Source organism: Xenopus laevis, chromosome 1L (genome assembly GCF_017654675.1).
Source record: "Xenopus laevis strain J_2021 chromosome 1L, Xenopus_laevis_v10.1, whole genome shotgun sequence".
Classification (NCBI taxonomy): Eukaryota; Metazoa; Chordata; class Amphibia; order Anura; family Pipidae; genus Xenopus; species Xenopus laevis.
In genome coordinates this window covers 154,399,528-154,542,286 of record NC_054371.1, presented here as the reverse complement: position 1 = coordinate 154,542,286, position 142,759 = coordinate 154,399,528, and the positions used below count along the sequence as shown (strand labels likewise).

Here is a 142,759-nt window from a genome sequence, read left to right as displayed (position 1 = left end):
AAAAACCACAAACAACAAAAAATTTAAATTGAAACCAATTACAAATTGTCTCAGAATATTACTCTCTACATCATACTAAAAGTCGAGTTGAAGGTAAACTACTCCTTTAAGAAGATTTTATGACAAAATCTTTGCTAATCTACAGTTGATTACCTGGCTATTCTGCAGAATAGGGATGTCCAACTGGCGGCCCCAACCCCCCCCCCCCTTGTGTGGCCCCCACATGCAAGTCTGCCTGCTGTGACGGTTTACCATGTGTAAATTTTGAAAGGTATCAGTACTGAGATTAACTGGCCCCTGCATTGTTTACACCTCAAATTCAGACTGTATTGTTCACTCCTTTAATCTCCTGCATTGTTCACATTTATCACCTCTATTGTTCACAACCCTTAAACCCTGTACTGTTCACACCTCAGACCAAAACTATACAGTAAGTGCCCACATTGATCATCTGCTAACACTTCAGACAAACCAGGGGCACTAGGTCCTGATAAGTTTTCCTGTTTCCTGCTGTATTCTGCCTGCCCTATGCTCCTTGTGTGTTCCATACTGTGCCTGACCTATGCTCCATGCAGGGGGAATCTACAGAGGAAGCAGACTTTGCGGCTGTAGGGGGGCCCATGAAGCCCTAATTAATGAGCCATTTTAATATGTATTTGTAAACAGGTCAACCTCTGCATATTTGGGGGGCCCTAAAATTAATTTGCTGTGGGGCCCAATAGCATCTGGCTCCTTGTGTGTCATACTCTGCCTGCTCTATGCTCCATGTATGAGCCACACTCTGCTGTGCTGTGCTATCCACAGGGGAGGATGAGGCATATGGATTTAAGGGTATGTCTTAATTGTTTAACATATGAGTGATATCCTTGCAGTGAGCACCAACCATTTGGTTTTATGGTGTGCTACCACCAATAATGTGGCTATAGTCTTAAACGTTCTGGTGGTAACGTGGGTGTGGATTAAAGTGGGTGTGGTTTAGAACAGGGAGTGGTCAACACTGGCTTTCATTATCGGCCCTCTACCAGGCACGCCAGAAAAAATCTGGCCCTCCATACCACAGAAGTTGGACAGCACTGCTTTAGAACATAGTAAATAGACAGGCTGATTGACTAACAAAGGTGCTGAACTGAACCAGTGCAGTAACCAATATGTATTCACTGTTATTTACTAATTTATAATAGACATATTAAAACCCATTACTGATTAATTGTGATTGGTGCAATTTAGAGTGTGTATTTATTTAGAAGTTCTTCCTGCATTTTGCGGCCCAAAGTGACAGACCTTATGGCACTGTCCCCTCCCTTACCCTGGGCTTATTTTTTTGTGTCCATGTAATGGAAAAGAGATGTCTAGGGAATAGAGCACCACTGTGCTCTTCTGCTCCAAAAGCAATGAACATACACACACACAGCACACACATACCACACAGACATTTTTGCAGTTGCATGCCTATTGGACTCATCTTAAAAGCAATAGCCTCACAGAATGTGCAATGCTTGACAGGGCTTTATACATTTTACAGTCTTTCTAATACACATCTTAGTGGCAGTAGAGTTTCAAAGTCCATCTGGGATGTAGTAATATAGCACAATGTAGTAATCATGGATCAGCATTACTGCAGGAATATATCAGTACTTAATGTGACTTCTAATCTGAGCATTCAGCAATAATTTCATTTGACCATGAATGAGCAGTGTTTGGCTCTTAAAGGTTGCAGGACACTACCATATCCCATTCAGTGACAATAAGTGGCATATCTCTGTGCCAGAAGTTCTCATTCACCAAGTGGGCACACAGTTGTGTCTTTAATGGTTTGCAGGTAAGATTATACCTGATAAAAGTTTCAAGTTCCATAGGAAAGTGGTGCTCTAAGATAATTAACTTTTTCTGATGACTGCTTTAAATTACTGCAGAGAATGCTGAATACTGTAAATATATACACACCCCACTGCCAAGCCAAACAACATGCAGAGGTGTACTTTATCCACAAACATCACTGTAAATGCATCCTTTAAACCCAAACTTCTAATACTGTCCTCTGGGCAAACAAAATACACTATAGGGTTCATCGGCGACCTGAAACACAGAGTGCAAAAAAAGGCCAACATTGGCCACTGTTTTTCATTTTGCACACTGCGCTTCACTAAGCACAAATAGCTGTAGGCCTTTGAACTCCATTTTCTGGGGGAAGCTCATGGGCATTCTCCCCACCTGCCCCCTAGCTGCCCCTACCTTGTGCGTCATTCTGAGATACTAGTTAAGAGCAGGACTAACAGCCTGCATTGGGGCCCTGTCATTATCACCTGCACAAAGTTGTCTCTCTCTCCTAATGAAGGCAGCATTCCATTCTAAGAGTAGTCTGCACTCCATTTCAGAGTGCATTGGGTTGCGGCTATTTGCACACACATCAAGATGCCTGATTGAGGCCTGATTTTTCCACTTTACATGCTGCGTTTCAGTTTCAAATGAGCCCTCCTGTGTGGATCAGTCATAGATTTATAAGTAATACTTCTAAGAAACTCCATGGATATCTGGTAACTACTACCCTCCCCCAAAACAGTGCTAAATATCTGTATGTGTCTGGAGCCTACATTCATTTCTGCATTATTGACTGCACTTTTTGATGTCTCTGTGGGGTATTTTCTATGGGATCATTCTGAATGCCATCTCTCTGAGTACATCTTTTGTCTCTGACTAATGCTGCTACCTCCTATTGTGTTTTCCATTTTCACTGACAGTCAGACCTCAGATGTAATGGTGGGGATGGTGTATATAGAAGCCTTTGAAGAAGAGATTCTTAAAACTATCCCATCAACAGTGTGTGCTGTATAAATATCCATACAGAGGGACTGGATGATCAAGTCATAAAAGGATGTGATTCTGTCGGTATGCAGCTGGGCACACATATACGTTTTACCAGCTACTGACTAAACATCTTATGCAAGGCAATTTTGATTGGACTGATAGCTGATGTTATTGCCTGAGAACGTCATGCACCAGAGCAGGATCTAACTTTTTTTAGTGTCCCACATTGTACAATGTACAATCGGTCCCAGCTGGTCTCATGGAAACTGATTTGCATGCAATTTTCATGCAGCCCTGTAGACATGATTGAAGATAAGGCTTCAGTGGTGGGATCAGATTAAACTTGTTCTGAATGGCAACTTAATTTGATACTCACAGTCGGGAACTGTAGCCCTTCATGAATTGCCTCAGAAATACAGTAGCATGCTATGCTCTTAATGGGCAGATCAAGTATTTAACTAATTAGTGAATTCTGAATGGTATTAAAACAATAATGTTCTACTTTGTAGACTTTTGACAATGCATCGCAGGCTGGCACTATAAATATTCCTAGTTGGGACACATCCAGCCCATGGGCTTCCAGTTGCACAGCACTTTAACGGAACAATATTCCTCATGGACATCAGAAAATGCAAAAAAATACATGTCCTTATAAGGGTGGTTCACCTTTTAAGGTTAAATTCTAGTATGGTATAGAATGGCCAATTCTAAGCAACTTTTTAATTGGTTTTATTTATTTTTTAAAGTTTTGAATTGTTTGCTGTTTTCTTCTGACTCTCTTCAGCTTTCAACTAACCCCATCTAAAAAAAACAAATGCTCTGTAAGGCAGCAAATAAAAAGTTATTGTTACTTTGTATCTCATCTTTCTATTCAGGCCCTCTCCTATTTATACTCCAGTCTCTTATTCAAATCAATGCATGGTTGCTAGCGTAAATTGAATGTAGCAACCAGAATGCTGAAATTACAAACAGGAATAAAAAAGCTAAGTAACTCAAAAAACCACAAATAATACAAAATGAATCCCAATTGCAAATTGTCTCAGAAAATCGCTACATCATACTAAAAGTTAACTTAAAGGAAAACTATACCCCCAAAATGAACACTTAAGCAACAGATAGTTTATATCATATTAAGTGACATATTAAAGAATCTTACCAAATTGGTCTATATATTTAAGTAAACTTTGCCCTTTTACATCTCTTGCCTTGAGCCACCATTTCATGATGGTCTCTGTGTGCTGTCTCAGAGATCAGCTGACGAGAAATACTACAACTTTAACTGTAACAGGAAGAAGTGTGGAAGCAAAAGACACAACTCTGTCTGTTAATTGGCTCATATGACCTAACAAGTATGGTTTGTTGGTATGTTTGTGTGCGCAGTGAATCTTACGATCCCAGGGGTGGCCCTTATTTTTTAAAATGGCAATTTTCTATTTATGATTACCCAATGGCACATACTACTAGAAAAGTATATTATTATGAAAATGGTTTATTTACATGAAGCAGGGCTTTACATATGAGCTGTTTTATGCAATATCTTTTTATAGAGACCTACATTGTTTGGGGGGTATAGTTTTCCTTTAACCCCTTTAAAAAATACAAGGGTCACTGGATTCTAAGTAAGATGGCAAATTGAAATAAATAAGGAGGGAAATTACTTATTATTATATTATATATTCATATTTTTCTGTGTTCAGAATCTGTCCAGTTCTTATTTCTACAGGTATGGAATACGGAAACCCATTATGCAAACAGCTCTGAATTACGGGAAGGCCATCTCGTATAGATTCCATTGTAATCTAAAAATTCTCTGTCATAATACAAAAATACCTTCTACTTGATCCCAACTAAGATATAATTAATCCACATTGGATACAGAGTAATCCTGTTGTGTTTAATTAATATTTAATTTATTTAGTAGATTTAATATATGGAGATCCAAATTATGGAACCCCTTACACCCAGACAGAGGGTAGCAGCAGATGGTAGAGCTGTGACAGCCTTATTTCCTATTTATTTCTTACAGCTGTGACAAAGCTGTGACACCCTTATTTCCTTATGAGAGCACTATAAGAATATGTTTGTTTGAGACAAAGGGTTTTCAAGAACATTTAGAGCAAGGAAGATAATGCAAGGAAAGTAATGCACCAGGTCACTTTGTTAGGTTATGCCAGTTATTACTTAATAGTAATTAGTGTACTGTTACCTTGTGTACAATAGTGTTTATTTTCCTATTGAGGCAGCAATTGAGATATATATATATATATATATATATATATATATATATATATATATATATATATATATATATATATATATATATATATAAAACTGGATCTCATTAGATCAGGGCTGGAACTAGAAGAGGCAGCTGACTAGGATAGGAGGGGGCGCTGGACAGCTACCACTAAAATTGTCTTCTGCCTTTGCACCCCTTACTTCCCTTTCTTCCCTCTGTCACTCACCCCTCCGTCGATCTCCCCTCCCTCCATCGCTCTGGAGGTGGAGATGGTATATAAGGTACCTAGTATACCAAACACAAAAACACTCATACTCTGTGCTAACAAAGATCTAACAGATCAAGGGCAAGTCCAAGGCATTTAATATAAACTCTTAGAATAAGTATTTAAAAAATAGCCCTCTTACAGTCCAGACCCTTTAACAGTAGCCTAAAAATAGTCAAATATAGCAGCATACTATCCAACAGGTATACAATTATTATATGTGAAATGTAAGCTTTACAGCAGGAAAATCACCAGGGCAAGAACAAATAAATGAATTGTCACATTTACAAGAAAATATAGATTTTTAAATAGTAGATCATCATTTTTGAAGAATGGGTTATTTAGAAACTAAAAGATCAATTTTTAGTGCTTTGAACAATTTCTGTTTAAAAAAAACTTAGCTGAATATCTGGTTCGCACACAATTTGATTAGGATGTTTCAGACTGTGGTGAAGACACATAATTACAGTAATTCAAACTGCGCTCCTAATCAACAGTGTGAATTGTTTTGGTCATTTACCAACTAATACAGTTACTGAATTCATTCTGTCCTCTTAGCATTATTTTTCTTCATTTAAAATATATAAATATATTTTCCAGCTGTTTGCCACAATTTTAAAGAAGATTAGTGAAGCAGTTTGATGCCAAATTGTTCTCCTGAGTGCAGAAAAGCTATCCCCTATCACACCCAGCCTAACTCAGAGTGCTCTTCTACTTTATAACCGACGCTAGACCCAAAACTCCTCAGGACTATTACATTACCAGGGGCCTTGCTTGTAGTTTGGCCCTCCATCCTCCCGTACCTGCCCGTGGGGGTCACATTCTTGGCATGAATTGACCCAACCCATAGGTAAACCCGAGTGTACCATGGCTATTGGGTCAACCACTCATCACTATTTCATTGGAAGTTACTTAGGCCAAAGAGCCTGACTCCTCCTGTTTCCCAACCCTCCTATATATGTTCCTGAACCTAGGACGTCTCCTATGCTTAAAACTTCCATGGTGATTGCCATATTTTACCAAGCTTAGGGATTGCTGCCATCTAATGCCTTTAACTGCAAGGTACACCCATAAGACACACCACCCACTTATGCATCTATGTATGAAAACAATGCCCCCAACAATAGTTCTTATGCTGACTTGTGCTTCCATTACTTTCTGAGATATTTTGGAACTCAACAGTTAGTGTGTCATGTGATTTTTGAAAGTGTGACTGGATACTTTTCACTGTATAGTGCATATTATATTGAGACACTTTCATTATTATTATAAATAAGTAAATTGCCAGTGGGAAAACATACACATCTCTTAATTTTCCAAAGTTCCTTCATGAAGCCCGGGGTTCATGTATTTCATCCTTACAAAATTCAAGGGTGTTATACGGTACCTTACACATATAGCACCAGTGAAGAAAAAAAAAAGTTCACAAATCAGCATTCCTGTGGATTACTGTAAAACAATTGATATGATAGGGCTGGGTTATCTTAAATCTTAAATTACACCATTGTAGTTAACCCTAAAACCAATTAGCAAATAGTCTACTACTGTTACAAAATGAAAGCAAAGATCTAATTGGTTGCTAGGAGTAGCTGCACTGATGCATCTGTCTCCTATCTTAGGAGCTTTTATAAATGATTATAATATTTCTTTAATACAGCCCTAACACTTTGTGGTCAGATGTAACAGCAAACAGTTGGGATAGAAATTCAAGTGAATGCTTTTAGAATGACTGCTGGGAGTGTATTTTCTATATTTGCCTCATTAGAAGTGTTGCATCAAATAGTATGCTATTTTTCAGATTAGGCTTTACATGCTTTAAAATACTGGGATATGCATAGTTTCCAGTTTTATTTATAGGCTGGTGATAAAATATGGCAAAAACACAAGCTTAACCCCCTCGCTGCACTGGCAAACATTTGCCAAAACAAGTGTTTCAGATATCTGACAATATGGCTTATTTATTCTCAGGGCAGGTTGCTGTCTGTCTATTGTCTGCAGGGGTTCCTGCTAGTATGGAATGACTAATGTATAAGTAAAGGGCATGCATGGAGTACCTGGATGTCAATGGGCCGACCATATCTACACACACACGACATTGAAATTTGCTGTCACGTGCGAAACATTGCACTTTGCTCCAATTTGTTTGCACCTTGTACATCATGAATGGACCCTCATGTATCTTTCCCAAGGCACCTTTCAAATCTGACAGCCTCACTTTTACTGTGTGTGTGAGAGTGGACTTTGTTCACTCACCCAGTCATATTTCTTCTCTCTATATTTTACCACACACAATCTTCTTGCAGTCTTGCAATTTCCCTGTACACTCTGACCTTTGTTTCAAATGTCTTTTTACTGAACATTCCCTATCTCACCTATTAATCAACCCCCTGCTGTGCCAAGGGGCAGACAAAGAGGGTCCTTGAGAAAGGGTTATAGTGTAAGGAGAACCCCTAATGTCCTTTTTACTATTAGTGTTACCTTCAACACACAGAGGAGAAATTGGAGGTATTGCAGAGAAAACCAGCGGGTTGGATCTTTGTAATGCCTGGGGCATTACTAATAACATATAACAGTGCAGAACTTTAGTTGTCTGTTAATAAATTTGCAAGTTGCCACATTAACAAACAGGGATAAAATAAAACAAAATCATGCATCATTTATCATAATTCAAAAGGTGAACCAAAATAAATTGGTTACAAAAAGAAATCCCCAACATGCTAAATTGAAAAATTTTAGATTTTGTGACACTCCACCCCCCCATGTGTATATACCGTATATACTCGCGTATAAGCCGCGTTTTTCAGCACCCAAAATGTGCTGAAAAAGTGTACCTCGGCTTATACGCGAGTCAGTCACCCAAACCGCGCTCATGCAATCTCCTCCTGTGCCCCGCACGGCAGCCATTTTCCCTGCATTACATTTCTCAAAATGGGCATGCGCCAATAGCCCCTCCTACTTCCCCCTTTACGCTTCTCCGTGTCTCTCTCTCCACAGGTATCCGCTCGGTCTCCCCTTCATGTGGAACGGTATCTCCTTTTCTTTTAGCACTGAGAGGTGGGGACTTGCGGCAGCCTCATCCCTATTCCCAGGCAGCTATTTCGCACCAATCGGAAGATTCACCATCTTGGTTAAGGGCATAATCCTTAGGGAGTTTGCACCGCCGCCATCTTAGTTATGGTTTTTTTCTCTATACAACTCCATCACCTAATTAGTGCGCATCATCAGACGGCCATCTTGTTTTGTCCGGAGGAGTTACAAGCAGCGCTCTTATATATATATATATAATACAAGCGGTTGCACGTGAGTGTTTATTAATTCAGTATGGGAAACTTTCATATCCTGTGCATTAATGGAAGTCTAGCAGGATTATGGGCATGCAACTCGCCTTCCTGTCCCCACAGATCGTTCTGCAGGGCGCAGCACAGGCAGTGAGGTTTACAATAGGACAGACTGATTCCCAACAGCTATCCCTTGCCTTTTTTCATTAGGTCTTCTCACAGCCTGATCACAAACCAACTGCAGGTAGCAGTATCAACATCAGGGGATGGCTGATCAATTACCAGATGGCAGCAGCCCCGACAGATGTCAAATAAAATATAAGGATATTAATAGATAAAACCTCTATTAAAACCTTCATTGCCATTGGCATAAACTAAAGTGGACAAACTACCTTTTACATTGTTGCCTTTTCATTACATACCTGCAGGTGCCAATTCAGCTGTCCTATACGAATAACACAATGTCCAAATCACAAAGGAGCATAATATGTGTTTTCTCTGCATAAAATCTCCCTACCATCCATCCACTGCTTTTATATCGTTTACATGACAGCTGCTGCCTCAATACCTACAGACATCACAACAAAGTGTGTACTGGAATGCACCCTAGGCTTATACACGAGTCAATAAGGTTTCCCAGTTTTTGGAGGTAAAATTAGGTACCTCGGCTTATACGCGGGTCGGCTTATACACGAGTATATACGGTAGTAATCCAATTGCAATAACCAACAAAAAGCTTAATACATTTCTTGTAAATCATTTATGCACACATTATGTGTGCATAAATGACTATTCTTCACTGTGCACTGTTTGAGCAGAGCTAGAAATTTTGTACCCAAAGTAGTTTACCTGGTTTATACGCGGAGGCCTATTTATCAAAGGTCAAGTTTTAGTAGTTTTAGAGGTTTTTGAAACCTAAAACTACAACTGACATAACATTTATTAAAAGATCCAAATAGAAAAAGGATGAAAGGAAAATTATGTTACAAAATAGGAATACCTTGTGCTAAAAAATAGGAATACCTTGAAAACCTCTAAAAACTGAATTTTTTGGACAATTAATAGTGAAAATAAAATCTAAAAACCTCTAAAAGTCCAAATTGATTTAAACCGGTCCAATAGGATCAGTGCAGCTCCCACTGACTTCTATAGGACCTCAACAACTTTTACCTGAAAAAGTTTTGTTATAGTGGTTTTCGTAGATTTTACACTTAATAAATCTCACATTTTTAGAGCTTTTTTTTAAAAAAAATAGGAAGACCACAAATGTTTTAGAGATTCTTGGAAAAAAAATCAGAGTTTGGGCCCCTTAGTGAAATAGCTTCACTTGTAAGGCTAGTGCACAATCAGTGCTGGATCCTACCTCTGGATAATGGACACTTTTCTATTATTTATAAAAAAGACAATATAAATTCTGACCTCTTTTTCAAAACATCTGTTCAGTACTATAGACCATCACATCAGCCACCTACTCCTGAACAAAACAAGGTTTAATAAACAAGGGAGAAAATGACTTACACAGCACCACAGGCACAGATCCATTAAGCTTAACCCATACACTGACCTCTAACAAAAACACAATAAAATTAAATCCAATCTGCTTCAAGACTGGAAGATATTTTTCCCATCTGCTCTTATTGGATTTAATAGACTCATCATTTTATATACCTCACTGATATACTTTTTTATTCATGTGCATTTCATTATGTCTTCTTGGCAGATCTACACCCAACTCAATGAGAACACAGACAGTGTATGCAAAAGCTAGAAAAACATGACCAGATAGCGGCAGTGAGGTTAGTGAGGTCTTTGAACCTGTATCACTATCACAAATAAATTCCCCTGAGCTTATGTATTTAGTTTAACCCATGCTGATCCTGGGGCTAGAAAGGAAAGGCTTGATGGAAAGTATAAACAGAACAGTGACAACACCAGACAAGGCTGCCATCAGAAATCGCAGGGCCTGATACAAAAAAAGTCCTGGGCCCCCTGGGCTGCGCCCACCACAAGCCCCACCTACAGGTCCGCTCTCCACACCCCACAGGTCCACCCCCCCACCACACACTACAAAAAAAAAAACATTGGTGGCTATGGTTCCCATTTGTTAATAAAAAAATATTGGTGGTCAGGGCCCCCATTGAAAAAAAACATTGGTGGCCAGGGCCCCCCTTAAACGTCCATGTAAAAAACTTGCATTTTCTTCCCTTATTGGTCACAGAATTTCAAGTCCTGATAAAGCTGCATGGTGATTGGATGAGCTGGAGGAGAAGTTCAAACCTCAGCTATCCAATCCCTTAGCAGCTCAGCCGGGACTTAAACTCTGTGACCAATAAGGGAAAGTAATGGACAGAAGATACCTCCCCTTGTGCTCCCGCCCTGCCTTCCCGAAGTCAGCAGCTCTCAGAAAGCAGGGGGGCCCGGCTAATCAAGAAAGTGCGGCGTGGCTAGGCCCCCCTTACCCTCGGGGCCCCTACAACTTCCCCCCTGTCCCCCCCTGATGGCTGCCCTGGTGCCAGATATTATAGCATCTGGTATTGTATGCAAAGCAATATACAGTATGTGATCTAGTGTTCAGTAGCAGTCCTGATTGTGACTGGAAGGCTGATTAGAGCTTGAAAAGGCAACTGTATAAAACAAAATAGGTAATTTACAACCATAAGCACAGTTCTGCTAGGCAACAGTTAACTGTGCAAAAAATCCCATTCATTAAAGATGCTTGTACTTCCAAATAGTTGCACTCTCTGTTCCACTGCCTTCCTCCTTCCTTCTGCTCCGAATATTACTTAGTTGTGCCTATTGACACAGGTGAACCCTAGAGCTACAGAGCTTCCTCCAAACTAAGTCAGGTCTGGAATTGTGGGCAGGCCACAAAGGCGCGGGCCTTCGGCAGTTCTGGGGGTGGCATGCTGTCCACTGGCCGCATATGCAGGGACAATAATTGAGGGAAGAGCACCAGAGGAGCAACAGAGTAGGTGAAGGAGAAGCAAGTGGGTGGGAGTGTGAGCGTGGGATGTTTGTGCAAGGGGTGTGGGGTTGTGAGTGGGCATGTGGAATAGGGTGTGCAAGTGGCCTAGGGGTGCATTGGCTTTAGATCCAGCACAGTGGTAGCTGTAGGGTTTTCTTAGTGAGTGCCTCAATCACATTGGCTGCAATTGCATCAGCCACAATCTCCCCTGGCGACTACAGTGATGATGCAATTAAGGAGATGTGGGTAAGATACATAGCAATGGTTTCTGAAAATCCATTTAGCCCACTGCACTTGTGGTTGATAATGTTTGGTTATTAGATACTCTACACACATTGCGTGTGTGGTGTGATATAAGTATATAAGTGATATGTGTCATGCTGTCTCCCTCTGCTGTTTTGTTTATTGCGCCAACTGCAACAACAATATCAGCTCTATTGTGAATATCTAAAACAGAATTCTAGGTGTATGAACAGTTTTCTGACTTTTTTCGAGCCCTTCTTGGAGGACCAACCGTTGTTCAGGGCCCTATTACCGCATAGCAAAGTTATCATTAATCATTATTTCCAAGACTATATACAATATATACTTAAACTCTAGATAACTGACCTAATAGTTAGCTTTCATGTGTGTGTGCCTAGAACAGGGATCCCCAACCTTTTGAGCCCGTGAGCAACATTCAGAAGAAAAAGGAGTTGGGGAGCAACACTTGCATGAAAAATGTTCTTGGGGTGCCAAATAAGTGCTGTGATTGGCCATTTGGTAGCCCCTTTGTGGATTGTCAAGCTACATTGAGGCTCTGTTTGGCAGTACATCTGGTTTTTAAACAACCAAAACTTGCCTCCAAGCCTGGAATCCTGCTTTGAGGCCACTGGGAGCAACATTCAAGGGGTTGGAGAGCAACATGTTGCTCACGAGCTACTGGTTGGGGACCACTGGCCTAGAATATAAATAGATGTAGGGACCCTGAGATTTGGGTAAAATTACTCAGGCAGTTCTACTTTAGTATTTGGACACCTAAGTGTCCTTTAGTTAACTCAGCTATGTCCCTTGCTGGGTCCACATTAGTTCACAGAGTTTGTCCACTAGGACTCTTGGACAAACTACTCTTGAGCTATGCTCCTATGTGATAATATAAAGGGGTGTAGCCCCTTGTGGTCTGGGTCTGTCCTGGGACTACAGGTCCAGGTCTGCCGGTGAAGTTAGTTAAGTGTGAGTTAGTGAATACAGTAATAGTCACTCTAGGAGTGAGAGTCAGCACAGGGTAGCTAGTGAGCAGATGTGGCTCCAATGTGGAGAAATAGTGGGATTAGGACCCCGTGGTATTTGAACCACTAGAGCAGAGACTACAGTGAGTGAGTTGAGGACCAGATAGGGTACCAAGACCCAAGACCCAAGGCTGAATACAGTGGGTGAGGTGAGGACCAAGTCCGGTGGCAAGATACAAGACCCCAGGCTGAGAAACCCATGCCTTAGTGCTTCACCAGAGGGATAGTGCCCAGTGAGAGTGGTAACTATTCCCCAAGTCTATTGTTGCTGTAACTTTGAGATATATTGAATATTAGCCCGTCTGCTGTACCTTGTACCCCCTGGAGGGAATATTGCTGTTTGAAGCTATTCTATGATTGCTGTGAACATCAAAGTGCTTGTGAACTACTACCTTGCCAATAACTTGTTTAATAAACAAGTTTATTTTACTGCAAAGAGACTGTCTGGCTTAATAACCTTCTGCATTTATCTACACCAGGCACCGGGAGTTGCAGGGAGTTGCACGGGTACACTGGGGGTCCGGGGCACACTACAACCAGTTTTAGCCTGGTCACACACAGCCTTAATACACAGCAAAAGTACACTCAAGGGTGTGCTACATAGATATTCCAAAATGCCACCTGAAACAACCTTTAGTATGCTATAGCTCAAGAGTAGTTTGTCCCAGAGTTTGAGGACCACTGCCGTAGAGATTATGGTAGCACCAAAAATATAGTTGAATAGTTAGGTAAATATACTAAGAAGATTATATGAGGAAACTCAGGCTTATTTTTCTGTACTTGTTTTTAAATCTATCAAAAGAAATATTAGCACGTATCTAATATACTTTATTTTTTTATCTGCAATTTATAGTTGTTACATTTTAATTTTTAAGAAAAATGAAGAATCCTTCCGGTATGCTGTGTTCTTGTAAATGCTGTGTGCCCAGGGGCTGCTTTTTTCTTCTTTTTCGCTTCTCTTACTTGGATTGAATGGCTCTTTGCAACACTTCAGAGAGATGAAAAGTCTTTCCTCGCCTTGTGTTTGATTGGTGAGGAAAAAAGTCGTGCAGAGCCCAATTAGATGCCTGGAACATTGTGTCTGAATATTATATCTCTATCCGCTGAAAAGCAACTTCAGATAACTAGAAGTAACTGAGCAAAAAATGTTGTTATGCCCATGTGAATCTTTATAGTTTATATTACATTTACAGATAATGTATGTCATCTTTGATATTCGATCTGTTGCAGAAGTACATCTTGCAGTATTTTCCTACCAGTGTTGCTGTATTCCCTACTGCTGCATGTAATAATTCAATTCATGCAATGAATGAGAATTATTTTGGCAAACTATGGATTCTCTCCTTTGATGGTCACTCATTAAATGTCCGATTTACAATGCTTGTGCTTCATAAAAAAATCGTTGGTACAGCGGCTTTTTAGGTGAGGACCAGACATGAGACAGTTTACTTACCCGAGAACCCGACTCTTGGAAACTGCAGACACAGTAAATCTTAGTTTACAATTTCCATTAAAAGCTATAGGATAAAACTAGAGTTGACCAGACTGAACAGTAGAAAATAACCCTTAGCTTGGGGTAATCTGTTGCACTGAAGCTTACTTTTGCTTGTGAACCTGAATATAGAGCCGGTACCTCACCAGAACCATGAAATAGGGCTAAGCTGGTCACATGTATAACCCAGTCTCAGTCAATAAGTCTCTGATAGCCTGTAATACCCACCTGGGACTTGTTCCCCCTACAGGACACAATCCTTTTTTGTATACATGATTGAGCTGTGTGTAGCTACATTGCTGGTAACCCAACAAGCACTCCCCCTAACCCACATAGTGGCACAGAGTAGTTCAGCATGGAGGTCAGCAATATTAAAAACACATTTTGATGCCAATACTGATTTTAACCATTTAAGTGTTGTGACATATAAGCCCTGTATCTGTATTGTATTTGGAAATAATTCTTTCCAACATCCATCCTAATATCATATGAATATAAGACTGTCTCTATAAAGGCGGCCATACATGGGCCTATAAAAGCTGCTGAAAGACCATGTTCGCAGCTTATTGGCCCGTGTATGCGCCCCCCCAACGGGCTTCCCGGTCGAGATCTGGCCGAAAGTCAGCCAGATCTCGATCGGATGGGACTAAAAATCCCGTCGGATCGCCGCCGCCGCATGTTGATGCGGTCCCGCGATCCGACCGTCCGTAAAGCCACCGTAGGATCTGATCGTTGGGCCCTAGGGCCCACGATCGGATCAGCCCGATATTTTCAATGAGGCAGCACTGTATTCATGGGGTACATGTCCCTCTTTGGGCCCTACCCAACTCCAAGCCTGAATATCATTCAGACACACAAGTAAGAGAGCTCTGGCAGAGGTGTAACAACAGCACACTGAAAGAATCTTCAGAGGGCCCCAGAGCTGCTCTGCCCCTCTTCACCACAGCCCCTCTTCACCAACACCGTATCATGCTTGCGCTGGTGATTGACCCACAATTTAAAGAAGAGCAGCAGAGAGGGAGGATTTTAATGCTATAGAGGAAGCAGATCCCACGATCTAGGCCCCCCCTGACAGCGTGGTCTGCTTCCTCTATAGTTACGCCACTGAGTGTGGCACACCCTTGCCTTCCTATGACAGGTTGCAAGTACAGGGCTTCCTTGAGCAGGGCAGTAATGTTGCAAAGTGCAAAGCCCCAGAAGCAAGTGCTGTGTAAAAGAGCAGTAAGGGGAGTAATTTTGCATCATATCATGCACTAGCTTAATGATCCCTACAGATATTAGGTGTGTACCTTACTTGTCTTTATAGTACACTAGTCCTGCCATACTGTATTTTCTGATGGGCAACTTTTTGTTTAAGAATAACTGCACATTGTATTTTGTCTTTCTGTAAAAACCCAAAGCAACCACAGCCCTGTAGCAGAGAAAATCCCCCAGTAGCTTCCCATCTTCTTTTCTGCTGATTCCCGGCAGATGGTATGTGCTGCAATCATTTACCTGAGATTAGGGACGCACTCATAGTATTCTGTATATATAGAATATAGAAGGATGATTAGTAATTCAGATTCATTCAGATTCTCATAACAGCTCTGAAACCAGCACAATTAGCATCCGAATTTTGCAATCAGCTCTGTGGCATCAGATTCTATAAAATGTAAACCTCAAGTTGTACTTCAAATGTAAACTCCTAAATTAGCAGCTGCTCTGACCACACTGAGCACGTGCATGTTACTGAAACTCCTAACAAAATACAAAATTGTGACCCTCTGTGTGTTGGAAAACAACAGACAGAGATTGTTCCAGTTACTTAATGCAGGGAGGGTCTATTGTTGCTTAGCAATGAGAAAACTGCATTTCACCTGTTTTTGTGAATCCAGAAACCATAGATGCAAACTTTAGAAGGGTCTATATGGACTTAAACAAGCTGCCAGAGCCTGGAATGAGAAAATAAATCAAGTTGTTTTACATGGAGGATTTTCCAGAAGCAAAGCAGACCCATGTCTTTACAGTAAGAAAGAAACCAACAGATGGATATATGTATTGATCTATGTGGATGATGTGCTAGTCTGTTATGAGCAAGAAGGGGACAGTGATGACATTGTTCCAAGACTAAAGGCAAACTTTGAAATGAAGGAGCATTTTGAGAAACTGATTGAAAGAATGTATTTTGTGGAATAATCTCCATACTATTGAGAAGGGGTGTTGGAAAACAATAGACAGAGATTGTTCCAGTTACTTAACCCTTTAAGTGCCAGCAGAATTTCACATTTTGGTTACGCGAAATGCCAGCCGTTTTTGAAACATTTTGTGCTCTCTCACTTTAGGGGCATTTTCTGAGGGGAAACCTATAGTTTACCTAGGAAAACTATACATTGTTTTTTTCGGTAGAAACTGAGCTTTCTAAATCTGCCTGAGTTTTCATGTATTTCCACCTGTGCAAAAAAATTTATAGTGCTAAATACCAAAAAAAAATGAAAAATTACCATTTTTCATCGTATATCAATTTATACCAGAAAAATATTTCATTTTAGGGATGAAAATCCAACTGATTTGGAAAGCCTTATGTCTCTCGAACGTGCCAATACCAGATATGTATAGTTTTAGGGAGATTTAGGATTTCTGTACAGCAAAAACTCCCGGCAGTATATTACCGAATTTTGAAAGCACTAAGGCAGAAAACGGCATGCTTTAGATTCCAAGGCAAAAAATCCTGAAACCGTAGGTTTACCCCAGAAAACCATACATTTTTGAAAAGTACACATTCTGCCGATTACAAAATGGGTAACTATGTCTCTCTACTCCCAACTACCAAACATAAAAGCTTGTCTGAAAATAGCGGTTTTTCAAAAAAAAATTCAAAATTCTGAAAAATCATTTCAAAGGTTTTATTTTGCTGCTCCGCATATCCCAAACTATATTAGGTACCAAGAAAAAGCACCTGAAATATGATTGCCAGGGGTCCACTGAACAGTTTGATACCCATTATGCATAGGTTTACCAAAGTATCTGGCATTTAGAGACACCAATATGAAGTTAGCACATCCAAATTGATCAGGACTTTACTTCAGCTACTGAGAAATCAACACATTGACTGCATTTTTTGTGGGGTAAAAACACAGAAATATATGTTTACCCCCCAAACCCATATATTTTTGGAAAGTACACATTCTACTGAATCTAAAATGGGTACCCATGCCTTTCTGCTCCAAACTACTGAGTCGCAAGGCTTTCCCAAAATTGTCGGTTTTGGTGAAATATCTGAAAATTGCCTCAAACCTTCAACTTCCCAGCACCATATCGCCCATGTATCATTACGTACTAAGAAAAAGCACCCTAAATATGATTGCCAGGGTTCCTCTGAACATTTTGGTGGTCATTGTTCATAAGTTTACCAAAGTATCTGGCATTTAGAGGCCCCAAAATGAAGTTAGCGCATACAAACAGTCCCGTGGGTAACTTCAGCTAATGAAAGATCAACACATTGACTGCATTTTTGTGGGGTAAAAACACAGAAATATATGTTTACCCCCCAAACCCATACATTTTTGGAAAGTACACATTCTACGGAATCTAAAATGGGTACCCATGCCTTTCTGCTCCAAACTACTGAGTCGCAAGGCTTTGCCAAATTTGGCGGTTTTGGTGAAATATCTGGAAATTGCCTCAAAGCTTCAACTTTCCAGCATCGTATTGTCCATGTATCATTACCAGCATAAAGCATCCTAAATATAAACATAGGGGTCTACTAAACAGTTTGATGCCCAATATGCATAGATATACCAAACTATGTGGCGCACAGAGACCCCCAAATGACAATATGTATAGACATTTTCACGGCTGACGCGCTGGCTGCTGCAATATAACCACTCGGTGTGTGTATTATGCGACATTAGACCACCTAACAGTACAGAGACCCCAGAAAACCATATATTTTCAGAAAGTACACATTCTGACGAATCCAATATGGGTAAATAAGTGTTTCTACTGCAAACTGCAACTGCAAATGCAATGCTTGAAACGTAACGTTTTTATCAAATTTCTGAAAATCGTCACAAGCTTGAATTTTACCCCATTATATGCCCCACATTTCGTACTTATCAGCATAAAACATCCTAAATATGAACGCCAGGGTCTACTGAACACTTTGATGCCCAATATGCATAGATATACCAAACTATGTGGCGCACAAGAGCCCCAAATGACAATAGTGGTATATACATTTTCACGGCTGACGCGCGGCTGCTGCAATATAACCACTGGTGTGTTGTATTATGCGACATTAGACCACCTATACAGTACAGAGACCCCAGAAAACCATATATTTTCAGAAAGTACACATTCTGACGAATCCAATATGGGTAATAAGTGTTTCTACTGCAAAACTGCCAAACTGCAAAGCATGCTGAACATAACGGTTTTTATCAAATTTCTGAAAATTGTCACAAAGCTTGAATTTTACCCATTATATGCCCACTTCGTACATTCAGCATAAAGCATCCTAAATATAACATAGGGGTCTACTAAACAGTTTGATGCCAATATGCATAGATATACAAACTATGTGGCGCACAGAGACCCCCAAATGACAATATGTATAGACATTTTCACGGCTGACGCGCTGGCTGCTGCAATATAACCACTCGGTGTGTGTATTATGCGACATTAGACCACCTAACAGTACAGAGACCCAGAAACCATATATTTTCAGAAAGTACACATCTGACGAATCCAATATGGGTAAATAAGTGTTTCTACTGCAAACTGCCAAACTGCAAAGCAATGCTGAACATAACGGTTTTTATCAAATTTCTGAAAATTGTCACAAAGCTTGAATTTTACCCATTATATGCCCACATTTCGTAACTTATCAGCATAAAACATCCTAAATATGAACGCCAGGGTCTACTAAACACTTTGATGCCCAATATGCATAGATATACAAACTATGTGGCGCACAGAGACCCCCAAATGACAATAGTGTATATACATTTTCACGGCTGACGCGCGCTGGCTGCTGCAATATGAGCACCTGGTGTGTGTAATATGCGACATTAGACCCCCTAACAGTACAGAGACCCAGAAAACCATATATTTCAGAAAGTACACATTCTGATGAATCCAATATGGGTAAATATGTGTTCTACTGCAAACTGCAACTGCAAAGCAATGCTGAACGTAACGGTTTTTATCAAATTTCTGAAATCGTCACAAAGCTTGAATTTTACCCCATTATATGCCCACATTTCGTAACTTATCAGCATAAAACATCCTAAATATGAACGCCAGGGTCTACTGAACACTTTGATGGCCAGTATGCATAGATATACCAAACTATGTGGCGCACAGAGACCCCCAAATGACAATAGTGTATATACATTTTCACGGCTGACGCACTGGCAGCTGCAATATAAGCACCTGGTGTGTGTATTATGCAACATTAGACCCCCTAACAGTACAGAGACCCCAGAAAACCATATATTTTCAGAAAGTACACATTCTGACGAATCCAATATGGGTAATAAGTGTTTCTACTGCAAACTGCCAAACTGCAAAGCATGCTGAACATAACGGTTTTTATCAAATTTCTGAAATTGTCAGAAAGCTTGAATTTTACCCCATTATATGCCACAATTTCGTAACGTATCAGCATAAACATCCTAAATATGAACGCCAGGGTCTACTGAACACTTTGATGCCATATGCATAGATATACTAAACTATGTGGCGCACAGAGACCCCCAAATGACAATAGTGTATATACATTTTCACGGCTGACGCGCTGGCTGCTGCAATATGACACCTGGTGTGTGTATTATGCGACATTAGACCCCCTAAAAGTACAGAGACCCCAGAAAACCATATATTTTCAGAAAGTACACATTCTGACGAATCCAATATGGGTAAATAAGTGTTTCTACTGCAACTGCCAGACTGCAAATCAATGCTGAACGTAACCGTTTTTATCAAATTTCTGAAAATCGTCACAAAGCTTGAATTTTACCCATTATATGCCCACATTTGTAACTTATCAGCATAAAACATCCTAATATGAACGCCAGGGTCTACTGAACACTTTGATGCCCAATATGCATAGATATACCAAACTATGTGGCGCACAGAGACCCCAAATGACAATAGTGTATATACATTTTCACGGCTGACGCGCTGGCTGCTGCAATATAACCACTCGGTGTGTGTATTATGCGACATTAGACCACCTAACAGTACAGAGACCCAGAAAACCATATATTTTCAGAAAGTACACATTCTGACGAATCCAATATGGGTAAATAAGTGTTTCTACTGCAAACTGCCAAACTGCAAAGCAATGCTGAACATAACGGTTTTTATCAAATTTCTGAAAATTGTCACAAAGCTTGAATTTTACCCCATTATATGCCCACATTTCGTAACTTATCAGCATAAAACATCCTAAATATGAACGCCAGGGGTCTACTAAACACTTTGATGCCCAATATGCATAGATAAACCAAACTATGTGGCGCACAGAGACCCCCAAATGACAATAGTGTATATACATTTTCACGGCTGACGCGCGCTGGCTGCTGCAATATGAGCACCTGGTGTGTGTAATATGCGACATTAGACCCCCTAACAGTACAGAGACCCCAGAAAACCATATATTTTCAGAAAGTACACATTCTGACGAATCCAATATGGGTAAATAAGTGTTTCTACTGCAAACTGCCAAACTGCAAAGCAATGCTGAACATAACGGTTTTATCAAATTTCTGAAAATTGTCAGAAAGCTTGAATTTTACCCCATTATATGCCACACATTTTGTAACGTATCAGCATAAAACATCCTAAATATGAACGCCAGGGTCTACTGAACACTTTGATGCCCAATATGCATAGATATACTAAACTATGTGGCGCACAGAGACCCCCAAATGACAATAGTGTATATACATTTTCACGGCTGACGCACTGGCAGCTGCAATATAAGCACCTGGTGTGTGTATTATGCAACATTAGACCCCCTAACAGTACAGAGACCCCAGAAAACCATATATTTTCAGAAAGTACACATTCTGACGAATCCAATATGGGTAAATAAGTGTTTCTACTGCAAACTGCCAAACTGCAAAGCAATGCTGAACATAACGGTTTTTATCAAATTTCTGAAATTGTCAGAAAGCTTGAATTTTACCCCATTATATGCCACACATTTCGTAACGTATCAGCATAAAACATCCTAAATATGAACGCCAGGGTCTACTGAACACTTTGATGCCCAATATGCATAGATATACTAAACTATGTGGCGCACAGAGACCCCCAAATGACAATAGTGTATATACATTTTCACGGCTGACGCGCTGGCTGCTGCAATATGAGCACCTGGTGTGTGTATTATGCGACATTAGACCCCCCTAAAAGTACAGAGACCCCAGAAAACCATATATTTTCAGAAAGTACACATTCTGACGAATCCAATATGGGTAAATAAGTGTTTCTACTGCAAACTGCCAGACTGCAAATCAATGCTGAACGTAACCGTTTTTATCAAATTTCTGAAAATCGTCACAAAGCTTGAATTTTACCCCATTATATGCCCCACATTTCGTACCTTATCAGCATAAAACATCCTAAATATGAACGCCAGGGGTCTACTGAACACTTTTGATGCCCAATATGCATAGATATACCAAACTATGTGGCGCACAGAGACCCCCAAATGACAATAGTGTATATACATTTTCACGGCTGACGCGCTGGCTGCTGCAATATAACCACTCGGTGTGTGTATTATGCAACATTAGACCCCCTAACAGTACAGAGACCCCAGAAAACCATATATTTTCAGAAAGTACACATTCTGACGAATCCAATATGGGTAAATAAGTGTTTCTACTGCAAACTGCCAAACTGCAAAGCAATGCTGAACATAACGGTTTTTATCAAATTTCTGAAAATTGTCAGAAAGCTTGAATTTTACCCCATTATATGCCACACATTTCGTAACGTATCAGCAAAAACATCCTAAATATGAACGCCAGGGTCTACTGAACACTTTGATGCCCAATATGCATAGATAACTAAACTATGTGGCGCACAGAGACCCCAAATGACAATAGTGTATATACATTTTCACGGCTGACGCGGCTGGCTGCAATATGAGCACCTGGTGTGTGTATATGCGACATTAGACCCCCTAACAGTACAGAGACCCCAGAAAACCATATATTTTCAGAAAGTACACATTCTGACGAATCCAATATGGGTAAATAAGTGTTTCTACTGCAAACTGCCAACTGCAAAGCAATGCTGAACGTAACCGTTTTTATCAAATTTCTGAAAATGTCACAAAGCTTGAATTTACCCCATTATATGCCCACATTTCGTAACTTATCAGCATAAAACATCCTAAATATGAACGCCAGGGTCTACTGAACACTTTGATGCCCAATATGCATAGATATACTAAACTATGTGGCGCACAGAGACCCCCAAATGACAATAGTGTATATACATTTTCACGGCTGACGACTGGCTGCTGCAATATAAGCACCTGGTGTGTGTATTATGCACATTAGACCCCCCTAACAGTACAGAGACCCCAGAAAACCATATATTTTCAGAAAGTACACATTCTGACGAATCCAATATGGGTAAATAAGGTGTTTCTACTGCAAACTGCCAACTGCAAATCAATGCTGAACGTAACGTTTTTATCAAATTTCTGAAAATCGTCAAAAGCTTGAATTTTACCCCATTATATGCCCCACATTTCGTAACGTTATCAGCATAAAACATCCTAAATATGAACGCCAGGGGTCTACTGAACACTTTGATGCCCAATATGCATAGATATATCAAACTATGTGGCGCACAGAGACCCCCAAATGACAATAGTGTATATACATTTTCACGGCTGACGCGCTGGCTGCTGCAATATAAGCACCTGGTGTGTGTATTATGCGACATTAGACCCCTAACAGTACAGAGACCCCAGAAAACCATATATTTTCAGAAAGTACACATTCTGACGAATCCAATATGGGTAAATAAGTGTTTCTACTGCAAACTGCCAAACTGCAAAGCAATGCTGAACATAACGGTTTTTATCAAATTTCTGAAAATTGTCAGAAAGCTTGAATTTTACCCCATTATATGCCCCACATTTCGTAACGTATCAGCATAAAACATCCTAAATATGAACGCCAGGGGTCTACTGAACACTTTGATGCCCAATATGCATAGATATACAAACTATGTGGCGCACAGAGACCCCCAAATGACAATAGTGTATATACATTTTCACGGCTGACGCGCTGGCTGCTGCAATATGAAGCACCTGGTGTGTGTAATATGCGACATTAGACCCCCTAACAGTACAGAGACCCAGAAAACCATATATTTTCAGAAAGTACACATTCTGACGAATCCAATATGGGTAAATAGTGTTTCTACTGCAAACTGCCAAACTGCAAAGCAATGCTGAACGTAACGGTTTTTATCAAATTTCTGAAAATCGTCAAAAGCTTGAATTTTACCCCATTATATGCCCCACATTTCGTAACTTATCAGCATAAAACATCCTAAATATGAACGCCAGGGTCTACTGAACACTTTGATGCCCAATATGCATAGATATATCCAAACTATGTGGCGCACAGAGACCCCCAAATGACAATAGTGTATATACATTTTCACGGCTGACGGCTGGCTGCTGCAATATAAGCACCTGGTGTGTGTATTATGCACATTAGACCACCTAACAGTACAGAGACCCCAGAAAACCATATATTTTCAGAAAGTACACATTCTGACGAATCCAATATGGGTAAATATGTGTTTCTACTGCAAACTGCCAAACTGCAAAGCAATGCTGAACATAACGTTTTTTATCAAATTTCTGAAAATTGTCAGAAAGATTGAATTTTACCCCATTATATGCCCCACATTTCGTAACGTATCAGCATAAAACATCCTAAATATGAACGCCAGAGGTCTACTGAACACTTTGATGCCCAATATGCATAGATATACCAAACTATGTGGCGCACAGAGACCCCCAAATGACAATAGTGTATATACATTTTCACGGCTGACGCGCTGGCTGCTGCAATATAAGCACCTGGTGTGTGTATTATGCGACATTAGACCGCCCTAACAGTACAGAGACCCCAGAAAACCAATATTTTCAGAAAGTACACATTCTGACGAATCCAATATGGGTAAATAAGTGTTTCTACTGCAAACTGCCAAACTGCAAAGCAATGCTGAACATAACGGTTTTTATCAAATTTCTGAAAATTGTCAGAAAGCTTGAATTTTACCCCATTATATGCCCCACATTTCGTAACGTATCAGCATAAAACATCCTAAATATGAACGCCAGAGGTCTACTGAACACTTTGATGCCCAATATGCATAGATATACCAAACTATGTGGCGCACAGAGACCCCCAAATGGATATATAGTAGATAAAATTTACAAGGCAAAACAAAATAAGGCAGTAAAGGGTGAAATGCAAAAAAATCCAATAAAACCACAAAAATCAATGTTTTTTTTCCAGACAAGTGTTATCGGCCGTCAGAATCACAGTTTGAATATTTTAGATGGGCCAAACAGGTTATACGGCTAGAAAAAAGTGAACACAATATATGCAGAGCTGAAAATGCAATAAAATGGCTAAAAATTCAATAAAATGGCTAAAAATGCACCAAAATACCCAAAATTGCAATATAATCACCGAAATAACATACAAAAGGTATTGCACAGTACGGTTAGCGAATACGCTATGCGTAATGGCAATAAAACATTTTTTTCAGCCAAAAAAAGAAACGATGCGATAAGAAAAAAAAGCCACAATGCCATGTATGTGCGTGTGTACAAATGGTAAATTACATGTTATGTGCACGTGTGTGCGTGTGCACATATGTGTAAGTGCAGTGAAGAGCCCCTGGAAGACATCTGCCTCGTGGTTCCTGTCTGTGTGCTGTGGGGGCGGAGATCGTCGAGCCGGTGTAGGCTGCAGCAGCAGGACACGTAAGTAACACGTGCCTGCTGCTGTTTTTGGGCCCCTGGGCGATCGCGCCCCAGGGGCCACTCGATCCCCTGCTCTGCTCGTTGCCTAGGGGCAGGGGATCGAGCAGGAACGGAACGAGCGGCTCTAACAGCCGCTCCTCCGCTCCTGAACCAGGAAATGCTGCAGAACGTAGAATCTACGTTCTGTGGCATTTCAAGTACCTTTGCCACAGAACGTAGATTCTACGATCTGTGGCATTTAAAAGGTTAATGCAGGGAGGGTCTATTGTTGCTTAGCAATGTGATGTCATGTTTGACCTGTAACCCTGTATCATTTTCTTCTTCCTCTTCCTGTGTATGCTCTCTATGAAAAGTTCCTGTTGCAGACATGTTATGCTGAGTTCTATTCAGCAACTAAGTTACTGTTCACACAGAAGTTGGTGTGTCTGTCCTCACTTACAGAGAAGCTGCACATACAGATCAGATCAGCTCTCTGCTAACATTGTGTACAGATTTGAATGCCTGAATTGTTGCTGTTATAGAGTTTTTCAAACTTTAGGCTCAAATTTGTTTTTAGGGTTTATTTCTCCTAGTTGCAACTAGGCACAGTGTGTAACATAGGCGGCAACTTGGGCATCATGTCTCCTTGTAAAGACAAGGCTAACTCTTGCTCTTGTGTCTTGGATGGATGGGTGGCTTCGTGGATGGAAATTAGTCATACATCGGCACATTTTTGTGGTGAGGTGGGTTACAGGAGATTTTGGCTACTGCCTTTTCCTCAACCAGCCATTAGGTATGGAGTTTATCATTTATCTTATAGTCTATAGTCTATACTTTATGGTGCTCCAGTTCTAAAATTAAAATATGAGGAATTATTTTTTTGTGTAATTGGGAGCAAGCTCCAGGCTATTTTACAATGAGAAGGACAGATGTGATTGCAATGAAAGGAACAACCCCTAAAAGTGAAACTAACACAGTTAGAAAAATGCTTGGCATTCGCTTGGTAAATGGCAGCAACCATAAACATGTTGTTACATGCTTCTCACTTGACTTTCCTCTCTTTGCCCAATTATTATCCAGCAATGTTATTTGTACAGTTTCGAGCAAACACAGATGCTTTAAAAACAAAACATCAAGCCCATGCATGAAAGAGATTCAATTTCAACTGCAGCAGTCTGTGCAGATTTAGTAAGTCACTAAATTCACAATACAAACTTTAAGAAAATGTAACTACTGGCCAGGAATAAACAGGTAGAATGGGTTAAATGTAATTAAAAATATGGTGTAGATGATCGTATTCTGATACAATCTGCAATTTTTAAAAAATATATTTATATGCACCAGTTTATAATTAAAGGAGCCCGTTGGTCAGTTAGGGACATAATGACCATTCTATACAAACTGCTCTGTCTGTCCCAAAATAGAGATAACGAAAGTGGGCCTCATTTACATTTAGCCAGCACAGCGCCACACAGAAAGTACTTGCACCTTTGTTTTGTGTTACCAATTGTCAATCCAACTGTTGCGTCTATTTGTGAGACTCAAGGTGTCCAATTGTTTGCACTATACTGGGAAACATGACATAACAATAAAATATGCAGAAAATTCATTCTCATTATTTACGTTTTATAATGAGGTACGGCCTATTCTATTGACCTTATGTACTGCACATTGCAGAACAAAACACAATACACAAAGAATGTCTTATAAACTTAGTATTTATTAAAAATAAAATGGACATACCTTTTTTATTTAAAAAGTAGTCCTACATTTAAAAATAAAAAGATTTTTACCAAAACACTAATATTCTTTTAGAAAGTGTCATGTTATGACACAGGTCATTTTGCCTATACATTCAGTTTACTCCTGGTGGGTTTCTATGTTTCTTCAGAATTCTAGTTGTGTGCTGGCTTCTTAATAATTCATAATAAGCATAGTAATATTTATGGGAAACTATTATAAGGCAAAAAGTAATGGCTATTGCAGGGGTCCCCAACCTTTTTTTTTTTTTTACTTATGAGCCAATGTGTAAACAGAGTTGGGTAGCAACACAAGCATGAAAGATATTCCTAGCTGGTGCCAAATAGGGGCTATAATTGACTATTTGGTAGCCCCTACAGGAGCCTCTCTTTGGCAGTACACCTGGTTTTTATGCACTAAAACTTGCCTCCAAACCAGGAATTCGAAAATAAGCTGCCACTGGGGAGCAACATCCAAGGGTTTAGTGAGCAACCCAGGCCACTGGTTGGGGATCACTGGGTTACTGAAAGAAAAATGTATCCCTGAAGTCAGAGCCCATTTTGAGCAACAAAGTGCTGCTTTATGAAAATACCACTGCTACCCATGGGAAGCAATACAAGGAGTCATCTACAGATTTGGTCTATGCTACTAGAATTAGTAATCAAAACATCATTTTTTCATAGTCTTAATTAAAAAATGTAATTAATAAGGATGAACTTAATCTAAGCATATTTTAAGCATAACTCGATCAAAGGGGGCCGCTCCAGTTTACACTCCCTTTTGCTGCTTCAGTCGGGTGCTCTGTCTGCAGCGTCCCCGCTGCTAAAATTCACATAGACCTCGAAAAGAAATAGACGGCACTCCGAATGCACTGGAATGTACTTTTATTCCAGTTTAAAACAACGGGCGTTGGATCCTTGTTTTAAACTGGAATAAAAGTACATTCCAGTGCATTCGGAGTGCCGTCTATTTCTTTTCGAGGTCTATGTGTATTTTAAGCATAACCCTTAAGGGGCCATTTACAATTCTCCCAGGCAGAAGTGCAAGAGCATATTCCTTAGTGCTCATGCACAGAGCACTTTTGCCCAGTGGAATGGCTGCAATGTGTACCTCCTGCCAGATAAAAAATCCAGCGTGAGGTGCACGGATTAGTGTCAGGTAACACTCTACTTCTGTCTAACTTGCATATGTGAAGTTAGAGGACAGGTAGAGGAGACACCTATGTAGCTCTGCCATTGACAAAAATAGTGCAGCTGTATTAATTTGGGCAGCTAAGGGCCTCTATGCTTTGCGCAGTGCCACATAGATTGTAATGTCATCTGACATTAAAGCACTGCATAAAAAAAGGCAACTAATTGGGGAAGTGTAGACGGGGCATACAATTGGAATGGGATCACAGGGGTGGAGTGAGGGGGACACATAGTATAGCTGCTAAGAAGATGCCACTGTTAGAAAGCATTCTGTCTAACTGTAAATCTAACTCTCCAATGAATACTGCAAATATCAGACTGTAAAAGCCTTTGCTGTATTCTTGCAACTTTTCTGGCAAACTGGAGTGCTAGAGGTATCTGTATGTATTTATGAAAATCCAGATTTAAAGCCATGTCCTACAGAAATGACTTGGGATAACACTGGGGGTGGTGTAGGCCCATGGGTAAAGTTCTTAGCTGGACTAAAGGTTACTAAGGAAATTATCATTAGTGTATGCTACAACCCTCCCCCCCCCCGTTATAAATGAGGAGAATGAAGCCCAGCTACTTCGCAATAAGGTTAAGCTCTCATTATGGGCGAATTCTATTACCCAGAAATTGACTGGAGAAATGGGTAGCCAAGTTAGAAAATGCGAATAGGTTTTTAAATATGCTAAATGACAGCTTTTTGGCTCAGGTAGTTCTAGAAGCTATTACAAAGGATGCTCTTTTGAATCTTGTAATAAATAATAATAATACCAAATTTATCTCCAATGTAGCAAAAAATGTAGCAAGAGGCAATCAGACACTTGGGGGTATATTTATCAAAGACTGAAGTTAGAGGTTGCCACAGTCCAGTGAAATTCCGCCACTCTCCATTAATTTCTGTGGGATTTTTAAAAGAGTATTTATCAATGGGTGAAAGTTCATCCTTTGATAAATACGCCTTTCAAAATCCCATAGAAATGAATGGAGAGTGGCGGAAATTCACTCTAGAGGACTGTAGTGATCTCTAACTTCACTCTTTGATAAATACACCCCATGGTATCAGAGGAAGGTAAATTGGTTGCTGAGAGCAGGGAAAAATCAGTGTATTTTTGAATTATTTCTATTATTCCATCTACAGCTGATAATAGGCCCAATTCTAATATTTAATGGCTGGTTGACTCAGGACTACAACATGTTAAAATAAAGGGTTATATGCTATTCATCCCAAGGTACTTAAAAAGATTAGCTCTGTGATCGCCAAAACATTTTTTTAACTTTCCAGAATTCTTTGATGTCTGGAATAGTATGAAGAAATAGGTGAATTGATAATGTGGTGCCATTAAAACATTTATTCTTCTTTTTGCATGAAAGCCATAGGACTGTTGGTTTCACATTGGTGGTCAGAAAGCCTTTTGAAGAGGTAATAAGGTAAATAATAATAATAAGACTTGAAAGGTGCACAGCAAATTGAATTGCCTTCTATATAGCAGTGAACAGAAACCCAGATCTACTTTTTTTGCTAAAGTTTTTGATATAGTACCGCACAGAAGGTTATTTAATTACTAAATGAAGGTGGCCTTGAACATAATATAGGTATTTTACTTGAATAGATAACTGACCGAAACGCCATTTATAAAAAGTGATTGTAAATTTCTAATTTCTAAGACAGTGTTGTTAGTAGAGTACTTCAGGGATTTGTTGTTAGTTCTTTGCTTTTTTATTTGCTCATAATTGAGGTAAACCTTGAGTTCTGCATTAAGTACTGTCTCTATTGTTGCTAATGATACAATATTATGCCAAACTATAAGTTCCATGCAGGATATTCCTAGTTTGCAGAGAGATTTGACTATATTGGAGAACTGAGCAGCAAATTTGCAGATTAGATTACTAAATGTGTTGATGAATGCAAGGTTATGCATGTTGGTAGACATAATAATAACTGCTTGTAATACATTAATTGTAATGTTTAGGGGACTCCATAATTGAGATGGATTTGGGATTTTTTTTTGTGTAAAACATACGCTAAGCAGTGTCAGTCAGCATTTACTAAGGTCAATTTAGTAGTCTTACAAAAAAAGGGCATTAACTCAAAATATAAAATAAATATAGATATATGGTACAGCAGTGTATGCAGTGCAGCTTTGGGTCCTAGTCCACAAGAAGGACATGAAGAAGCTGGAAAGAATGCAGTGACATTCAACTAAACTAGTAAAAAGAATTAAAGATTTATTATGAAAGATTGTCATGGCTGGGGTTGTTGTTTTTTTTTTTAAATGTGCTTCCAAAGGGACTTGATTACATATATATTAGAGCACATTATAACCTGATAGAAAATAACAAAAAACAAGAGGTCACTCATTCACGCTTTCATTTGAAGCAGCATAAATGGTTCTTCATGGTGGGGGCAGTGATGTTGTGGAATACTTTGCTGGGTGATGTTGGGATGGCAGATTCTATAAACACCTTTAAGCAGGGGCGATCCTGGCCCCTCCGCTGGCTGAGGCAGCAGCAGTTGCTGCTGCCCCCCCTCCCCCAGAAATTCGCTCTTAAAGTACCAGGAGTAGCATTTTTGCTGCCCCTGGTACCTAGTGGGGCGCTGCCGCCTGAGGCGACAACCTCAACTCGCCTCATTGGCGAAGCACCCCTGCCTTTAAGATAACCTTCTACAAGCATAATATCCAAGGCTACAGTAATCTCAAAATGTAAGTTAGTTTTATATATGTAGAAATATATACACTTATGGTGACCATAGATCTGCCATGTTTTGTGTTACCTTATTAACTGCACTGAAATAGGAGAAGTTCACATCTAGATTTTCCTTCATAAGGAGAGACGGTGCAACAGCAGGTCTGATTTTCTGTGTGAGCCCATAACTCAGAGATACTAGATACCGAACAGTTTTATAAACTAACAGTTTTAGTTTTATACATGAGCAGTGGCTTATAGTTTTATTAATGGTCGACCAGAAAGGCCATTATCAGAACAACCAACTGACTGGTATCTACAAATGTATTGGCAGGTTAGAAAACCTGATCAATTTATGCTTGTTCTCTGTGCACAGACAAATCAGAAATGAATCCTTGCATATGATTGCTAGCTTTTAGCGATGTCAAAAAACCTGGTGAAGCAAGAAAATACCCAATTTCTATCAAATGGAAGTGCATAGTTGTGGTTACAGGACAGGACAGCATAATTAGCAATATAAAGCTGAAACATTGATTTGTGAAATGAGACCATAGAAAGTGGTTAGTTTGAATACTACAGTCTAGGATCCAACATCATGACACTGTATGTATGTGCTACTATTGCAGAAAGTATTAACAAATGGAGTTCCTTTATTGGCAAAAAAATGTTTTTCTCATAAACTCCAAAACCTGAGCAAAATGCAGACTTCTCTGCAGGTCCAAGTGAACATTGTATTACATAGGATCAGGGCCATCTACAACCATTGCATACTGTACTGGCTTTAAATCTGATATAGGCTCTGATTTACTGTATATGATGTGTGTGCATTCAACATTTTTCAAATAACCCACATTTTGCCAACATTTATGTAAAAAAATGGTAAATGGCACATATGAAATAAAAGGGATCATGATTATAAAAGGAAAAAAATTGTTTTACTTTCTTGGTTTGAGAAAAATACAATTATTATTCAAAAGCCCCCATTTAAACCCAGTGGTGTATATGAGATCAGAGCAAACACCTTCAAATGGATGTATTACACAACATTATGGGGCAGATTTATTTTTTGCATTTGCTATCCTGAATTTTCTTTGACCTGAATTACAGCAAAATACAAACATTAAAGAAAAGCTTTATAGTCAAATAAAGTTATAAACTGCTATTGCCTTCAGCTCAAGCGTGGCTTTACACAGCACTGTCTGGCTAAGACGTTGCTTTGGCAAATACTTCATTAGTTTGTAGTGCTTGCTGGAAAAGGAACATGGTCAAAGCCATGTAGAATCTCTGTTTCAGTGACCTGATTCGGTGGGATTTGGCTTTTGAGAATCATTTGAGTTTTGCTGACTTTTTTTCTCATTTTCATAAGTGTCCTGAGGCTGTACAGCCCGTGTTATGGTAACCTGTTGGGTCTCGGATATTGGAAATGGCTTCCTTATGTTTGTCTGCTGGTAAGAAACATGGCCAGACCGTGCTTGCTGTGGGCTTGGATTAGTGCATGATGTGTATCTAAATGATTCTCCCCTGCTTGCACCATGGTTTGAAATCATAAAGTTGTTGTTTCCAATTTGCACTCCTGTGGCATTTTGAATAGTAATATTAGGGCCTGAAAAAGAAACAAGATATTTTTAAAGCACATACATTACTGTCAATGGCATGTGAATACATAATTGACTTAATGGATTTCCTTTTTCCACAAACAAAAAGCTGCTACTATGCCATCCCTTGAACGTTACTTGACTGTTCTATTTCTGTGGTTCATGTATATGATATCGTAGTGTATAACTATATGAGTATGTATGCGCATTTATGTATAAAGAGTATATGTTTGAGGGCAAGTTAAAGCCAATAAGAGATGGTTGGTTAATTTATTTTATGCCTTATCATTTGAAGGAACAAAAGTATATCTTATTTTATTTATGAATAAAAAAAGATGGGAAAGGAAATTTAAATGCCACAGTGGCACAATAGAAGAAAAAAACGATGAGGCTCTTGGCCTTGGAAGGAGTACAGAAGATTAAGATCCTGCTGTGGTGGATTACACAAAATGACACTGACATGTTTCTGCAGTGGAACATGAAGTATAAATAGCACTGGAGATGGTATTAGGTGGATTCGATTAAGGGAGATTGAAATGTCACCGGAGTGGAATCAATTCAGGGAAGAATGGATGTTATTATATTATTCAGATGGAAGATAGAATGTGTGGATTAGATGCTTAGATAGTACATGTATAGTTAGAGATAGAGAGAAAGTAAAGGTGGCCATAGACGCAAAGATCCGATCGTTTGGCGACATCGCCAAACGAGCCGATCTTTCCCGATATGCCACTAACGGGCATGGCTACTTGGGGGTAATCTGAACGTTCGGCCCTATGGCCGAACAATCGGATTACGATGAGAGCGCATTGGGCTCCGGTGGGACAGTCGGGACAAAATCAAACTGGTCCGATCGACCAAACGACTGATCTCCGCCGGACGAAAAATGTCATACTCTACACACGGTCCAAAAAGGATCTTTGCGTCTATGGCCACCTTAAGTATAGGTTTTCAGACTGCGGGACTGTCCCTGGTGGTTGTGCTTTTGGTGATGTTGTTATAAATTGCTATGTCCAATGGAGGGCTGTGCAAATTGGAAGCTTAAACTGTCTGAAAACTTTTGGAATTGTATAATTTGTTGGATAGTTGACTAAAAGGAAGGATACTGCTGTCAGTACTGATACTGTGAGTTAGAGGAAAAATGATATGGAAAATGCTGTCCGGGTTTAAAATGAAAGTAGGAAAGTAGGCTGTAGTTTCAAGAATGTGTGAAATTAGAAAATGTGTTGAGTTACTGACATCTGGCATCTGGGGATCCACATGTCACAGGATACAAGTGGTCGGCTAACTGTAAGCAAACAGCCAGTGTATGAAAGTGGGAAAGCAGAAAGGGAACTGAGAGAACAGAGAGTTTAAAATCAATTGTGATGTGATAAAAATTTAAATTCACCTTATGTGTAGAATGGATTTATTGCAGACAGGTGTCAGAAAGAGCCTACATTACAATAAAGATCTTACATTACAATCCTACTTTACAATCCTACATTACAACTGAAATTCCTTAATCATCTGTGGGGAAAAAAACCCATCATAGCAAAATATCCAGTAAAGATAACTAATCAAATTGCAGGTTTTAGAGAAAACTAGTATGTTGATCTTTGACAAAACCATGAAACATTGCTCTGTGTTAACGGGATAGAAATATTCTAATACTTTTCCGTAGAAGTCTTTATTTTTTACACAGTTTGGACATTTAACTGATATCTGGTTGCTAAGGCTAAATTACCCTAGACCCCAGGAAGAAGTTAAGAAGTGAAAATTGAATATAAACAGAAGAGAATACGAAAGAAAGGCAATATAAAATATGAATAACTCTATATTTGAAGCCTCGCACTCAACGTGTTTTTTGGTTGCTGGGATCAGTGACCTACGAAATCAGGTAGCACCTTCAGTTGCTTGCTGGAAATAGGTAGAGCAGAAACAGTAGTACAGATATGGGACCTGTTATCTTGAATGCTCAGGACCTTTAACGGATCTTTACATAATTTGGATCTTCATACCTTAAATCTAGTAGAAAATCATTTAAACGTTAAATAAACCCAATAGGCTTATTTTCCAATAAGGATTAATTATATCTTAGTTTGGAGCAAGTACAAGGTACTGTTTTATTATTAAGGTGAGGAGGGAAATCAATTTTAAAAAGATTATTTGGATAAAATGGAGTCTATGGGAGACAGACATCCTTTAATTCTGAGCATTCTGGATAACAGTTTTCTGGATAAAGAATACCATACCTGTAGTTCAAACACTATACAAGATAAAAAGGAGGACCAATTAAAAAGTTCATGGAAAGGGTGCATCTATAACATAGTAAAATCTAGTTTTAATGTAAACTTCCCTTTAAACGTTTAGCTAGTGAATTAATTTCTGCTTACCAGGGTTATAGTATGGAGGGTTGAAATACTGAAAAAGAAAGAAAGAGCATAGTTAGAACTTTAATTTTCCATGCTTAGTTTGCTTTACACAGTTCCACATGCACTAAAATAATGCTCAGGATAAAATAAATATGCCACAGGGGGCATCTAATATTAATTGTTTACATGGCATTAAGGATAAAGTATTTTTTTTATAAAGCATTTCTTGTGTCTACAATCTTCCATTAATGTTTTAAGGGAATTTTTTTGCCCTTTGTTTGCACTTTGCACACTGCCTTTGAAGCATTGCTGAGATATGTAGCTGCTCTGAAGAATATAGCACTGGTGCTATATTCATGGATGGTGGGAGAGGTAAGACATGTAGGCTTCCCTCCTCCCTAACTCTGTGTCATTCAGATGTACAAGTTAGGGAGTGATGAAAGACGCATGCCGCAATGGGACTCTGACCATAGCATCTGTCCAATGCAAGCAGTAAGGACTAGGGATGCACTGAATCCAGGCCGAATAGCAAACCAAATCCTAATTTATAAATTAGGGGCAGGAAAGGAAAAACTGGAAAATATTTTTTCTTTGGTTTTTGGTGACAAAAAGGACACGTGATTTCCCTTCCCGCCCCTAATTTACAAATTTACATATGCAAATTAGGATTCAGATTAGGTTCAGCCAGGCCGAATCCTGCTGAAAAAGGACAAATCCTATCTGAATCCTGAACGGAATCCTGGATTCGGTGCATCCCTAGTAAGGACAGGGTCTGACCTGTACCTCCTGACACTGACCTCTGTTTCTTGTGCAAAATTGTCACGGTAAAAGGAGCAGAGTGCAGCATTAAAGGACAAGGAAAGGGTAGGAATGAGTCAATCTCTATTAAAATCCATGCCTACAGTGATGCCATCCGTTCTTTCCATTTCCCTCTTGATTACGTGCTTTGTCAGTGCAATTCCCATGCTATAGGCAAAACTGCTTACTTCTTTATGAAAACTTCTCATCATACATCACTCTTTCATGGACTAAGACTTTCTGGCATGCGCAGAATGCTCCAGGATGGGCAGCACATGTGCATAAACAATCTTTGTGAATGCGCCGTCTAGTTTATGAGAAGACATGCTGAACCTGGAAAGTCCTGCCTTCTACAAGTTTGCACAAATGGAAGCGGCCTACAAACGTTGCCATAGTGATGTACTACTCTACAGAAGGAATACACACCGATTGGCAAGTTCTTAGTACTGAATCCTCCTGTGAGCCAATCTGTATTTACTACTGTTCCGTCCTGTTTTGTCTTGCCAGCACTGCCTATTAGAATCTGCTGTCCTGCATTCCCCTATGCTTGGAGTATGCGCATTGAGTTCCGCAGCACCATGATGATGACGTGTTAATAATTAAAATAGCAGCCACAACAGAGGGGGGAATGGAGAGAACTTGGTGATCAGGTACAGGCAAAGGGGCTCAATAATATAGTGTGGAATGCAGTTAAAGCCTTTCCTTGTACTTTAAGGGGGGTGTATGGGTTTGTTATATGCTTTAGCACATAGATTCTACAATTTAATTTGTTCAAGTGGAGCAAAGGACTTACCGGTGTTACATAGTAGCCTCCTGGGTAGAATGGATATCGAGGGTGGTAGACTGAAAGAAACAGCAAAAAAAATCAGAACACCACAAATATGTCAGGATTAGCATCCCTTTCCCATGCTGGTAAGTTCGCATTTGCGAGTGGCAATCTTTAAAGGAGAAATCAACATGTGGGGGAAAAAACCCCTACTCCCCAGCCAGGTAGACCTCCCTCCCTCCTCCCCCCAGGCTAACTAACCCCCAGGGAAATGCCCCATACTCCATTCTTACCCCTCAGCGCAGATTCTTCCAGCGAAGTTCCATGCGTCCATCTTCTGCGTCCTCGGTAAGCTGACTGGGAGATCGAGAATTTCCGCGTAATTTCACGCATGCACAGTTGCGCAAACTGGCAAACTGCTCCAACTGTGCATGTGCAGAAATAACAATCTTGCAGTCAGCTTACAGAGGACGTGGAAGATGGATGCGTGGAACTTCGCTGGAAGAACCTGCACTTAGGGGTAAGTATGTAGTATGGGGCATTTCCCAGGGGGGGGGGTAGATAGCCTGGGGGAGGGAGGTCTACCTGGGGTGGGGGGTAGAGGTTTTTTATCCACAGGTTGATTTCTCCTTTAAGCACTTCTGGGTATTGATGGCCGAATCTGTCCTGTTTCACTTTGCCGGAAATTTTGCCAAACGGCAAAAAGTTTGTAAAACGCATTGAAGTCAGTGAGTGTCAAAATAATTTTGACGAGCGACAATTTTTACACGACTGCCAATTTTTACGTGCACAACTTTTTTGTCCACATGCATTAAAGTCAATGGGCGTCAAAATAATTTTGATGCGCAATAATTTTTATGTGCTTGACAACTTTTTTGTCCAAATGCATTAAAGTCAATGGGCATCAAAATAATTTATTACACAAGCGACTTTTTTTGGTCGCAGCAAACTTTTTCGCCATCAAATTTTTGCAGCAGTTTAGTGAAACTATTTGCAGGTGTGGAAATGCTGAATGCTGAACATACCTGGTCCGGGAAAAGAAGGATGACATTTTTGTTCTGTTGCCTAAGTGAATAATAGAGACAAACAGTAAAATACAGAGGGACAAAGTTATTAAAGGGATACTGTCATGGGAAAACATGTTTTTTTCAAAACGCATCAGTTAATAGTGCTTCTCCAGCAGAATTCTGTACTGAAATCCATTTCTCAAAAGAGCAGAGCAAACAGATTTTTTATATTTCATTTTGAAATCTGACATGGGGCTAGACATATTGTCAATCTCCCAGCTGCCTCCAGTCATGTGACTATACTGTATATATGCTAGCTATCAATAGAAAAAGCAAGATTGCAAAAAAACCTCATTCAAAGTTACATTGGCCCCTCAAGCTGCCATGTTGTGTATGATTTAGAAGTCAAATTGAGCTGTTGTATCTGAAAAGAGCTAATACAATTAACAAGGCTTACTGGGCACCTACCACATCAAAATTGTATCCCCTATCTGAGGTGCAGGTTAACAGACCAATATTGGGGAACATACATGTGTCTAATGATCATGTGTCTAGATCACTCATTAAGTGCATGTGTGTGATTTAGGATTGGCGGGGGTCACACACACATGCATATAACAAGCAAGCTGGATACTCATTATATGCTTGAATGTGTTGGCTGCCTGCACCGGAAGTTTGCTAACAAGACGGGTTTACTGTTATTTACCCCAACCAGATTGTGGGTTCTGTTAAGTCTACACCTCCAATGGGGAAAATAATTTAAATTGAATGAGTACATACTATAACTCTATAGGTTGTGTTTAGGCCCTGGTTAAGCTGGGCAGAAACATTAGGCAGCAAGGCAATCTAAGTAAGTAAAGTAAGTAAATACAATCACAATTCCTTGCGGTAAACTGCAATTTTTGTTTACTGTTCATGAGTATTTGATGCCTTGCTTAAAGAACAGCCCTTTCTATTTGATATGCAATGAAGTGTTCTTTGAATAAACAATTAAATAAATAAAGATGGTCAAAATCCTTGAGTGGAACTTTAGAAGAATATACAGAAAAAAAGACCAAAGCACTGTATTTCTCATTAGAGTCGGTGATGACTCGTCACTTTTCAGCTCTTACAAGAAGCTGTCAGTCATCATAAGATATTTAGAGCACGACTAGTTCAACAGGTTTAAAGATGTTTCTTTAGGTTGACAAGTGAGAAAAATGAAAAACAGATTACCGTTCCCCGTGTTGGAAATTTGGATGAGTGGGGGTGAGAATAATTCTGAAATTGGGTTTGATGTTGAGTTTGATGTTCTCTTGTCATCACTGGTCTGTTGTTTCTAGGCTGTGCCACTATGAGAGTAGAGTAGAAAGTTAAAATGTCTCATTTTATCTGTGAATAAATAAATGCTTCAGGAAGACATTTATTATACAGTACATGTGTGTGTATGAGTTACTGTATGTTTATATTTCATTAATGCAAAGTTAGAATGGCTTTGTTTACTTTGTGCAGGTGGCATCTCTTCTGTGAAGTGCATTGTCTTGAATTTTCTGATTGCTTCTGACATATCAGTGCTGGTGGTCAAAGTTGTGTTCTGAACGGATGGAGAATCTGTCGTGGATTTCATCTTAAAGATGAGAAAAACATTGAGTGAACAGGTGATGAGTTGATAGCCAAGCTTATGTGTGGCACGCAACAATTCACTGGCCTGGCCAAGTCAAATAACTTTGTTATATTTTCCCATAGTAATAATGAATTAGTCAAGGTGGTTATTTTCTTTCCAAAGGAATGCCAATTTAGAATGTACAGAATTGATTAAGTAAAAATAGATGCTGTAAGCCAAGAATGCCCAACCTCCAGCCCATCCGGTGTGAATTACAGTACAACGCTCAGCATCCTCAAAACAGTGAATGAGTAGTTGTGGTATTTTGAAAGCAGACAGAAGTTGTACATCTGTGTTCTAATTTTCCTCTAAAAACATTTATAGTAACACTTCTAAATTTATGGCATATTTGGATTCCTGACAATTTGTTAAGCATTTCATCTTTTTTGAAGAATATTCAAGATCCCTACAGACCTGAGTTTTGTGCGTACTCTCTGGTCTTTGCCACGTCAGGATAGGAGCTGCATGTGGCTGGTGGTTGGTTTCAGCTGGTGGCATGGCTTTATATAAATTAAGATTTCCCAGACACATATTAATTTTCTATAAGCTACTGAACACAATTTTATGTCAGAAATTGTAATGGGCGAATCTAATTTACCACGAAATTTACAAAACGGTGAAAATTTTTCGAAACACATTGAAGTCAATGGGCGTCAAAATAATTTTGACGTGAGCGACAATTTTTATACGTGCGACTATTTGGTCAAAATACATTGAAGTCAATGGCAGTCTGAATAATATGAATGCACAAAATGTTTATGTGCGTGGCAATTTTGACGTCGAATTAATTCACTTGCCGTGAAACACGGAAATTCGTGTCTGCCAAATTTATTCACCCATCACTAGTCAGAAACCATATCCTCCATTATATTAGAAGTTGAAAAACATGGAGGAAGCAGAGGAGCAGGACTATGCTGCACATTTCATTTATTTGTAATGCACCACACTACAGGGCATATTTATCAAGGGTCAAATTTCGAATTGAAAAAACGTTGAAATTCGAATTCTAAAAAACCAACCGAAATTAAGTAGAAGTTTTTTTTTTGGTCGAATAGGTCCATTTTCAAACGAATAGGTCCGTATTTGACCGATTTCGAATCGAAGGAATAACGCATTAGATCGAATTCGATTCAAACTTTTTCCCCAAAAAAACTGAGATTTTTCAAGGTCCACCAACTGACTCTAGGAGGTTCCCCATAGGCTAAAACAGCAATTCGAAAATTTAATTTTTTCAAATTCGAATAGAAGTACACATAAAATAGCTTGAAATTCGAATTTTTTTCATTCAAAAATTCAATTCGGCCTTTGATAAATCTGCCCCTACATGTTTCAGGCCAGCATGCGCTTTTTCAAGTGTACATCACCCCAGCCAACACAATATTTAAATCCACCACTTAATTAAACAAGCCACACCATGTACATGTTATATTAGAAGTGGTGTGATAACTTTAATTTTTTATTCAGTAGTATCACCAGTGCCACTATGTTAACCCAGCACTGCTTATACCTACCATGTTATCTTGTACTTGTCTTACTGAATCAATGATCTTGTTTTTGTGTGCTAAGTAAAATTTCTCCCAATTATTACAGCATTCTGAAAAAGATATAGAATGTATTTTTAGAACATGAGAGGTTCAGGGCTAGCCTTTAGGTTTAGCAGCTTGTATGGTCACACAAATGGATGGCTATATACCTTGCATTATTCTTCTATTTAAATGCTCATACCATGCAAATGGAATTAAATTGTATACTTTTTAGTTTACCAAACTCCTCTAGTTAGGCCCAGAGCACTAGAAGGAGGGGTTCATCCTAAAGGAAAAAAAGGGTAGTACATAAAGGTTAGTGCCTGGAGCTACAGGCATATCCAAGACAGTAATCATTAACAATTCCAAGAATTTGTTAATGATTTCTTCAGGGACTTGTTAGGCCAAAGTGTAGTCGTTTATTTGGACGATATTCTAATTTTCTCTAAAAATTTAGATGAACATCAGATCCAAGTTTGAGAGGTCCTCTCCCGGTTGAGGAGGAATAATCTAACTTGAAAAATGCTCTTTTGAAGTTTCTTCTATTCCCTTCCTAGGGTACATTATTTCCCAGCAAGGCTTCAAGATGGATCCAGCAAAAGTTTTGGTGATTCAAGACTGGCCTCTCCCTACCAGCACCAAAGCTATACAGAGGTTTATTGGCTTTGCCAATTATTACAGTCAGTTCATTAAAGGTTTCTCGTCTAAAATTTCTCCTATCCTGTACCTTATCTGAAAAGGGGGAAAACCTCAATGCTGGCCTCTACAAGCTTTGGAAGCTTTCAAGACACTCAAAGGATCCTTCTCGTCTGTTCCGATTCTCAGACACCCTGATTCTCTTCTGCCTTTCTTTATTGAAGTTGACGCTTCTGATGTTGGGGCTGGTGCTGTATTGTCTCAAAGATTACCATGTGATGGGAAATTGCATCCATGCACTTTCTTTTCTAAAAAAAATTCTCGTCTCCGGAGCAGAACTATGACGTGGGAAATCGTGAATTGTTAGCAGTCAAATTGGCTCTTGAAGAGTGGAGACATCTGTTGGAAGGGTCCTCTGTGCCAGTATCTATTTTCACCGACCACAAGAACCTTGACTTCATCCAAACACTCAAACATCTTAATCCCAGACAAGCTAGATGGGCACTCTTCTTCTCACGCTTCAACTTTGTCATCATATTCCGTCCTGGTTCCAGAAATAAGAAAGCGGATGCACGTTTCAGAAGCTTATTCCTGAAGACCCTTGTTCCGAGGATCCTGAACCCATTGTGCCTCCCGCTAGGATTGTAGCTGCTTTGTTTCCCTCCATGGCCTCTCAGTTGTTGACAGCACAATCTTCTGCTCCTTTTGGATACTCCCTTTGTTCCTCCTGAACTTCGTCACACTATGCTTTCTCAGTCCCATAATTCTAAGCAAGCTGGCCATCCTGGAATAAGAGAGACAACTGAACTCTTATCTCCCCTTGTTTGGTGGCCTTCTCTCCGTAAGGATGTTAAAGACTTTGTTTCTTCTTGTTCTACTTGTGCAACCTCCAAGTCTGGTCATTCCCCTCCCAAGGGGTTACTCTTACCGTTACCCATTCCCATGGACTCATTTGGTAATGGATTTCATTGTGGACTTACTTGTCTCCCTTTGGCACACTGCTATCTGGGTGGTGATCGACAGGTTCTGCAAAATGGCCCATTTCATTCCCCTTCGCAAGTTGCCTTCTGCCAAGGAATTTTCAAGACATCTTCCGCCTTCATGGATTTCTGGCTGAAATTGTATCTGACAGAGGTTCCCAGTTCGTTTCTACATTTTGGAGATCGTTTTGCAAAGCGCTTCACATCTCTCTTCAGTTTTCTTCCACCTACCATCCTCAGTCCAAAGGAGCTGCAGAGAGAGCTAATCAAGCATTAGAGCAATTTCTTCGTTGCCATGTGTCTTTGTGCCAGGATGATTGGGCTGACCTCCTCCTACGGGCTGAGTTTGCCCACAACAATGCACTGCACGCTTCCTTTGAGAAATCCCCCTTCTTTGGTGTCTAAGGTCTGAATCCTCTGGCGTTCCCTCAAGATCTCCTTCTCACGAATGTTCCAGCTGCCAATGACCAAGCCGCACAAATGTCTGCTATCTGGCAAGCCACAAGAGCCAACTTGGAAAAGAGTTCTCTTTCTCAAAAGAAATTTGCAGATAGGAGAAGAGTTTCTTCCCCTCAATATAATCTTGGCGATAAAGTCTGGTTATCTACCAGAAATATTAGTCTCAGAGTGCCTACTCCCAAACTTGGTCCCTTTTCCAATTATTGAAATCATAAATCCTGTGTTGGTTCGTCTGCAGCTTCCTCCGGAGATGTGGATTCCAAATGTATTCCATGTGTCCCTTCTCAAGCCGGCAACTTCTTCTTCGCCCACTCCCACTCCTGTTCTTGTTGATGGCCACCAGGAGTTTGAAGTTAAGAGAATTCTGGATTCCCGGGTCTCCAGAGGTGTCTTGCAGTACCTGGTCGAGTTGAATGGGTTTGGACCTGAGGAGTGCTCCTGGGTGAGAAGTTCTGACGTCCATGCTCCTCTTCTCATCCGAAAGTTTCATAAGCAGTTTCCATCCAACCCTAGTCATAGTGGTCCTGAGGCCCCCCATAAAGAAGGGGGTACTGTAAAGGAAACCGTTACTCACCGCCATGCTTTGGTCCAAGATGGCGTCCAAGATGGCGGCACCCTGTTCCGCCACGTGGATCCTGCGTCTTCTCGCCCGCCGATTGGTCGCCAGCGTCGGAATGGACGCCGGTGTCAGAACGGGCTCGGGCGTCGGAACACCAGCGTCAGATGCAAGCGTCAACGTCATGACGTCCAGCTTTTCATGCCAAAACAGGCCTATTTAAAGGAGCTTGAACACTGCAACAGTGCCCAAGTATAGGTTTCACTTTGTGCATTCCTGGGTGTGACTCTATTATTGTTATTGATTCCTGTGTAACGACCTTTGCCTGATTAACAGTTTTGACCCTATTCTGCCTGGATTGACCCCTTGCCTGAACTCTGACCATTCTATTGCCAAACCCTCTTGTACCTTGAACTTTGTTTGCTTGAACTGCCTCCTCCTTGGTCCGCACTCCAACTGTGCCTTCGGGCCCTTACAGTTGCTGAGTAACATGTTGTTCACACGGCACTGGTTGGTTGCCCATAACACTTGCCATAGAATGTCTGAATGCCCATCTACAGCTCTAGATCTTCCAACCCATTCACACTTTTTTATTATAAATTAAGCCAATGAAAGCAACAAGAGTGGTGCTCAAAAATAACCCTTGTCTAGTAAAAGAAAATGTAATTGTAAGCAACTTTGCAATATACTGCATTACCATTTCTAAGTGGTTTTAATAATTATATGTAATTGCAGTTGAAAGTAGTATTTTCTGTCCCTTTCTGGGCTGATGGTCCTGTCTCTTGAAACAATGTAGCAGTCAGTCAACCTTTCATGCTTCTTTATAGGTCTTTAATGAGCTGGCTTCTGCTACATTATTTCAAAAATTGGAACCACCAGGGCAAAGAATAGAAAGCGACAAATAACCGTTTTACAAACTCTAATTCGAATGTGTAAGTTTTAGTGCAAAAACTCAAAAAAGTCAAGTTCCAGGGTATGTACTTGGTATCACAGGTTGAAAGGTGTTAATATTGCATAAAGGGGCAGTTTCTTCAAGTAAAATAAAATTACTTTATCTCCAAGGCTTTTTCATTTAAATTGTCCTCTATGGACTCTCACAAGTGGTACTGAGAGGGGAACATAATTAGCTGTTGGGGCTTGGGTTAAATAGTAAACAGTGTGAAAGTAAAGGGTCCAATAGAAACCTGGTATACAATTTTATTAATTGATACTCCCAAATTAATTTATAATGGAGTCAAACAAAATACCACATGTACCCCAAAGGGTATGCAGTTGAGAGGTATTCAGGTATGTTGAATGGAGCCATGTATTGGAAACTTTAAGTTACAAAATACACACCAAATTATTCATTATCATTAATTGCATTTAAGTTTAGATGCAGTAGCTGCCTGGCTCAGTTTTTCACATTTCTTCTTTTGTGATAACCCTGTGCCCACCTGTAAAGGAAGGTCTCTTGGATGGGATGTGTTGCCAGCAGCATTTGGTAAACTCAATTGCCTCTGTAAGACATGGCACAGAATGCTCTTTCTCCAGCGATAAGAGACAGGGCCTGTCCCCTTGACAGACACGTTGTCGTATCAGTGTAGAATTTGAAACTGTTTAAGAGTAAATATCTGGTTAGCATTCAGCGTTATTCAGAGTTACTAGCATTAAAATGCAATTGTTCTGTATATACCTGTATAGTGTCATGTAGTCTGCAGTTTTTGAACACTGCATCTTTCATTAATTATTTTATTTATGAAAATGTAATATGTAATGCCTAATGAATTTACATATAGGGAGGAGTTTACAGCTGGCAAATAGAGTGGACTTGTCATGGCTGCCATGTTAGTATTAGGAGAGAAGCTCTGAAGAGACATTAAGAAAGTCAAATACAAAGAATCTTAAAGGGATACTGTCATGGGAAAAAAAAAAATATTTTCAAAATGAATCAGTTAATAGTGTTGCTCCAGCAGAATTCTGAACTGAAATCCATTTCTCAAAAGAGCAAACAGATTTTTTTATATTCAATTTTGAAATCTGACATGGGGCTAGACATATTGTCAATTTCCCAGCTGCCCCAAGTCATGTGACTTGTGCTCTGATAAACTTCAATCACTCTTTACTGCTGTACTGCAAGTTGGAGTGATATCACCCCCCTCCCTTTCCCCCCAGCAGCCAAACAAAAGAACAATGGGAAGGTAACCAGATAACAGCTGCCTAACACAAGATAACAGCTGCCTGGTAGATCTAAGAACAGCACTCAATAGTAAAAACCCATGTCCCACTGAGACACATTCAGTTATATTGAGAAGGAAAAACAGCAGCCTGCCAGAAAGCATTTCTCTCCTAAAGTGCAGGCACAAGTCACATGACCAGGGGCAGCTGGGAAATTGACAAAATGTCTAGCCCCATATCAGATTTCAAAATTGAATATAAAAAAAATCAGTTTGCTCTTTTGAGAAATGGATTTCAGTACAGAATTCTGCTGGAGCAGCACTATTAACTGATTCATTTCCCATGACAGTATCCCTTTAAATGTATATTCAATATACAGTATATTGTAAATGTGTTGTAAATGGGTTTTATGTTTTGTCCAGTTTACATATCCTTTAAAGCTATTACTGCTGCAAAAAGACTCTCTTTAGATATTATAATGCTATAATACATTATCAAATTGCATATTTTGGTGTTTTATATGTAATTTTTTTCTTACATTATATTCTATTAGAAAAAAACCCCAAAATCAACATGTCACTGCTTTGAAATAAAAATATCACAGAGAACACAATTTCAGTATAGGATTTCTTAATTATTAAATTCCATTGGATGATCTGGTTCCGTGGAATCTATGCAATGATGAGGCAGGCAGAGAATCATGTCTTGTGTTAATTGCATGTTTTATTAAAAGCGACCTACTTGGATATGGCTCCTCTTCTGTTAGTACCACGGTAGTTAAGATGGCAAAGCTAAAATTTGGAAAACATATGGAGATGAAAGCAGAGTAACAGAATCGAGAAACTGAAAAGGAACATGATGATATAAAACCAAGGAAGAACAATCAGTGTATAATTCAACTATTCAGAATGTAGATATAGTATTAAAGTGGTTTATTGCATAAACCTGTCATGTCTATAATGTATTGGTAAGCACATGGCATGGCTTATGACTGGGAACCACACAATAAAGTGTTGATATGGACAGAAGTGTTTTAGCCCCTGGCGAATCATGTTTAAATCTCAATATTTAAAATAGGCAGAAACTGTCTTTTTGGATATGTTGGAACAGCCAACTGGTGTAAGAGAGGATAAGCACCCTCATATGGAGTATATACGTGATGTGGAAAGAAATAAGATTGCAGTGGGATGTGTGTTTCTCTGAAAATCATATTGAATGCAAATGCATGTCTTGAAGGTGGCCATAGATGTAACAATTACGATCGGTCCTGCAACCAGACGTGTTAGAGCTGAATCGTAAGCTATACAGGTAGAAATAATAGAATTCTACCTGTATCTGATGATTCAGCACTAACAGTGGCTGATGTCCGGGTGCCATCAAAGGCGCCCAATAAAATTTTTCAACTTGTCTCCCACCATACACTTACCAATTATTGTTTCGAAAATGTATGTTTTATATGATATTATCGGTTTATGGTCACCTTAAGACTGCAGAAGTTTCCTGCTTTCCTTACCATATCTTCCTAAGGTTTCCGTACATGATATTCTGCCACATTGCTCCTTTAAATTAATGCAATCAATTACTGATCATAATAAAGAATAATATGAGCAATTTCAGTGCGGTATAGATATCTCAAGATTGTATTAAGACTATAGATGTACAGAATGGTGATGGCATTGGATTGATGGAAGGTATATAAAGCAATGTTAAACAGTATATGAGTTTGGGATGAAACGTTTGGGATGAAACAATGCAGAAGATGTATTAATAATTAATTGAAGCATGACTTAATATTATTAATGATGAAATTAATTATGGGACGCTGCCGTATAAATAACAGTTTCTGGACACTATGAACAGTAGCAAAAGTTGGTTTATGAATATAATAAATTTTCTTTGATTAATGTGTCTAGGTCATTTAGGAGTAATAAAAGCTGGAGAGACTTTTTAAAACAACAGCTCTGCTAATATATTTGGCAACTTGCAGTGTTGAATGGTAGTATGTTGGTAAGACACAGACCTGCTGGTATATGCTTTGAAGAGCATCTTTGCACCTTGGGTAAAAAAAATAAATGTTCATCTTTGGCGAAACATGTCCTTTAATTTCATAAATGGCAAATACATATGTTCCAGACGACAGAGAGGGTTTCTGTGATTATTAGGAAAGGGAATTTGGACAAGCAATTGAAAGTAAGAGACACCTAATGGACATATTAATTAAGAACTACAGATAGAAAACTATAAGTTTGTACTTTCCCATTGTATTTAATGAAAGTGATTTTAGTTCACGCATTTATTCATATATTATATTTGTTCTAAAATAAGGTTAGGATTGCTCTCATGTTCTTTCACACCTGCATGATATTGACACAATGAATGTTTTAAATTTCATTCCTCACTACTCACTGCATATATTTGTAATATTATTTGAGATATATATATATATATATATATATATATATATATATATATATATATAAATATGCATGAATATATATATATATACAGTATATATATAGATATCTCTTTAAAACATACTGTATGCCTTTTAGACATATGCCTTTAACACATACCATTTAACATATACATTAAATATATATACTGTACAGTAAATGGAGGTGAAAATAACATGAACTGCTTTTGTGATGTGATCCTACATTTTATCCTGAATAAAGTGAATTTTTAAAGATAGCCAGTGTGGTGAATGAGCACTGTCCATCTCTACTTTTGATGTATTTACATGCATGTGAACAGGGTTTTCATTATTATACAGTATAGCTGCTGTCCACATTAGTTTATGTGCCGAAGGAATGGCGCTGTCAGGTTTAACTCTGCAGAACATTGCCTTGGCATGTGTTGATTTTTGTTTCAGCAGTTGGAATATTGTTGAAATGCAATAGGTACACCCACAACAGATATATTATTAAGGGTTTTCAACAAGACCCAGATTGGTGATGACAGTTAGGATGAGAATCATTGTGCCCAAGCAGAGAACAAAGCACCTCTGTGTATTGTTTAACCTTTGCTTGGAGAATGGTAACTAAGATATCGTCTGCTGCACCCCAAACACAACAGGTTAGTGCCAAGTCCACATAAACTTCCCCATGCAAAGAATATACAAATTATTGTTCGGTTCAAGGTGTTATTGTGTTGTGCAGAAAAAAATAGCTACTTTACCTATAGATATCGGTTGATGTGCTTGGTTTGTAATTTGCCTGAAACGCCTCAGGTGGCATATACTCTGCGGTTCCTCCATCATATTCTAATTCTGACCCACAAGTAGAGGTGCCTCGAATAAACTTGGATAGTCCAAAGTCTGTAATCTGTACATAAAGCAATATGTTTGCTATACAACAGCAGCCTTTTGGTCTGTTCAGTTAAAATACAAAAATGCAAAAACATTTTATTGGTCTGTGCAACCCAAGGATATTTTACGCCAGGAATCAAGATTTGTTCATGATTTTAGAAGTGTCGCTATGATGTTTAATGCAAAAAGGTTTAATTTTTTTCCTTTTCGTTTGCTAAATAAACATATGCACAGACATGGCCATATAGCAATGCCTAAATAGCATGATCATTTTAAAAAACTTTGACATATTTTAAAGGAGAAATGATTATGGTTAAAAGTACCATATTTTACATACTGAACCAGCCTAAAGTTTCAACTTTTCAATAGCAGCAATGATCCAGGACTTCAAACTTTGTGCAGGTGGTCACCATTTTGATAATATTTTTGATTTTGATAATTGGCTGCAACACTCACATGCTCAGTGGGCTCTGAGCAGCTGTTGAGAAGCTAAGCTTAGGGGTTGTTGAAAATTTACAAGCAGAAAATAAGGTTTGTTTGTAATATAAGCTGATGCTACAGGGCTGATTATTAAATTCTGTTGCACTGGTTTCTGAGCTGACATGTACCAATAATTAGTATTAAATACTAATCAACCTTATATTGTGACATTTCTATTCTGTATTTACAGTATATTTTGAGTTGGTCCCTAAGCTCAGTAAGTGACAGCAGCACAGAACATCAGCAGAAAAGAAGCTACTGGGGCATCTTTGGAGACACATCTTCCCTGCTAAAGGGCTGTGGTTGCCTTGGGCAGGTACAGAAGCCCAAATCATAATGTACAACATTTCTAGTCTACTTCTTTAGTTCGCCTTTAAGGGAGGTATTTATAATACTGAGTTATAAAGTGTCACAAATTACATATGCATTGTCATTGTCATTGTATTGCATGACATTGCAAAGAGCATTGTACATCCTGTGATTTAAGGCTAAAAAATAATATGCATGTAGTTATGATGTAGTTATTGACAGATGGCACTCACCTTCACATGCATCTCTGTAGTTAGAAGGACATTCTTTGCTTTGAGGTCCAGGTGTAAAAGTGGCGGATGGAGGGAGTGCAGCCAATTCATACCCAGTGCCACCTGATGAATGATACGGAATTTCAGAGCCCATGGAATGGGTCTGTAACAGGAAATGAGTGTATCTAGACATCCATTCTCCATGTACTCCATCACAATACCTCGACACATATTCCCTTTGTCTATTTCTTTGACAATCCCATACATGGTGATCACATAAGGACTTGGAGAGGCAATAGCCATCTTTTTGGCCTCAGACAGAAGTTCCGCCAGCCCCCAAGACACATCCCTGGTCAAAAAACAATGAAAATAATTGACAGGCAGCTGTATTGATCAAGGTACCAGAGTTTAACAGGATACAAAGGCATTATAGCTATGTGATACAGGTAATGCATTATACCAGAGCTCTAATTTAACCAATTAAAATAACAGACATCTACAAGATGATAATACAAAAAGGTTAGCATATGTATTACCCAGTGATAATAAATAAAATCAATGATACCAGATAAATAAAATCATGATACTAGACAGATAATTCACCGAATTAAAATAGCAAACATGTACATGATAATAATGCAAAAATATAAGTATATTTATTACCCTGAGAAGGTGGGTCAACTCTTTCAAATTTGATTTTTTAAGTGGCATGCAAGTGTATATAAGTGATGTTTCAGAGGATATGATTAATTTACATATAAAACAAAAATTGAACTTGCAGGTCTTCTGTAAAACTCTCAAATATGTTTCCAGGTTTACCTGCTGCACATTAATATTTGAATAAATGTAAAAAAAAATAAAGGCGCTGAAATGTCATGTCCTAGACCAACAAATGTCTTTGGCTTTTTCATATAATATACCGAGAGTCAACATTTCAAGTGAAAAGGTATGATCGCATGCCCACAGTTAGGTCTTAATAAGCATCACTCAAGCATAAAATCAAAAAGACTAGAAATGTAGTTTTCACCAAGTAACTCTTAGTTGTGAAGTAAATTTGATGTTTTTCTTCTAGATGTGACACCACTCAGAGATATAACAGCACAGATACCAGAGTCCAGGAATATTGTCAATTAACAGCACAAACTGGTAGACAAGACTGTATTAGTCGTATTAGGTTTCTTTGTATTATACAGGAATTTGGCTACTGCTAAGGCTGAGGTTTTGAAGGCCCCTGTGAGTTTGGAATAGAGAGACAGGTGATGCCATGTTCAACTTTTTGCTTGAATAAGGAAATCTCAACAATCTTCGGTTTGCTTTAAGCTATAAAAAATACATCTTTAGACACACACACATATATAATATTACCTGCAAAATATAGATACATAATTTCTACTCTTCATTTGTCTCTTTTTACACTTCAACCGGATTTCCTATTAGTGGTTTATAAATTAAGTTATACGTACATCTCCTAATTTTGCTACCTCACATCAATTGCTGCCCTTAAATGAGCTTGCATCTGCCAAGCCACTACACATAAGACCCTAACAGCCTCAGTTCAAGCATAAAGCTCATATCAAAGATCTCCAAAGGTGGACCTATAATTTTGAGTGCCTCTGGCACAGTAAGACCCAGACTTCGCACTGCTTTCCTATAAGACCAGACAGCTTAGCAAAAGATTTTTTTTTACTGCACTCAGTCTAAAAACCTGCATATCTTTTATCAATTCAATCAACTCATTACTCTTCCCCTCTCATCTATGTACTTTATTCACTGTTGAGATCAATACTATCTTAGGCTATGGACACACAGGCTGTTGTCAGTGGCTGATCAGAGGCTGTTGTCAGCCTGAGTAATTTTGCAGGCTGAGAGAAGCAGATCTGCTATGTGCCCCTGTTCCATTGATTTGAATCTGATCAGCCTGTGTGTGGTCACACACAGGCTGAGGTCAGCCAATTATGCAGGCTGCAAACAGCCACTGACAAAGCTCCTAATGGAGCAGGGGCACTGAGCAGATCTGCTTCTCTCAGCCTGCAAAATTACTCAGGCTGACAAAAGCTGCTGAAAACAGCCTGTGTGTCCATAGCCTTAATAAATGGAATATCAGGACATTTTTTCAGGGACAACCAAGACAGGGGGTCCACCATCAGATACAGTATTTCATCAGCTATAACTTTTAATGGACATACCCCAGAAATAGCAGATCCCTCATTTTAATTGGCTGGATGAACACAACATTATATCTATTTTCTATTTCTAACTTTATATTTGAAAAAATAAAAATGTTCTTAAAGGGATACTGTCATGGGAAAAAATTTTTTTTTCAAAATGAATCAGTTAATAGTGCTGCTCCAGCAGAATTCTGCACTGAAATCCATTTCTCAAAAGAGCAAACATTCTTTTTTATATTCAATTTTGAAATCTGACATGGGGCTAGACATTTTGTCAATTTCCCAGCTGCTGCTGGTCATGTGACTTGTGTCTGCACTTTAGGAGAGAAATGCTTTCTGGCAGGCTGCTGTTTTTCCTTCTCAATGTAACTGAAGGAGTCTCAGTGGGACATGGGTTTTTACTATTGAGTGTTGTTCTTAGATCTACCAGGGAGCTGTTATCTTGTGTTGGAAAACTGTTATATGGTTACCTTCCCATTATTATTTTGTTTGGCTGCTGGGGGGGGGGAAAGTGAGGGGGTGATATCACTCCAACTTGCAGTACAGCAGTAAAGAGTGATTGAAGTTTATCAGAGCACAAGTCACATGAATTGGGGCAGCTGGGAAATTGACAATATGTCTAGCCCCACGTCAGATTTCAAAATTGAATTTGAAAAATATTTTTTACTCTTATAAGAAATGGATTTCAGTGAAGAATTCTGCTAGAGCAGCACTATTAACTGATTCATTTTGAAAAAAATTTTTTTCCCCATGACAGTATCTCTTTAACAAAATGTTGGTATTTTTAGTGACAATGACTTTTCTTTTAGTGTTTTTGTTATGATAAGTTATCTTTCCCTTGGCTTTTGGCCCAGGGGCACACATGGACCTCACATCTATTTTGGGTTAGCACATATCTTTGCTTTAGTGTCTACCTTATTCACGTTGTGAGTAGTAATACCATAACTTAAGCAGGGCCAACTGGAACCTTAAAGCGGCCTTGCTGAAGATACTACTGAGAACTTCAATACAAACATTTACACTGCAAGAGATTTACACTGAAAAACAGCAACTTCCTCCTAGCTATCCACTGCCCACCCTCAACACTCATCAGTCTCTTCTCTACTCCTTTTCTCCTGTGACTGTAGAGGAAGTTTCAAAACATCTAGTTTCCTCACATATTACAACCTGCTATCTTGATCCAATTTGTTACAAACATCACCACATTCCAAGCCACCCTTTTTTTTAAAATCCCTAACCCATCAATTGAAGTTTTCCCTCTTAATTGAAATCTTCTCCTCTCTATTAAACACAGTGCTCATTAGTACAGCCATATTCTGCGAACATGAAATAGTTTATTTAGAGATGTTCTCATGCCATAGTGCTGCTGTATCATAAAAGCATGCTAAAAAAGTACACACTCTTGAAAAAAAGCTATTGATCTCTGGTTCCATGCTCATACTGCCAGATAATATGTAAACTGCTGCCATATTTGTTGTGACATGAAATAAAACTAAACCCGGTTCAAAAAAACCCTCTATGATCCCTTCCATCTTTTTAACCGTCATCCCATCTTTTTGCTTCCATATATTTCTAAACAAAACAAGTGCTTAGTATACAGCTATTTATCTCTCTGATTGTGACTTGCTTGGCCCCCTACAATCTAATTTGTATCCACAACAGTCCATGGACAGTCCATGCTTTTAATGACCTGTTATCCACAAAAGCCAAAATACATTTCTAATACAGCTACAGTATTCCAATATTAACATTGTTGGTCCTTTTTGAGTTCATCCACTGGATTCCACTTTCAGTCCCTTCATTCTGTTGACCATCCTGGCACTGCTCTGTCCTAGTTTTTCGCTTAACTTTTAAATTGCCTTTTCAGTATCTCCTACAATGTATTATTTCTACTAACATTTCTCTATGTCTTGAAGGGTTCCTCTGCTTGCCTTTCCTTCTCAAATGCAGCACTACTGGTCTCTCTGATCCAAAATGGAGTGCAGAGGTCTGCAGCAATTCTTCAAAAGAGGAAAGCAGAGTGCACCGTGCAAAACTGGCGCATTGCACCCATTTTTTTGTACCTGGTTCACTGCCAGGCTGTAAATTTATGGTGGGTTCATACCCTCTTCTTCCTCTACTGAGCAGAGCCCTCTTTACTTTCTGTATCATCAATACGTGTACAAATTTGGTTGTCTTATGTATACACTTCTGTGTGTACCTATGCATATTGATACATTGAAGCTTTATACATCATATGTTATTATTAATAATAATAATAGTTCATATACTAATACCAGTTTAGTTGTAGTTTTTTCTTTTCTTTTTTCACTCCCTTTTGTGGGTTTATTTTTTTTTTGTCCTCACCCATAGAAGTATGCTATAGTTACATGAAAAAGCAGTATGTATTCTAATGATACAGTGGTTTAGAGGACCCTGTGGTCACCATTGAGAAGAGGTAGGAATGGGAGGGCAAGCCACTCAAAATGATTACATACAAATATTTAAGATAAATAGAATAGCCGCTAAAAAAAATTGAAATAAAGAAAATTCCTTTCTCAAGTGTATAGTGCTGTCTTAAACTGAAGCACAGATTCTATATAAATAATATTTACCCTTTTAGTTTCTTAACAGCTACATCAAAATTCCATTCAGTGTGCCGTGCTCTGTAGATCATCCCGAAACCTCCTTGTCCGATCCTGAACCAATCTTTCAGAGATTCCTCAGATATATGCTTCAAAAACTCCATCCCTCAAGGTGACCTCTGGGTGCTACATCTGGGAAGAAATAAATAAGACAGTGTTCATAAGTACAACCATATTCTGCAAACAAGAAATGGTTTATTTAGAGATGCTCCCATGGCACAGTGCTGCAGGAAAAGCATGCTAAAGAAGAACACACTCTTGAAAGGAAAGTGGACCACAAACAAAAGCACAATACTACTTAATTTGAATTAATGTATTGTTGCTAGGGTAATTTGGACCATAGCAACCAGATTGCTGAAATAGCAAACTGGAGAGCTTCTGAATGAAAAGAACTCAACACCCACAAATACAATATTAAAAAATGAAAACCAATTGCAAATTGTCTCAAAATATCACTCTCTACATCATACTAAAATGTAATATAAAGTTGACCCACCCCTGTACCCAGGGCCGGAACTAGGGGTAGGCAGAGTAGGCACGTGCCCAGGGCGCAAAGCTGGGGGGCGCCAGGCACGTACCTGCTCTGACGCCTACCCCATTGTCCGGTCCGTCGCTCCCCGACTGCCACGCGCATGTGCACTCGAGCGCACGTACTTTCGCGAATGCGCGCTCAAACGGACTTTCGTGCATGCGCGCTTGAGCGCACTTTCGCGCATGCGCACCCAAGCACAAACGCAGCCGGCGCCATGATCGGCCAGGTTGCCTAGGGCGCCTGGGTGGGTTGGCCCGGCACTGCCTGTACCTAGTCTACAGGAAGGGCCCCAGTTACTGCCACAAAGTTTGGGAGCCACTGCTCCAAAGCCACACCAATCTGGTTAATGTAAAATTGGCACAAGGTTTTGCAAACATTTTTTTGAAGGTCAGTGTGTGTCACTGAATATTGTAGTTCAAAATTGTTAAATGCTATATATATATATATATATATATATATATATCTATTTAACTTTATGCACAGTCTGACAGTCTAAGAAAACAACGTGAAGCTACTGCTTTGTTCAATTTTATATGTGCAGTAAATCAGCTGTTTAAAGGGATACTGTCATGGGGAATCAGTTAATAGTGCTGCTCCAGCAGAATTCTGCACTGAAATCCATTTCTCAAAAGAGCAAACAGATTTTTTTATATTCAATTTTGAAATCTGACATGGGGCCAGACATTTTGTCAATTTCCCAGCTGCCCCAAGTCATGTGAAATATGCTCTGGAAGGTCCCTATAGGCTAACATAGCACTTCGGCAGGTTTAAGTTGGCGAAGTATTGAAGTCAAAGTTTTTTAACGAGACAGTACTTCGATTATCGAATGGTCGAATAGTCGAACGATTTTACTTTGAATCGAAGGTTGAAGTTGTAGTAGCCTATTCGATGGTCGAAGTATCCAAAAATTACTTTCAATTTAGAATTTTTTAACTTAGAAAATTCCCTCGATTTCACTACGACCCTTGATAAATCTACCCTTTAGTGAATGTAGTAATTTACCACCATATGTTATAGAATTTTAATACAGTTCAGTATAAAATATATACAGTGTACTAAATGTTCATGTTCTGACCTGCGACATGCATCTTATTTAGGTAAGGAATTTAAGTTGGACCTGTAAAGGAACCTATAGCCCATTAAACACATAAAAGCACATTAAACTGATTTTGTTCTCTTTTAGTATAAAGAGATAAAGGACTAAACCTGTGAGATAGTGTGTAATAATCACCTTCAACTGTCATATTTTCCAGAGCCACTACAGGCAATCTTCAAAAGCTTCGTTATGAAAGCTACGAAAACTTAAAATATCGTAAATCAAAAAGAAAAGCCTTAATTGCAGTCTAGGTTAGCAAATGCGTAGGCAGATTTTCCTCTGGAACAGCAAGATGTGTGATACATTTAATGATATGATTAAATAATAGGAAGTTGCTCCTTTGATACATGTAATAATTAGCTAGTGATCTGAATCAGCGCATCTGCATATACTACTTTATGTTTTATGTGGTGGGATTTATTTCCGCTAAGCTGAAAGTGCGACTGGGTACTGATAATGGACAATCAGACCCAATTTGAGGCCCGATTTGTTTATTTGGCTTAAAGGGATACTGTCATGGGAAAATGTTCTTTTTCAAAACACATTAGTTAATAGTGTTGCTCCAGCAGACTTCTTCACTGAAATCAATTTTTCAAAAGAACAAACTGATTTTTTTTTATATTTAATTTTGAAATCTGACATGGGGCTAGACATATTGTCAGTTTCCCAGGTGCCCCAGTCACGTGACTTGTGCTCTGATAAACTTAAGTCACTTTTTACTGCTGCACTGCAAGTTGGAGTGATATCAACCCTCCCTTCCCTCCCCAGCAGCCCATCAGCAGAACAATGAGAATGTAACCAAATAACAGCTCCCTGGTAGATCTAAGAACAGCACTCAATAGTAAAAATCCAGGTCCCACTGTGACCCCATTCAGTTACATTGAGTAGGAGAAACAACAGCCTGTCAGAAAGCAGTTCCATTCTAAAGTGCTGTCTCTTTCCACAAAATAGGACTTTTAGAATTGTCAAGACTTGTATACAGATTCATACAATGTCAATAAAGTAGTTGTACATGGAATTAGAAGGCGTTCGTTTAACCATAGAACAACAGACCCAGACGATTATTCCTCCTCACCAAACTTAAAGGGGTGGTTTACCTTTCTGTTAACGTTTAGCATGTTACAGAATGGTTGATTCTAAGCAACTTTTTATTTTTATAGTTTTAAATTATTTGCCTTCTTCTTATTCCAGCATTCAAATAGGGGTAACTGGCCCTATCTAAAAAAGCGAATCCTCCATAAGGCTACTACTTAATTGTTATTGCCACTTTTTGTTGTATTGCCACTTGCGAAGGCAAGTCTGGCGCATGAGTTAACGTTCATGAAAATCCGCAAGTTATTTATATGAATTAGCGTAGTTACGTCCCTTCGCCATAGCGCAACTTTGTCTGGCGTAAGTGTGCGAAGTAACGCTAGAGTAGGTCCACTTCGCTAGCGAATTTATGCCAGCGCCCGTTAGTGAATCGGCGAAGTAATGAAATGATGTCACACTGGCAAATATGCACTAGCGTTAGCCACTACGCGCTTTAGTGAATTTGCTACTTAGTGTCTTGTTTAAACAAGCAATTCTTAAAATTCTACATATTTGCTTTTTCTCTTTAATAATTTGACAGTACCTTATACTTGATTATAACTAAGATGTATACATCCATATTGATGGCAACACCGTCCTTGATTTTTTAAATATTTACATGTATTTTAGAAGCTCCATATTACAGACCTATACCCCATGCATAGAAATCCCCAGGTCACATGCAATTAAAACCAATTGGAAATTATTTCAGAATATCTCTGCCCACTACAAGTTAATTTAAAGGTTAACTACCCCTTTAACAATAGAAAAAGCTTATCCAGTGTCAATACAAAGATTTTGAAATATGGATCCAGCAATTTTTTTTTTTTATTTCACCATGGCTATAAGGGTTAAAATATTCATACAAAAATGTAACCATTGTTTATAGGAATACATTAGTGCTCTTGAAATATATGAACAGTGCTTGTGTTAGTGTATAAGTGTGCAGGTGGGTCATTCATTAAGAGAGGAATCCATAACAATAACCCTATTCACATACTGACACATCTGAGGATATGCAGAAACCATAAAGTTGATTTACAAGCAATTAGTGCCAGTTCAGTATCCCACAGCAAACAATCAGCAATTAGGTTGTATTCAGTCTAAGGCCAATCACAAAAATATAGCTGTGCAGTTTTGCAACAAATGACCCATCAGCATTTATTAATATAGTGCCAGCAAGTTATGCAGCACTTTAGATTAATATTCTAACAAGTAGGGCAATTAGAATCCATTAACAAATGAGGGTTATAGAATGAAACATTAGAATCAAAGAGTCCTGCTTACAAGAGTTTCCCAATAATATATTCCTATCTAAAGCTCAGTGCTGGAAGGAATATACACAATATAGAACAGCAGAGGTTTTCCGGATTATAACTATATAAAGAGAAATGCTGATTAAACCCAATGCAGGCACAGCTTTTATCAGCAACATAGCACATTCCCCATAAACTTACCTGGATATAGGGAGCCATGTGCTTATACAGTATTTATCTGACTGTAAATAAAACGTAATCTACATAATTACTGAAACTTTATCTTTATAATTATGGAATCTATTATCCAGAAACTCTGTATACCCTTTTGGGCTCTTACAGATGAGCGTTTGAAGCTGCGCTCCCCTGCGTTTTGTTTTTATGCGTTCAGCCGCAGGGGAGCGCAGGAGTAGACAGGCGCATGCAGGCGCCAAACACAGGAAAAATGCAACATGTTGCATCTCAACCTGCGTTCCGTGCCAACATGCGCCTGTGTGAGTACAGCCCCATTGAAAAAAACTGAATGCGTCTACTCCTGCGCTCCCCTGCGGCTGAACGCATAAAAACGGAATGCAGGGGAGCGCAGCTTCAAACGCGCGTCTGTAAGAGCCCTTAGGGTAAGGGCACACGGGGAGATTTGGGGAGATTTAGTCGCCCGGCAACTAATCGCCTCTTCTTCTGGGTGACAATCTTTCTGATCTGCCTTCCCCTACCTTTCCGCCGGCTATAATGAGAAACCGCCAGTGGGATAGCCCTTGCAGCGCTTCATTTTCCAAAGTCGCTCGAAGGAAACTTCGGATGACTTCAGAAAACGAATTGCCACGAGTGCCATCCCCCAGGCAACTAAATCTCCCTGAATCTCTCCATGTGCCCTTACCCATAGGGGCAAATTCACTAGGATCCGAAGTTGCGCCGGCGACAGCTTCACCACACTCCGCCGCACTTCGCCAGGTGTCGTTTCGCCAGCGCTATGCAAATTCACTAAAATGCGAAGTTACTCTAGCGATGCCTAATTTGCATACAGTGCCAAGTTAAAGTACAATGGACGTATGTGCAGCACCAAATACATTACAGTACACAAGCTGGGAAAGCTTAATAAAATAAAATAGAGTTGTTATTTTGCCCTATACATGTGCCCACTGTATAGTTTAGGTGCCATATGTTAGGAAATGTAGGGGGGAAGGAGGGTACCCCCAAAAAAATGTACGATCTTTTTCAGCCTATCACCCTTAAAAAAGGAAAAGACGCCAGCGTTTTTTGGGACTTAGAAAAAATGTCAACTTTTTTTTACAGCAAGCCCTATAGACTCTTTGCCTGGTCTCAGTTGGCGAAGGCAAGTCTGGCGCAAGAGTTAACGTTCATGAAAATCCGCAAGTTATTTATATGAATTAGCGTAGTTACGTCCCTTCGCCATAGCGCAACTTTGTCTGGCGTAAGTGTGCGAAGTAGCGCTAGAGTAGGTCCACTTCGCTAGCGAATTTATGCCAGCGCCCGTTAGTGAATCGGCGAAGTAATGAAATGACGTCACACTGGCAAATTTGCGCTAGCGTTAGCCACTTCGCGCTTTAGTGAATTTGCTCCTTAGTGTCTTGTTTAAACAAGCAATTCTTAAAATTCTACATATTTGCTTTTTCTCTTTAATAATTTGACAGTACCTTATACTTGATTATAACTAAGATGTATACATCCATATTGATGGCAACACCGTCCTTGATTTTTTAAATATTTACATGTATTTTAGAAGCTCCATATTACAGACATATACCCCATGCATAGAAATCCCCAGGTCACATGCATTCCAGATTACATACCTGCATACAGTACCTCCCAACATTTTGGAAATAGAAAGAGGGACAAAAAGAATTTTTTTGTCCATGCCCATTTTTGTGTCCAAACCCCCTAATTACCATGTTAATTTTACAAAATTTGTCAGGTTATGAAAGTTTAAACACATTTCTGTGAGTTTTATGTGTTGTTATAGTTTTGCTAATGAAGGTGAATTGCCCTTTAAGTTGCAAGTTTCCCAAAAGACCTGTTTATCTTAGATTGTTACAATTGTTTCTATCTTAAACAAATGTATCTAAGTGCACCTGTCATGTATTCTGGGCTCTCTGCCAAAAGTCAATTAAGTTTTAGAAACGTTGTATCTTTTTCTGGATGTTCAAGTGCAGGAGGTCAAAGAGAAAGTCAGGATATTTTAGTTACAATCCAAGACTGTGGGTTGAGCTGTCAAAATCGGGGCTGTCCCGTGAAAAATGGGACAGTTGGAAGGTATTCATACATGTAAATAAATCGGCATCATTATCAAATAAATAAATATCGGCATCATTTCAAATAGGGTATGCACCATGGGAATATACCTGTGGCTCAGAACCAATGTGAGAAAATACTAATGCACATTTTTTTTCTATTTTAGCATCTTTTTCCTTGGGTACTTGCCATTAAGTGGACCACATAAAAATGCACTGCCCTATAGCAAACACAAGCTGAAATGCCTGTAGGTACAGAGACTAAAATATATTCAGATTCAGACACAAATCTACAAGTATAACTACTTCAAACACAAATGAACAGGTTCTGCTTCACATACAACTACTGTATTACTTAACTAGGAATATATGTATATATATATATATATATATATATATGCAGTTCCTCACCATTTCTGTATTCCCTTTGTTGGTTACTTCATGATATTTTGCCACATAGCTCCACAGGCCAAGAAAGCAATTATGCTGCAGAAAAGCTGGTTAATTTTTTTCATATTATTCACCGAAACCTTAGACTTTGAGATGGGGAAGTTGTATTACAGTGATGCAACAGGTCCTCTGCTTCCTGCTATGACTCAAATGTCTGTCACAGCCAGCTGTAATGAGTACATATATATATATATATATATCTTTCCTTCTCTTATATTTTATTAAAGAGTAGAAAGTTTTTAGGCCTTAGGTCTTCAACTGATGGCTTTTCGAGGCACTGTAACACAGTAAGTTGTTGCTAATGTAGCTTGGGTTACGCAAAACTTTTAATAAAATATAAAGAAGATGTATCAAAAAGATAAACATAGTGGACAGGACTTTGTTAAATTCTTTAAAGATCAGCATTAGATATATGCCTTGTGTGCCTGTATCGGTTATCTAATCTTTGCTAATCTTTATTGTATCCCAAAGCAAACAAACACTATCCGAGAGAGCTGATAAAAGTAGTATTATTATTAGGGATGCACCGAATCCACTATTTTGGATTCGACCGAATCCCACGAATCCTTTTGTGAAAGGTTCATCCGAATACCGAATCATATGCAAATTAGGGGTGGGAAGCGGAAAAAGATTTTACTTCCTTGTTTTGTGACGAAAAGTCACCCGATTTCCCTCCCCACTCCTAATTTGCATATGCAAATTAGGATTTGGATTCAGTTCTGCTGGGCAGAAGGATTTGGCTGAATCTGAATCCTGCTAAAAAAGGCCGAATCCCGAACCTAATCCTGGATTCGGTGCATCCCTAATTATTATAGAGTATAGCAACTGTGCTTAGAGGTTTAAAAGGTTTACACTGAAGCACAGAACAGTAAAGCCACAAAATTGCCTGTGTGCATTGAGCCATATAGATGAAGGTTACCAAATCATGTGAAAATCCAGGGACACTTCTGGGATATCCAGCTAGAAGGGCCACACTGCTTTTTTACCGCTTTGTTACTATTATAGCAAAGTTTAGATCTAATAGAAACTGCACTCAGGTTGGGGGCACAATACTATTTTGGCCAGAAATTGCCCCTAGCAAGTGCATTGCTGCCCACACCGCAGTGGAACTTCCGGTGTTACAGCCATTATTGGTCAGTCACCCGGATCACCCATTTTATGCATGCATGTGAAATAGGATTAGGGGAGGAGTCGACAGATCTTATATCCCATACATGCACATAATGAGTGAGCTGGTACACCCCACCCTTTATGCACATGCAATGAGTCCCAACATGACCCCCCCGCCGAACCAAGAGTTCCCTCCCTTGGTGTAGGAAGCACAGCACTCACTTGGGGCAATAACGGGCAAAAATAGTACTGTTTCCGATAATTGGAGTGCGGGCTCTATTAGTCTGTGCTTCCGAAAGAAAAATATGATAGATGCCCGTAAATTAGAATACAATCAATTTACAGTCAGTGCAGCTATAAATGTATTTATTACGTGTCTCTGATTTTTCACATGCTCTGGTAAAAGGTATAAAGACTGCATGAAAAGAAGGCCTACATTTAAGGGATGGAAATATACACCTTATTATATCAAGATGTAAAGTGCAAAAATGGCAACAAAACGCCATGTCTTTCAAAGACTTGCATCCTGCCTCCACTTTGCACCACTAGGGACACATGTATTTGAATTCTAGACTTTAGAAGGGTTTTCTGGAGCAGGCACATAATCATCCCTCAATCCCACCCCATTTTTAGGTAGCACAAATAGCCTGCTTGTCCTTACCACCTGTCCTAAGGGTGTAGGCTGACAGGTACCTGAGTACTGATGCATTTAACATCCCTCTGTGACACTGTGTCGATTATTTATTTACAGTGAGCAAACTTACACTAGTGCAGTAATCCATAGAAATAAAATAAATGTTTTCTTTTTATTTCTCGACGTGCACCTGGCCGAACAGTGTTGGTAAATTTGTCTGTTGCAAAAATAATTGTGCATGGGGTAAAATCTTACCACATGATACCATAACATATATAGGTACAGGTAACAAAGCAAATATTAGTTTATAAAAATGTATTTAGGGGCCTTTTGTAATTGTAATGACAAAATAGGAGTTATTCCCCTACTGAGAAAGTTTCTAATGCCCAACCCTGACCTTGCAATACCTTATTTGTTGGGATACAGAAATCAGCAACATCAGCATTTCACATCTTCCCAACAAGAATCAATACATCTGAGTACATGCATATATCTTAATTACAATTTGGCTCAAACTGAATGCTGCTCTTTACGGACCATTGTGGTTAATGGACAACAGGATTCTGGATATATATGAAGGCTCACTGGTCAGGGTTGAACTGCTGTGACCTACAAGTTCCCATTCATTTATCCAAATACAAAACTACAGAATCTACGGAGCAGCTACTTTGTTACTGTGCCAGCGACATAGATTCTGTCACTGGCAGAAAAGGGTTAATATGAACACTGATGCCAGGCAGTGTTAAAAAACTGGTCTGTACATACTTTTCAGGATTTGCAGCTTGTTGCTGAGTCAGTACCAGGGTGCTTTTAGAAACTGAATTTGGGCAGGAATGTTTAGTTGGCTACTTTCCAGCTGACCGCAGTTTATATAATCCTCTAAAGGCATGGGAAACTTCACTGGGACCACTTTGGAGGTACTATACATAGCAGAAGGAACGGCATAATATTCTGTTTTCTATTATCCTATTTACAGAAAGTTTAGCTTTCAATTTACACCGTAGAACAAATAGATCATCTGATTAGTATGGGAGCTTAAAGTTGACGTAAACAAGGTATGCAATTAATCTTTTCATTGCCATATCTGGAAGCACCGCATCTAAACTAATTTTACCATACTACGGACGACTAAAGCTCAGCAAAAAAAAATGTTGTACAAATTCTGTCCTTATGTTTTGGGCTTCTTAATCAGCTCAATGTCACCATGGCCCTTTAGTGTTGAAGATCCTGAGAGCATAAAGTCCAGGGCATTTTGCATTGAAATTGATTAATAATCTGTAGCTATAGTATCAGCTTCTATGACACATGTAAAAAGAAATTTTCTGCTAATGTTTTGATGATTTTCAGTGACCTCTAATATTAGCTTCTTAGTGTCACTGGCTCTCAGTAACTATATTATTGAGGAACATACTATGTCACTGTTGGGGGCCTTATGAAGTAGTAATTCATATAGTTTTAATACTGTATATGTTTATTAATAAAGGCTTTATTCCCAAATTTTAGGGGTGTTATATTATTTTGGTTTGGGGTACGGTATCTGCTTGTTACTTGACTGCCTAACCAGATCTAAAAAGGGGAGCTCCTGTAGATAACTATCATTGCTGTAAAGGGTTCCTAAAACTCACAGGAGTTTAAAGTAGGTTCAGCTTGGTCTTTACTTCTCCTTTAATGTTGATGTGCACTTAATGATCTGTAATGATTTTACTTAACCTCCAGGAATTTTTAAAATGTCCCAGGATACTTTATTTATTCACTGTAATTAAGATTTTTTTAGTTCGGAACCACTTAATTGGGGACAATTATGGAACATCTTTAAATGTTTAAATGTCTTTATAGGTCTGTAGTTTACATTTTGCAATGCTTGTGTTGTCTTTTTCATTTCAAGAGTAGCTTGTTTAGATATTAGAAAAGACTCAATGATTTTCCATTGACATCCATGCCGCATATGGTATCGGAGGGAGTTAAACTGGTTAATAAAAGCAAAGGGAAAGCAGAGATTTTGAACTGATAGTTTCCTTTTATCTACATTTTAATAGACACACTTTAATTAAATTAAGTATTGATAGCTGGTGGAATGTAGAGGAAATGTACACAAAGGTCTAGGACTGGATGATATTCATCTCGATTTTTCAGTATTCATTGGTGTTTGGCATGGTGCAGAGAGATTGGCAAAGTGCTTATGCCAAATTTTTTGAAATTGGTAATAAGAGATACTGGATATACAGATGCTAGATTACACTTCAAATTACAATACTATAAATTGGTGCTGACATGGTTTTATTTGCAATATACATTGCCAGACAAAATTAATCGACTGCTGTGAGGAGGTGAGCCGAAACTCGGGAGTGGAAAGAGTGGTGATAAATGTGAGATTTCGTCTTAGACCAGTGTTGTTGGTGGAGTACTTCAGTGGTCCTTTGCTTTTTTTGACATTGAGGTTGTCATTGTAAATACTATTTCTCCTTTTGCCAATGATGCTGAATTCTGAAAAACCATAAGTTTCATGTAGGCTTTTTCCCGCTTTGCAGAGAGATTTGCAAAACTGGATGGCATTTGGCAAATCAGGTTTAATGTTGATGATTGCAAGGTTATGCGTTTTGGTAAAAATAACAAATATGCTTGTTATATGCTTGATGGCATTGTGTTGGGGCCTCCTGTTTGGAGACGTTTTGGAGTTTTTGTTTATAACTGTGTAATTATAGGCCAAGACAGTCAGGATCTACTACAGCAAATAAAGTATTGTCTTCCTTAAAAAAGGGCATGACTCAAGGAATGAACACATAGGGAGAGCTTTATCAAAATGTTAGATTAGGACAGTAACTCATTTTCTTTCTATTCGTTCATATAGGATTTGTATAATCATATTTATCAAATGGTGAACTGTCACATATTTTTTTTCAAGTCAAGAGACTTTTTTTTTTGTCATTTCATCCACATATGTTTGTACAGTACACAGTGAAACAACGTTCCTCTAGGACCATGGTGCTACACACAACATAAATGTACTGGACAACAGACAAAAAAGTGCAAAAATATGCAACTCCTGCAAGACAGGACAGCATAGTGCAGGGACAGGACAAGACAGTGCACACTCAGCAGATGTAATATGTTAAGTAAATAATGCTAAACGTCAGACATGATGGGTCTATCATTGTGATATGATATTGATAAATATGATTCTAAAAATCCCATAGGAATGAATAGAAATGAGGTGAGTTTTTCTATGGAGAACTCTAATATCACATTTTAGATCTGTCCCATAATTTTGCATCACCTTGGAAATGAACTGCAGCTCTGGGCCCCAATCCTTAAGAAGGAATGAGTGCAGAGATGTGCAACTAAACTGGTGAAAGGAATGGAACAATTAAGCTGTCAGCATTAGGATTGTTTTTTTCTGGTAAAAGCTGCTCATGAGGTGACATGACATGCTCTTTACAAGTACATTAGAGGATATTATAGACAGATAAAAGGATCTTTTTGCTACATAGGAAAGGATAAAGGGCAAGAGACCGTCCGTCAGTCAGTGTCACTGTCTCTGTCCTCTTATACAGTATGCATGTGCCCTGACAGGCATGAGATCAGTGATGTAATTGCCTGCCACCAGGCCCCCCATGCAAGAAAATAATTTTGGCTACCCCACTCGTGTGAGAACATACAGTGGGTACGCACATTTTAAAGAGGGCAGAAGGCAGTGGTTTGGGAAAATGACCCATGTGCCATTAGCCTTAGGACTTGAGGAAACTACTTCCATGTGAAGCAAGACAAATGGTTCATCATAATGAGCACAGTAGCTATGGAATGCCATATTCGGTGATGTTATGCCTGTTAGTTGGATATGTAATCTTTTAATTTAATGTGAACCTGTCCTAATCTCATTCATAATCTCTATGATTGCTCTGTTATTAGATCATGAACCTTTACCATTTTCAGCATAACTGCACAAAATATTGGGGGAAGAACAACGTTGAGCAGAAATGAACTGTAATAAATGGTCCAAGGTCCCTGTTTGTGCCATACATGGAGCGACATATAGTCTGGCTAATTAAGAATTTATTGTCAGGATTTCATGAAATGTTTTAATCTAGCAAAACCTGTGGGGGCTGCCGATAACCTGATTTAGAGGACATAAAACATGGATATGGCAGATCTGTAATGAGATTATTCCAAGCAGATCTTCACGCAATACTGGACTAAAAGGCATAACCTTCTCGGTGGTAAAGCAATCTATCTTCAGTGTATTCTTATTTGTGTACCTTTACTTCATTTATCTTTACTAAGTGGTGGCCCTCTCTATCTTTCTAATTTTACTAAACTACTCAAATGTTCTCCCTCCACTATTCTATTTTATTGGATTCTTATAATAGTGTACTCTTCCTTCACTGATCCTTCCCTCTGTATATACAGGTAAGGGACCTGTTATCCAGGGTTTTCCGAATAACAGATCATTCCGTTATTATATTATATTGTGAGCATTCTGGATAACAGTTCTCATACCTGTATTCCTTTAACCATTGTTATTTGCGTTGCAGTCATGCTATCATGTAGTATCCTGGCTTTCCTGTATCCTTACTTTTATGTATTCCTACTACATAGTTACTTTTGTAAATCTTTACTTTACTCTGTCGTTACTTCCAGGTAGCCTTACTTACCTACAATATTAATTCTATGTATCATTACTTTTCTGTATCATTACTTCCATGTATCCAGGTATAACATGCATACTTACGTCCATATATCTGTATACTTCCCTCAGAGTGGTATCTGGGCCCCACAGCAAAATCATTGTAGGGCCCCCCTAAACTTTGGGAACAAGATATTTTTCATAATCATATGCTGAACTTCTTATTAATCAGCGCCCCACTGGCCCCCTTACCCCTAATAGGCTCCATAGCAATCACAGGGCCCTCTATATTGGTATGATCCTGAGTGCATGATTCTTTCTCTTACAATTACCCAACATAGGGGCAAATTCACTAAGCGCTGAAAAATGCGCTAGAGACGGCTTCGCCGCACTTCGCCAGGCATAGTTTCGCCAGGGCTGCTCAAGTTCACTAAAATCCGAAGTTGCACCCAGGGAGGCTAAAGGTAGCGAAGTTGCGCTAGCGTTAATTCGTCAAGCAAAGCGAAGTTACGCTAGCGATGCCTAATTTGCATATGGCGATGAGTTAAAATACAATGGACGTATATGCAGCATAAACTACATTACACTTCACAAGCCTGGGAAAGCTTCATAAAATAAATAGAGGACTTATATTGCCCTATACATGTGCCCACTGTATAGTTTAGGTGCCATATGTTAGGAAATGTAGGGGGGAATGAAGGTACCCCAAAAAATTTTTTTGATCTTTTTCAGCCTATCACCCTGGAAAATGTAAAAGACGCCAGCGTTTTTTGGGACTTAGAAATTTTTTTAACTGTTTTTGAAGATCCTCCTATCTACTCTATTGCACTTCACCTGGTCTGAGGTGGCAAAGTCAAGTCTGGCGCAAGAGGTAAAGTTTAGTGAAATCCGCAAGTTAGTGAATTAGCGTAGTTACGTCCCTTTGCCAGAGCACATCTTCGCCTGGCGTTAGAGTGTGAAGTTGCGCCAGGTCTATCTCCTTCCCTAGCGTAATTACGCCAGCGTTAGCCACTTCGCCCTTTAGTAAATTTCCCCCATAATGGGAAAGAAATGAAAAACTATTTGCCAAATCTGAAGACAGGTGCTAAAGACGATTCATCAGAGGCTTTACTTTTACTATTCGTTACTATGCCCCAGAACACTTGCCCTGTTCATTAATTCTGAACAAATCAGCCATCATAGCTAAATTCCTTTATATACACAACAATCCTCACACACATATCCACTTAACATGTAAAATCAGTGTTGCTCTTTGTTAACAGTATATATGAGTATTAAAGGTAGTGTGGAACACTTTGTATTGTAGTGAATGTGTGTGCTCTGAGTGACGTGTAATGCTAGGTATTTATGTGAGGCAACAAAGTGTCACCGGAGTGTCTTGTGCTCCCTGTGAGACAGTGTTTTGCCACATTTTATATACAATATATATACATTGACTTGCCTTAGTGCCTGCCTGACCTCCAGTTCTTATACAGTAAGTTATTTTGTCTCACCAGCAGTGATTTTCATTCGCATGTAGGCCACTGTGCTATTGTACGTCCCTTTGAATTAAACAAGTTCTTCTTCTTTCACTTTCTAAGTCCTGCCTTCCATTCCTCCCCCCTGCACTTTACCCCTCCCTTTCAATATCACATGCAATCCTGTAACTCCAGCTTTAGTTCTAGCATTCTCTCTCCGCCCTTTCCTTGCTATCGATTCTGTTTTCTTTTTGTTTAAACCAGTTGGTTACACATTTGATTTTTTTCTGTCCTCCCAGATCTTTTTTTCTAAAGCATTGAAAATACAATCACTTCTTATTTTAATTTAGGGGTAGATTTATTAAAAATGTGAGCTCACCACAAAAAAACATCACTCACTTTCTATTCATTCCTATAGGATTTTTAGAATTGTATATATCAGTTGGTTAAAGTTAAAGTTCACTATTTGATAAATCCAATTCCAAAAATCCCATAGGAATGAATAGAAAGAAGAGTGGATTTAACTGCTAAGCTGGTTTACATTTCCACAATATTTTTCTCCCAGCCTCATATGAATTGAATGACTATGTATAGGTATATTACCTAATAATTAATAGTGTAAGGATTATCAGACACTGTGTGTACTTACAACAGAGCTGTCTGCTGTGCAACATGCAGCTTTAGACATCGAAAGGCTATTTTGTGTTGAAAACTATAGTTAAAGACAGCTGCAATACAGTAAGCAGGGTTCTACTATTCCTTATTATTACTTATTAAGAGTTACCTCCACCTTTAGGGATCCCACAGTAGCTTGTGTCTGTAGGTGCAGCAGCCTTGCAGCAAAAGAGTAAAATCCTAGAACCATTTTAACTCCACACTGTGAACGTGGCACAGTCTTTATTCTGAAAATGCAACTTGCACCTGATTTGTGTACATGGGCATGCACTTTTGCATTTGTTTTGATGCATTTGGCACAATTGCAGAAGGAAACACCTTGCGCTCACACTGGAATTCAGTAAAAAAAAAACCCACTGTATTGTGGGTACAAAAACATTTGTGAAAACTGCACTTTGCATACTGCGCTGTGCTCTTAAATGCTTTTATAGTTTGTGCCTTTGTGCAGAGGATTCCTTAATGAAAAAGTAGGGTTTGCATCAATTAAATATGCCACCTTCAAGCTACAATAAGTTGAAATTGGCAATTTAATAACTGTCTGAATGTTACACTGTGTATTTTTTTTATTTACATTCCCCCACATCTAAGCCAAACACAATCATACCAAAGGAATCTTGCCATGTATAATACAGTAGCTTTATACAAAAAAATGTTTCTATCTTTGGAGAGAATTAGGTCAAGTATTCTTTATGCAGATTTGCCTGACAAAGACAGAAAAAAACCCCACTTTTCTGAAAAGAACCCATGATCATCTGCATTTCAGCTATATTAGAGTTTGTGTGCCAGGGAATCATTTGTCAACAATATCTGTGACTTCGATTCTCTAACAGATCAAAGAAATAAGCAGTAAATGTAATATATAAATGTAATATTATCTTGCATTGGAGCAAAGCTGTGTGTGTGCACTTTTCTTAGGAACCTTACGCAATTTGTAAGGTAAAAATATTTGTTGGAGTGTTTTTTCACCTTTAGCATTATAATTAGAACAGAGGTGAATCTATTAGCCATAAGGATTTAATTACCCTAGCGAACAGACAGTATTTAGGAAGATGGAGTGGAATATGAATAACAGAGGGCCTAAAGGCTATGTTGCAATATAAAATGTTGCTCCATATTGTTGACCCCAGTGCACAACTTTATACTGCAGACAAGAGATACCAAAAACTGAAAATTGTTGATATGTAGATTATACTCATGTGTTGAACATCTACAAACTAAATATTTCTTGTCAGCTACAGGCAGCATTTGAATGTCTCTCAGCCAAGCATAATCCTTTGTAGAGACGTTACAACAAATAGGAGGTACAAACTATTTTTTAGAAATTGCTAAAACAATTACCCAAAGCACTATCAAATCACTTTTATAATTTCCAACTGACATTGTTCAATGGGCTGCTAGAGCTTCCTTTGTACAAGTATAGGATCCATCATTCGGAAACTCATTATCCAGAAAGCTGTGAATTATGGAAAGGCGTTCTCTCATAAACTTCATTTTATCCAAATAATCCAAAAAATAATTTTTCTCTGTTAAAATAAAACAGTAACTTGTACTTGATCAACACTAATATTGATAGTAAAACTAGCCTATTGGGTTTATTTCATGTTTACATGATTTTCTAGTAGACTTAAGGTATGAAGATCCAAATTATGAAAAGATCCATTATTTAGAAAACCCCAGGTCCCAGGCATTCTGGCTAACAGGTCCCATACCTATATTTCTATTGCTTTTTTGCCCCTTGCTCTAGTGTAGTTTCAGCTAACTCATGGCAATTATAAGATGTCCATATATAGCACAATTTTAGTAGCATAATTGGCTCCTCCAGACCTTGTCAGCAGTTTACTGGACTGTATGTGGCAAAGCCAACAGCTTGCCCAACCTCTATCTTGTCAAAGAATCAGACAGATATGTAGGGTTCTCTCCCAAAAGATGTCTGCATATGCACCTCTTACGATCTTATCATTGGCCTGGGGTTCAAATGATCAGATCAGATCAGCCTTATATTTGTCCTACCAAATGTGGCTAGCCAAGATCTGCTCATTAGACAATGTGTGGCTAGGCTTAGCCTTCCCCAAGTTGTCATTGTTGTTAAGAAAGAACACACCTCAAAATTAATCATTCTGCATACTCCCTTATGAATGTATGTGTTGCAACATATTTTAAAGGGCTTAAACACTAGTTATCAAGTATAATTACAGCACAGGTATAGTCAGTATTTGGATTTCAAAGTATGACTCAAATTCTCCAACAGTTTTATGGTTGGAGTTAAACCCTACTTGGGACTCTATAGATCTTTATAGTTCTGTCTAGACAGAACAAATAAAACAAGTAGAATTCCCAACAGAAGTTGAAAATAGTTTTGAATCTTATACCTGTCAAACAATCCCATTCCCTGTTTGTGAAATTGTCATGAAAGCATATCACAGAGGGTACTCCTACCTACACTTCTATGTTTTATCCTATTCCAAAATAATTTGGCTGAGTCAGTTTGTGCTAGTTATTTCAATAATGTTTGCTCTTTTTATGTATGAACTACAATGGAAAATGGGTATGGTTGCACCTTAAATCCTGTTTCTTGTCTTTGTATCTTTATTTATATAGCATCAGTAAGTTATTTTCAGCAGGGGTCACTTTCTTATGTTTTCATGTTGATTTACTTGTTTTTCTTGCATTGCAATACCAAGCCATTGAAGTTTGTAAAGCATTTTATATCTTGCAATGGTCTTCTAATTTAGCTAGTCAGTAAGAGGCTTGTTAGAAAGGCCCTGACTGGGTACTTTATATGTGCTCCCATGTTGAGCAGATAATTTTAAGAGCTGAATGTCCCATTTTTCTAACAAAATTTTCTAAAAATTTATATGGTGTAAGAGTACTCTTTTTTTTCCCATACACTAGCCAGAGTCTGCAGCAGGAGGACAAGTAACTAGGGAGGGAAGGAGGGAACAAGGTAGCTGAGCTATTTTGCCTTGGACAAAAGAATATCCCAAACTGGCCAGTTCTTGGATATATTGCTATTGGGAAGGATATAGTCCTGGACTACAGACTTCCTTCAATAGTAGTATAGAAAAAGGTGGCTTAAGAAGGAAGTGTGACTGTTGTTGAAATTTTCAGAAGAATTTAGAAGCATGATCCCCAACCAGTGGCTTGTGAGCAACACGTTGCTCACCAAACCCTTGGATGTTGCTCCCAGTGGCCTCAAAGCAGGTGCTTATTTTTGAATTCCTGGCTTGTTCACATTCCATGTTTTGGTTGCATAAAACCAAGTGCACTGCCAAACAGAGCCTCATGTAGCCACATAGGGGCTACTAAATACCAGTCACAACCCTTATGTGGCGCCCCAGGTTCTTTCTTCATGTTGTATTGCTCCCCAACTCTTACATTTGAATGTGGCTCATGAGTAAAAAGGTTAGGAACCCCTGATTTAGATTATATATCCTTAATATAATATCTTAGGTTTATCATTCATTTATTTTCCATTAAGAGTCAGTAAAATATGGCAGCATATCTTGTTGCAGTAACTAGTTTCTGGGCCCTAGAGCAAAACAATGTTAGTGCCCCTAAACTTTCAGCAACATCATTGTTGTCACAATTACATTCTGAAGTTGCTCATCACTTTGGACCCTAATGATCCCCCTTTTCCCTGGATTTGCTTCCCATGTGTTACATCCCTGCATCTCTCCATCTTTGTGTGTTTTCTCATTTGAGAAATTCTGTGTAGCTGCTATTAGATATGGTAATACTGACACAGATAGCAAAACATCATCAACAAATTGTTCACTGGAGACAAGGTATGGCATGTATCACAGACTGGCAACAAAAAGAGAGGAAAATAATATATCGTATCATCTTTTTAATCAATCCATTGCAAAATATAGACATACAAAGGCCAAACTGGCATATATAAAATAATACAAATACTACATACATATATATATATAAATATACATAATCATCAACTTAGAAGAGAGTCACAGATGGTGAACACGTGCTCCTCTGTACATGAATGCTACAGAATATGAAAGAAGCATGTTTGTGACAATTCTGCAATACAAAAGGGCTGGGTGAATGTAACACTTGTCTGTAATTGCTAGAGACATCAGAAGAACTGAATTCTGAATAACGACAATGGGAATTGAAGTTCCACGACTGCTTAAGTTGCTGAATGAGGCATTTCTTGCGTATTCCTTTCTATCGCAGATTTCAAGAAATAATACTCTGCTGCCAAATTCAATTCCACGTATTCAGAATGATTCATCCACGACATGTGGTAACCCAAACAGAATCCTTATGAATAGGAGGAGCTATATTTAAGAATTGTCACAGTAACAGACCCAGTATAAATATATAACAGATGTACTGTACATAGTTGCATTGGTTTATGCTTTGAGAAACAGTGCTACCCACCAAGTCAGTACACTCACAGAATGAAGTTTTCCGGCTAGTTGGTGAATCGATACAGGGAAAGTAAAAGATGCAGAAGACCAAATCTTTGCATATTCATGAATATATGGAGCACTCTCATGTCCCTTCCAACAATGTTCTGCTGTAGAGAAACAGAATATTCTGGAGAAACAATGTGTGGATACTGCATACTCATGCAAAAGAAATACTGCTATGAAATATGTTATGGCAGAAAATTATGCATTAGGGGCATGGAAGAATTATTAGACAAGTCAAAAGTATATGGCAGGTTTTCCTGCCTTTGGTAGATTTATTTTCTGGAAAGGCTGATGACGGTTGCCAGCCCTGCCTTTGACAGAGTAGCTTGAGAAAGCCAAGACCATTTTGGGAATTGTTTGGTGCCACCGTGCATTATTCCTCTTGATGCGGCTCTGGAAAACTGTGCAGATCTTCACCTATAAACTCACTCACTGAAACAGAGAGAGAAAAACAGGAGATTAAAAACCTCAGTGCCAATATAACTTGCTGTTATCCCAAGCAGGTTCCTTCTTTGTCAGCAGGAAAGCCATTAAGTTGTTATTAGTTCAAAGTATTTTGGTCTAGATCAGGAAAATAAAATCTCTCTAGTTTACATGCAGCCCAGTATAGGATCTATTATTCAAAAACCCATTATTCAGAAAGCTTCAAAATATATGAATGCCATTGCCCTTCTTTAGCAAGCAATTGTTATATTCTCACTGATATCCTTTTTTTCTATGTAATAATAAAAGAGTAACTTTTACTGGATGGCAACTAAGCTGCATTCATTCATATAGGTTACAAAACAAACCTATTGGGTTTTGATGTTAAAATGTTAGGTTGTAAACTTAAGGAATAGTGATCCAAATTAAAGACCCCTTATCTGGAAAACCCCAGGCCCCACTCATTCCACATAATAGATTTAACAAATGTGGGTTGTTTGGTGACATCTTTGGTTAACCTTTATCTATATTGCTGCTATCCTCAGTCATTAGGGTTACAGTATAACTGCAGCACAGTTGTGGTTATGCAAAATTGGATGCAGCTGTTGCTCTTCATGCTCTTACACTTTTTTATAGTTAAGCTCTGTCCTGCCTCCTGTTCTGAATTGCGCATAAGTGTGAGTTTAACAGATGGGAACCCTAGGGCTACTGCCACCTTCATTCTGGTGGTAATTCCAAGACATCCACCGTGGCCTGCATCAATATGCAAAGTGGCCTTGAACCTAAAGAATCATGTACAGATGCAGAACCCCAGTAACTATGAGCCCTCAAAGGCCCAAACAATCAAAACTACTAGTTCGAAATTGCACCAGTGCAGTTGCCTATAATGCAGCTATTTGCTCATTCTCTATGCTGTAGTTGCAGCAGGACACCCCTTCTAGAGGACTAGTGCACCATTGCATCTCTTTCTTCCCTTTTTTGCTGGTCCAAGAGTTCTTCTGTCCAGGAATCAGTCTGCTGCAGTCTGGAATATTATATTTTTTAAGTGTTTCAGCCTGAATGCTAAGAGCTGTTGACTAAATTATGTTTTATAACAGACTTTAGACTTCAGAGAACATTGCTGATCTGGGCCTATATAGTGCAGGACACCAAGTATCCATTTGTGAAAGTATTAATATGGCATCTGGCAGGTATTTGCTTACTGTACAGCATGTATGTAGTGTATCTAAATACTGTATGTCTGTGCTATAAAAATAAAGGATAATATTAATAAATGTACCTTCTTCCAGTGTGATCCCATGGATAGGTATGGGATGAAATGTTCTTTCAAACTCTTGCCCATCTTCTTTTGCCTTTTCTTTGTCTGTGTTGTTTGCTGATTTAGGGTATTCTTCACAGAGCTGGTGGAAACAGACATCCTCCTCTTTCTTGTTAGCAGATAAGGTCTGGGTACCATCTCGATTCAGCTCTGAACTTTGATTAGGATTGATGCATATAGAAGGGGATGAAGGGGCTGAGAAGGGAGAAGGATGTGAAGAGGGACAGAGGGAAGTGAGTGAAGAAGCTCGGCAAGAGGATAAGTTATGGAAAGTAGGAGCAAATGCAGTCTCCTCTTCTGACGGGGGCAAACTCGGAGATGCAGCTGCAAAAACTGTCTGAGCTACTGTTCTACATTTCTGTGCCTGGGAATTTAAGTGATTGGCTTGGTGATCTGGGATGGAGTTTGAAGGAAACTGTTGGACTGGAGTGCACTGTTCTACTCTGCTCACTGTTGGAATAGTAGAAGACTCAACAGGTTGTGTAGGGCCCAACCTCTCCCCTTCACCCAAAGTGGTATAAGATGGAGGGGCACAGGCTGTAAAGGGTTCATAAATGGGTGAGAAAGGATGGGCAGTGGCATCATATTCTAAGGCTAGAAGATTTGGGGAGGCTGAATAATCTTCCTGTGATACAGCAAGTCTTTCGTTTAATTTGCTGGGTTGAGTTAAGTGGGGTAACAAAGGTCCCCCAAATGTAGAGGCAGATGCAGAATGGGATGAACAGGGTTGTGGAGACCAAGGAACAGGACTGGGAGGGAGAGCAGGGTTGGAGTGGAAAGGCAATGACAGGGACACATCACTCCCATTCTCAGGATATGATGGAGGACATTTAAAATCTGTAGGTACCGGAGGATTAAAATAGCATCCCATAAAAGAGCTACTACCAGCTGCACAATCTGAGTCACCTGGGTATAAACGCTCTGAATGTGGAGATGTGTAATACGGTGAGACCTCCATGGGGGTATCCCCCAAGTTAGACTGCAATGGAGGCAAATAGGAGGTGCTCAGTTCCATCTGCCCTGAATCTACTGAAAGGTGGCATGAATTAGTCAGAGAGTTAGAGGGGAACCTGTGCAGGGCTAAATCAGGCAATGGTTCTGCCTTAAAAATAACTGAAAGCAATAAAGGAAAAGAGTAAAGGGGGGGAGGTAATGCGAGAAGGAAATGTTTTAAAAGACAAAAAGGAAAATGGCATAAGTGATCATAAAAATATACACAAAAAGATACAGGGGATGTGTAGCACTGTGTGAGTTCAATACTGTGTTTTTCAGCATGCAGTATGTGCAAATTTAAACCTATGCAGTAACCAATAACTACCAGGGAGCATTTTATTTGGATTCATCTTTCAGTTAAGTTAGAAAAGGGAAAACAAATGGTTACAACACTGCAAGATAATTTGTAACCAATAATAATAATACAAGACCAGTAACTATGGTTTAATGCACCTCTAACTAGATCTGCAAAGAATACGGGCCCTACTGAATATGGCAAGCTCTGTATACTATGTTTGGTTTAGATGCTTTTGTTATGAATGAAAGTAAAGAACATGCAGTGTTTTGACAGAACACATTACATAGTTTATATAGTTATTCCATTCAATTTAGTAATTTCCACAGGTATTATTTCCTATGTGACATCAAACTGATTCAGAGGAAGGCAGAATAACCATTACTAGAGCACCATAATAATAATAATTATATATCAATGCCTGTATTTTCTCACTTTGTAATGAGGCACCAACCCTTTCTCTAATAGACAATTTAGTGTACCTGCATTCAGGGAAGGAACTTTACAGCTTCACGGCTTTCACCATAAAAAACCTTTTTGCACCATAATATATGCCTTGAGTTTATTTATGACAACAAGAGCAGCTTGTCACTCATGCCAGAAATTACAACAATTGTTATTGCATCCATTTTTACACACAGGCTGCAACTGTGTCAGTCGCAACCCCCCCCCCCCGGTGACTTCAATGATACTGGAATTATTGGTGTCCAAAATTGCACTTTTCACACTGCCGTGCAGTAAGTAAATGACCATAGGCCTAATCTGCAATGTCAGATGTTTTAAGTGTACAAAGTGCAAATATAAGCCACTTTCTGTGAGTGCAGAGACTTGCGGCGTGCCTCGTGGATTGTGGGTTGACTTCTTTAGTCAAGAGTTAGTTAGGCCGCCATCAGGGGGGCACAGGGGGTACACCTGTACTGGGCCCGGCTGTGCTGCACTTTTTTGAAATAGGCGGGACCCCCTTGACAGCGCCTCTTCCGTGCCGCCTCTTCCGAAGCCCTGAACCACCGAAGTCCCAAAAACCCGAAGCCGAGCAAAGACCCAAAGCCATGAAACTAGCCGAAGTTGAAGTCCCGAAGCTGCGAAAAGAGCTGGTCACAAAAAGAGCCGAAGTTGAAGTCTTGAAGCCACAAAAAAGACCCGAATCCACCAAAAGAGCCAAAGTTGAAGTCATGAAGCCGCGGAAAGACCCAAAGTCATGAAAGGAGCCGGAGTTAAAGTTCTGAAGCAACGAGTTCAGTTCTACTGAACACCAATGTGTGTTTTTTTTATTTTTTTTTGAACCGCTAGACACCAATGTATTATTTTAATACTTTTTTTTTAAAAAAAAAAATATTCTCTGGGGCCTCAATGTTTTTTTTTTAACTTGTAAGGGGAACCATACTTCCTTTTATGGGTGGCCCTGGTGCCAACATTTTTTTAAACTTTTGGGGTAGCAATGATTTTTAAAAAACATTTATGGGGGGCCCTGGCACCAATGTTTTTTTAACTGATAGGGGGTCCCTACTTATTTTTGTGGGGGGCCCTGGTGCCAACATTTTTTTAAACTTTTGGGGCACCAATGATTATTAAAAAACTTTTATGGGGGGCCCTGGCGCCAATGTTTTTCTTAACTGATAGGGGGGCCCTGACCATCAATGGCTTTTTATAACTAGTGTGTGTGGGGGAGTTTACCGTTTTTAGTGCTGATGTTTGTCTGGTCTTTTAACTGTGGGGTGGGGTGGGCTTTGGGGCAGTGATGGGTGGGAAAATTTTGTTGTACGGGGCCCCATTATTTCTAATGGCGGCCCTGTAAGAGGGGCAGATGTCCACAATTGTACACATCATTGACATGCACAAGTTACGAAGCCTCAGGAGCTGCAGCCAACATCATGGCCCTGTCCTTATCATCTTTCTTAAGGCTCCACTCTCTGTATTGAGTGCCACATTTTTTGTTCCAGTGCTCAGTGCAAAGACCAGCAACCCTGAAGTAAATGACCCCTTATGTTTGAAGAAAACAATGTGTATACTACACTAAGGGAAATGTGTTTACTATTACTGAGGTAATGTAATGTATGGTGAATAGATTTTACTGTCCTGCGTGAAGGAAAATAAATTAAAAAGTGCACAATGAGTGATAGATAAGCCATCTGATATAAGGTATAGTTTACATGGAATACATTGGCACCCTATGTCTATTATTTAACCCATAAACTAGGTACCAATGTAGTGCAAATATAACATTGGTGCAGCATGTGGATCTGTAGGTGGGTACTGGGGCAGTTTCATACCTGGATTTAGAAAATGGAAATGGCTTAAATACCATATTTGTCCTTAACCATTCATCTCCATAACATGCAATTCTTGGTTAAATTCAATTTGCCCCTTGCCTATAAGTGGGACCCATTATGATAAGATATGGCAAAAGGAACCTTGTACTCACTGGGTAAATATCGGAAACTCTGCATGGGGCTCCTCTTCCTGCGCCCATTAGAGATGTAAAAATAGACTTGCAAAGGTCTTGTTATTTCCTTATTACAGTATTCAGGAACTTGCACGGACAACAAGGACTGTAAATAAACACGTTCAGCATAACAATTATTACAAATCTAACAATTTTTAGTCTTTAATTACATCCTATTCAAAATATAGCCACTGTGTTTATTCTGTAGAACACACAACATATACCCATTAAGTCTCATAGGAGTGACTTATTGACTGACATAAGGTCTATACGTGCACACAAGTATTGTAACTAGTAACAGTTTAGCAGGTATTAACTGATCAGCCTAGGGCAAGTGATACAAATGATACAAAGCGCACTTTAAGTTGCAGCACCTTCATGCTGTCACTTTTATAAGAGAATGTTTTTTAGATAAAACAGATGGAATTTCAGAGTGAGCCACCACCTGATGGCAGCATTGAATTTAAGATCTATAAATGTATGCAGCAGGAAGGAATAATTAGTATGTGTCTGAGGTCTGTGTAATAAAGCGCTACAGGTTTATAAGGCAATCTAATTGTTTTTATGCTATCTATTCATATCCAGCAAGTTAGTCTCGTTCTACAGTGTTTCCATTTCAACTATGTATTCTAAAGAAGCAGTAAATCAGCGGTTTTCAGATTCTTTTGTCTCAAGCCCCCTTTGAAGTGTGCTATTCTTAAGTTTCTAATAAACTACCACTCCGCATATTCCATGCTAGCCCTCCATGTTGGGTATTTGTAATTACAGATATTTTTCTTTAACTCCAGTTATTAGGGGACATGCTGATGGTGTAGGGGAATGTAGTAAATTGTAAAGCAAAATAAGTTATTTTGTTATATAATTTTTTTATCTACATTTTTTAACAGCTCTTTCTTCATGTTAAAGAAAGGTGCTAATATCCTATTGCAAGAGAGATGGTGGGACCTCAGTCTACTGAGCTAACAGCAGCCAACAGGAAATAAACAGACATTTCTGTCACTGACAAGCAAATGACAAAATAAGTTAAAAATATTCTGTTTAAAAATGGTAAAGAAAAAACTAAGGTATATCACATATAATGGCCAATGTCAACTAGGATACTAGGAAAATTAACACACTTTTCTGGCTTTAGATCCCCTTGAAAGGAGAACTAAACCCTAAAAATAAATATGGCTAAAAATGCCATATTTTATATACTGTTCTTATTGCATCAGCCTAAAGTTTCAGCTTGTCAATAGCAGCAATGATCCAGGACTTCAAACTTGTCACAGGGGGGTCATCATCTTGGAAAGTGTCTGTGATACTCACATGGTCAGTGGACTCTGATCAGCTGTTGAGAAGCTAAGCTTAGGGGATGTTGTAAATTATCAAGCAGAAAATGAGATTGGACTGTAATATAAGATGATGCTACAGGGCTGATTATTAAATTCTGATGCTAGTTGCACTGGTTTCTGTACTGACATGTAGTAATTTTCTTTATTAATTACTAATCAGCCTTATATTGTGACATTCATATTTTATGTGTACTGTATATTTTGTACATTATCCTACCTGTGGCAATTGGTAAACCAGTAAATATGCTACACAGATGTACATTTACCTCATTGCTCTTTAGCCTGTTAACCTTTGATTCTTCTTCCCATTGTAACTTTCCATCTATTGAAAGTAAAGGAAATCACATACTTGATAATATGCATCTAAAATCAGTGCCTCAGTTCATGCTTAGCATTTTTCTGTTTTTATACCATAGAGGCTGTACCACCCAGATACATTTGTTACAATGATTTCGGTGAAAAAAGAAACTCTGTTCTTAAATGATTATGTTATTAGCCAGACTGTGCCACAAATAGCATAGTATCTTACCTGGACCTTTTTCTAGGAAGATGACCTTAGAGTCAGAAAGAAAGTTGGAGCCACAGATCAACAGTTCTTCCCGGCCATTCACTGAGCATGCACTAAGACTGTAATTGTCCACCTGGGGGAGCTCCTGGGCTGAGCGTTGGGCTGAGAATGAGAGAAAAATAGCATGAACAGGAGGACACATTATTTATTACAGATGAAGCACTACAGAGTGCCCAGGCTGTAGGGCAGAAACTAAGATTAGGCAGTACAGACAGAAGCCTCATTCAGGGCTTAGTTCTGTATACAACTACACCTAAGCCCAGGGCCGGATTTACATAGTGGGCGCCCCTAGGCCCACTGCCGTTTGTCGCCCCTCTCCCCTCCAGGGGGACAGGAGCAATGGGGATTGGCGCATGGGAAATTTAAAAAATGATTATATCTCCAGCGCATCCCCAGTGTTTTTGAACCAATGTGGGTGTGGTTGGGCAGCATGCCGCCCCCCTAAAATCCTGCCGCCCTAGGCCCGGGCCTAGGTGGCCTTTCCACAAATCCGGGCCTGCCTAAGCCCAGTTCATGTTGTGAACATCTCATGAGAGTTCAGCAGGAGTTTTAGCCCTCCCACTTAATGAGTAGTTAGTGACACCATTAGATTGCATGACAACTTTGCTTGTGTGTCTCCACCTTTCATCTGACCACTCCATCATCCAGTATTAAAAATTTAACAAGTCCTCTGTTCTAATAAGACAATTATTGCATGGTTCTGTCCTGGACATTTCTTAAAAATATAGTAAAAGTGGGAAGAAATCAATTGCCTTTGCCAAAGAACCTGTTATTCTCATGTACTCTTTCAAACACCAGTGGTTCCTGCTTTGTAAAACAGCATATTTGTCTGTGACTATAAAGGCACTTTAACATTAATTACATTGGAATATGATCTAATAAGGATTACTCACAGCACTCTATAGGTATGGAGGCCACTTGCAATGAAATGCCTTTGCCAGCTCCTTGTGGAACATGCACCCGAAACACAAGCCTGACCCGGGTGTTCTTCCGACCAATGTCTGTTTCTCCTTTTCTAAGCTCAATGTCAGAGTTTCGAAGCTTCAGGATACCAGCACAGTCTATACTGAATCAAGAACACACAATTATCCATCCTTTGTCCTGCTAAAGTTTATTTCCAAATTATTGTTATACACCTATCTTTCAAAATCTCATATACACGGTCAATATATTTGAGAAAGTTCTAAGGGTTAATGGAAGAATGTCATTCAAAAATGAGCAATGTTTCTCTTGTTCAAACAATTTTTCTTTTGCACAAACAGACTTTTAGGGCCTGCCACTGCATTTAGCAACCCATTTGTCAGTGGAAAAAAGATTGCACATTTTCAAAAGCAGGTCTTTAAAAATGAGCTTTCATTTCAATGCTATAAAGGCCACAGAAGAAGAAGGTTACACTGTAAAATATAAATTTTTTCTTATGATTTTTTTTTTTAATTAAGATTTTTATTACATTCCCCCGTTAAAGTAAAACTGAATGAAAAATGTTACTCCTACCTCTCTTATAACATTGGTTTTTTTATGCCTGACTGAAGGATGAGTATGCACTTTATCAGTTATTTTAGTGCCTAAATCACTTATTTGCAGAAGGAGAGAGGCTAACTTTATGGTGTTGGACTGTATTGCTGTACAGGTATGGGACCTGTTATCCAGAATGCTCGGGTCCTGGGGTTTTCCGTATACCATAGCTTTCTGTAATTTTGATCTTCATACCTTGAGTTTACTAGAAAATCATGTAAAGATTAAATAAACCCAACAGGCTGGTTTTGCTTTCAACAAGAATTCATTATATCTAATGTGGAATCAAGTACAATCTACTGTTTTATTTTTAGAGGGAAAAAGGAAATCATTTTTAATAATTTGGATTATTTGGATAAAATGGAGTCTATGGGAGATGGGCTTTCTGGATAATACGGGATTCTGGATAATAGATCCCATACCTGTATGAGTCAGTTGAAAGCAGAGACAAATTGGGAGTCTGAATGTGTGTTAGCTGAGATATACTTAGCAGGTTGCACTGTATTTAACACTAACAAATGATGACCCCATTTTACCTTCAATCGCTGATGCGATGAAGCTGTGAGAATGTTAATCCCCAATGGCTAGAAATACACCCAGGCAAAGCACGGTTTGGCTTTACACCTAGGAGGTTATTTATCAAAGGTCAAATTTTAGAGCTTTGTGAGCTTTTTTAGACCTCGAATGAACTCACAACTTGAATAGTTTCTAATTTAAGAAAACACTCAAATGTAAATAACTGAAATCAGTGAATTCGGGAGTTAACTACCCAAAAACTTGAATTGATCAAGTTTTCAGTGAAAAAAAACTCGACTCGCTCAAATTGATTGAGTTTTCGAGCAAAACTCACCGCAAAAAAACTCGAACATCATGAAGACAATTAACATCTTCAAATGGTTCAAGGGACCTCTGCCATTGACTTCTACGTGACCTTGACAAGTTCAAGCTATTTCCAGTTTGGTTTTTTTTTTTTTTTTTTTAATTCGAGTTTTGACTTGACAACTCAATATTTTTGTGGAAAAAGCAACTCAACCTTTGATAAATAGCTCCTCTGGTGTTACTGTATAAGGGGACAGACGGAACAAAAACATGTCCTGTACATACATGTACATACAACACAACTAGTTAGTCGGTTTCTCATTGTCTGATGTTGCTTTGGGTTCTCCAGTGCCTTCCTTATGTTTATGGTAGTGCCCGCACAGTGGGCAAGTCAGAAACTAGGTCTGTGATTTGATCAGGAGGGACAAATGCATCTTTTATTTAAACCCAGTTATGAATTTACAACCAATTCCTGTAGATCAGTAGAACGTGAAGGTTATTTGTGCAGCAAGGAAAGAAAGGGTGTAAATAACCATTTAGAAAATCTGCTAGTGGAATGTAAGACAGTTCTGGTTTTGTTCTAACTTATTTGTTCTGATGACAAAGCTGAAGATTTATAGTGTTTTTCTCTTGTTCCCCTATGACACTCTGCACTGCCAACTACACATTGGCAAACCTGACCCAGCAATGGCATTTTTCAGTTCACACGCAATCCTGTTGCTTCAAACCATACAGTGGAAGATTATATCCTTCTTACTTGGCACACATGTTGTTCTCAGGGAGGAGAGACATCTCTAGCACTTTGGTACTTCCCACCAGAGCTTCATAACTTGGTGTTGCCACCATTTTACCAGTGATCCTGTGAACCTGGTAAAATGCATGGGGTCTGAGGTTACGTTCATCTGCTGTGCCAATAAACATTTGAAGTGTAATCGGTTTCTCGTTATATCCTGAAAGCTGGGGAAACAGTAAGGGAGAGCATTTAATAGCTGGTTTCAAACAGAGACAAAAAAAAAGATTAACTACAAATTTAATATTAGCATCTACAGTACAGAAAATCATTATATTAATATTCTCTGTCATTAGCTATTACCAATTAAGTTCAAATATGCTGGCCAGTTGTAACCGCAAGGCAGATGTTCCTCACTTTACTCCCTTCAGCAGAACAGTGGGATCATCGCAGAAAATAATTAGGAAATGTGAGTTTCACATGGAATACAGAATAAATACTTTATGCAAGGATGCAAAACAAAGAGTCAAAATTAGTATTTCTCTGTTGATCTTTTACCACAACATTAGACTCCTAGTGCATTCTATGTTGCTCTACTTACAGAGTTTTTATACCATATATAGAATCCTGTATATTTTGTATTTGAGTGTTTAGGAGTAGTGAGACATCCTGGGGGAAGCTCATACACAGTGTGCTGGACACAACACAAGCTCCATGTGGGTGCAATAGCAAAGTGGAAGGGGGGGGGGGCGGCAGCATCAGAGCAACAGCAGCCCCAGGAATGACACTGGTTCCTCTGTTGTTTCTTCTTCCTATGCCTTCCCTACTATCATCCCTATGGTGTCCACCGTCTACTACTCCCCTGTATTTCATTAAGCATGTCTGTATTACCTCTTAAGAAAGATAAAGGGATGGAAAAGCAACAGGTAGGTGTGGCTGATGGTCAAAACTATACTGTGGCTGGCAGTAGTAGCGCTTGAATGCCATGTGAGGAGCCACCGAGTATTATGGGGGTAGGATCTTTCTGTCTGGCCACCTCATTCAAGTTTCCCCTACCCTTTCACTGTGTGTGTATTTCTTTAAGGAGGACTGTGTTCTTCAAGGGACTTTGGGGTATGATAATGATTAGTTAAGTATTATTTGTATATGAAAATTATTTGATGTGATTTTTATAGGATTGTTGGTGTTTTTTCCTTCTAAGCAAGCCATTGCTGAAGCGGATGTTCAAATTGGATGGAAATTTAAATGTGTAAATAGTTAATTTAGAAGGTAATGTGATGCAAGAAGGGGTTAATAATGTTAGTATGCAAATGGTTTACATTAACTGTATGCTGAGTGTGACACTGAAGTGCTTCCAGTAAGTGGATGTGGGTAAAAGTAAGTTTGCAATATATATATATATATATATATATATATATATATATATATATATATATATTTATATATATATATATATCTATATATATATATATATATATATATATATATATATATAAAATATGCAAAACGTTATTGTGCAGATAGATATGGTACAGTAAAGGGACAGGATGAGTTAATCTGAATTTTCTTTGCAGCTAAAATTGTGCCGTGGCAGACCTCATAGGAAGCTGTTGAAGATTTTTTTAACTGATATGATATGTTAGATAAGAGTAGGATGTAAATGTGATTTCAATAATGATGTAAACGGAAGAGGAAAGTGCTGATTAAGAGAAGAAATATGTTAGAGAAACGTGAAGAAATATGTTAGAGAAATATGAATTGTAGAGATATGGGATAGGATAAAGGAGTGAGATAATTATATATGGTGAAGATGTAATGTATAAGTGGTGGAGAGGTAGAAACAATGGGGCAGATTTACTCAAGGGTAAAAATTCGCCAGCGACCACTTCGCACCCATCACTACACTTCGCCAGGCAAAAATTCGCTTAGACGACGCTTATTCACTGGAATGCGTAGTTTCGTCGTGGGTGCCGAACGCTGGCGACGTTTCGCTAGCGTTACTTCTGCAATGCCAGCAGTTGAAAGCGAAGATGTGCTAGTGTTCATTTCTGCCTAGCGCAAATTTGCTAAAGGTCTTGCGCTCAGGTTAATTTGCATACAGCAGGAAATTTAAAGTTGAATGGACGTATAAGTTGCAACAAATACATTACATCACACAAGCCCAGGGAACCTTAAAGGAATAGTTCAGTGTGAAAATAAAAACTGGGTAAATAAATAGGCTGTGCAAAATAAAAAATGTTTCTAATATAGTTAGTTAGGAAAAAATGTAATGTATAAAGGCTGGAGTGAACAGATGTCTAATAAAACAGCCAGAATCCAACTTCCTGCTTTTCAGCTCTATAACTCTGAGTTAGTCAGCGACTTGAAGGGGGGCCACATGGTACATTTCTGTTCAGTGAGTTTGTAATTGATTCTCAGCATTCAGCTCAGATTCAAAAGCATCAGAAATGACCCATGTGGCCCCCCTCAAGTCTCTGATTGGTTACTGTCTAGTAACCAGGGTAACCAGTCTGTGTAAACCAAGAGAGCTGAAAAGCAGGAAGTAGTGCTCTGACTGACTTGTTATACATAAAATCACGCCAGCCTTTATACATTACATTTTTGGCTAACTAAGTATATTCAAAACATTTTTTATTTTGCACAGCCTATCTATTTACCCAGTTTTTATTTTCACACTGAACAATTCCTTTAATAAAGAAAATAGAGTTTTTATATTGCCCTACACATGAGCCCACTGTATAGTTAATGTCAGAAACGGAACTAGAGGAGGGCGGGCCCCGGTGCAGGACGCGCAACCGGGCCCCCACCCCCCTCTGTACACCCAGAACTGGCACAGGAATATGCGCCGCGAAGAGGCGCGTGGACTGCCGGGGGCCCTGAGGGGGTGCGGGCCCTGGCCCGCTCGCACCCCCTGCTCCCCCGGTAGTTCCGCCCCTGGTTAATGTTGCATATGTTAGAAAATGTATGGGGGAAGCCAGTTACCCAAAAAAAGATTTAAGGACTTTTGCAGCCTATCACTCTGAAAAAAGGAAAAAACGCCAGTGTTTAAGTAAGTAACAGAAGATCTTTGCACTCCAGTGCTCTTCGTCTGGTCTGAGCTGGCGAAGGCAAGTCTGGTGAAAGAGGTAACGTTCCGTAAAATTTCATTGAATTTGTGTAGTAACGTCGAGTGAATTGTCGCCTAGCAATAGAGTGTGAATGACCACTAGCGTCTATCTCTTTCGCTAGCAAAGTGACGCCTGTACCCATTAGTAAATCGGCGATCTCCCTGCGGGCGGTAACGCTAGCAAATTCACCCTCGAGTAAATCTGCCCCTACGATGTGTGATTTTCAAAGGGAAAGAGCGTAAGGAGGTGAAATATGTTTTAGATAAAATGTAAATGGTTAGACAATATTCAAGTCAGCCAGCAGGTGGCATCAACCCTTAAGGGTTGGTCTGTAGAGGATTTCCCTGCAGTTGACTATATCCTGTATATATGATGGAGTGCAAGAACTTCCTCTTTGGCCTAAGGTCATCAGCAGGCAGTACAGACATCCACAGAGCCAGACCAGGTGGGAGGCTGTACCTTGTTAGGGCTAGGAAGTTAGAAGGACAATTACATTAGCTTACTCTAAGATTGAAAGATAGCCACGTTAGTCAGCAAGCATAACCTGTTGTCCCAAGGATGAGTGAGTGTGTTAGGATAGAGCCATGGGCGATTGTGAACCAGTTAGGGAATTGGAGTTCAGGAATAGGATAGTGGGATGCCCTGTTACACACACACAGCAGAATAACTGTAGGTACACTATCTAATGTAACATTCTATTCATTTTTATGCCTTAAAGATGTGGGTATCATGTTGAATTTCCCACAATTACACACAGAAATACTAATTGCTGGTATACCTACAGTATAATTAATCCATGAATGAATGTGAGGTCCAGTTTCAACTGGTTACCAAAATATTATTACTGGTCCACCAGATATGCACTTTAGCACAGCAGTGAAAAAAGTAAGCAGGGGTGAAGGGGGTGTCATCAGAACAGCCGCCTCAAGTGGCATTGACCCCCAAAACTCCCCTGGCTGAATCACAACTCCCAGCATCCTCTAACAACACTCTTGTAGAATACTGCAGTTTCGGTTCAGCAACACCTGGAGGATACCGTCTTACTGGTTACAAAATTTAGAGGAGATTGAGATCCCTATTGCTTGAAGGTTGGCTAAACTGACCATGCAACTTTTTATTCACATTGTTCTCGTGTAAAGATATACATACCACAGATCATCACAAAGACATTCAGATAGCCAACCACATAATTTTAGAAATGTATAGAACTGGGACAAGTGGATGTACAAAATCTATATGTATCTCTTTCTAAATATATACCCCATTCAGACACACACAAACTTCAGACACACAGTACAGTTCCGTGCTCATATGGAACATAAACTGCCAAGCATAGCTCCAGGCCTCTATTAAAAGCTCAGAATGTGTTTATATGGAAGGAGAGGGGGGGGGGCTGCTTTCCCTTCATACTTCCTACTCCTCTGTGTCTCTGGCATTCCCATATCTCTGTCGCAGTCTCTGTTTGATTTTTCTTTTTTTGTACTCTGATCTGTTCATCTTTGAATAAACTGCAGGGCCACTGGAATGGTGAGGGTAATTGGACATGGACCAGGCACAGGAAGAAAGGACAGTCATGGGTACAAGGGACTATAAATGTCCCTCCAGGACACAGTTTTATAAAGTAGGAACAGGGGCTTAAGCGTGGGAAAGAAAAGAGGAGATGGGAACAGCTGGGAATCATCCAGTCACCCAGTTAAGGAAGCATCAAAGTGACATCTCCTTGGTAAAATTCAGTTATCTAGCTGCCCACCATGCAGCCCTCACTGTCTGATGTGGCTTCTTAGCCGTCTCTTTGCTTTATGGCGTCCAGCTGACCAGAATTTTCTATTTATTTATTTTTAGAAGAACATCTGCCCTATACCACCAAAAGAACAGCACACGTAGAAACAAGAATGTGCCTAGAAAACAAATTCTCCATTCTAACACCCCCTCCATTTTAAAAGCCTAGTTATTTTTTGTGTTATTTTCTTTTTAAGGTTTGTGTAATTGCCTCATAACAGATACATGTTTAAATTCTTATAATGTTTTAGGGAACATAACATCTGCTGGGAGTTTATTCCATGTGTTTATAACTGTTAAAGTAAAGTAGTGCTTTCTTATGTTACATATCGGTCTTCCTCCTTTTATTGCAAAAGTGCCAACTTTTCCATATTTCTGTCATAACAGGCTTTGTGCAGATGATAGCATTATATGCTAAAACAGGGTATAATGTTTAATAATCTGCCCTACACAACAATAGGCATGTTATGTAGGTATGTACATATTTAACTATATGTTAAGTTAAGTGAAACCAGACACTCAGAACTCATTTCTGGCCATAAGAGAACTCACATTCTTCTGTGCAGTTGGTCATATTTTAAAAATAGAGGTTTTATCAGGGACAGGAAGTCCAAACCAGGGACTATAGAGGAAAATAGGGGCAAATAACAGCTATACAGATTGCCAAACGTGCAAATCTGGGCATAATTTTACCACCCATGCGCAGGGCCAAATAAGCATGATCCAGTGACAATACACAGGTGCTATGAAGGCATGATGAATGAGGACCTCATCAAGAGAGTGATGGCAGCACAGTCATTTTTCACCATTCCAAGGAATTTTACATAGCAAAGGCAAGAGTTTGGGCAGGCATGATTTGCAGAAAACACGGACTGACTATAACGGCTCAGTGTAATAAAAGCCATTTTAACCATTATGGAGGGATTAAATAAATGTCTCATGTGCACTATTACATCGCACAATTTGCATTTTTTTTTCATTCTCAAAAAGTTATCATGGTAAACAGGGTTGTCTCAGCTGTAGTGGAATATTATTGGTGTATTGTTAGTGATGTGGTATTTCTGGTATAATTCTCATCAGGTAGCATCTTTCATTGCTCCTGTAATGAATATCATGACACTTTGAGCCACAAGTGTGCACATTTGAGTGTATCATAACTACCCCACCCCCCAATGACCACTTCTTTATATTCCACTAAGCCTCCTCCATGTCTATTCATACTACATAATTCTACAGGCTATTACCGGCAGCTCACAAAATGCCATGAGCAGATCCAAAGAGGGTTGCAACTAATTATAATTGTACAATCTTAAAAATTACAGCATAACCGCCTTCTAGTATACTAGAAGAACCATGTTTATATACCCCTCCTCTAGCCTACTGATGTTGGCTGGCTTAACCGCCTAATTACATCATATTCAACTTCCTGCCAATGGTTTTTTTTTTTTACTAATCTGTTACTATACCACAACAAGAAGGATGCCAAAAATGTCAACACCAGTCCTTAAGTACAAAACAATTACTATTACTGGAGTAACACTATTGTGCTGTAGAGTATTCATATCATCCCTTTACAATCTGTGGATGCCTTTACAGTATTTTAAAGAGGATATACAGTATGTCACAATGCATATTCACACAAATTTTAGGTACTGAATACAACTTTTTACAGAGGACCCAGGCGTAACTATAGAGTGAATAGACCAAACAATTGCAAAGTGGGGCTAAGGGCAGCAGAGGGCTCACTGGTCAATCCAAATGCTGTGGGGGGATGAAAAACATCTTAAATGTATTTAAAAAGGTTCACAGATAAAATTACACAGGTAAAAATTGGTAAATAAGACTAATGTTTAATATTCAACTCTTATTATTATTATAATTATTGTGTATAGTGTGTTTATTCCACTGCCCTTAACAACTAAAGCATGATACATATAAAAGTCAACTATAACCTGATACATGGAGACAGGATATGAGGGACTATATTATTATTATAAACATTTATTTATGTAGCGCCAGCATATTTCGCAGCGCTGTAAAGTAAACGTGTATACAACTAAATCACATCAATTACATACATAGAACATGTGGAGTTACATACAGTACTTCAAAACCAATACAGGTACAAAAGGTGAGGAAGGCCCTGTGCAAAGGAGCTTACAATCTAAAGGGAAGGGAGTAAGACACAAGGGGGCAAATTCACTAACCTCCAAAAATTCGCTAGCGCCAGCTTTGCTCACAGCACCAGGTGTAGATTTGCCAGGACAGCACTAATTCACTAAAATCTGAAGTTGTGGCCAGGGCGCAAAAAGCTGGCAAAGTTGCACTACTGTTAATGCGCCAAGCTAATCGAAGTTGCGCTAGCGTTGCCTAATTTGCATACGGCGGGAATTAAAGTTCAATGGACGTAAATGTTGCAGCAAATACATTACACTACACAAGCCTGGGAAACCTTAATAAAAGAAAATAGAGTTGTTATATAGTGTATAGTTTATGTGCCATATTTTAGGAAATGTAGGGGGGAAGCCGGTTACCCCAAAAAAAATTTACACTCTTTTGCAGCCTATCACCCTGGTAAAAGGAAAATTCCGCCAGCATTTTTTGGGATTTAGACTTAGGTCTGAGCTGGCGAAGGCAAGACTGGCGCAAGAGGTAACGTTCAGTAAAATCCGCATCTTAGTGAATTTGTGTAGTTATGTCCTTTCGCCAGCGTTCAAATTCGCCTGGCGTTAGGGAGAGAAGTACCGCTTAGGGAGCGAAGTACTCCTTTGCTAGCGAAGTTATACCGGCTACCGTTAGTAAATTGTCAAAGTTCCGAAATGCGTTAGTCACGTCGCCCTTTAGTAAATTTGCCCCAAGGTGTGGGAGTGGGCAGGATCAGAATTAAGTGAGTGAGAGAGTAAGTGAGTAAGTGAGTACTGTATGTGGAATTGCATTTGGCAGTTAAGTAGAGTGAGGGTAGGCTTCTCTAAAGAAGAGTGTTTTAAGAGATCTTGGTAGATATATAATTTTTTGGTAGTTGTTGAGTTTGTTTGAACAGTCAAGGCAGAAAACTTTTTGTGATCTATAAAATTGTGAAAAATGTCAAATCTCACCACTTAAAGATAGTACATTTTTTGCAAAAGTTTATCATGGGAAAAGTTGTGATCAAGTTTATCATGGCTATTATGATTTTAAACTTGGATTTTAATAAATATTCCCCAAATTCTTGTTTGTACATGAATTTAACACCATTGGTGCAATAGATAACATTTTTTGTGTAGGAAAATGGTAAAGGTTTTAGGGACACCTCCAGTGCATTATGTTAGTGTCCCTTTAATATATGGCCCTTCGGGCTCACCTTTAATTCATAATGCTATATGGCTGAGAGTTTTATGCCATCTAATGCCTAATTCCAGGCAGTGGCATTCTGTAGCTACTAAAGCAAATAAAGTACTGTCTTGTATATAAAAAAAGGGGCAAAAACATAATTTTGCCTCTTTTTAGGGCCCTGGTAAGACCTCACTTGGAGTATGCAGTGCAGTTTTGGGCTCCAGTCCTTAAGAAGAATGTAAATGAGCAGGAGAGAGTGCACAAATTGGCAACCAAACTGGTTACTGGGATGGAAGATATAAATTAAGAGTGTAGATTGTCAAGGTTGGGGTTGTTGTGGAAAAAAGATGCCTGTGAGGGGACATGATCTTTAGGTCATTATAGACAGATAGCAGGAGATGTTTTTTCCAATAAAATAGATCACCACACCAAAGGCCCCTTTAAACTAGAGGAAAACATCTTTCATTAAAAGCAACGTAGGTTGCTGCCAGATGATGTTGTAAGGGCTGTTAATGTCTTTAAGACATTAAGACATTTAAGATTTCTGGCACAAGCATAATATCAAAGACTATTGTGGTACTAAAATCTACAATTAGTATAGATATTGGGATATATAGTTTGCTATGAGTGTGTGTATGTATGTGCACTGGGTTTCATTTGGAGGGGTTGAACTTGGTCTTTTTTTAACCCAACTTAACTATATAACTATGTAACTATAAGATGGGGGGTACAGCGAAGAGCCCTAAAGGAGCATCAAGCCCAGTCCAGTTGCCTGGTTGGCTGAAGGATTTGTAAAAATATGTATCTGAGCTTTTAAACAAATCATCCATAAGATGCATTAGTTAAAGAAACAAAGTATGAAAGCACCCTGCACATGGGCAGAGATATCTGGTGTGAATGATCTCTCTAGATGAAATGGAAACATATGGGCAAGGTTCATTAATGACAGAATGAACCAGATACCCTTTCAGAGTCAGAGGTGAAAACAGCTCCATACAATGGCATCTTTCTTGCTGTCAGAAGGCAAAATATTAATAGCCTTTACAGTGCTTTAGTCCTTCAGCCATGCAATGGCATGCAGCTAAGTAATAGCTCCTCAGTGCAGCTAAATCTACAGGGAACCTTTCATAAGCATAGACAGCCATTTACTAGACAGAAAGAGTTTTAACATTTTGGGGGCAGAAGTTTGCTTGCCGAAGGTTATGCTGGAATGCTTGCTTCAAGAGGTGTTTTCTATGAAAATTCACAAATGTTATAGCTGCAGTGTGAGTCTGTTAAAAGATCATTTATTCAAAATTCTTCTTTATGTAAAAACGTTACATGAAGTCCAACAGTGTTACAGATATAGTGCATAGAAGTTTAAAAAGTGAAATATTCCCATGCTGTGTCGGCACAAGAAGGTAAATCTGACAAGAAAGCTCCATAATTTGTGAAACTAACCTCAAGCCCTTGGATATCTCTAATATGCAGAGTGTTACCGGGTATAGCCAGTTACACATTAATATTAGCCACATTCTGTCTCAGCTAATTCTTATCAAAAATCCATGTTAATGTCTATCTTATAAGTATGGCTATGATGTCCCCAGATTAAAGTCAGCGTCATTAGTAGAATTCCAGCTGGTGTGACTAGATCTGTATAATGATAGAACACTTCTGTGAGCAGTGCCATGGCTGTGATTTTCCCAGAGAAAATAGCTGCTATCAACACACCCCATATTCCATTGGCCTAAACTATTTCCTTGCCAAGCTTTAGCAACAGCTGTGATACTGAAAGCTGCCTATGCTTGAGCTTGGCCATTACTTTGTATGTGGTGACAGAGACACAGACACTTTGTACAAAAAAAAGGTTACTGCAAACTCATTTAACCTTATCTAGGGCTAAAATTAACTGATCAGTGATACAGTATTAACTGCTACTGTACTTTACTGTAGTTATTAGTAGCCCTGCATGTCTGCCTAATTTTCACAAATGTTGCCACTATGGCTTATTCATACACTGAAATGTAATAAAACGGCTCACTTAAGTGCCCTAGGTACAACAAGAGTGACATCAAGCATCAACAGCAAGACTCAAATCTTTTATATAAGATGATTTTATGGAAGGATGTAGGCATCCCCTCCTGCCTAACTCACATGTCATTCAAGAGGTGGTTTACCTTAAAGTTAACTTTTAGTATGTTATAGATTAGTTCATTCTAAGCAACTTTTCAATTGGCCTTCATTATTTATTTATCATTTTGAATTATTTGCATTATTTTTCTTCTAACACTTTCCAGCTTTCAAATGGGGGTCACTGACCCCATCTAAAAAAAAAGGTCCTGTAAGGTTACAAAATTATTGTTATTGCTACTTTTTATTACTCATCTTCTACTCAGGCTCTATTCATATTCTAGTGTCATATTCAAATCAATGCATGGTTGCTAGGGCATTTTGGACCCTAGCAACCAGATTGCTGAAATTGCAAACTGGAGAGCTGCTGAATGAAAGCTAAATAACCACACCCAGATTTGTGTAAAGACCACAAAGGCACGGGCAGCAGAATTTTAGGGGAGGCATGCCGCACAGCCAACATTTCAATGGGGTTGGAAGTACTGGGGACATGTGGGAGATTTGCTAGCTCTTCAAATGTCCCAGGTACAAATCATTGTGGGAGGTGGGAAAGTGGAAACCAGAAAGTGGGCGACGAGTGGTCCCGGCCTAGGTGCCCTCTATATATAAATCTGGCCCTGTAAATAACTCAAAAACCACAAAAAAATATAAAATGAAAAACAATTGCAAATTGTCAAGGAATATCACTTTCTACATAATACTAAAAGTTAATTTAAGCATGAACAACCCCTTTCAGGTAACAAAGTAACATAGTAAGTAAGGTTGAAAAAAGACACATGTCCATCGAGTTCAACCTTTTTTTTTTTTTTTTTTTTATTAACTACCTATCTGCCAGTTTATCCAGAGGAAGGCAAAAAACCCATCTGAAGCCTCTCCAATTTGCCTTAGAGGGGGAAAAATTCCTTCCTGACTCCAAAATGGCAATCGGACTAGTCCCTGGATCAACTTGGACTATGAGCTATCTTCCATAACCCTGTATTCCCTTACTTGCTAAAAAGCCATCCAACCCCTTCTTAAAGCTATCTAATGTATCAGCCTGTACTACTGATTCAGGGAGAGAATTCCACATCTTCACAGCTCTCACTGTAAAAAACCCCTTCCGAATACTTAGGCGGAACCTCTTTTCTTCTAATCGGAATGGGTGACCTCGTGTCAGCTGGAAAGACCTACTGGTAAATAAAGCATTAGAGAGATTATTATATGATCCCCTTATATATTTATACATAGTCATCATATCACCCCTTAAGCGCCTCTTCTCTAGAGTGAACATCCCCAATTTGGCCAGTCTTTCCTCATAGCTAAGATTTTCAATACCTTTTACCAGCTTATTTGCCCTTCTCTGTACCCTCTCTAATACAATAATGTCCTGTTTGAGTGATGGAGACCAAAACTGTATGGCATATTCTAGATGGGGCCTTACAAGTGCTCTATACAGTGGAAGAATGACCCCCTCCTCCCTTGACTCTATGCCCCTTTTAATACAGCTCAAGACCTTATTTGCCCTTGATGCTGCTGACTGGCATTGCTTGCTACAGCCAAGTTTATCATCTACAAGGACTCCAAGGTCCTTTTCCATAATGGATTTGCCTAGTACAGTCCCATTAAGGGTATAAGTGGCTTGGATATTTTTACATCCCAGGTGCATGACTTTACATTTATCAACATTGAATCTCATTTGCCACTTAGCTGCCCAGATTGCCAGTTTGTCAAGATCATGTTGCAAGGATGCCACATCCTGGATGGAATTAATTGGGCTGGATAATTTTGTGTCATCTGCAAACACTGATACATTACTTACAACACCCTCCCCTAAGTCATTAATGAACAAGTTAAATAAAAGTGGACCCAATACTGAGCCCTGAGGGACCCCACAAAGAACCTTACTCCAAGTAGAGAATGTCCCATTTACAACCACCCTCTGTACCCGATCCTGTAGCCAGTTTCCTATCCACGTGCAAACGACTTCATTAAGCCCAACAGACCTTAGTTTAGAAAGCAGTCGTTTGTGGGGCACAGTATCAAACGCCTTGGCAAAATCCAAATAGATCACATCTACTGCCCCCCCACTATCCAGAATCTTACTTACCACATCATAAAATGCAATCAAATTCGTCTGACATGACCTATCCTTCATAAAGCCATGCTGATTGTTGCTCATAATGCCATTCATTAGGACAAAATTTTGAATGTGATCCCTTAACAAGCCTTCAAATAATTTGCCCACCACAGATGTCAAGCTTACTGGCCTATAAATGCCAGGCTGAGATCGTAATCCCTTTTTAAATATTGGAATAACATCAGCTTTTCTCCAATCCATAGGCACCATACCAGATGACAGTGAATCTGAGAAAATCAGAAATAAGGGCTGGTCTAAAACTGAACTAAGCTCTCTTAGAACCCGGGGGTGTATGCCATCAGGCCCTGGAGGCTTGTTTACATTAATTTGTATTAAAGCTTTTTGAATCGTATCCTGAGTCAGCCACTGACTAGATTGAGCTGAACCATTCGTGCAGTTATTAAGTGAGCCTGTGAACCCAGACTCCTCTATTGTATACACTGAAGAAAAGAACTGATTTAACACATTTGCCTTATCTGTATCTGTTACAACCATACTGGTACCATTATTTAATGGAGCAACACTCTCAACCTGCGTCTTTTTACTATTAATATATTTAAAAAACTTTTTAGGGTTAGTTTTCACCTCCACCGCAATTAACTCTTCATTTCTTTTCTTAGCCTTCCGGATTGCTGATTTACAACATTTATTACAGTGTTTATATTCATAGATAGAGGCCACCGGCAGACTCTAGATGCAAGTTCTCTTTGAACGAGCGGTATAGGTTAAGTTGTTTTAGCACTAGCATCTGGTGTCATAGTAAATCACCCACAATTTGTCGTCAATACTAGTTGTCTAACATCAAGGACTGCTGCACAAGTGTAGATACAAATATTGCCATCCTACCAAGGATCTGAGACCTAGAGCGGCTCCATAGGCACCTAGTATAATCTGATCATTCAACGCAGATGTAAAAAGTTCTGTATCCGTTTCTCAAGACTCAGGATAATCATTGTGCTTCTCCAAATTGTATTAAAACATTATTATCCTTTATTTCATATCTTTAAAAGCTGTCAGCAATGGCCTAGTGCAAAAATTAATAACTACAGATCCCACAATGACCCACGATGGTCATAAAGAGCATAATCTCAGTGTACAAAAAATCACAACTTCATAGATAACACCTAGTATATTACCGGATAGGAAGGATTCATTTAATTCGTTAAAAATTTGTGGAAGATATAGCCATGGAGCTAAAATATGTAAAGCACATAGCTTCATGATGATATTGAGCACATTTAAAATTATGGGTACTGGGAAAGAATATAATTGTAAGTCATGTGAATTGTCGGTCAGAAAATGTGATCTATTTAGCCACCTGTGTCTGTGAACGTCAGTACATGGAAAGAACATCCAGATGAATGAAAGATAGAGTTTTAGAACATGTGGCTTGTATAGAGAGAAAGGATGCCTCTTCAGCAATTGCAAATCATATCTTGAGTGAATACAAGAGTAAATTTTGGAAAGAGAAGGGGAGATAAAGAGGAACTTTTGAATAAAGAAACAGAGCAACCAGCAGGTCTAAATAAAAATTGGGAAATTAAATATTATATAGATAGGTAGAGGTACATAGGTGGGAGAAGGTGTATAATTTTTCAAAAAAATATTTTTGGTATATTAAAAATTGCAAGGGAGTTAAAATGGTGAAATTTATATATAAAAATAGGTGAGAAATGCTACACTTTTCTTTAAATTATGAAAATAAAATAGAACTGTGATACTCCATGGCGTACTTTGGAGTTGTAAAATGTTTATTTTAAAGGAGTTTTAAATGTGTAAATTATTGGAGATTTAATAGTGTGCATATAACTTTACATGCTGGAATTCGTGAGATAGTGGTGAGCTCCACAATCGCGCATTAGAGTGTTTTTGTAAAAAGTTCTCTAGTCTGAAGGGGCCAATACACAAACCAAGGTATAGCTGATGAGTGTTATAGGAGGAACAATGGGAGGCATTACAAAGCTAGAGAAAAGGACATAGGTGTTTAGGCTGACAAGCATTTGGCCCAGGGGTGCTGTGCCAATGAGGCTAGTTGAGACCTCCTCAGGTGGCAGCACCCCACCAGTTGCCAGGGGCTGCAAAAAGCTGCACAGAATAACTTTAAGAGACAAATTTCCAGTTATCACACTGGAAATTCAGATCTTCTAGTGCAGAGATTGCGGTGGGGGTAAGAATTGCCCTTGATCTGTCTGGCCCATAGCTCTCTAGTTAAGCTCAGTTAAGCTCCTGTATAAATATATATATATATTGTCAAAGATATGAACAATCAGTTATAACAACTCATATTCCATTAATCTGTACGTTCCCAATGAAGAGGCCTGCCCACTTACATGGCATAATGTTTTTTTTTTAAAAAAAAAACCAGTGAAGGCATAATACAGCTACTGTATATATGAAAAGCACCACATATACAAAACCAGAAAAGAATTACAGGTCACTACACAAACGAAAAAAAGGTGTATGATAAAAAAAAACCATTTTCTTAATATTGTTATATAAGTATTTTCCAAACACTTCCTTTCTTTAATACATTGTATATCATTGTTATAACTATCTACCCTGGTGCTGTAATTGCATCTGTACAATTTCTTCCCAGTATTTCTGATTTTCCTTTTTCAGCCCATCCCTCCCCCACTGAAAAAGGAAATGGTTAAGATATTTCATGGGCCTTCAAGCATGACATGGCAGTATTGCACAAGACATGATAAATACACATGGCTTGGATGCACAACCATATTGTATTTACACATGCATAAATATAACAATATGGGAAACTTCAGTGAAAACTTTGAAGGACTGGATCATTACAACTATAAAAAAACGGAACCTTTAGGCTGGCTGAATAAGTTCAACATATAAAATATGTAATTTCTAGCCATATTCATTTTTAGGGTTTGGTTCTCCTTTAATACAGAAGAAGGTGCAGAGTGCAGCAAACCCTTTTTAAATGAGAACTAAGTCACTGACTCGCTTGAGTCAGGGGTCTTCATATGTATCCAGACAAAAATAGTCAGCACAACCTTGTTAAATCTTCTTACTTTCTTTGGATGGGTGCAAGTTCTCCAGTGGCCACTTTCCACCAGCAAATGCAGTCAAAGTACGATATGAACAGCACCACAATTGTAATAGAAGTTAAAATGCCTTTATTGCTCAAGTGACCGCCAGGCGGTAATGCCCGTCACTTGAGCAATAAAGGCATTTTAACTTCTATTACAATTGTGGTGCTGTTCATATCGTACTTTGTCTTCATATGTATCCCCTAAGATCTGTAGCCTTTCAACAAAAAGGCTCAGTATTTTTTTTAAAAGTGAAACAGCATTTTAAAACAACAGGCAAAAAAGACAAAGAAATTGAGATATCTAGCTGATTGTGTACATATATACAACATTCATTTTTTGCATGTTCTCAATTCATTAATTTTAGATATGCTAATGGAAATGATGTCTCTGGGTGTATTAGAAAGCAATAATGTTTTATTCTGTTAATCCTCTTTGTCTGCATTAAGTAAATTATATAAAGCTTTTCATACAGATATACAAAACTAAAAATATTATTGTTACCTTTACTACAGGATGTCCTCCTGGAGAAGCCTTCACAGCTCCCCTACTTCCCTCTGTTTCATAATGAGCACGGTGATGGGTCCGTGGTTGCATCTCTACTCTCAGCTCCAAACCCTCAAATTGGCTGGGTAGAGGCCAGTCCAAAGGGGGCAGAGAGGAGGACCTGAGAGAGAATTAGAAGTGAAGTATTTGCATAATTCTCTAAAGACACAAAGTATTATATACGATACTCAGTTACATTTAACTAGATCGTGCTGTAAGATCACCCTCTGTCCAGAACACAAAATAACCAATTTCTTAGCATACACAAATTATCCACACTCGTTATCTCTTACCTGAATATTGGACTTTGCCCTCCAACCCTAGCTTTTGACCAGGCCAGAGCCGAAGGAACAGCTAGATAATCCATTCCTGCATTTTCTTTCCTGTTTTGATGGAAAATACCAGTGGCCTCCTCAGACAAAGATGTTTCTGGAGGAGAAGTTATTACAGGGCTTGTAGATTCCTCAGGTCTTACTGGGGCCACAGTCTGTTCTGCTGAGGTTCTCCTGGCCTTTTGTGGAATGTTATCTCCTCTCTCAGCAGATGGGGTTGGCATTGGTTGCTGGTTATCACAAGGCTTTGGTGAAGCATCTCTTTCTAATACAATATTATCTTCACCAACACTGCCCCTTCGAGAGTGGGCTGGGGAAGGAGACCCAGTTTGCTGCATAACCTCTTCATTAGAATTTGAATATCTTCTTTTTCCACAGGGGGATGTAGGTCTGGACACTTGGGCATGTGGGTATGGCAAAAGCAACTCTTCACGTGGTGAAGGTGAGGGTCCTGAAACAGAGCTTAATGACCAAAAATCCTCACTTTGACCACCCCATGGCTTTGGAGAACCCCTTGGAGATCCAAGTGGGGAAGCCAAAGTGAAACGCGAGGCAGCCTCATTAAGTTCTCTCTCAACCTCCTCACACATCTGTCCCAGAGAATCACAAGAGGAGGCTTCAGAGGACAAAAAACTCCATGAAGAATGGCTACTTGCTGGACTCGGGCTCAAGAAGGATTCACGGTAACCAAATGGATCTGGAGGCAGGAAAAGTTGGTCCCGAGGGGGCCTATCATCCCACATGTCTCCCCTGCCTTGCTCCTCTGATTCCCCATCACTGTTTCCTGGGGAGTCACTAGTAATGCGTATACTGGGACACTCTATAAAACGTGATCCCCCTAGAGGAATGAAACGTGATGGTTGGCTGAGATATGTCCCATTCAGATCTTTTTCAGAGGCACGTCTTGGAGGTGGAGAGTGCATGCCAGCCCTGGAAACACATCCAATCCCTCCTCCATTTTCTCCAGCATTGAAAATTACTGTAGAGTCAGATGCAACTGCATAGCTTAAGGAAAGCTCATCGGCTTCTTGATCTGCAGTGGAATAAGAAAAACAATGGGGGGAATATTTCTGAATGCTGTTTACTTAAAGCAAAACTGTTGCTAAATTATATATTGCTCTATTTCCAAAGATTAATGTGTAGAATAGATAAATACATTCTTGTTTGAAATTTGGGTTCAGTTTAAATTGCTCTAGTATAAACAGTAGTAAGTAACACTGGCTTCTTTGCCATTGGATGGTTAAAGTGAAACTTTTTGAAACTTAAAGTGATTGTTCACCTTCCAAACACTTTTTTTTCAGTGCAATTGTTTTCAGATTGTTCACCAGAAATAAATCTATAAAATAATCTATAAAGTAACCCTTAAAGGAGAAGAAAAACTACCAAAGCAATTTATTGGCAATAGTTTAGCCACAATAGTGCAGATTATGTGACTATATTTATTCTGCAGAATGCTTTACCACCTGAGTAAACAGCTCTAGAAGCTCTCTCTGTTTCTTTAGGATATCAGCTGCCATATTAACTTGGTGTGCCATAATTTCTTTAGGGATGTAGCGAACGTCGGAAAAAAAGTTCGCGAACATATTCGCGAACTTGCGCAAAAATGCGAGCGGTTCGCGAACGGTTCGCGAACCCCATAGACTTCAATGGGAAGGCGAACTTTAACATCTAGAAAAGACATTTCTGGCCAGAAAAATGATTTTAAAGTTGTTTAAAGGGTGCAACGACCTGGACAGTGGCATGCCAGAGGGGGATCAAGGGCAAAAATGTATCTGAAAAATCTGCCTGTGTGTGCTTGGAAGAGATAGTGTAGGGGGAGAGCTGTTAGTGATTTCAGGGACAGATGATAGTAAGCTTGCTGGCTAGTAATCTGCTTGATACTGCTCTGTATTGGAGGGACAGAAGTCTGCAGGGATTTGAGGGACATTTTAGCTTAGGTAGCTTTGCTGGCTAGTAATCTACTGTTCTCTTTAAACAACTGCCATACGTTGACCTTGTAGGCATTGTTTGCCCAGTTTTTTTGGACGCAGCCACTGAAGCACAGTTGCCAGAAAAAATATGCCATATAAATGCTGAAAATAGTAATTTTTCGCCATACGTTGACCTTGTAGACATTGTTTGCCCAGTTTTTTTGGACGCAGCCACTGAAGCACAGTTGCCAGAAAATTATGCCATATAAATGCTGAAAATATAAATTTTTTTGGTTGCAGCCACTGAAGCACAGAGGCCAGAAAAATTATGCCATATAAATGCAGAAAATATGCATTTTTTTGGTCGCAGCCACTGAAGCACAGTTGCCAGAATAATTATGCCATATAAATGCTGAAAATATAAATTTTTTTGGTTGCAGCCACTGAAGCACAGAGGCCAGAAAAATTATGCCATATAAATGCAGAAAATATGCATTTTTTTGGTCGCAGCCACTGAAGCACAGTTGCCAGAAAAAATATGCCATATAAATGCTGAAAATAGTCATTTTTTGCCATATACGTTGAGTCAACGTATGGCAAAAAATTACTATTTTCAGCATTTATATGGCATATTTTTTCTGGCCTCTGTGCTTCAGTGGCTGCGGCCAAAAAAACTGGGCAAACAATGCCTACAAGGTCAACGTCGTTGACCTTGTAGGCATTGTTTGCCCAGTTTTTTTGGCCGCAGCCACTGAAGCACAGAGGCCAGAAAAAATATGCCATATAAATGCTGAAAATAGTAATTTTTTTGGTCGCAGCCACTGAAGCACAGTTGCCAGAAAAATTATGCCATATAAATGCTGAAAATATAAATTTTTTTGGTTGCAGCCACTGAAGCACAGAGGCCAGAAAAATTATGCCATATAAATGCTGAAAATATAAATTTTTTTGGTTGCAGCCACTGAAGCACAGAGGCCAGAAAAATTATGCCATATAAATGCAGAAAATATGCATTTTTTTGGTCGCAGCCACTGAAGCACAGTTGCCAGAAAAATTATGCCATATAAATGCAGAAAATATGCATTTTTTTGGACGCAGCCACTGAAGCACAGTTGCCAGAAAAAATATGCCATATAAATGCTGAAAATAGTCATTTTTTGCCATACGTTGACCTTGTAGACATTGTTTGCCCAGTTTTTTTGGTTGCAGCCACTGAAGCACAGAGGCCAGAAAAAATTAAACCAGTAGGGTTTGCACCCTAGTTTGTAACGGTGGCGGAGGGAGGAGGAGGACGCTAAAGGACAGCTGTGTGTGGAGTCATGAGGCTTGAAGAGAAGGACAGCTGCATAGAAGTCAGAACAAGTCTTCCGGCGTGCAGTAACCCTCCGAGATCCACCCCTCATTCATTTTAATAAAGGTCAGGTAATCGACACTTTTGTGACCTAGGCGAGTTCTCTTCTCAGTTACAATCCCTCCTGCTGCACTGAAGGTCCTTTCTGAGAGCACACTTGAGGCTGGGCAAGACAAGAGGTTCATGGCAAATTGTGACAGCTCTGGCCACAGATCAAGCCTGCGCACCCAGTAGTCCAGGGGTTCATCGCTCCTCAGAGTGTCGATATCTGCAGTTAATGCCAGGTAGTCCGCTACCTGCCGGTCGAGGCGTTCTTTGAGGGTGGATCCAGAAGGGTTGTGGCGCTGCCTTGGACAGAAAAACATTTGCATGTCTGACGTTACAGACTGGCCAAAGGGCTTTGTCCTTGCAGGTGTGCTCGTGGCAGGATTACTGGCACCTCTGCCCCTGGAATGTTGATGAGTTCCTGAAGTGACATCACCCTTAAAAGCATTGTACAACATGTTTTGCAGGCTGGTTTGTAAATGCCGCATCTTTTCGGACTTGTGGTATGTTGGTAACATTTCTGACACTTTATGCTTGTACCGAGGGTCTAGTAGCGTTGCGACCCAGTACAGGTCCTTCTCCTTAAGCCTCTTGATACGGGGGTCCTTCAACAGGCATGACAGCATGAAAGACCCCATTCTCACAAGGTTGGATGCAGAGCTATCCATCTCCGCTTCCTCATTATCAAGGACTGCATCATCCACGGTCTCCTCCCCCCAGCCACGTACAAGACCAGGGGTCCCCAAAAGGTCACCACTAGCCCCCTGGGAAGCCTGCTCCTGTTGGTCCTCCTCCTCCTCCTCCACAAAGCCACCTTCCTCCTCTGACTCCACTTCTGGCACCTCTCCCTGCGTTGCAGCAGGTGCCTGGGTTCGTTCTGGTGATTCCGACCAGAAATCGTGCGCTTCCAGCTCCTCGTCACGCTGGTCTACAGCCTCATCTGTCACTCGTCGCACGGCACGCTCCAGGAAGAAAGCGAAGGGTATTAGGTCGCTGATGGTGCCTTCGGTGCGACTGACCATATTTGTCACCTCTTCAAAAGGTCGCATGAGCCTGCAGGCATCGCGCATAAGCACCCAGTAACGGGGGAAAAAAATCCCCAGCTGTGCAGATCCAGTCCTACCACCCAGTTCAAAAAGGTACTCGTTGACGGCCCTTTGTTGTTGCAGCAGACGTTCCAACATAAGGAGCGTTGAATTCCAGCGAGTCTGGCTGTCAGAAATCAAACGCCTGACTGGCATGTTGTAGCGCTGCTGAATGTCAGCAAGGCGTGCCATGGCTGTGTAGGAACGTCTGAAATGGGCCGACACCTTTCTGGACTGGGTGAGAACGTCCTGGAATCCTGGGTACTTGGAGACAAAACGTTGGACTATTAAATTTAACACATGTGCCATGCAGGGCACATGTGTTAAATTGCCTAGTCTCAACGCTGCCAACAGATTGCTTCCATTGTCACACACCACTTTTCCGATCTGCAGTTGGTGTGGGGTCAGCCACCGATCGGCCTGTGACTGCAGAGATGACAGGAGTACAGATCCGGTATGGTTTTTGCTTTCCAGGCACGTCATCCCCAAGACAGCGTGACAACGGCGTACCTGGCACGTCGAATAGCCTAGGGGGAGCTGGGGGTGCACAGGTGTGGAGGAGGAGAAGGAGGACCCAGCAGCAGAGTAAGAAGAAGAAGAAGACGAGGTAGAGAGCGATGGAGGAGTAGAGGTGGTGGCAGAACCGCGTGCAATCCGTGGCGGTGACACCAACTCCACTGTTGTTGTTGAGCTACCCATTCCCTGCTTCCCAGCCATTACCAAGTTCACCCAGTGGGCAGTGTAGGTGACATACCTGCCCTGACCATGCTTGGAGGACCATGCGTCAGTAGTCATATGGACCTTTGGCCCAACACTAAGTGACAGAGATGCGGTAACTTGGCTCTGCACATGTTGGTACAGGTGTGGTATTCCCTTTTTAGAAAAAAAATTGCGGCTGGGTACCTTCCACTGCGGTGTCCCAATTGCTACAAATTTGCGGAAGGCCTCAGAGTCCACCAGCTGGTATGGTAAAAGCTGGCGGGCTAAGAGTGCAGACAAGCCAGCTGTCAGACGCCGGGCAAGGGGGTGACAGTCAGACATTGGCTTCTTACGCTCAAACATGGCCTTCACAGAAACTTGGCTGGTGGCAGATGACTGGGAATGGGAACAGGTGGTCAAGGTGGAAGGCGGAGTGGAGGGTGGTTCAGACGGGTCAAGGAGAGCAGAGGTAGAGCAGTAAGATGCTGGACCAGAAGGAGTGTGGCTTTTAGTTTGCCTGTTGCCTTTGAGGTGTTGCTCCCAAAGTGCTTTGTGCTTGCCGCTCATGTGCCTTCGCATAGAAGTTGTACCTATGTGGCTGTTGGGCTTACCAAGGCTCAGTTTCTGACTGCACTCATTGCAAATTACAATGCTTTTGTCAGAGGCACACACATTAAAAAAATCCCACACTGCTGACTTTTTGGAAGTGTGCGATCTGGCGGTAACAGTAGAAGTTGGCGGAGTTGGCGGTATTGGCGGCAATGGCGGGTGCGTTGGCCGGCTGAACACAGGTGCCGATACATGTTGTTGCCCTGCTGATCCCTGCGGGCTGTCCTCCCTGCTTCTTCTAAGTCTTATTCTCCTACTGCCTCTCTGACTCTCCGTCTCTCCATCTGAACTACCCTCCTCTTGCTCTCTTCTACTAGGCACCCACAAAACATCAATCTCCTCATCATCATTCTCCTCAGATGCATCAATTTCTTCTGACACATCACAGAAGGAAGCAGCAGCGGGGACCTCCTCCTCATCACTCATTATGTCCATCTCTATCGTGTTCTCTGCCAGAATTAAATCTGGTGTAAGGTCCTCATCTCCTTCATCTTCTTCTGGCAATAATGGTTGCGCATTACTCAGTTCAAGAAACTCATTGGAAAATAACTCCTCTGACCCCAGTGAAGAAGGGGCACCGGTGGTGGAGGAAGTGTTACGTGGGGTGGCCATAGCAGTGGAGGATGAGGAGGATGTTGTGGTAAAGTTAGAAACGGTAGAGGATGGGGTGTGCTGTGTAAGCCAGTCAACTACCTCTTCAGCATTTTGGGAGTTCAGGGTCATTGGCTTTTTAAAACTGGGAAATTTGCTAGGGCCACAGGATTGCATAGCAGCACGGCCCCTAGCACGGCCTCTGCGTGGCGGCCTGCCTTTGCCTGGCATTATTTTTAAAAAAACAACAACAACAACAAAAACTCAGTTGGTTTTTCTGGAAACGATAATACACACAGCTAGATGGCGGGTTGAAGAAAACACTGTGCAAATAATGCCTACAAAGTCAACGTATACACTACTACAGCGGTGGATACGGATTACGTAAAATATATGAATGCTGCTTGAAAAAAAGTAACTCAAGTGGTTTTTCTAGAGACGATAATATTATCAATATTTAGACAAAATGTGAACAAGGTCACACAGCTCGATGGCGGGTTGAAGAAAACAGTGTGCAAATAATGCCTACAAGGTCAACGTATACACTACTACAGCGGTGGATACGGATTACGTAAAATATATGAATGCTGCTTGAAAAAAAGTAACTCAAGTGGTTTTTCTAGAGACGATAATATTATCAATATTTAGACAAAATGTGAACAAGCTCACACAGCTCGATGGCGGGTTGAAGAAAACAGTGTGTAAATAATGCCTACAAGGTCAACGTATACACTACTACAGCGGTGGATACGGATTACGTAAAATATATGAATGCTGCTTGAAAAAAAGTAACTCAAGTGGTTTTTCTAGAGACGATAATATTATCAATATTTAGACAAAATGTGAACAAGCTCACACAGCTCGATGGCGGGTTGAAGAAAACACTGTGCAAATAATGCCTACAAGGTCAACGTATACACTACTACAGCGGTGGATACGGATTACGTAAAATATATGAATGCTGCTTGAAAAAAAGTAACTCAAGTGGTTTTTCTAGAGACGATAATATTATCAATATTTAGACAAAATGTGAACAAGCTCACACAGCTCGATGGCGGGTTGAAGAAAACAGTGTGCAAATAATGCCTACAAGGTCAACGTATACACTACTACAGCGGTGGATACGGATTACGTAAAATATATGAATGCTGCTTGAAAAAAAGTAACTCAAGTGGTTTTTCTAGAGACGATAATATTATCAATATTTAGACAAAATGTGAACAAGCTCACACAGCTCGATGGCGGGTTGAAGAAAACAGTGTGCAAATAATGCCTACAAGGTCAACGTATACACTACTACAGCGGTGGATACGGATTACGTAAAATATATGAATGCTGCTTGAAAAAAAGTAACTCAAGTGGTTTTTCTAGAGACGATAATATTATCAATATTTAGACAAAATGTGAACAAGCTCACACAGCTCGATGGCGGGTTGAAGAAAACAGTGTGCAAATAATGCCCTACAAGGTCAACGTATACACTACTACAGCGGTGGATACGGATTACGTAAAATATATGAATGCTGCTTGAAAAAAAGTAACTCAAGTGGTTTTTCTAGAGACGATAATATTATCAATATTTAGACAAAATGTGAACAAGCTCACACAGCTCGATGGCGGGTTGAAGAAAACACTGTGCAAATAATGCCTACAAGGCCAACGTATACACTACTACAGCGGTGGATACGGATTACGTAAAATATATGAATGCTGCTTGAAAAAAGTGACTCCGGTGTTTTTTCTGGAGACGGTAATATTATGGATATTTAGACAGAATGGGAACAAGGTCACACAGCTCGATGGCGGGTTGAAGAAAACAGTGTGCAAATAATGCCTACAAGGCCAACGTATACACTACTACAGCGGTGGATACGGATTACGTAAAATATATGAATGCTGCTTGAAAAAAGTGACTCCGGTGTTTTTTCTGGAGACGGTAATATTATGGATATTTAGACAGAATGGGAACAAGGTCACACAGCTCGATGGCGGGTTGAAGAAAACAGTGTGCAAATAATGCCTACAAGGCCAACGTATACACTACTACAGCGGTGGATACGGATTACGTAAAATATATGAATGCTGCTTGAAAAAAGTGACTCCGGTGTTTTTTCTGGAGACGGTAATATTATGGATATTTAGACAGAATGGGAACAAGGTCACACAGCTCGATGGCGGGTTGAAGAAAACAGTGTGCAAATAATGCCTACAAGGCCAACGTATACACTACTACAGCGGTGGATACGGATTACGTAAAATATATTATGGCTGCTTGAAAAAAGTGACTCCGGTGTTTTTTCTGGAGACGGTAATATTATGGATATTTAGACAGAATGTGAACAAGGTCACACAGCTCGATGGCGGGTTGAAGAAAACAGTGTGCAAATAATGCCTACAGGGCAAATAATGCCTAAAAGGTCAACTTATACACTACTACAGCGGTAGTAAAATAAAAAAAGTAAAATAAAAAAAAAATGAATATTAAAAAAAAAAATTAAAGTTGGTGCTGCTGAACTACTAGGAGCAGCAGATTAGCACACCAGTCCCACTCCCCAACACTGCTAGACTAATAGCACTGGGCTCTTATAGTAGTAGTAGTAGTAGTAGTAGTAAAACAACAAAAAAATAAATAAAAGCAGTCCTTACAAGGACTACTGTTATTGCAGCAGTCAGCAGATGAGATCAGAAGCAGGACAGCTGCCCACTGCAGCTACATACAGAGCACTGCAGTAGAAGGTAGATTACTAGCCAGCAAAGCTACCTAAGCTTAAATGTCCCTCAAACCCCTGCAGACTTCTGTCCCTCCAATAACAGAGCAGTATCAAAACGATTACTAGCCAGCAAACTTTCAACTGTCCCTGAAATCACTAACAGGCAGCAGCTCTCTCCCTACACTATCTCTTCAGCACACACAGGCAGAGTGAAAAAACGCTGCAGGGCTTCGGTTTTTATAGGGAAGGGGAGTGGTCCAGGGGAGAGCTTCCTGATTGGCTGCCATGTACCTGCTGGTCTGGGGTGAGAGGGCAAAAAAAAGCGCCAACAATGGCGAACCCAAAATGGCGAACGTCGCGCGACGTTCGCGAACTTCCGGCGAGCGCGAACACCCGATGTTCGCGCGAACAAGTTCGCCGGCGAACAGTTCGCGACATCTCTAAATTTCTTGCCTGAGTCTCCCCCTGCACATTCATAGCTCTGGGCTCCGATTACAGCAGGGAGGGCAGAAGGGAGCAGGGAAAGGGGAGGGGGAAAGAGAAGCAATCTGAGCATGCTCAAGCCCTAGCCCTGGAGGTTTATGCTGAAAACAGGAAGTCTGATGTATACACCATAGAAGGAAAGAAATGCTGTGTTTCTTTAGACAGTGGATCCAGATCAGCATTACTTTGAGGGTTTACTGGTGTAAAAATATAGAACAGGAGGTATATGTTTATTTTATTAAGCTATGGACACTACATTACATTTTACAACGTATGTCCCTTTGACTTTCGCATTTGAAAAAATGAATAAAAAAACTAGTAAGTTAATAACCTGTGATTTTGTTTCATTCATAGAACCATGTCATTGTTCACAGTATTACCCTTGACATTTGATAAGACAAAATAAGAGCTAGTAGGGGGTCAGTTAATGACATCCGAATTACTAGTGGTTTAGTTATATGGGTATGGGACCTTTTATCTGGAATGCTTGGGACCTGGTGTTTTTGGGATAAGGGGTCTTTCTGTTATTTGGATTGCCATATCAACTAAAAAAGTAATTTTAACATTAAATAAACCCAATAGTATGATTTTGCCTCTGATAAGCATAATTGTATCTTAGCTTGGATCACTTAAAAGACACTTTTTTATTATTATTACAGAGAAACAGTAAATAATTTTTAAAAATGCAGCTTATTTGTTTAAAATGGAGTCTATGAGAGATGCTCTAGAACATGAAAAGTTCGGCACACCAGCATTCAAGTTGCAGGATACAACCTGCTCGTTTATTGTGCGGAATGCAACATTTCAGGGTCGACAAAGGCGCGTGACCCCGAAACGTTTCATTCCGCACAATAAACAAGCAGGTTGTATCCTGCAACTTGAATGCTGGTGTGCCGTTATTTTCCTGTTCTAGAGCATATGTGAGGCTGCCGGAGCCTCTAAGATTGTGCACCAGGCTGTTCTGCATAAGGATGTGCGCTGGTTCTACCTGCTTTGGTGAGTCTATGGGAGATGGCCTTCCCATAATTCAGAGCTTTCTGGATAACGGGTTTCCAGATCTATTTCCCTTGTTACAGGAAAGTTCATAATGCCTGGTAAGTAAATGTGCTACTGTCTATGTTAACTGATCTGACCTAACTTTGGGTTTTGACACTTCATACTCTACTAACGCAACAGGCCTTTGGCATTTCAATTTCCTTAGAGAAGGGATTCTTAATATGGATACACAAAATCCATAATTTACCGTTATACTGAATCCTCCATCAAATATTGAATCTGAACTCTAACTTGAATATTCAAATATGAAAAAAAAATCAACAGAGTAAAGAATTGTCATCATGAGTAGTTGCCTTGATTTTTAAAGTGGTTTGGCCAATATTGAGGCCAAATTGACATATAGTCAGATTGCTTACACATACAAAAAATTAAATAACTTATTTATGTTATAAATACAACTATATTTTTAAATAAAATCTTGAGTCAGAAGCTATATCAATGCACAGACTGCACATGATGCAATAAGTCTGCTTATCACAAATGAGACTTTCAAGTGGGACTGGCCCTACCGTTTGAGAAATACTGCGTTAGAGGTTCCTTCACTAACTTCTGCACAATAGCAGCATGTTTAAATGTTATTAGTTATTATTGATTATTAAGGGTCTGCATATGCTGGTGACTCAGTTAAGTAAATTGTAATTGTTGCCCACTTCTGTTAATAACAGTTTTTATTTCCATTGAGTATAGTTGTACCACATGTGGACCTGATATTGTTTTAAAATGATAGGTAGCAAAAGAGGTAACATTTTCCCAAGTTTACAACAGCTGGGTTATGAATTGGCCCTTCTGTGACTGCTGCACCATATATGGGATAATGTTGCCTCTAATGTCAAATACAAAGTTAGAAGTCACTAGTGTTCTGTGACCATATAAAGAAAGAAGGTTGAAGGACAAGTGCTTTTATACAGGTCATACAGGAGGTATATTTTCTCTTATAATACATATGGTTTTCTGGTGCAGGTATGTGTTATGTAACTCTGAAATATAGAGTCAGAGGACAGCATGGGATGCATAAAAGGAGTGTGTCCTACATACATATACACATACAGTATAAATTAATGGCTGGATTATTACTCTAGATTGAACTGCAGATGTGTATTTGTCTGCAGCAGTTTCTGCATGAAAGCGGAAATATTTGTAAAACTTTGGAATGTGACCACCAAATGTGAGTCACCGAAATGAGTGATCTTGCAAGCAATTAACCTGGTCAATCAATACATATTTTGGAGATATAATATTTGAATGTGACCAACTATAACTGACTATGGTATAATAAAAATAAGTGATACATAAATGACGCCCAATCTTACATCTTAACTCTTATGCACTGCTGAAGATGTCCACAAAACCTGGTCTGTATATTATAAATATGTTTGATGTACAAATATGTTTAACGTCACGTGACTAATGAACCTATCGCATAAGTATACTTGTTCTTAAACAAGCAATGGCTAAGAAATAATATAATACAAAAACAAGTCCTGTACCAGTCAGCAGCAAGGCAAGAACACTGAAGTAGTAAAAAGAGATGTGTTATTGGAGAAGTGGGTAATAGATCTGTTCTATTTTGGTACCAGTGGGGGAACAAGAAATTTACCATGAGCCACTGACGAAGCAGGCAAGTTAATGGGAGAAGATATAGCAAGAAAATGCTCTCTTAGTGAGGAAACAGACAATGACATGGAGCAGGAATGTGTGATGTGCTAGTGGTAAAACAGGCAAGACTACAATTCAAATGTTGAAGGAATCAACTGTGCTATCAACTGTGCTATACCAATAGGAGCTTAGGCAGCAGTACTGCAATCAAGAGTATCTTGCCAGTGTGTGAGCAGAAAGTGGTGTGTGTAAGATATATCTGTACTTATCTTGCACATCACTCTGTGTTTATGGCTGCACAGTCTTTAGGTACACTGTTCCAGGCACACACAACTGTACTGCAGTACTTTCTAATGTTGCTCCCAAATCTTCAACCTTAACAGTGTGCTCTAATCTCTGCGCTGAATGTTCAATGGTGGCATAAAAAATGACAGGATGGGGTGAAGTCAGGGCACTTTTTGGTGGTGGCAAAATCTTGGGTCTGTGTGTCCCTATCTCACCTCACTATTCACATTTTCCCGCATTCTCAGTCCCTAATCAAAAGTTATTCTCCACTCTGCTACAGGCACTGCTGGCAAATTCCACATTCAAGAGCTAACGTTCTGGCACAACTCCACAATCTTTCTGCCTAGCTCTGCAGCTACTGTATGGGGGAGCCCCACTAAATTAAGGGGCTGGCTCAGTCTTTCCTATTTGCTCCCTCCTAAACACAGATTTAGGTTAAGTAAGGACATGAGAAGGAGGGTATATGAAGTGTACCAATATATACTATAAAAACTGCCCGGCGCAATGAGAACAAAAAATACGTAAAAAAACATAGCAGAATAATTCCATTTTATCTTTGACCTTTCTACATTATGCATTTATGGAACTCTTTTGTAACTTCTGGTATGCTTATAATTCTGAGTGCAGGGCCAGTTTAAGGGCAAGGCTAGAGAAGCAATCTTCTCTAGGTTATGGGCTGGCCTCTGCTAGGCCAGCTGGCCTCTGCTCACTCCTGTGTCTGCACTCACATTCCTAGGGGCAAGCACACAAAGCATATTTTGATTTAAAAATGTATGCCCTCTTCATCCAGGCTGATGTAGTGCCAAAGAGTGCAGACACAAATAAACGCAGGCCGAGATTCAGCTGATCTGCTGGCCTCAGCTCACTCCTGTGTTTGCAGTCAAAGGCAAGCACTTTTACACATATTTAGTATATAGTGCCTTTGAGTGCAGACACAAGAGTGGGCGGAGACCAGCAAATCGCTGGCCTTGGCCTGTATATCATACCGTATGGCACTAGTCTCCAAGTTCAGAGACCACTGACAAGATTATGTTGTTCTCTTCTGCCGTTCTCCCTCTTCCCTTCTGCTTATCACTTTTACCGACATCCAAGGCAGGGGAGAGAAAGCAGTCAGAAGGAATCTCACTCACAGTTCATCAGAAATCAACAGGTAACATGAATTCCAAACAAGTCTGTATGTAAAAATAATACCATTCCTTAGCAGCACATTTATTTATTCTGTAGCTATATTTGATATGTGTGTATATATAATAATTTATGAACTTTTACTTTATTGGTCCATAGGGGTTTCAAATTGACTGCAGAAAGCTTTATAGAGAACTTCATTTTTACTTGGGTGGTATAGCTTTTATTTCTACTATTTTGCCTCTCTCTTCCTTTTTTTTAATGTATTGGGCTTAACTCTTATAACGGTTTTATTTTAACACTATGAGCTGCACTTGCAATGCACAGAAGAACTTGCAACAGCAACAATGTGCATATTAAAAGGATGTTGCAACTATAAAGTTATTGCAATATTTGCTTTGAGAAGCAGTGGTTAACAGAAATAATGTACTGTATGTCCAATAGACTTGGAAGCAAACAAATGCTCTATAGGGATCTGAGCATCATATCAGACAACTTAAAACAGTCAGAGGAAAGTGACGTGTATTTAAATCAATAAGATCAGTTCAACTGAGCATGTAAGAGACTCTGTCAAACACTCAAAGGGACCTATTTATCATGCTGTGTAAAAATTGGAGGAATACATCTCTGGTGATGATACCCATAGCCACCAATCAGATCTTTGCTTTTGTTTTCTAACTTGTAGGTGATGGTTGATATCTAATTGCTGATTTGTTGCTATGGGCAACATAACTTGTGATGTTTTCCTCCAATTGTTACACAGCTAAATAGGCCCCAAAGCGTACCAACTTTCTTGATGAAATTTACCTGCTTTTTCATGGGTCTTTGAACTAAAGTAATTAAAATGCATCTAATAAATTGCATTTGTATTTTGCATTAATTATTGTTACGACTGAAATGAAGTGATGTGGATAATTGAGAGCTTAATATTTACATAATTGGTGCATATATATTACTATAGTCTGTACCCTAGGCAGGGTACATGAACTTTACCTGCCTTTAATGGGTCGTTTGATTCTCACATCTAATATATTGCACATGTATTTTGCATTGATAATTGCTCCTACTGAAATGAAGTGATATGGAGTTAATTAAGAGCTTAATAGTTACTTAATTAGTGTGTATATATATATATATATATATATATATATATATATATATATATATATAATATTATTATTAACATGTATTTATATAGTGCCAACATATTGCGTAGCACTGTACATTACTATAGTCTGTACACTAGGCAGGGTTTAAGGGGTAGACTATATTTTGCATATTTTTTTTATTTACAGTTATAGGGGAACTATGTACAGTATACTTGTCTCTTCTCTGTCTGTGTTGTTCTGTGCAAGGAGGGGTGGCAGAAAAGCACACTCTGTTCATGGTGCGGAAGGAAAGGGGGTCCTTGTCTGGGCTCTGAAGAGCATGGCGTACTCTTCTCAGTGCATGGAATGCCAAAGGGAGTCCTCAGGATTCTGAAGAAACTGCTACATAAGTGGGCCTCCCCCAGCAGCTCACAGATAAAACCATCTCAAATAATATGTGAAGCTGCTTCTGGCTGGCAGGCTGCTATGTATCAAAGTTATTTAAAGGTACAGTGTCCTGCAAATAAATCCATCATCTTCTCCTCTGTGTGAGTGATTGCAGATCAGGGGTGTTCCTAGGGAGTGGTATTACAGCCCTGTCTGTCCTCCTGACCATGGGTGGAGGCACGACTTATCATAATGTACCTGCTCTCCCCTGTAGCTGAGACACAGGAATCCTGTAGTGCCACAAGGAAACTCAGTGCTAGATTTCCTGCAGTGGCAGAAAAGGGTTACTCTATGATTATTGGAACGCCTGAGGTTAATAGTAGTTACGCATTTTCTGCAATCGATAGTGGCATCTCTAGAGTAATGTTTCTCTTCAGAGGTATTCTGGCTTCTCTGGGCTTAATACAATGCTCTGAATCCTTTTTCTGCAGTGATATTAGAGGCATGCCTCAGGTTAATAGAATGCTGTGAATCCCTTTTCTGCAAAAATACTGTGAATCCCTTTTCTGCAAAAATACTGTTGAACTGGATTGGGGGGTATGGCTTTTTCATACCCATAAGGGGTTGTTAGTATGTTTGGTAGACTGATTTGGACAAAAACACAGTTGTGGTTTGGAGTGAAATGTGCACGGCAGGGACAGGGAAAACGTTTGTTTGCAGGCTGTTTGCCTTCAATGAGTATTTGCTCTATTACATATCTACATCCTGTTGAATCATATAACTAATATGTGTTCTTTGGAACAGGGCTAAGCATACTACAACCTCTGCCACAAATGAAATCCACATGCTGCACGGCATGGCTAAAAGAACTGTGCATACAGGGCAAGATCTCTTGCTAGGTAAAGGTGGCCATACACGGGCAGATAAAGCTGTCTTTATTGGTCGTTTAGACCAATTTGACAGCTTATCTGCCCATGTATGGGGGCTTCCGACGGGTCTTCCCGATCGATATCTGCCCACCATATCGATCGGGAAGGTTTGACCGACCGACCCATCGGAGCCCCTTGGCGTATCGTAATCCGATTGTTCGACCATACGTTAAGATTACCCCTGATATAGCCATGCCGTTAGTGGCATATCGGGGAAAGATCTGCTCGTTTGGCGATGTCGCCAAACGAGCGGATCTTTGAGTCTATGGCCAGCTTAAGACAGTCCTGCCTGAGTGCTTAAGTAACTTTATACAGATAACAGTTAACATTATGTAGAAACCTGGGGGGTTTTCTGTTATATTAAAGGAATTGGTCAGACAGCTTTGAGATCCCCGCATCGGGGGCTGGGGGTGCCAGGATTCAGGGTGCTCGCACTGAGAGCTCCATGGCCTTTATTGCAAGCACAAATCGTTTTTCCTTACAGACAATGTGCAGCTCGTAGGATCCCTCCCCTTTCCCCATCAGACCTATAAAGTTATCCAGAAGTTCATGGACATGTGCACCTAATTACACCCCCACCCCAAAGCTTCACTACGCCAGTCGAAATCACCGTCTCCATGGCAACGCCAGCCTGCCAAACCTCTGAGGGACTAACTTGTACCACATGTTTTGGGAAGATCTAAATAAGAATGATATTCTAAACAAGCGGCAAGGAAAGAGGGTGGGAAGAGGGAGGATGTGAGCCGAGAGAGGTGGGGGAAAGAAAAACTTGGGAGAGAAAATGAGAAGGGAAAAAAGAGACAGAGGGAGAAATGGGAGGGTGAATTGTTTATAGGAAAGAAATAATTGAAGTTGGGTTAACTGTTTCACTGCTACAGTGGGTTTAAACTGACCTATTGCATTTATACTCACCATGCTGCCCTGCCTGGCAGGAGTGCTTGGGGCTGAAAGGTTTTATAAATGGCATTAGAATGTTTTCATATGGCAAGGGCTGTGGCCCGCCTGTCTGTCCGGAAGTACAGCCGCCTTCTAGCAACCCACTCCCCTGAAATCCTAGTTTATTGGTTTGTGCCGCTAATTGTAAAGCATAGTCCTTAGTCAAGTGAAGAAGGAAGGTGGGCTGTAGATCAACAACTGAAGGGGTACTGATTGTACAATATCAGATTCTTGAGTGCTATATGATGCCAACTTTTCTATAGAAAAATAAATTGAAATAAAAAAAAAAACACAACAAACGGGCCTATAAAACTAATAGGTGCCCAAGGTTTTACTGTATAAAGAGCTATGGGCTCTGTCATTGTGCTGCCCTATAATCTGTGTGGTCCTAGATACGTGTTAGAGCCTAGGTGTTCAGGTAGGGTTTCCACCTTTTCCAGAAAAAAATACCGGCCTTCCTATATATTTTTCTTTTTTCCCTATTAATAACATTAGGATCGGCCATCATTTTTACCGGCCAAGCTGGTAAAATACTGGCCAGGTGGCAACCCAATGTTCAGGGCTGTAACAACTTGGGGGTATATTTATCAAAGAGTGAAGTTAGAAATCACCACAGTCCTCTAGAGTGAAATTCCTCCACTCTCCATTCATTTCTATGGGATTTTTAAATGAGTATTTATCAATGGGTGAAGGTTCAATCATTTGATGAATACGCCTTTCAAAATCCCATAGACATGAATGGAGAGTGGCGGAATTTCACTCTAGAAGACTGTGGCTATCTCTAAAATATACCCCTTAGTGTTCTGTATTCATCTGCCCCCATATCACTGAATGAAAACCTACTACAGGTGGGAGCTCTGTTTGGGGTGCATGTTCCATTACACGTGCAATATAGTATGAACTCCGAAACTGTTCAGACTATAGTCCTAGTAATTTACCTGCATGTCCCTATACACCTTTCTACCTATACTCTACTGTAGGTAGTACTAGATATGAATAAACCACGTTTGTTTGACTTTAAACAAAGAGCTGACAGTGCAGAGTTACTCTGTTCATAAATATATATATATATATAAATTAACCTTATAGGATTGTTTTGCCTCCAGTAAGGATTCATTATATCTTAGTTGGTACAGTAGAAAGTACTGTATCATTATTACAAAGAAAAATAAAATTTTCAATCATTTGATTAAAATTAAGTCTATGGGAGATGGCCTTCCCAGAATTCGAAGCTTTTTGGATTACAGGTTTTTGGTCCCATACCCGTATATATGTCTGGAACTTGACTTTTGTCTCTGTACACGTTATTATTTTGAATTACTATGTATGTAAGTATGTACATATACATCCGCAGCAGGCAAGCTACAAAGGCAGTTCTGTGTCCCAGCATCCCATTCTTCAGAGTGCTGGATTTTACATAAATAGACTAGGCACTTTTATTTCTTTTGTGTGACCTGCCACTATATCTGGGGTTTTTTTTTTGGACCCGGCATACTTGCACCTCCTGACATTTTTATTCCTAGCAAAACTATTGTAGTTGTAAAGTAGTTTTGTGTTATTTTAAGCTTGAAACATTTTTTTCTCTTGTACATCACTGAACCCTTTTGACTGCATTTGTAAGCAAGTATGGTTTATTTATAATTTAATAACCTTGGATATTTTAAACATCTAAGATGCCACACATGTATTGGCCGATTTGTAATCCACGCAGTTTGGACTTTTTTATAGCAGACTGTCCTTCTCCCAGCAAATGTATAAATAGGATTTTAAAGAAGCTGCTCCTCCCTAGTCCGGCTGTAAAAACTCAAACTCTGCATGATCTTTGGCCTTGTAAAATCATTATTCTTGCCAAGCATATTGGAGCGTCCTATGTTAAGTCTCGACCACCTCTACTGGGAAGCTGGTCCATGATCTTACAATTATTTATGCAGAAGGGCTTTGGTGCTTAAAACTACCGCCTCTTCCTCACTGTCTGAAATGTGTCACCTGTACAATCTCTTAATCCCTCTGACAGATAATGTTAGTTTTACACATGCTTTGCTGCAGACTGGCCAAATTAGGATTCCTTTCTTGTGCAAAATCTAAGCAATTCCACAAAGTAGGAAAAAAGTGAAATATTTCATACAGTTTAAATCTCTGACTTAAAAGATGCTAAACTACAGTCCAGTGTCACGTATTAACTCACCGATTGCGTGCAGAGTGCCTCTTGGAGAAGTAGCCTCAGAATCTTCTTCGCCAAAAATCAGACGAAAATCCAGCTCACCATCCTGACATACTGCAGCCCCCATTTGGGGACTGGAAGGAGCGGAGATAGGTGACAGAAACGTGGTCAGTAAAGGAATTATGCAATAAAAAATTGATGGATTTGAAAAGATGCAGGAAAGGAGAATGGAGGATAAAGTTCAGCAGGAGAAGTTATTGAAGCAAACAAAAGGAAGCACTAGGAAGTAGCAAGCACTAAACAAACACAAGAGTAAAACCAGAAAAGGAAAAAAGGACTTAATTAAGTGAGAGGGAGAAAATGAGAATGATGGGAAGTTATGGATTAAATAATGAAAGTCTGGAACAAAAATAAAGAAGGGAGAAGACACCAAGCGCCAGGAGATTCAGCTATAGTTGATTAGTGCAGAGACAAAAGAGGCTCAGAACGAGGGGATGGAGAAAGCGAAGAGGAGGAATGGAAGCAAGTTACTATATATGCTGAAGAAGTAAAAATATATACAGGCACGCAGACAGGGGGGAACCCTCTTGCAAATCCTAGAATCCACACACCCCTGCTGCTTTTCACTTCCCCACGCAGCTCTATTCTATGCATTCCTTCACTCAGAATTCTTTTCCTTCTGCCTTTTTTAATGGGAAACTTATTATAGTTTTACTTCTTTTTTTTGTTCAAGGGCAGGGAAAATCCAAAAAAAGAAGAAAGGAACTTTTCCAGCACCTCCCCCTGACATTTCCAATTGGCTGGAAACCATCCTGACATCATTCCAAACTTTTTTTTCTACTTCTGTCCTCTGCTCTTTGTAAAAATTCAGTATGTCACTGGCAGGGAGATTTTTGTTTTGTCTCTCTCTCATTTTTTTGTGTGTATTTAAGAACCAAAGTTTTGACAGGCCTAAACTTGATTGGCTGAGGAGACGTGGGTTTGTTCTTTTAGCTGAGGATGATAGATACTAACCCTTCGATCATTTCAAAGATAAACAACACTACTATAGTTGTATGAAACGCACATTTTTTAATAACTCTGTTGCTTGATGAAATGTTTTGCACCTAGACAGCAAATACCAAGATGAGTGATTTGTACCTAGTTTTAATTTTTCTTCTAATAAGCCGGGAGGGACTTATTTATCATGCTGTTTAAAACACTGGAGAAAAATATCACGGGTGATGTTTCCCATAACAACCCATCATGTTTTCGGTGACTGCTGAAATCTAATTGCTGATTGATTAGAGGCCATCAAATGATGTCTGTGTGCTATTCTTTAGATGCAAGTGTGCTGTGCCAATTGAAGTAGAGCATTGTGGGAATCCTGCAGCTACAGCTTGGTTAGGTAATAGTAGCTCCAGGATCTTCTTGTATCAATAGGTGCAGAAGGTGCAGATCCAGAACAGGAGGCCGGAAGAAGGTAGCGTGGCTGAGAGTAACAACAGTATATTAGGTGCAACTTTTATCTAGAATTTACTGTAAACGGAAGAAGTGTGTGAGTAAAATACATTACCCTCTCCATTCATTAGCTGAAATGTAACAGGGTACGTAATAAGTGTGCCTCAAGTGAGCTAAAAAGGACATACAGAGGTACAGCCTCAGCAACAAACTTTTACCGTGCTACTAAAAATAGAACAGTCGTAATGCTTTACTTTTTATTGTTTAGCACAATAGGATGTGTCACATTGCCTTTATCTTGAACCGAGACATTTGCAGTGTATATAAATGTTCTGAAAGGATTGCTTTTTCGTTAAAGGGCATCACAATTAACAGTATAAATAACAATCTGTGTACACTTAAACTTGAGTTTTTGGGGGAGCATTGAGCATCATTTTTCTGTTGTGATAACTGATGGGTTTTAGAAGCAGTGGCTGCAGAGGTGCCCTTGTTAAGGTGCCCGAGTTGGGTTGCATGGGCTCACTCACCAAGAAGGTTAGCAAAACACAGTTCCTGGACAGATGTTTTAAGCCAGCTCTAGACAAACCTGGCAACATTGTGTGAAGACTTCTTGTCAATATGTTTATTGCATGTGTTCTTCATAGGCTCCTAGGTATCTTTCCTTGGTTGATAAGAAGCTTTCTCTTTGGGTATTCCTTATATAAAATCTATATCATCCTTCTTCCACCGAAGCAGTGAGAGTGTTATGTCCAGTAGTAATAGTGTGTGTCAAACTGGGGTACCTAGGCCCACTATAGAACCTCACCCAAGAGGCCCACCAAACACATAAGCATGCCTACTGCTGCTGCCATCACCACCACTCTTCAAAGTTTTCACCACCCCTCCACCCCCTTTTATGTACACAGATAAGCAGACTTTACCAACAAAATGGGAAAGTCTTCCCCTATCCACTCCCTTTAGCCATTATCACCCAGATATGTCAGTAAGGCTGCTACAGAAATCATGTCTGGTGTTTAGAAACCCTAAACCCCAGGCATGGCAGTAATAAAATATGTAATGAACATATTAACCCTAGATTTTCCAATAAGATGACAGCAGAAAATGGATAATAAGCATATTAAAGCTATATATGTCAGTAAGTTCTCTACAGAAGTGAGTGCTCCATTAACCCCAGACATGCCTAGTAAGAAAATTGACTCAAAGCATTAAAGATTAGGCATTCGATTTGAAGGTATTAGCTTACCCACACTAGCACAAGCAGAATGTTGCAAACATTTTTTTACAGTAATGGTTTGCTCTTCCTCCTGCATATCTAAAACACCTGGAAAGTAGATGGAGAAAGTGAAAGATGGCCATCATTAATTTTATATTATTTATAATTATTCTGCCAGGAGTATGGTGGGGCAGAAGGGCCCAGCTTGGCAGCTGCAGGTGAGCCGCATAGCCCAGTATGGTGGCAGACAGGCAGGGCCCAGTGGGGAGGGGGGCAGCGGTTGATCCACGGGGGCCCCAGAACAACAGCAGGTGATCAGTGTGGGCACAGCTCCAGACAGTTAGCAAGGTCCAATTAGCGAGGTAGAGATCCTTAGTGAGGATTCCAGCTTGACATATAGTGTGGGAAATCTGTTTTAGTTCAGGTGGCAGTTTAGTTTGCCTTTTATTGCCCCTATGCATAATATCACTACTGAGGAGGAGAAGGGCACATGACACAAGCTGTGTTCCACATTCAGCAATGTTGCATTTGATGTAAATACTGTATACCTTGCTTAACCAAAATCCAAAATCATCATATTTCTCTCACTTGTTATAGGGTTTACCCCATTCAATTGTAAGTGCTCTTGATAATGAAAAGTATGACAGCAGCCACTGTTCCGGGTTTCGGATAATGGATCTCGCACCTCTCTCTATATTTTTTATTATACACTTTCCTAAAGATTACTCCGTATTTGCAGAGGAGATAACAGAATTTAGCACACTTGAAATGGATACTGAATTATTGGATGACATTTGTTATTTTATTGAATGGTATGTATGGATATGGCAAACACTTGACCTGTAACTCTCAACAGAGAAGAACGTTTGGTTAAACACAGGCAATAGAGGTACTGTATTGTTGTTTTAGCCTTTTAAAAACAAAAAATATTGGAGTTGAAATTATATAATGTGGGCTGAAAAGGCATGCTGCCAGCTTTCACTTGAGTATATGTATATGCAAATTGGGTTACTCGTGTAAGAACTGCACATTTTATATGTAGTCTTCCTTTTCAAGTGACCAAAATCATTCGACATTCGACAAGCTGTTTGGTGGCCAGCTACAGTCAGTTCCCTCATTATTTCATTAATCGCCGGGAAAAAGGTCTGGAGTTAAATGAAAGTATGAAATTTGACTTTAGAATTTTGAACTCTCAATATGAGGTTCAAAGACCTGTCAATGCAAGTAAAGCATCATTAGGCTAAGTAAACAAATAAAACCCATCAGGGAGATAGCAGAAACATACTTTGATGTTGAAGAAAAAACGCTTCACTGAATCTAGCCAAGTCAAGAACACTCTACAGAAAGTTAATGTATTATTGTCAAAGTCTGCCATCAAGAAAATACTTCATGACAGTTAATACAGACGGTTTACTACAAATTGCAAACCACTGATAAGCCTAAAGAAGGGGAAGGCCAAATGAGACTTTACTAGCAGAAAAATCTAAAAAAGTTGTCCAGTTCTGGAAGACCATTTCTAAAGCTCCCCATAGACGCAAAGATTTCTCTTGCCGAACGACCGATTTTAGCGAAGTCCGACCAATCCTTCGAAATTATAGTGAAGTTATTGTGATTCGAACGATCGTACATCTTCCGATTTTTAGTCCGACATCTGTCAGAAAATTGATCGGCCAGGTTAAAAAAATCTTTGTGGGTCCCAGTGCAATCTATCTATGTTTGCAGGGCCAAGCAGGCAGCTCCCCTTTGTTTTCCTGGCAAATGGTCTTTTTAGTTGATTGACAATTCATACGATCGTTTCGAGATAATCGATGTCGATCGGATCTTTTAAAAATCTTTACATCTATGGCCAGCTTTAGACAGACGAAGCTAAGAACAACATGTACCAGAATAATAGGAAAAAGGTCATGATTTTAAAGCATACCAGATCATATATGAAATATTTCTTCCTTGTTTACATTTTCTTTGTTTGGTAAAATGAAAATATGGCAACTGCAATGTTATGGCATGGGCATGTATGGCTGCCAATGGAACTGCCAATACATTTATAAGAAGCAGCAGGATGTATTGTGAATTGTATAAGTCTACACTATTTTCTTGGATCCAGCCAAATGCTGCAAAAATGATAGGAATGTGCTTCTCCATACAGAATGGTGTTGGAAGAGGGGATGAAGCTTTGTGGTGGAGATGGCACCACAAACAGCGTAGATCAGCATATTAGCTAATAATTTATCTGAAAAATATTTCTGATTGACCTTCCTTACATACAAAAGCTTCACATTAAGAGTATTAGTATTTCCTAATACTGTGCAGGTAATTGGTCAATATACGTCAGTTACAAAAACTGCATTGTATGAGCCAGGCCTAATACTGTGTGTTACATTACACAGAGCCCTAGCTCTCTCAGCACTTGCCCTGATAATCAGTAGTTGCTGACCACACACACACCATAAGGCAAAGCCACTGTTCAATTACAATGTATTTTTCTGAATTTCTACCTAGGAGTATAGCGGTGTTAGCTTTTGAAAAGTCTGGCCGGCTGAGAGTGGAGTGAGGGATGTGGGAATCCCATAGACATTCTTCAATGAGTGATGATGTGACAATCCTCTAATAGAAGGGAGTGTACTCTTAGAGAACTGGCAAGGAACAGTGAGATAAGCAATTAGACAGTGGTGCATGTGTGATTAACTAGTTCACAGAAATGTAGGCAACAGGATTTGGGCTGCAATTATATACAGTTATGGGGCCTGTTAAACCCGGAAACCTGTTACCCAGAGAACTCCGTATTACAGGAAGGCCATCTCCCATAGGGGCAAATTCACTAAGATGCGAAGTTGCGCCAGGCGTAGTTTCGCCAGGGCTCCACAAATTCACTAAAATCCGAAATTGTGCACAGGGGTAGCGTAAGGTTGCGAAGTTGCGCTAGCGTTGATTCGCTATATAAAGCGAAGTTACGCTAGCGAAGGCTAATTTGCATACGGCGCGAAATTCAAATTTCAATGGAGGAACACGTATCTGCACTACAAATGCCTAGAAAACCTTCAAATCTGCAAATAAAAATTTTATTTTGCCCTACACATGTGCCCACTGTCTAAGTAAGTTGCCATGAGTCAGGAAATGTAGGGGGGAGGAAGGGGAGCCCCAAAAAATGTTCGATCTTTTTCAGCATATCACCCATCATGTAGAAAACACGCCAGCGTTTTTTGGGACTTAGAAAAAAAAAATGACTTTTTTTAAACAATCCCTATCTACTCGATTGCGCTTCGCCAGGTCTGAGGTGGCGAAGGAAGTCTAGCGTAAAAGGTAGCGTTCAGTACACTGCGCAAGTTAGTGAATTTGCGTAGTTTCGTCGCTAGCGAAAATTCGCCTGGCGTAAGGTTGCGAAGTAACACTAGCGAAACTACACCAGCGTTCGTTAGTGAATTTGCGCAGTACTGAAAATGCCAGCGTTCGGCGCTTCGCGGCTTAGTGAATTTGCCCCATAGACTCAATTTTAAGCAAATAATTACATTTTTCAAAAAGATATTTTTCTAAAATAATACAACAGTACCTTGTACTTGATCCAAATTTAACAAATATGTGTAGCCGGCTCTAATCCCCAAACTACATAAAACTCAGTGAATAAATATTAAGACTCTAAATAAAGTAGAACTGCAGCTCACCCGATGGGGGTAGTGACCTGGGTGTAGAGACCCCAGGTCCATCACCTTCGGACACAATGCATGGAAAATATGTAACAAATAAAATCAGCTTTATATCGCACTCACCAAGTTCGGCGATTGGCTCGGGTGCTGTGTCCGAAACCTGTAGCTTGAGGTGAACTCATAACCAGAAAAATAAACACTCACACCTGGAGCCAGCCGATGAGGTAATACGAAGTTTATTTTATTTTGCTAAAAGTTACGCATCCTAATGCGTTTCGTATCCAACAATACGTAATCATAGGTATCATTGATCTGAATTTAGGCAAAATAAATCCTTATGGGAGGCAAAACAATCCTATTCTGTTTTTTTAATGTTCAAGTGATTTTCTCATAGAAATACCTTAGCATAAAGAACACTGAGCGCTCCTGGGACTTAATTTATGTGCAAAGCTTTAATGGTGTAAGTTGACCATTAAAGCTTTGCACATAAATTTTGTCCCATGAGTGCTCCGTGTTCTTTATGCTGATATCACTTTTTGTGGCAGCACCTGGTCTTTTTTTGCCTTTTTCTAGGGGTGAGTGCACTGCTCTTCAGATTCTCTCTCTCTACAGTATATTTATATCTCTTATATAATTATAAGTCCATCTCCCTTAGAGTCCACGTTAAGCATATTTTATATTTTTTTAATTCTCTTTTCTGTCTAATAAGACTTTATTCTTGATGTTAAATATAATGCTTACATTATGTAAGGCTTTATTGTTTTTTTTACTGTATATTGAACATTTTCTTCAATTTCTTTGTGTAAAAGTCAGGGGCCAAGGATTGGGTATACAGTAATAGATCCCATACCTGTATTCCACTGTTCCATTTTATTCTTGCAATTAGACAACAGACTAATAATGGTAAATGATTTCTGTATCTTTATAAAACAATAATATCTTAGTATATAGCAGGTGCATTGCCTGTCATCCTGTACTTTTCCTACAACCAGTGACATACCCACAGTACGGAGGGAGGGATGTGTATAATAAACATGGTCACTGTGGGTGTTGGAAAGTCGGAACTGAACTAGTATGAATGGCATGGTAGTGTGAACAACTGTGTGGTTGCCCTTCTGCTCTACCCCTCACCTCTCTTCCTCTTGTGAGGAATGTGCCATTTCCTCCCACGACCAGCACATGATATGGAGGAGATGGACTTTCCATGAGCGGAAAGAGGGAAACGGAGGAAAATGAGCAAACGTCTGGCATTGACACAAAGCTTACCTACTGCATATAGAGTTCAATTATTCCAACATATTACTATAGCAACATATTAACAAATATCCCCATACACTTTCTTTACAGTGCACAGTCATACTTACTGGAATTCACCAAAACAGTGCTAATGTTACTCTCAAAGGAACCACAGTGTAAATCAGACAGCCTGCATATTGATAAGAACTTAATCAAAATTAAGAACTTAATTGGACGAATACTTTATTATTACTAACATTATTCTTTATTTAGCATTAACATATTCTGCAGTGCTTTACAGAGATTTTGCCTTTTATGTCATATCATTTACTGTACATCGTATACTCTGAAAGTAGGAAGTTCTAAGAAACATAAATATTGCCCTGATTGTCGTAGTGGGCACTGAATACATACTCATTTTGCCCATTTGCTTAGTCAGCCCTGAATATAAATATTGTGTCCTGGTTATAATCCTTGTGAATTTGAGAGCCTTGGGATTCACTGGGAATAATTAAATATGACTCTATAAGGCTCACCAATGTGAAAACTGTTTTTTGCACTTTGCTCCTAACTTAGTGCCCTTGGATGAATTTACTACTAACTGTGTTCATCAAGAGATATATTTATTAAAAATTGGCTTAATGTCCATGGACATCCCTATAGATGTTCCATAATTTGCAAATTATTCAGATTTGCAGGGAGCACCAGTGGGCACATGGTGTTGCAAAACCTCTTATGAATACGTCAGTACAGACCTGCATTGTGCCCGCAGAACTTGCACATTGCACCCTACTCTAAAAAGCACAAGATGCAGATTGCATACCAATCCCCTGCCTCAATTGTGCTCTAAATGAGCATTTAGGGGCATATTTATCAAGGGTAGAATATAGAATTTGAAAATTTCTAAGGTTTTTTTTGGCCGAATAGGTCCGTTTTCGATCGAATATATCTGTATTTGGACGAATTTGAATCGTACCAATCGAATAGCACATTCGATCAAATTCAAATTAAAGTTTTTCAAAGTCCACCAATTGACTCCAAATAGGTTTTAGGAGGTCCCCCATAGGCTAAAACAGCAATTCGGCAGGTTTTAGATGGCGAATGGTTGATACATCATACATTTTTTAAATTTTTTCAAATTCGAATTGAATTTGGACTATTCCCTAGTCAAATTTTTTGAATTCTAAAATTCCGCTCGACCTTTGATAAATCTGCCACATAGAGTTTTCTTGGTCTGATTCTGTGGAACTGAAAAACGGACAGGACCAATTTATAATTCGGAAGTATTCAATTCCTGTTTTCTGGGATTCCTTTTCATATAAAATGTTCCTATCTGATGTAATTTACACAAATGATTCCCAAAACGACATTTTTAAGAGGAAATCGTTTGAATACACTAATTCAACACAGCACCATAGAGTTAAGTGGAATCAGCTGAGCTGTCAATTTTTTTATGAATCAGATGGAATTAGTGGAAAGTTACAAAAGTATCCAATTCATTTTTTCCTTCCATCACTGTAAAATTGTGGGCAGAACTTTGAGGAATGCAAACCGTCTAGGAAAACTGGACCAACCAAAATACTGGTGTAACCGGTACATATATGTAAATCATATCTGACTACATGCACATCATAGATCTCCGTTAATCCCAAGGATCCAAGATCGACATTTTTAGATCACTTGGTTCCATTATATTTAGGAAGCACGCCTAACTAGCCCTCGGAACAACTGTTCAAGTGTATAACAATAAATTTACTCCAAAATAGCAAAGAACCAAAATAAAACAACATGCAACCAGTCAGCAATTACCTAATTGATTGGTCAACCATACTAAGATGAAGGCTAAAGTTTTTGGTATCCATTACAGTGATGGCTATTCACTATTTAGTGATAGTATGGGTTTGGGTTGCATTTTATGAAAATGTGCACTGGACAAGAGGGAGCACAAACAAAAACATGTGCTTTGTAGACTTAAAAGGTCTTTTTTTTCCCCCCCAATTTTCCACTGCCCTACTTTATTAAATACAAATTATAATGCACTAATACAGTACTTGCTAAGTGTTTTGAAAAGATTGAGCCAAATAGAATTTAGCCTTCCTCCTTACATAATGTACAATTTTACTTAAATTTTTTCCCGTGTGATATATAGAGATCAGTGCTATGGGGTCGATTTAGGAGGTGTGGGAACTTGTTAAGTATTTGACCTCATGACACAGTATCCTGAAATAAAAGATGAAAGGGAAAGGTAAGTTATAGGTATCATCTGCAAAGTGTGTGCTACACAAATAATTAATTAGCAGGAAGGCATGTTTTGCTTGTACAAAAAGTTAAACTTGTGGGGTGCATTTTGTCACCCACAGCTACTATGAAACAAACTCTACGTATAGTAAAAAGCATTTTAGCATTAAGTGTTTCCCAATACACTGAAACCAGAGAAACTTCATTAAAATTCTTCCAGTAGGGCAGCAGTGAATTCAACGAAGGACTACAGATTTTTGTGGCCTCCATTAAAGCCAAGATCTAGTTGTCTTCTTAAAATGATTTAGCAATCACTGCTGTTTCATTCATCTCATTGCAACAGGGCGAAGTGACTGGATGAGGAAGGATAATGAAAGGTCTCATCCTTGAATGCAGAAATATGAGAAATGCAGTTTCAAATATTCTCAGTTCTGTAATGATAAATATTTCAGAGAAACTGTTACGAGAGGATGATTCATATCTCTTTATAGATTTGCAGCTATCTAAAATGTACTTGACAATTGAGCCTTGACTCTTTCCGAGCGCAGTTTTATCTTATTTAGTGTAGAAGCTAGATTTTTTGTGGCCATGAGATTACCATAGGGTCAGGCCCCAGTAATGGTTATGACCTCTGTGACTCTGTAGTTACCTCCAGCTTTTAGAGTGTGAACAGGGTTGCTCTGTGGGATTTTCACATGACACAAACCTACTGTAGATATCACACAGAACAACAGGTTTTCGAATTTTCAAACAATATATCTTCTAATGAAAGCTGCTAAATTGTTTTCATAATCTGTTTAATGTACTTAATCTATATATGAATCTATATGTGTATGTATATATATATATTTATATATATATATATATATTCTCTAAATTGTGTTAGAAGTGACACATCTAGCATCATTGTGTAATGATGCCTTTATTAAAGGAACAGTAACAGCAAATTTATTTAATAAATAATTAAAATAGAATGTACTGTTGCCCCGCACTGGTTAAACTGGTGTGTTTGCTTTAGAAACACTACTGTAGCCATGGGGACAGATGGCACAGGTTTAACTGCATATTGTTATACTCTGTAGAATACAATGGGTTTAGATTCCTTTGTAAGAAATAAACCCATTGTATTTTGCAGAGTCTATTTGTTATGTGCTGTGTAACCTGTGCCTTGAAAAGTGAACTGCATGACAACATAGTGGCTTATTTATATACAACTCTAGTAGTGTTTCTGAAGCAAACGCCTTTTACCAGTGCAAGACAACAGTTTTGTGTAAATTGCTTAAATTTTTTGTGTTACTATTCCTAGAGCTCATGTGTGTGTATTTTGCCAGAGACACATAATAGATTATTCATGTTTTTTCTTGAGGCAAACTTGATTTTTGAAAAAAAAATCCCCTATAACATTTGTGCCTCAAGCTACTAAAATGCTTTCCCCTTTAGACAAACCGGGATTATTTGTCTATGTATTGTAATATATTTAAGATTGCCAAATAGGTCAAAGTCATCCCATATCTGGCCAGTCCTAAATTCAACTTTTATCTGATTCATTAAGAATTATATTGCCTTATCATAAATTTTACACAGGGACTAGGGATGTAGCGAACCGCCGCCGATGTGTTCGCGAACGCCGTTCGCGAACACCGGCAAAATTTGCGAACAGTTCGCGAACTGTTCGCGAGCTTCGAACATCCGAAAATCGTTCGATTCGAACGATCGAAGGATTTTAATCGTTCGATCGAACGATTTTCGTTCGAATCGAACGAAAATCGTTCGATTTTAGCGATCGAATGGTCGAATGGGCGACCGATTTTGACGCGAACGCCTATTGGCGAACGTCGCGCGACGTTCGCGAACTTGCGGCGGACGCGAACAGTCGAAGTTCGCGCGAACTAGTTCGCCGGCGAACAGTTCGCTACATCCCTAACAGGGACTAAGTTTTACCTGCAACTTACCAGTCAAGGTTAAAACTCCCATATGTTTGCACTTTTTATTGGCCATCATTGGGATCACCTGACTATAGCTGGGCAGGGTGGGAGCCTCAACTAGGGTTGCCACCTTTTCTGGAAAAAAATACCTATATTTCATATATTCTTGCCATTTTTACCTATTAACAACATTGGCATCAAGCATCATTTTTACCGGCCAGGCTGGTAAAATACCAGCCAAGGGGCAACCCTAGCATCAACATGGAGATGGCCACTTCTCCTGTATAAACTATAGCAACAAAGGGAAAGTTGTGCTCACCACTAAACAATTTAAAACCATAGGCAGGGGTGATGTGACCACACATTTCATAAAGACAAGAAGTCTTAAGCCATTATCAATATATTAAGGACATTAAGACATTTTGTCTATATAGCTACTAAAAATGCCCTATATTTTAAACAAAACATGGATTGTCCATATATTGCAATATATATTCTTCCAGTAGATCATGAAAGCCTTGGTGCAGGTATCAATGTTATACAGTATCAAATTTCTATAGTAACAACAAAACTAGTGCACTCACGGGACTTAAAAAATCAGAAAAATATATTTATTTAAAGCCAAACAATGTTTTGGTCTCCTCTGAAACGTTTTTCAAGGTTACAGACTATTAGCAGAACATGACCAAAGGCAACACCACATACAATACCACATTTCTCACCCACTTAATTCGATCTTGCCCACTCCCACACCTTGTGTATTACTCCCTTCCCTTTAGACTGTATGCCTATGCATAGGGCCTTCCTCACCTTTTTGAAGCTGTATTGATTGTGATGTTTGTTACTCCATATATTCTATATATGTAATTCATGTGATGTATTTGTATAATCACATTTACTTTACAGTGCTACGCAATATGTTGGCGCTATATAAATACATGTTAATAATAATAATAATAATAATAATGACTTAGTATGACTCAATGTCGTTCCCAAAACTTTATTAACCCCACCAAATAATCAAACCATAAGACTTTCTGGGTGAAAAGGCTGCAGCTTGTTTTATTCCATAACCTTATTCAAAACTTGGTAAAATTATTTACCAACAAACCATCATTATTATTATTATAAAACCAATGAGTAACAAATGAGTAACAAGTTGACATGTGTAAAATTACAAGCCGCTGAAGGCTGCATATAACATTTAACAATATCTTGCAATAACTTAACAGTATTCCTGTTCACATACCCCTTCTCCAGCCTAAGGCTAGACCACCATGACTTGTTTTCATACCTGCTGTGCCTCCTTGCCCCTAGGCCTAGCCCCAGGCCAACTCACCTTGACACTACCACCCCCATTTGGCTACCCAGTAGGGGAGCCCCACTACGCCACTGGCTGACAGCGTGAAAACCCCTTTTACGCTGGCTGCGCCACCCCACTCCACAACTGAAAGGCTCTTTTCACCCCGTCCGCCATATCCAGGATAAATATGTCCAGGCCCACCTCCGCCAAATATATTCCATCCCGCCTGTAAAAACCTGGCCGGGCCTTCTCCAAAATCTTGTGTCTGATCACCACCCCCCAGACCGTCTAACAAAAGCGCTCAGCAGCTTGTTCAATTTAATTCTGCTCCTTTCCATTGCCGAGTGATCCCGAGCCCACCGCCATACCAGCCTGGGCACCATTTCTGACCACACAACCACCACACCGGGAAATAATGAACGAATTTTATCAACATCCAGCTTCATTAACCTCACCAGATCCTTCTGGCTCATAATGCCCAAGTGCTCTTCACTTGATGCATTTTCCATAAGTCTGTCAAATAAACCAGGCCACTGTAGACCCGGGAAACCAAACCATTTAACCCGTAACCTGACGTTCCGGAAAACCCAGCTGCATACCAATCCTCCGAGCTGCGGCTCTCCTTTCCGCCCAACACACGAAGGATTGTCCAATGATCCATACTCGCCGAACACCACCTTGAACAAGATACGTAGTCACAGCCTTCTGTGAAATAACTCAAAATCCCTTCCTCTACCCTGTATCCCCTTGGGGTAACTGCCCTCATTGTAACCTTGCCGTACGAATGTAACTCTGAAATCTCTTTGATTCCCATCGGCCAATCTTTTTAACCACCGTATCGCTCAGGCCTAAGCGTGCTGCCTCTGTAGCCGCCCCGATCCGAAAAGAATGCGACCCATACTCCAGCGGAGCCTTCCCAATTTTTTCCAAACCCAATCGCAACACCCGTACAAACTGAAACCTGGTGAGCGGCGTCTTGTTTTCATGTAATAACAAGGGGCCCTCAGCGATAGGCCGGGCAGCTAAATATTTCAAAATGTTAGCATAGGGGCAAATGTTCCCTTCTGTAATGGCATACAACATGACCCTGCGACCCCTGCCTACTTGGTCAGTCTAAGCCATATGTCCACCCTCCCATCACACAACACCACATCCGTCCTCTGAAGTCCCCCCGGGCGCCCTTTTGCTAATGCACACCAGCTCCCCCACCCTGAAAGCACCAAAAAATGCCAAAACAAACGCCACCTGAAATAATACCACTTCATATTTAGAGAAACATATCTCCCCCCCCAGTACATAAACCAAACTGTGTAGTAGGCTGACCGATAAAGGTCTCCTAGAATCCTGTCGGGTGCGACCCCTTGTCAATCCTTTTATCGCCTGTCTAACGACAAAACCCTTAGTCAAATCCTCCCAGACTCTTACCTTAAACCAGAAAGAATGAGTTGCCTTACCCTTCTCAATCTGTGACACCGACCTGCCCTGTTCCGCCATCCAATATACCCACCAAAGCATAAGCTCCACCCTGTCTTGAGGGGAATGCGTAACGCCTACCCAATTACCCAGCTGTTCCCACTCGGCCCAGACCTTACCATACGATGTCCAAGTTGACTCGGCCACGGACGATCTCACTAACTCGCCAAGTCGGACGTCCCGAGCTGCCACAGACACTCCCGGAAATGATGGCCTTCCTCGTCTGCCGTTGGTGCCAGTTGCCAAAAACGCTCCCACTGAAACCAAGATAAAGAGTCAGCAATCTAATTTTTAACTCCCGGAAGGTGCACTGCACGGAAACCCACATTGAGTTGCAAGCATTGTAACACCAAGACCCTTAAAAGTCACACTACCTCAGCCGAGGAAGCCGACTGCTTGTTTATAGCCTGCACCACCCCCATGTTGTCTGTTACAAATATCACCCTTCTATTGCTCAAATTGTCACCCCAGATAAACAAGGCAATTTTAATGGGAAACATTTCCAAAAAACAAAGGTTTCTTGTCAACCCTACGTCTCTCCATTGTTCCGGCCATTCCTCTGCGCACCACCTACCCTCTAAATATGCGCCAAAACCGTGACTTCCAGCTGCATCCGTGAAAAGCTGGATTTCCTTATTAGTGACCTCGCTCTCTGGGAATATCAGCCTCCCATTAAATGTGTCAAGGAACTGACGCCAAATCGCCAAGTCATCTCTCACCTGCTTTGGCAACCGCACATGGTGATGGGGCGCCGCAGCCCCAGACAGCAATTTACCCAACCTACGGCAGAATACCCTCCCCATAACAATCACTCTGCAAGCGAAATTTAGCCTGCCCAGTAGCGACTGCACTTCTCTCACGGTGGCCTTGTGCCATTTTTCCAGTCTAACCACCCAACTCCGCAACTCACTCAACTTGTCCAAAGGCAATCTGCATTCGCCCTTCCTTATATCAATTTCCAACCCCAGAAAACAGAGGCAAGTTACAGGTCCCACCGTCTTTTCAGGTGCTAAAGGGACCCCAAATTTGCCAACTACCTCCTGCAACGTCTCCAACACATGCAGGCACTCATCCGAAAATCATCATAGAAAATCATCAAGATAGTGCACCAGACCCCCCGAATTAGACTTCTTACGAACTACCCACTCTAAAAAGGAGCTAAACTTCTCAAAGTACGAACATAAGATGGAACAACCCATCAATAAGCATAAGTCAACATAAAAGAAACCATCTAAAGCACATCCTAAAAGATGGTGTCAGTCTGGGTAGTAAGCGAAACGCTGACTCAATGTCCGCCTTGGCCAACCAAGCTCCCTCTCCCACCTTCTTGACTACTGCTAATGCTTGGTCAAAAGACGTGTACGAGACAGAGCAAAGTTCCGGGTCAATGTCATCGTTTACTGATGTGCTTTTTGGGTAGGAAAGATGTTGAATGAGGCAAAACTTCCAGGGGCTCCTTCTATGGAACCACCCCCAGTGGAGATACTCTCAGGTCCTCCAATGGAGGGGCTGCAAATGGGCCTCCATCCGGCCCAGTTCCACTTCCTTACAAATTTTTTGGTGAACTATCTCTGGATTTTGCTCTACCCACTTTAGGTTCCCATGCACCTCCCCTTGTGATCTAGGTTGAAAAGGTATCCTGAATCCCCACTGAAGCCCCTCTTTCAACACCTCCGCATCCCCTCGCCTAATGTACCTGTCTAGCCAGGGCCGCATCGCGTCGAGGTTCACCGGGGTCCTCCCCTTTTTGAGCCTCAGCCGACTTTGCTCCCCCTTTTCTTCTCTTGAAACATTTTGCATAGGAGTGTGCCCCCCCACAACCCGAACATTCATGCTTATAGCCAGGTTTGTTGACCGCCGGGGAAGGTCCCTGTTGCTGTCCCCCCCCCCCCCCGGCGCCTCTCTGAAAGGGCGATGCCTTTTGTGCGGTCATCAACCGCAAGCACAGTGGCATGTCCAGCTGATCCCATCTCATACCTGGGTTGGCCGCTAACCTCTGACGATATTTCTCGTCATAACGCCACCAAACCAAGCCCCCATATACCCTATACGCCTCCCAGAACCCGTCAACATAGCAAAAAAGTGGTGAACAATGCTCGGGGTGTTTTTCCCCAATTATGCTGGCTAGCATGCAAAAGGCCCGTAGCCAAATCCCAAAAGTTTTTGGAATCTTTCTATATCTTTTACTCCGCTCTTCTTCCTCTTTTTTCCCATTTTTCTTATCCTCATCCATCAATTATACAGACTTCTCCAGTGGGAGGAGGGAAAAAATTTCGATAAATTCCCCCTTCCATATTTTGTCTTTCACCTCCTGCTGTGCTGTCGACCTATAGGCCGTAGCCCCGTCTGTGTCCCGATCTCTCGACCAACTATGCTGGTGCATACCTCCCAACTATGCTGGTGCATACCTCCCAACTGTCCCTTTTTTGGAGGGACAATCCCTCTTTTGACAGCTCAACCCGCAGTCCCTCATTTGTACTGGAAAGTCCCTATTTTCTCTGCACCAACAGCCAGAAAAAGAAACAAAGTTTCTCACTTAATTGGCTTTTAGCAGAGAGCACAAAACAGCCACAAGTGCAAATAAGATACTTTGTAACAATTTTGAGACACAAAAAAACAGTTTAGATAAGGAGAATTATTTTCAAACGTTCATAACCTGCCGGATTTTGTAAAATGAACATGGTAATTAGGGGGTGTGGCCACAAAATGGGCGTGGTCCAAAAATATCGCTGCACTATGTGCGGAAAAAATTTTTGTCCCTCTTTTTACTTCCAAAATGTTGGGAGGTATGCTGGTGACTCCTCGACCGTGACTCCCGTGTCGCTGTAGTTCTGTCGACGCTATCACCTCTCCTGCCTGTATTCCTAGTGGGAGACAAGCAACCAGAAGAGATAAAACATTCGTGGAAATGGGAACACTCCACCCTCCACCGCCTGTAGCCCCTCTGATGCCTGCCGCTACCTCAGCTGCACCTGCGCTATGACCAGCTCCTAGACCTGGTGCGGTCCCTAGGTCTGCTCCTCCACTCCTGGCGTGTGTCCCTCGAATCAGCCCGGCTGGAAGCAGCCCCTCTTGGGGACTGCCGCCCAGGCGCTGTACTGATCGTGCTGTGGCCCCTCATCGGCCTGGCACCTTGACTGGCCTCACTGCCCTCGCTGTCCCCATGTGGACCATGTCCCTGTGATCCAGCCCTATATCCGGCCTCAGGGGCAGCCCTAGGCTCCTCCCTCTCCCCCCCGAGTATACCGTCTGGGCCCCGTGGCTGCTGCCTCCTCCCCACCCACACTGTGCTGCCGTGACTCCTCTCCCACCTGCCCGCCATCCATGTCCCCCGACTCAGCTGCCAAATTGATTCCAGGACATCCCCCAAAGGCTAAAACAGCAATTTGGCAGGTTTAAAGTGGTGAATAGTTGAATTTGAATTCTTAAAGGGCCAGTAGATGATAAATTTTGAATTCAAATCGAATTTTAACTATTCCCTAGTCGAATTACACTAAAATAAACTTGAACATTAGAATTTTTAAATTAGAATTTTCACTTTTTTCCTTAATAAATCTGCCCCTAAGTGTTAGTGCACAGCCACCAAGAAACTGAGCCATGAGTTAAGGGGACCCTTTACACAGGGCCAAAATGTCTTTTTTATAGTATATTCTATATATACACACTATATTGAAATATTTATGCATCAAGTTAACAGTTTCATGAGAATCTGCAGCCAATATAGTGCAGCTTTGCAGAATTATCATAGACTAGGGGGGGGACAAAAGCAAAAGCCAAAGGATGAAATCCCAACAACACCTATGAATACTCCAATTATAAGCAGCATAGTTTGATATTTAAGTTAACTGACACTTTCTAAAGTTTGTTTTGTGTTTGTACCTTGTATTTGATCCTAGCTAATACATAGTGGTGGCATAACGATCCAATAGTGTTTTTTTTTTAAAAATGTTAAAATGTGCTTTAGCAGACTCATGGTATGGTGATCCAAATTACAAAGAAAAGATTCATTATCAAGAACACCCTGGCATTCCAGATAACAGATTATATATACAGTATATCTATCTATATATATATATATATATATATATATATATATATATATATATATGCGATTAGCATGTTCTTTTTTCTAGTACCAGCTGCAGTTACAGGCTCGCTTCTCTAGTACTCTAGTACGTGCTGGTTCTGTCTCCTTTCACGCACATGTGATATAACTATGTGGTAGTGAGTAATCTCCATCTACTGCATTCCTTATTGTTCTGCCTCTACCACTTCTTGACTTCCAATAGCATCCAACAGTTCATTCACACCACTCTTAGGCTTTGGGTCCAATATTTTGATATACCAGCCTTACTTATCTGTATGGATCCCTTGTAATTTATGGAATATTGCTGTTTATTTATACATGAGAGACTATATTATAAGGATGCCTTTGGGTTTTCACAACTGTTGGCAACATAATATTAGATTTATTGGCAGCAAATTAATTTGTATTTTGGATAATAATGGTAACAATACAAGCATCTTGATACACTGGGAGGGATCACTACAAGAGACTTTTTTAGTTTTTATTTTTGTTTTCCCCCCTATGTATTGACAACACTTTTATAAGTTGTCTCACATTGGTGACGTACTGTATTTGTGACGTCAAGCACTTGCCTTGAGCATGTATCAAATTTTATTCATACTTGTGTACCCAACATTTCGGCCCACCTTAGGACAATTCTAGGTGATTTTTCCTCTCCCCTCCTTTCCAAGAACTATGTTTATTCTTTGTGGCAATTTCATTTCCAAAGTCAACAGTAGAATTTTCCCTAAATATACATTCTCAGATTTTGTAACAGGGTCAAGCAAAGCATGTATCAAATTTGAATAACTTATAAACTTCCTAATCCTGTACTATGGGGCTTGTACAGACTGTAATATTTTCTTTTTGTTTTTTGTGTTCAAAACAAAGGGGTATATTCATTTCAATTGGATTTAGAGAGTGTCAGAATTTCACTCTAGAGGACTGTGGCCATCTCTAACTTCATTCTTTGATAAATATACCCCCATGCACATTGAGATCACAGATTAATAGTTTACACATACTTTATTTTACATGTAATTTACATTAACACTAAGATACAAGGTACATAAGGCCACTCTGAAATATTGAAGGGGAGTTGCTTTTTCCAAATTAGTGTAATAAGGTGCCTGGCCTGGAACAGGGCCTTTGTGACCAGCAAAACATGCATCCCGAGACAGTTGTTTTAACCCCTACGTATGTTTAGCAAACACATTACTGGTTCTGGTTGCAGTGTGGTTTCAGTTATCTGCAACAAGTGAGTCAAGACTTTTCCCAGTAGCTGTATAGCTTTGGGCTTTGCTATAGGGTGTGCATGAGTGTGCCAGTTCCTCTTACCACAGTGAGACAAGTGGGTGAAACATTGGGAAACATGTACTTTGCCTAGATCTTGTGTAATATTTTCTGTGAAGCATATACAGCTGCATAAGGCTTATCTTTGTGCTCAGACTCCTCCTCCCTCCCTCCCTCCCCTCTCAATCCAATGGTAATGCTCTGGATCTCATACTTACTAGACTTTGTTCAAACACCAATTTTACTAACTCACCATTTCCCCTCTCTGATCACAATATGCTCACATTTCAACTCTCACTTACTCCCTCCTCACCCCCTGCTATTCCCCAAACATGTACTTACCATGACTTGCAAGCTGTAGACGTGTCACATCTCTCTTCTTCCTTTTCTTCACTCTAATATCTCTTGTCCTAATGTGGCTACCTCTGTCTACTATAGTACTCTCACTACTGCCCTGAATGAGCTTGCTCCTATAAAAACTAAAGTGCTAGACCCAAACCACTTCAATCTTGGCATACTGCTCATACAAAAGTGCTCCAAAGACACTCACGTGCACTTGGCGCTACCTTTCAGAATCAAATTCAAATTAATGACCCTGACATTCAAAGCACTTCATAACTCTGCCCCACCCTACATCTCTGAACTCATCTCTATATACTCACCCAACTGCTTACTATGCTCCTCTACTGACCTGCTACTCAACTCTTCTCTCATTACCTCCTCACATGCTCGCATTCAAGACTTTGCATGGGCTGCACCCCCCCTCTGGAATTGTCTCCCACGGTCTGTCTGACTTTCTCCCAACCTTTCTGCTTTCAAGAAATCTCTTAAAACGCACTTCTTGCGAGAAGCCTACCCTCACTCTGCTTAACTACCAAATGTAACACCACATACAGTACCACATTTCTCACCCACTTAATTTGATCTTGCCCACTCCCACACCTTGTGTTTTACTCCCTTCCCATTAGAGTGTAAGCTCTTTGCATAGGGCCATTGTACTGGTATTAATTGTGATGTATGTAACTCCATATGTTCTATGTATATAATTCATGTGATTTAGTTGTATAATCAAATTAACTTTACAGTGCTACGCAATATGTTGACGCTATATGAATACATGTTAATAATAATAATAATAATAATAATAATAAATCTATCCTTGTACAAATGTTGTGACATGTAGAGCCTATTTCCATTGAGTTATACACATCAGAATTTTAGTTAGTAGAGCCTACAATTTTTTATCCTAGTACTAAAGCTCTGGTTGCATGTCCCAAACATGGAATACCTATAATGGAAAGAATATGGTAAAAGGGAAGCAGATGTGAGACAAACTGACTGCCATACATTTCACATTTGCACATTTAGCTGGTGATATGCACCCAAAATTATGTTAACCCTGCTATTGAACAACATTAAAAATTCATTGGGAATCCTTAGATTATGTGAGAACAGAGAGAGAGACTGGGAGTAATGGACTTGGTTATAATAGGACATGGCCAAGGACTTAAGGTGGCCATACACGGATAGATCCGCTCGTTTGGCGATGTCGCCAAACGAGCGGATCTCCCTCCGATATGCCCACCTTGAGGTGGGCAATATCGGGCTGATCCGATCGTGGGCCCTAGGGCCCAACGATCGGATCCTAGCGTTCGCCAAACGGGCGGTCGGATCGCGGGACCGCATCAACGAACAGATGCGGCCGCGATCCGACGGGATTTTTAACCCCATCCGATCGAGATCTGGCCGACTTTCGGCCAGATCTCGATCGGGGAAGCCCGTCGGGGGCCCCCATACACGGGCCAATAAGCTGCCGACTTGGTCTGTCGGCAGCTTTTATCGGCCCGTGTATGGCCACCTTAACACAACTTGGCCAATACACTTGTAATATTAAAACTCTGGACTGTACATAAGCGGTACATAAAAATGGTCCAGACAGTGTCTTTGGAAACATACAAAACTGGAATGTGTAAACCTCTGTGCATTGTAGCTTACAAACAAATCCCCAGCTGTGGCAATCTCTAACTTTACTCTTTGATAAATATACCCTTAGGACTCCATGTGAATCCTGGATCTTCTTCTCATTCTACACTAATTCTGGGACAACAACAGGGAACTGGAACATGTTTCCTGCACAAAATATATCTTCTTTTAAATCTCTAGCTCCTTTTTTTTAGTATAGTTATGCCTGCATTGCACTTACATTCTGTTTTATTCCCTACCCCTTGTAGAAATTATCTACCACACAATTGAGCTGAAGAAGCTGCTGGTCAAGCTTTCACAAGTTTACTCAGCAAATCATTTAATTTTTTTTTATTGCAGAAATCAGCTCTTCGGAGGCACTGTAATAAATTATCTAAAGTTTGCTACTTGTATAGTTACCCATAGCAACCAATTCACATTTAGCATTTGCTGGTCAGCTGTTCAGAAACAAACAACTCAATGGTTGCTATAAGTTTCTAGATTTTACCAGGCTTAAAGGAGAAGGAAAGGTTAAAACTAAGCAAGTTTAATCAAACAGGTTTATATAAATACCCCTTAATGTAATGCTGCTCTGAGTCCTCTGTCAAAAGAAACACAACATTTCTTTCCTTCTATTCTGTGTACACATGGGCTTCTGATCAGACTTCTTTCTTTCAGCTTAAAACTCCAGGGACAGGCTTGAGTGTGCCCAGTTTGCTCCTCTCTCCCCTTCGCTCTTTCCTTCTCTGCTGTAGCTCAGAGCTATGAGCGAACAGAGAGATACTAAGGCAAGAAGTGATGTCACAAAAAGCTAATATGGCAGCTGCTATCCTGAACAAATAGTGAGAGCTTCTAGAGCTGTTATTCAGGTATGGTAAAGCATTCTACTGAATAAATATAACGTTCTTGCTTGCACTATTGTGGCTAATCTGTTGGCAATAAACTGCCTTGGTAGTTTTCCCTTCTCCTTTAAGACATATTTTGGTTAGAGGGGCACAATTGTATTTTTTGCATCATTTTACCACATTATAGAAAGGATGAAAGGTCCAGGTCCCA

At 39.7% G+C, this 142,759-nt stretch overlaps 2 protein-coding genes across 5 annotated transcripts; both read right to left on the bottom strand.

Moving 5' to 3' along the window:
• Positions 1-31,541: 31,541 nt before the first annotated feature.
• On the bottom strand, positions 31,542-69,093 carry ripk3.L (receptor interacting serine/threonine kinase 3 L homeolog). Of its 4 annotated transcripts, XM_041565507.1 has the most exons (14): positions 68,945-69,084; positions 54,455-54,616; positions 49,714-50,041; positions 48,562-48,707; positions 46,126-46,175; positions 44,664-44,822; positions 40,585-40,667; positions 38,914-39,037; positions 38,647-38,762; positions 37,450-37,489; positions 36,452-36,501; positions 34,882-34,909; positions 33,897-33,941; positions 32,452-32,514 (listed from the first exon to the last, which is right to left on the bottom strand). In XM_041565507.1, exons 2-13 carry the CDS (start codon positions 54,586-54,588, stop codon positions 33,931-33,933), a joined length of 1,269 nt encoding a protein of 422 aa, XP_041421441.1. In that variant the 5' UTR covers positions 54,589-54,616; positions 68,945-69,084; the 3' UTR covers positions 32,452-32,514; positions 33,897-33,930. The 4 variants fall into 4 exon arrangements, with proteins under 4 accessions (XP_018115364.1, XP_041421436.1, XP_041421438.1 ...); XM_018259875.2 differs by lacking the exon at positions 33,897-33,941 and having other exon boundaries at positions 31,542-32,514; positions 68,997-69,093; XM_041565502.1 differs by lacking the exon at positions 33,897-33,941 and having other exon boundaries at positions 31,542-32,514; positions 68,945-69,081.
• Positions 69,094-73,459: 4,366 nt separating this feature from the next.
• On the bottom strand, positions 73,460-120,684 carry nfatc4.L (nuclear factor of activated T cells 4 L homeolog). Its single transcript, XM_018259865.2, has 10 exons — positions 119,938-120,684; positions 100,828-101,899; positions 100,493-100,655; positions 84,537-84,736; positions 82,339-82,511; positions 81,407-81,547; positions 81,144-81,199; positions 79,523-79,649; positions 75,774-76,925; positions 73,460-74,503 (listed from the first exon to the last, which is right to left on the bottom strand). Exons 1-10 carry the CDS (start codon positions 120,038-120,040, stop codon positions 74,445-74,447), a joined length of 3,246 nt encoding a protein of 1,081 aa, XP_018115354.1. The 5' UTR covers positions 120,041-120,684; the 3' UTR covers positions 73,460-74,444.
• Positions 120,685-142,759: the final 22,075 nt, after the last annotated feature.

Excerpts from the sequence above, each read along its gene's own strand:
- ripk3.L (XM_018259875.2), bottom strand. The coding sequence starts at position 54,588 with ATGGAGTTTTTGAAGCATATATCTGAGGAATCTCTGAAAGATTGGTTC. Across the intron at positions 48,708-49,713 it reads CTACAGAGATGCATGTGAAG|ATTACAGACTTTGGACTATC; the intron begins GTGAGTGCCATC and ends CTTTATGTACAG. Across the intron at positions 32,515-34,881 it reads CCCTCCATACTATAACCCTG|GCCCTAATATTACTATTCAA; the intron begins GTAAGCAGAAAT and ends TTTCTTTTTCAG.
- nfatc4.L (XM_018259865.2), bottom strand. The coding sequence starts at position 120,040 with ATGGGGGCTGCAGTATGTCAGGATGGTGAGCTGGATTTTCGTCTGATT. Across the intron at positions 81,200-81,406 it reads CTTCCTAGAAAAAGGTCCAG|ATGGAAAGTTACAATGGGAA; the intron begins GTAAGATACTAT and ends TACTTTCAATAG. Across the intron at positions 79,650-81,143 it reads ACAGGCTAAAGAGCAATGAG|TCCTTGTTGTCCGTGCAAGT; the intron begins GTAAATGTACAT and ends GTTTATTTACAG.